At 34.5% G+C, this 112,488-nt stretch overlaps 6 protein-coding genes and 1 pseudogene across 14 annotated transcripts in view; 2 read left to right on the top strand and 5 right to left on the bottom strand.

Annotated features, from left to right (window-relative positions):
- The first annotated feature begins 2,670 nt into the window (after positions 1-2,670).
- On the top strand, positions 2,671-9,148 carry LOC142629358 (putative protein disulfide-isomerase A6). Its single transcript, XM_075803329.1, has 11 exons — positions 2,671-2,900; positions 4,481-4,565; positions 4,836-4,933; positions 5,296-5,351; positions 6,236-6,353; positions 6,515-6,542; positions 6,621-6,712; positions 6,917-7,073; positions 7,160-7,284; positions 7,507-7,606; positions 8,775-9,148. Exons 1-11 carry the CDS (start codon positions 2,737-2,739, stop codon positions 8,838-8,840), a joined length of 1,089 nt encoding a protein of 362 aa, XP_075659444.1. The 5' UTR covers positions 2,671-2,736; the 3' UTR covers positions 8,841-9,148.
- A 3,120-nt stretch (positions 9,149-12,268) lies between these two features.
- Positions 12,269-13,915, bottom strand: LOC142627367 (uncharacterized). The gene has a single exon (XM_075801211.1). The coding sequence runs from the start codon at positions 13,796-13,798 to the stop codon at positions 12,641-12,643; it is 1,158 nt and encodes a 385-aa protein (XP_075657326.1). The 5' UTR covers positions 13,799-13,915; the 3' UTR covers positions 12,269-12,640.
- A 6,560-nt stretch (positions 13,916-20,475) lies between these two features.
- On the bottom strand, positions 20,476-26,951 carry LOC142629676 (uncharacterized). Of its 2 annotated transcripts, none has more exons than XM_075803712.1 (6): positions 26,304-26,951; positions 25,697-25,854; positions 25,439-25,497; positions 23,551-25,323; positions 21,682-21,835; positions 20,476-21,320 (listed from the first exon to the last, which is right to left on the bottom strand). In XM_075803712.1, the coding sequence occupies exons 2-6, from the start codon at positions 25,797-25,799 to the stop codon at positions 20,647-20,649; spliced, it is 2,763 nt and encodes a 920-aa protein (XP_075659827.1). In that variant the 5' UTR covers positions 25,800-25,854; positions 26,304-26,951; the 3' UTR covers positions 20,476-20,646. The 2 variants fall into 2 exon arrangements, with proteins under 2 accessions (XP_075659827.1, XP_075659828.1); XM_075803713.1 differs by having other exon boundaries at positions 25,439-25,494.
- Positions 26,952-31,142: 4,191 nt separating this feature from the next.
- LOC142627338 (ATP-dependent DNA helicase Q-like 1) lies at positions 31,143-39,777 on the bottom strand. Of its 3 annotated transcripts, none has more exons than XR_012842811.1 (11): positions 39,601-39,777; positions 38,212-38,600; positions 37,670-37,930; positions 36,361-36,529; positions 35,996-36,087; positions 35,847-35,890; positions 33,655-33,769; positions 33,219-33,572; positions 32,116-32,340; positions 31,663-31,972; positions 31,143-31,579 (listed from the first exon to the last, which is right to left on the bottom strand). XR_012842811.1 is itself a non-coding variant. In XM_075801179.1 (11 exons), exons 1-10 carry the CDS (start codon positions 39,713-39,715, stop codon positions 31,862-31,864), a joined length of 1,875 nt encoding a protein of 624 aa, XP_075657294.1. In that variant the 5' UTR covers positions 39,716-39,777; the 3' UTR covers positions 31,143-31,598; positions 31,829-31,861. The 3 variants fall into 3 exon arrangements, 2 of the variants coding, with proteins under 2 accessions (XP_075657294.1, XP_075657293.1); XM_075801179.1 differs by having other exon boundaries at positions 31,143-31,598; positions 31,829-31,972; XM_075801178.1 differs by having other exon boundaries at positions 31,143-31,972.
- A 5,321-nt stretch (positions 39,778-45,098) lies between these two features.
- Positions 45,099-50,277, top strand: LOC142627050 (uncharacterized). 5 transcript variants are annotated; one of them, XM_075800837.1, is made up of 4 exons: positions 45,126-45,286; positions 46,107-46,494; positions 49,912-49,986; positions 50,089-50,277. In XM_075800837.1, exons 2-3 carry the CDS (start codon positions 46,138-46,140, stop codon positions 49,939-49,941), a joined length of 387 nt encoding a protein of 128 aa, XP_075656952.1. In that variant the 5' UTR covers positions 45,126-45,286; positions 46,107-46,137; the 3' UTR covers positions 49,942-49,986; positions 50,089-50,277. The 5 variants fall into 5 exon arrangements, with proteins under 5 accessions (XP_075656954.1, XP_075656951.1, XP_075656952.1 ...); XM_075800840.1 differs by having other exon boundaries at positions 45,127-45,286; positions 46,120-46,494; XM_075800838.1 differs by having other exon boundaries at positions 45,127-45,286; positions 50,086-50,277.
- A 1,387-nt stretch (positions 50,278-51,664) lies between these two features.
- LOC142628382 (uncharacterized) lies at positions 51,665-99,791 on the bottom strand (annotated as a pseudogene).
- Positions 99,792-110,184: 10,393 nt separating this feature from the next.
- LOC142629715 (uncharacterized) overlaps positions 110,185-112,488 on the bottom strand; it is a 10,381-nt gene continuing 8,077 nt past the window's right edge. For both annotated transcript variants that reach the window (XM_075803754.1, XM_075803755.1), the window contains 4 exons: positions 111,784-111,920; positions 111,622-111,696; positions 110,778-110,897; positions 110,185-110,451 (listed from right to left, as the gene is read on the bottom strand). In XM_075803754.1, the coding sequence (XP_075659869.1) occupies positions 110,353-110,451; positions 110,778-110,897; positions 111,622-111,696; positions 111,784-111,920 (431 nt within the window). In that variant the 3' untranslated portion in view covers positions 110,185-110,352. The remainder of the gene's footprint in view (positions 110,452-110,777; positions 110,898-111,621; positions 111,697-111,783; positions 111,921-112,488) is intronic.

The following is a 112,488-nucleotide window of genomic DNA, read 5'->3' as shown; positions in this document are numbered from 1 at the left end:
CACAAAACTTCCAGGAGGTCTTAATGGGACGAGCATGCAAGGGATTACCTATGAAATCAACTGGTGAAAGGTTAGGATGAAAGGGTGAAGGACTATATAAGAAAAATGCCACATAAAAAATGGGGCATGTAATGTGAAAAGGAAGAAAGAAAGAACATACTTTATGTAGATAAACTTGAGTTAATATAAAAACATCTCATCCTTGGATTTGACCAAGAAGCTTTATTTCCATCAATTTGTACTTTCAATCTTACTAACTTGAATCCTATCAAATATGGCCCATATTTAATTTGCTAAGATGTCTTATCGTAAAACTCACTCTCTAACAAATATATTATTTTGGGCTTGTTGGACTATCATCCACTGCTCTTGGTGGGCTGACGTTCAAACTCTAGTCCTTACAGGTTACATTCAAAAAAATAATTTCAACTATTACAAGCTTTTTATCTTGTAAAAAACAGCTAAAGAGAGTTTAGTGGTTCATGTACAAAAATTACTTTTTAAAAATACATGAAAAAACGTAAAATAATTTTTTTTAAAAATGAGAGAAGAAAATAACATAAGAAGAGCTCATACCTCCACTCAGTTTTTTATAATATATATTTTAAATATTTTTAATATTGGAGTTTGCATTACTTTTATAGTGTTCATGATTAACCTCACAAATTTGGAGATAAATTATCAACATTTGAGTTTGAGTTTGAGTTGGAGTTGGATTTGTTAGAGAGATAAAGTTCCACTCCTTATTAAGTTTGGATTAAACAAAAATAATTTTGTTTCAAAAAAATGATAATGATGAGTTTGAGTTTAAGTTTAAGTTGAACTTGTTAGAGATGCAGAGTTTTACTCTTTATTAAGTTTAGACTAAACAAAAATAATTTTATTTAAATAAAATGATAATTTTATTTAAATATTGTGCTGACGTGAAAAATTGTGAGAGTTTTAGAAATTTCGGTTTTATATATATATAGAGACGATATATATTAAAATGAGTTATTCATATAATTTAATATTTTTTTATACGTAAAAAAATATTTTTATACATAACCTAATTATTGTGGGGGGTAAGAGTTATTAAATAAACATATGAGTTTTGGGCTTGATTAATTGGTACCAGTTCGTTTTTGTCATTGGGCCCCTAAGCCCACGGGTCAACCTATACTGCAGAGGTCCGAGGAGGTGTCCGAGGATGAGTGTCTCCTCGAACAAGTCCGCTGATGACCCTGGGACTTGCCAAGAGGGTTAAAGACAGAGTCCTGGAAAAACTGATGGGTAAGAGGGTGATCCAAGCACCCTCTGAGATACAAGAATGTGAGATAAATATCTAGGGAAAAGGCTACTACCTCCGCATTAAAGACCCTGCATCTACCTTTCTAGCCGCATTAATTGGAAAATGATCTCTGAACAGTAGAATTCAACTTTCTCGCTATTGTTTGAAGACTTCAAGAAGGTGGCAGATGGGACAAGTATCTAGGTGGAAGATTTGTATGACATATGGATGAACAGTGAAAGGGAAGAAATATATAAAGAGACGAGAGAGGAAGGAGAAAGGGGGGATCGGCTCTTAAAACTAAAAAAGAAGAACTGAGAGTTGTAAACTTTGGCCTGAAAAGAGAGTATTTATATGAACCATCATCGGCTTACGTTCGAGGAGACCTATTTGTTATATTCATTCATCATTTGCACAGATTGTAACATTCCAACCTATTAATCGAACTTCCAACATCTCGAACCTAGATTTCAAGCTCACACTCTACAAATCTTATTGTACAAGGCTCGTTGGGCCTGAGCCCAACATTCGTTTTTAGGTCTGAGTACAATTGTGCACTTACAATTATAATTTGCTTATTCTCAAAAAATAATTATAATTTGTTGTTTTTAATACATGTTATATTATTATTATTATTATCTTCGAAAATATTTTTTTTATTGCTTTTTCTTTTTACCCTCGATTTCACTATTTTTCTTTATGTTTTATTTTTATCTCTTATCAATATCAAAGTTATCTTCTTAGGATTAGTAAAAAGAATCAACTTATCCCAAACTCAACATGTCTTTTTTTTTTTTTATGATTTATCTTTATCTTTTATCATCATTGATTTATCTTATTAGAATTAGTAAAAGATAATCAACTTACCACAAACTCAAGATGTCTTGTTTTCTTGTTTCTCATGAATTGTTTTCATCACAAAAGGGTGATAGGGAACCCATGAGCCTATCTTGCCTTATTGTCCTTGCTATCATCAAATAATTATCTTAAAAGATATCTCTCTCATAATACGTGTGTTTTTTATCGTGAGTTATCTTCTCATATACACAATGAATGACTCTAGATAATTACAAAATGAAGTTACAAAATGATTTCTAAATAATTAAAAAATGTGAAAAAATATAATATTTGTTCACACATTTTGGTGTCGCTATCAATTTGGTCCATATATTTTAATAACAGTTGATTTGGTCTATTTTATTTTCAACTTAGTAATTTAGTAAATTTAGTCAATATTATTATCAACTCACTCACGAAAATTGACTAGATTGTAAACTATCAAAATGCTAAAGACCAAATCAAACAAAAATGATATTTTTAGCCTAAAAAAAGACTAAAAAGTTAATTAAAAAAAAGAGAGAAAACTAGTATATATTCATATCTCACATGCATTTCTACCTCTGATAATTTTTCAAAAAAAGCAGGCAAGAAAATTTCAAAGGCATTGAACAGCTAGAGCTACAGAAATGAAGAACGCAAGGACTTGCTGCTCTGTTTTGATCGCGTTGTCCTTAATATTCCTCTTTGCCTCGTCGGTGATCGCAGACGACGTCGTTGTGCTCACTGAGGACAACTTCGACAAGGAGGTCGGTCAAGATCGCGACTCTCTCGTCGAGTTCTACGCTCCCTGGTACCAAAAACTCTCTCTCTCTCTCTCTCTCTCTCAATTCTATGTTTGGTTGAATAGAAAATTCAGTTTTCTCGAGAATCAGATAGAAAACTAGATTAGCGTTAGCTGTATATAGTGTTTGATGAGCTCTTCATTGTGTTGTTGAATTTTTTATTTTTTATTTTTGAAATGATCGTTTTAGCAATATGTGTTTTTGATGAGCTCGTGTTTGATTTGTTGGAGAAATGATGAGATTGACTGTGTGCGATGGGAGATCTGTGGACTTTGAGCTCGATAATGCTATATTTGAATCAAACTATCTCTCTCTCTTTAATTCTCTGTTTTGTTGCTAGAAAAATTAGTTTTCTCAGGAACCAAACGGAAAAAATATATACGTGTTAGCTCTATATAGTTTTGCGTTATTGAGATTTTTAAGTTCGTTTTACTAATCGATCAGCGTGTTTTTAGTGATGCGCTCATCAAGCGTGTGATCGGAGCATCTCGTGGATATTGACGGTGTGTGATTGGAGATCTGTGGTTTTTCAGCTCGATATTGCTATATATGAGTCTATCTCTGTGTGATTCTGTGTTTGGCTGCTAAGAAAATCTAGCATTATCAGTTTTCTCCTAAATGAATCACATATTAGATACGCTTTTGTTATATATAGTTTGTGTTATTAGGTTTGTACTAGATACGTGTTTGTTTTATTGATTAGCTGAAGTGTTAGATGAGTTCGTTGTGGTGGGTAGTTGATTTGTTGGAAAAATGACAATATTGACGGTGTTTGATTGGGCATCTGCGAGTTTGAGCTGTGACATTTGCTGTATCTGAATTGCTTAGATATGAGAAACTGTAGGAAAGGAAAACGTAATCAAGATTTGAAACTCAAATGACTTTCATTCAAGTAAGAAAATACACAATTGAGAATGCTTTATATATATATATAGTCGTTGGAGCGTTGCTGATCAATGCAAGACGAAAGTGTTTGAAGAGCTTGTCAGGTGGACCATTGATTTGTGGGGGAAAATGATGATATTGAATGTGTGATTGGTGATCTGTGGGTTTTGAGCTTGTCAGGTGTACCATTGATATTGCTTTGTTTGAATTGCTTTTGGTCTATTTACATCTAAAGTGGGCAATCCCAAATCAAATAGATCGTTTGGAGTATTGGCAAGGTCATTTCCTGCAATTCAGTAATGCGCTTAGAAGCTCTACCCACTTCGTTTCTGGTTTTCTAGATTTAATTAGTTGTGATCTAAGCTCCACTCCATTCAGAAAGCCTGACTAGATTCTATCATTTTAATATGGTTTTCTTAAAATTTGTGGGTTCAAGATCCATTAGATGTGTGTGTAACTTACCAATCAAAAGAAATTTAAAAAAAAAATTCTTGAAAAATTTCAGGGATGTCAGTTGTAAAATATATATATATTTTTGATCAGTTGTAAAACATTAAGATTTAAGAACCCTTTTTGGAGATTATGAAATGAATTGAGTTAGAAGAAGAAGAAGATACATATTAGTTTTTTATGATTTTCTTCTGTTATTCTCATTTTTGTACTGCTTTGGGAGCTGGAATAATGGTTTTGTTTCCCTTGGCAGGTGTGGGCATTGTAAAAAGCTTGCTCCAGAGTATGAGAAGCTTGGCTCAAGTTTCAAGAAAGCAAAGTCTGTACTGATTGGAAAGGTCAGCTCCTTGAATCCTTATTATTATTTTGTAATATTGCTTTATTCCTGGATATACGATTCTGGATTAATTATTCTTGTTGTCAAATTCATGGGTCTGTTTAATCATGTTATCACAAATTGTTGCTCTTTTGGCCTCATAATTGATCTCAAAAACAATATTTTCTCATCTTAAATCAAATAATGAGCTTTTTCCAGTAGGTTGCAACTGTTATGGCCAATGGTGATAGATTGATATGTTATTTCACTTCATCGATGATTTCTGGTGTAGGTTGACTGTGATTCACACAAGAGCGTATGCTCTAAATATGGGGTTTCCGGATATCCCACAATTCAATGGTTTCCAAAAGGATCTCTAGAACCAAAGAAGTGAGTGCACCCATCCCCCACTTCTCCTCTATTCTTTTCCTCTCAAAAACATTTCCCAAATCCCAAGTCCATGTGAACCCCTAAATTCTAAATATCGCAGAGCATTTTCAGTTTTTCACCATTCTTTTAGTTTAGGAATGTTGATGCAAATTGGGTAAGGGAGAAGAAAATATTAAAATATTCAATTAAAATCTTTATTCAACTAGGAAAAGGATTTTAATTGAACTTGAAAAAACAAATAAATCCTAATGCCACTAGGAACGAGAAAACAACATAAAATACTAAAATATTTTCTTCTCCCTTAACCAATCTGCATCAAATGTTTAACTGGACACCTTTTGATCACGTTCTCTATGTTTTAGGTATGAAGGTGCTCGTACTGCAGAAGCCCTAGCTGAGTTTGTGAATAAGGAAGGAGGTACTAATATGTTTTTAATTTTGGTTGAAATGTGTGCTCCAAAGCAGGAGGTTGTTATTTCTTGCATGATGTTTTTGTTGCTCCATCTGTTTTTCCCCCTAAGTTGCCCCATCATGTTTTTGCTATTACATTTGTTTTTCTAGCTTTTGTATAAGTGCATAATCTAATACTTTCAGTGGACCATGTAGACATATTATCTTATAACGTTCAATTGAATGTATACACTGTTCATCTTATATTTGCTTGAGTGGATTGGCCATAATATTTCTTGTGCAATGACTTTGCCTTTAGCCAACTTATTGAAGTTCAGAATCCAATTTCACTCCTTTAATTGCTGAGTAGACATGGGATTGATGGTTCTTGTTAGATTTGAAGATCAATCTCTTCGAGATGATTAATTATGATAAAAAAAATGCTTGAATTTATGTGAAGTATTTAATGGCATACATGTTATCTTTAGTAATTGAGACAACTTAATTAAAGTACGTCACAACTTCAAAGCTGATTGACTGATAATTGGACACTTGTTTTCTAATATTTATCACAATAATTTTCAGTAGATTGAAAATTGAAAATTGAAAATTGGACCGTGTTCTCTAATACTTCTGGCAACTCTAGTCAATAAATTTAGATTCTGTTCTTTAATTGTAAGATATTATGCCTTGAGTTATTCCATTGATTCTTGCCTACTTGTTTGGTTGATGCCCAGCATGACTTGTTCTATGGACTTCAGCTCATGGCTCTCTCTAGTTTTTTTTTTATCATTCTTTAATATTTCTACATGGTCTATCATGCTGCATTCTTGTTAACTTTAGTTGCTTTAAAAAAAAACTCATATCACTAGTCAACTTATAGTTTGACATTGAAGTGTTGCTTGTGTCTAGGGACCAATGTGAAGATAGCCGCAATCCCATCCAATGTAGTGGTACTAACAGCAGACAATTTTGACAAGGTTGTCCTAGATGAAACTAAAGATGTTCTGGTTGAGTTCTATGCACCCTGGTAAGTTTAGGTGTTCAATTTTTCTGTGTCCACTTCATTGTGCTGTTATATTAATGTTATGATGTCTTTGAAGCTATGTCTGCCTGAATATGGCAGAAAAGACTTTTTTAGTTGAAGTTTTGCATCTCTAATTATGCTTTTCTTTTCTGGGTGTGTGGCAGGTGTGGCCATTGCAAAGCCCTTGCTCCAGTAAGCATATCTTTCGCTTCTTTATCTTGTGCCTAAAAGATGGTTGATACTGATCTATGTCTGCTATCTGTCTTGTAGATTTATGAAAAGGTTGCAACAGCATTTAACTTGGAGGAAGATGTAGTGATTGCAAATCTTGATGCTGATAACTACAAGGATTTGGGTGAAAAGTGAGTTCAGTAGTACAATATGAATTCTTTATTGTTATCTGTAGGATGCTATCCACTTTCAGATTTCCGTGGTTCATAATTGTGGACTTAAATGTACTTGTTAATTTCTTTTTGGAAATTACTCAGTTAATATTCATTAAAAATGAATAAAAGAATTCTATTATGAAAGTGAATATGCCTGATGCATGGATGCTGCTTTTGCAGGTATGGTGTGAGTGGATATCCCACATTGAAGTTTTTCCCAAAGAGCAACAAAGCCGGTAAAGATTATGATGGTGGCCGAGATTTAGATGACTTTGTAAATTTTATCAATGAGAAATGTGGCACTAGTCGTGATGGGAAAGGACAATATACATCCAAAGTGAGATTTGTATATTCATAATGGACCATAACATGACATGTTTTCTTTTTTTTGTTTTTAATAAATCTTTTCTTCCCTTGATGTAGGCTGGTATAGTTGCAAGTTTGGATGACCTGGTGAAGGAATTTGTGAGTGCTGGAAATGAAGAGAAGAAGGCAGTATTTGCCCGCATAGAAGAAGAGGTTGAGAAACTTGAGGGTTCAACTGCCAGGTTGTAATGGTGACTCCATACTTCTGAAATATTTGTTCATCAAATTTAGTCAAACCCTCTGTTATAATGTGAATGATTGGTGGCAGTCACCATTACCACTTTCTTAATGGAACCACAGGGAATTTTTTTAGTAAAAACTGAAGTTTGTGAGACCCAAGTTTATAGAGTTGATTATCTGTTTCTCACGATTACTTAACTTTTTCCCCCTTTCTCTCTCCAAAGATATGGCAAGATCTATTTGAAAACTTCCAAGAACTTTATGGAGAAAGGAGCAGATTATGCCAAGAATGAAATTCAGCGACTTGAGCGCATACTTGAGAAGGTACTATATATGACCTTTTTTTCACATCATTTTGGGTATGAATCCATCTTGACAGAAGACACTTTAAAGTTGTTTTGTCACTTGAAAATTATTTCATTTCTTTGAGAATTGTAGAAATACTGGGATTGTGAATATTGACCTTGGCTGTTGTTGCAAGACTTGTTCTTTGCTTTACTGCCTCTTTGAGGGCCAAATTAACTGGGTTTATGTCCATATGAGACCTGGTTCTATACTTCTATTAGCTGGCACATATCACAAGTTTTAAGACAGATCTCTAGGAGACTACATACAAATTAGCTCAGAAAAAAATTGTGCTTCTCAATAGCCCTTAGCATTCAGAACAAGAAGAGAAGATGATGGGAGATGGAGACCTTAGCTCATTCCTTCCTGTAGTCTGTCCCTTGATTGTCTGGTTGCTTTGCGCAAACCAACAAATACCTTTTAACAATCCCATGATACACATTTTTTTTGTGTTGTCATTGTCTTTGGATATCACATTTTCGCATCTTGTTTTCTTTATTTTTTGATTGGTAAGTTACAAATGCACCTCATGGGTCTAATTCACAACCTTACCCCCACCTTACCTCATTGGCATATCTTTTCTTGTCTTATTTCCTCAATCATGCAGTACTTTATTCCTGTAATGAAGAACATTGCCATCCTGCTGGGGCTGGGCTGACAACACCTAATTGTAGAGCATTTCAATGGACAGCCTTAGTAAGGTCTTTTTGGACCTTGTAAAACTTACAAAATAAAAAGGATTTTTAGTACCTAAAGATGCTGAAAAATAACGGTCATCACATCCATGCTAAGCTGCTGTCTACCTTCCATATAGGACACAAGATGTTACAAAATAATCTCAACACAACAATTCTAAAATACTTTAAATTCAACTTCTTGGGGAACAATAAAATTATCCTCGTATGTATATAAATTAACTGCTTTTGAGAACTTGAGCCTGAAAATCTGGTGGTCACCAGTTGAGGCAATTACTATTACAATGTTGAAAACATATTAATACGTGGACAGACAAATGTGAAATGTTATTGGGCTGTTATTAATTCTCATGAGGACTATTATGGAAGCTGTTTATTATTGGCACCCACTCTATCTGCATATAATCTCAACATGCTCTTGTAGGCTCATATTTTGTGTATTGTTGGTGCAGTCTGTCAGCCCAGCAAAGGCAGATGAGTTTACCCTCAAGAAGAATATCCTATCCACCTTCGCTTGATCCTCGGGAGTTCCAAGAGAGGAGTCACGTCTTTCAATTTTGCTTGGAGGTATCAGCAACCCAGTTCCTGGGGTTTCTATTTTCAAAATTTTTGAGCTTGGGGAATTTACTTTTTTTTTTAGTGCACTCTAAACTCATATCCTTATCATCACATTTTGCACTTTTTGAAGTTATAATGGTAGAAGAGAAGGAAAGGTTAGCTAGCATATGATTCACACTAATATGTAGTTTTTTATTTTTTGTATTCGGAATCGGATTATCATAAGCCCCTTTGGCATATAACGAGGCATATATTGACTGTTGTACAATGTTTACTTTTTTGAGCTTGCATTTTCTATGGTCCAAAAGGTAGGCAGCTCTGTAAGGGTGTCTTGTACGATCAGGTTGGGACCATTAGATAGATGTCTTCGTTACTTACACTAATTCTCCTAGAGGATTAAGGTCCAATTACCATAACCTGTCCTTAATGATTTCCATTTTTTATTGGATGGAGTTAATTGTAGCCAATGAGTTCCAACTCCAACGACACTTTCTTGCCTTGTAAAATGAGAGAGATAAAGGGTAAAGCTGTGTGTTCGAGTCACCAATTGGGTGTGAGTGTAATTTAGCAATAATACTACGTAGATGCCTGTGCACATAGTATATACAGGACAGGTTGATGTGATATCACTGGAAATGAGAGAGAGATGCTATAGAAAAAGTACTAGCTTAAAAACCGACAATCGGATGTGTACATCTGAGCTAGGACTGATGGTAAAAATATGAGGGTAGATTCTCGATATTCTCTTAAAAAATTCACTGCCCAAAATTTATTCGTGCTCAGTTTTGGCAGATTGTCGTCTTAGTACCATATTAGATTTTGTGATGCCATTTCATATCCCAGGAATTTATTATAGATTACATAAGAGTCTGGTGAAAGTGCCTATTGGCCAAAAGTCCGAAAGAAATTAATGCACATGAGGTTCTGAAATTGCAAACTCATCTCATCGAAAAGAAAAATAGTGCAGATATGGTAACCACTTTGACCATGAAATTGGGAAGTAAAATTTTTTGCATTGCCTGCCTAAAGGCTAATAGTATAGGACTCTGAAAAGTTTCACATGGATCATGCGGTACCTAAAGCAATACCATCAGAAACGTAGTGCGAGCTTTAGGCCCACGGTGCAGTGTGGACCGTAAAAAACTCTTTCGTGATTCATGTGAGCCTTTAATCAGTTGAAGAAACAGACAAAAGGTTTTTTCTCTTACAACATCACATCCAGAGCTTCTCATGTCATGTGTATGGGGGATTGGGATGTGATTGCAACATTAGACTTCCCTTGGGGGCTGTTTGCCTGGCTGGATAATTTTTTTACTTTCTTCGTTTTGGATTGGATTCTCTTTACAGTAGAAAATACTGGAATCCTGCCATATTGTCATGATTGTTGTGTTGTGTATGTGTAATTGTGCATGTGGTTGTAGGATTGCTAAGAAAATAGACCACTTTTTTTTTTTTACCAAACCTTGGTAAACTCGTACTGCAACACTTCTCCTTTTTTTTTGCCTTTTCAGTCAGTAGAGTTCGGGTATTCGGTTTGTATTTTTTTAAATAATATTACACGTATTTTTATATATATTTTTATTAATATGTATTTTTATAAAATATTTTTAAACAATAATTTTTAATTTTTAAACACATGTAGTAAAGGAGCTCTTTACTTTTACAAATCTTTGCCCATAACAATATTCTCGCCAAGAATGATATAAAATATAATATTTAGAATCTCAAAAAATTATTCTATTCATTTTAACATAAATTTTTTTATTATTTTATCACTTTATTTAAATATTTTTTTATTCTTTATTCATTTAAATCAATAATTAGTGATATGACGTAGTCAACCAACTATAGAAAGTAAGAAAAGGTAGGAAAGAAATTTTAGGACCAAACACCTAATCCACAATTGAGGAGCCCAATGAGTCGAAAGGAAAAAGTTAATATTGGAATTACTCGTGGTGATTAAGAAGTGCTCATCTTGGGCAAAATTTGCCGGCACAATTTAAGCAAAATTTTAAGGAAAAAACTTGACAAAATTATCTAGTTATGTTATGTAGCACATTTTTAATACTTGAATTTTAACTCAAACTCAAGTTTCAGTGATTAGCATGCCATGCCAGCTGCTTAGAACTCGAGTTTGAATTGAAACTGTAGGTTAAAAAATGTGTTACATAACTTTTTCAAAATGCATTTCTCCTACAATTTTGCTAAAATTGTGCAATTTTAGCAAATTTGGCTCTCATCTTGAAACTATTTTGGTGAAATTCAAGGCAGCAGTTTGTGTATTGTTTTCAAGAAGAGAGTGGTGAGTGAACTGCTATAGAGATGCCTGGTCCTATATCAACCAAACACCTTCGAGTCCAGGTAGATAGTGATTGAACAGTGTGGAATTTTCACACGGATATTTCTAGTACTACCTAACTAGATGTTATCATTATTATTGATTCTGGGGATATAAACCAAAGAGCAATAATGGCTCTGGGGACCATGATTTGATTTTGGGCACCTCTTTCTACTGGGGATTAAAATTTAGTGTCTCCCAACAATAAATGAAGTTGAGGCTTCGTATCTGAATCTGATAATTAATGGCTCCGCTCAATTTATTAACAAATGCGACCAAAAGTCCATACACTTTCACTTTTAAAGGTGAAAAGTGAAGCAACAAAACAATTGTTTTAACCATTTTTGTTTAGTGATGATGCTTAAGAAGTTTTTAGTGCGCTTTTCTCTTTTACGTTTTTAAAAAAAAAATTTAGATAGTGCAATATGATGTTCTCATGGAAGAAAAAAGAAAAGAAAAGAATGACCCCAAAGAGAAGAAGCCAAAAAGAGATGTTTCCGTAGTTTCGGATTCGATTGACAACGAACTCAACAAAAACAAGTCAATGTTTCACAATCTCACACTCTTTTATGTCAATGTCTAGGAGACAACATTGCCCCATTTAGGTTTGGATTATAATCCGCCCTTATCACTTCCCATTTGGATCTTATCAAATTGATTGGCTCGAATGTAATCGAGGCAATATCGTTACATAAACAAGAAGCCCCCTTTTTTTTTGTGGCCCCAAAATATGTAAAACAAAAGCAAATTGGCTCTCATTGCATCTATTCCAAAAAAAAATCCCATGCCATGTAAATCTGCGCAAATGCATCAAGGGCTTGATCCATGAAGAAACAACCAAAAATCTTGAACACCCTTTTGTGCTTGTGGGTTGGTATGGTACTATGGGCATACGATTGTGGGTTAGCATGGGTCCTTTTGCTACCGAACAGGTCTGGCCATGTCCACCATGTGGATCACATTATTGGTTCAATAATCTGATAAGGTTTTCTCTATCACAATGATGCAAATTGGGTAATAACTATACTCAAAACATAAAAAAGCCTCTAATTATTAGAACAATAATTACATTTAACTTTAATTTAACTTTCTATAGGCTGTTACTTTAGTAACCATAAGGTACAAGATTTTGATCATTTAATCTTCCTCATAGCTTTACAACAAACTCTATGAGAGAAAGTACCATATCAAAGACTGATACAAAGTGCACTATAGGTGGATATTCCACACTACTTGACCCTTTACACAAGGCAAATTGGGGACAAAAGGAAACCCATAATTTCATCAACCTCGTTTAATTAGGGACAGCTTCTCCAACAATAAATAGTTAAATACATATAGATAATCATAAAAATCCTAAAAAAAAAAAAAATCTATACAATTTTTTTTTTTAATCTTGGAACTCCAACATCACAGATAGATTTACCTGGAGGAAACTGGGTTTAGAGCTCTAGCAAACCCATTCATAGCCCCATAACCTTTTGAACTGAACCCCAAGCAACCAAGTAACCCTTGCCTATAAGGCAAGAAAGTCTTTTTCCTCATCTCCTCAGCTTGAGCTCTATTAGTTGTGTAATGCAATTCATGTGGTGAAGGTGGTACACGCCTTTTACCAATTCCATTGGCAAACCTTCCTGCTGATTTCTTAGCTGAAGTTTGTGCATTTCCTTTGGTATTAGCCGAAGGACTATTCTGCTTGCTATCCTTATCTTTTGGAAGTACCGGTTGGTTTGCTGATTTCTTTTCTTTTGTGGGAACAAAAGTAATAGTAGACCAGAACTTGTTGTTGCTTCTTCCTTCACTCTTACTCCTTAGAAAATCTTTCAAGAAAACCCATCTCTTTGAGCTTCTTCCAGCTGAAGAAGATCTTGAAGATGAAGCTGAAACTGAAGGAGTAGTAGCCTCTGAACAATCAATCTTCTCTCTCTCATCACCCTCTTCCACTTCCAAACCATCACTATCTTTGTTCTTTATAGTTGCATCTCTGTCTTCATTTTCTGACCACTCAAACCCTGTGTTTCTGAGTGGTGACATAGATCTAGTTCTTCTACGCAAAGACTTATCACGTAGCCTTAGATCTCTGCCTCTCACACCATCATCATCTTCTTCAGCTTCAAGATCCAACAATGGAGCTAAAACCTGAGGCTGCTCTAAGTGTGTGGAGAGCTTCATGGGCCTGATCTGACCATTCAAGAATAACTCATCAGCTGAGCTCATAGACCCAGTTCCACCAAACCCACTTGAACCAAACCTTGCTGAGAACTCAAAATCATCCATTGAAGAAGAGGACTGAGCTGAAGTTGGTGTATTTGATGCTGACAAAGCTGAGCCGAGTGCAAAGTAGTGCATTGGGCTTGCTGGGGCACTATAAAAGAACCCACTTATCACAGGGCCATCACGCCCTGGACTAGAGGGTGCACTTACATATGGAGTGGAACAAGTGCTATCAAAGTCTTCAAAACTGAGTTTGGGTTCTTGGGTTTCATCGTTTGTTGCATTGGTGTGGTTTGGAGCGTCTGAGTTTGGGTCAAAGTTTGAGTCTTGGCCATTATTGTCGTGGTTGGGACTCTGGAGATCCATTGTTGTGTTCTGTGGAGAAGGAGAATGAGAAGAAGAGAAAGCTATGAGAGAGGGAGAGAGAGAGAGAGAGAGAAGAGTGTGTGAGTGCAAGTGCAAGTGCAAATGCAAATGCTATTGTTTGTTGTTGAGTTTTGGGTTTTCAATTCTTTTTCAATCGGTGTAATTTGTCTTGTCATGTCCGTACCAGATTTTCAAGTGAAAATACTGAAGTATCCTTTTCAATGTTTTCCTTTTTTTGATTAATGTTTTACTATCAACCCCTAAAACAAAAAGTATTATGGTTTTATTGCCATACTGAAAAAATAAATAAAAAGAAGAAGTAGAAGAGGGATTACACTATGGTGACTAATCAAAAAAAGTTCCAAGCTACCTAAAGTAGACAGGAGCTAAAGCCTTTTACCATTTGAGAATTTTTTTTTTTTGAGTTTTATATTTGACTAAATACAACCAAACCAGTTTTATGGCAAGAATGGGATTTCACTATAATGGCCAAGCAAGTTTCAATCCACTAAAGTACACAGGGTAGCTAACCTATTTACTTGACCTACAAAGATATATTAAAATATATTTTTAGCCTTAGTACATCTGAGAGAGGAGCAACCACAACTCGTACATAATATTCTAAAATATAAAAATGATTAATTTTACACATTTTAACTCAAAATCTACCGCATCAATCTTTGTAAAAATGCCTAAATATATATAATAGTCTTGCAAATAAATAGTAATCGTTCATATATACATAGTTATTGTTTACTGTGTAAATAATTTTTTTATTTTTCTCTCCTCACTTTCTTTTTTTAATTTCTTTTCTAACTTCACTCTTACAATTACTGTTCACAGTGTCAAAGAAATGAATATTTCATTTGAATAAATATGTATAATAGATAAATTGATGTGAATATTTTGTAAATATAAATATATGAAATAGAAAAGTAAGTTTTAGACGTGCAAAATGAAAATTTTTTTTGCACGTCCTTACGTGGATTCTCTTAAAAGAAGTAAAAGATATGTGGTTGTACCCTTACAGTAAAAACGATGATAATCTCATGTGAATCTGTCGCTTTAAGAGTTGTAAACTTTGTTGTACATATTACTCCATTAAATGATTTATTAACTAATTCTTGTTTATGGGTAAGGTCCGTAAGGATGTTAATGGGACAAAACAAGATCATGGATTTATTGGTTTATTCCCTCTTTGGTTAGGGAAAAATCCGAAAAAAATAAGAATGGAATAAGTTAGAACTAAGCCGAGATGGAATTGGTTGGAAGTATTTATCATTATTAATGAGGTAATTCCTACATTAATATTGAGAGGGAAATGCAGAGAACAACTGTGAGAGTAACATGAGAGGGAGAGGTGAGTGTTTTGGGGATAATAATAGGATATAAATTAGGTAAAAAAACAACTATACACTTAGAATAAGACAAAGCAAAAAGAGGAAAGTAGAAAAAGAGCAAAACTTATTCACATCTCATATTCACTTTGAGATGAAAAACTTCGCATGCGATAGGTCTATGGAAACGAATCATTTTGTCATACCTAATTATTTTTGTCATACTCATATATCTCGGAAGGAAAACTAATTCTTGTTTATGGGGTTATTAGGATGATTATGTTTTCATAATTAAGATTGAACAACTTGTAGTATATCTCATTATAGTGAACAACTTGTAACTAGTGATAAAACAATTTCATTTCATCAAAGTCAAGAACTTCAAAGCTTTATACAATTAAGGAAAGAAACAAGTTTGTCATTTTTTTACAGGAATCACACACACAAACCCACACTGACGTATATAGGAATGTACTGTGATCTGTGAGTGAATGAATGGGTTTGTAGTCAACCACAAACCACACAGATAAAAATTCTTTCCTATGGGTAATAACTAAAGGTTGGGTGTATATGGGAAATTGGATTGTTTCAACTTTCAACTTTCAAGTTGTAGGCTTTGTATTAGCATTAAATGTGACCTAAAAAGAATTAAAAGTGGTGTCCTTGAGAGAAGAGTAGGGATCGAAGTGGGAAAACGTAAAAGGACCCAATTTGATATTTGGGTATAAAAAAATCACAGTAGAGGGTGGCACGTTCATTTCCCCAATTTTTTTTTAAATTTTTTTATTTATTTTTGTGATCCTCTGTGATGTCACCCACCATTCTTTCTCTGCACACCATTCTCATTTCTCAAATTTCACTTTCATTTTCATGCTCTCATGTCTCCCACATGAAATGTACAAATTTCATTAATGGCATAGCCGGTTGATATGCCTCGAGATTTGTGTAGAGAGACTATTACACATGTGAGCCTTGCCATTGCCATATACATACATTGTTCCTTTTGAAATTTGAAGTGTGGAACTAGTTCTGCTCTCAGCATTTAATTGTACTAATAATAGATTGTGTGTATTATGCCAACCTGAAAAATAAATATACCTCTATAAAGTTCTTCCGTGATTGATTTCTCTGCTACACTCTTTTAATTTTGGTGAGTTTTATTTCTGCTCGTATTAAATTTCTGAGTGATCTAGTTTGAATAATTTCAAATGAAACATTTAATGTTTTGTGGCTATGGTGAATATAATTCAAAATCTATGGAGTAGGAGCATGCAAAGTGTCCGGAAGAATTTATTATTATAGGACTACTTGAATCTTGCTGCTTGAAGCAATTTCTTTTTTAAATGCCTCTCAAACTTAAAAAAAAAGAAAGGAAAAAAGTAACAATTAGTGGATTCAATGAATAAGGGTAAATGGGCAATAACAAATGCATAAATTTTCTAAATGTTTAGATAAATTGTTACGATTCAATGAATGATAAACAATAATATTGAATGCATAAAATTTTCGCATGCAAGTCATAGATTTGCTCGCAAAGCAAAACAGTTTCATTCAAGGATCGACATCCATTTGTCAAAATTGTAACTTTATCAAAAATATAAATTTTTTTATAATAACAACCAAGATGATTTGTTATGATTGGTACATAATAAAAGTAATATAAAATAAATTTTTTATAAAAATACGTATCAATAATTTTTCACTTTAACAATTAAAAAATATTGTACAAAAATTGTCTCCATCGTAAATTTGATGTTTCATAAAAGGTGTGCTGTTTCAAAAAAGGTGTTAAAGTCCGAAATTTAAGTAGGGGAAAAACAATTTCTATGTAAATTCAACCAAGGCCCTAGGTAATAGGTACACCTTGGAAGCAAATGGTTGTAGCTCTCTTTCATAGGATCCTAACTTTGGGGCAGCTGCTACGAGGCTGCGAGGTTCTGCATCTATGCCCTCCTCTCTAATTAATTAATTTTTTTGGGTAATAAAATAATTAATTAATTAATCATTGTAACAATAATCTAATTAATTAAACAATTGATTAATCAGAATAAAGATAACATACTAATCTGTAGACATTATGGAATGCAGAGTCTCTTTTCAGTTTTCCCTATACCCAAGAAAGAAGAATATTGGTGTTAGCCATACTTTGCTTGGTAGGGAAGAGAGTGATTCAGCCTATTGAATTCTGACATTTGGCTAGGCTTTCTGATACATTGGCCTTTCAAGTTTCAACATGTGCATTTTTTGTCCACACCCTAATAGTATAAAAGTGAAAATACTATTGAATTTGGGACCAACATGGTGCAGTTTTTAGATTGACTGAGTGAGAGGTCCTCAAACAAAGAAATCAAGGTTAGCTAGAGTAACATGTATATTTGGGCCATTACACTCATGACCCCCCTTGAATCATAAAGTTGAGGTGAAGTTGATCTCTTTTGGTTATGCAAATTATAATAGTGCGGTTAATGTATGCTTTTACGACATTTGTTAATATATCATTTTAAGAAAATTTTAATCATATTTTTTTGTAATATATATATATAAATAAATAAAGGGTAAAAGAAAAATTAGTTACTTTTTCTTTTTTAATAAAAAATTTCTAAAATTACTTTTAAAACCAATGTGAGCATCTATGTTTCTGTTAACTTTTCTCAATTATAAATACTTAAAAAGAAAAGAAAATTTTAGTCTTTAAAATTGAGATCTCACCAAGAAATTTCAAGAAACTTGTAATTATTAAAAAATTTGTAGCTTAATTAGTATCTTTCCGTACATAAAGTGCTTAAGAATTTAAGGAAAAAATGATTCGAGTTATGTATATCATTAAGACAAGAAATAAAATCTTAACTGTGAAACATATTTTTTATCTTTCATATTAAATCATTTAAAAATAGAAAGGATGCATGTTCATTAATCATTAGTTTAGGACTATGAATATTTCTGATAAAGACGCTTTTTCTCACGACAAATAATTTTTTTTTTGGTTCGGCTAGTATAACAAGCAAGTTTATAATGCAATATTTTCTCAGTAATGAAACTCAACTATCAATTATATATCTGTGTACCTTCTCAAAAAATTATATATCTGTGTGGATCTTTATCCACAATTAATTGTCTTTTCATTTTGTAGGTTTTTTCTTTTTTGGGATAAATTTTTCATTTTGTAGTTGATTTAGTATAAATGGATTCATAAAAAAAAAAATTAAAATAGTGGCATTTCTTTTTTCTTTTTTTCCAATTGCTCCCTGTTAATCAAGATTCAGGAATCTTAAAAAATAAAATAAAAAGTTAGATGTGATGCAATCAGTGGAACCACTAGAGAGAAATAAACTGATATAAAATTTGGTGGTGGCGAAAAGAAAGTGAAAAACTTAAGGAGGAAACCACGTGATATGTTCCTAGATTTGTCTTTCATACTAGGCCATGTGAGGTGGGTTGACATTGTTCATCACTACCACATTGAATTGAACATACAGTTTGCTTTCCCATCAATAAGCATACCAAACGAATGTTAAACACCTAAACTTGTCCTATAAATGCAACAAAAAACCATGTGCTTTTTTTTATATTGCCTAGTCAATGATTTGGTACTAGAAGAAATCTTTAGGCTAGGTGTTTGTTAATGTACTTTTGAAACTATTGGTTAATAGGCTATGAGCTCATGATCATGACCAATAAGAATAAACTAAATGCTTCCAATGTGTTCTCAATAGAATGTTATCTTTAATACTTTCATTAAAAAAATATGTTAAGACCCTCTTAGGTTATGTAATTTCTATTCCTTGGTAATTAGTGATTAGGTTTACATTCTTATTCCTAGTAGGTTATGCTAGTGGTCTCCTTCTAAAAATATAATAATGGTAAGAACACAAAAATGTTTATAACTTTTTCCATAATTACAAATGTGGTAAGTTTTTTTTTTTAATGTATTGATAGTTGGGAATAGTAGAATTTAAATTTTGGAGTCTTTATTAGAAAAACTAAAAAAGTGCTAATTGGGCTACAAGCTCTAAAAAAAAAGAAAAAAAAGAAAGGCAAACACATACATTTAAGGAAGACGGAACAATGTTCTAACACAAAATCACACCATATTACAAGCTCTTAGTCTAATATAACAAATTATAATTTAAGTAATATCATTTTCACACAGTCTATCATTAAAATAACTTTTGTTAACGCTAGTCAAATATTCTAACTCAACAATAATTGTGAGAAAGATTCTTAATTGTTTTGGTATTTTTACTTTTTAGACTTATTGATTAAAATAAACATGACCATGACTTTGATTTTGATTTGAAATTGGACATTCTTATCGAGCCCCACCTAATCTTTAAGCCGGCCAAAGTGGCGAGATTGGTCTATTAGGCGTCCTAAGAAATAAATGAGCCTTTTTTTCCTGAAGTGGGTAAAGAAAACTATGACATATACTGTTCTCTCTATAACAAGGACCTGAAAAAAGTTGTATACTTTCTAAACAATTATTGCATGAAACATTGGAAGAGAGTGCCTTGGCAACCACTCAAGCACCAGGGTAGATAAGATAAGCGTGTAGTCCTGTTCTCCATAACATTGGTAGGCACCGGCGAAAGCTCATAAACCAATTCTAATAAGTCAATATTAGCAAAAGGACAGCCAGTGGCCCTATAGACGTGTATACTTTAGCTAAAGCTCAAGAAGCTTGTTGTAAATTTGTCATTTTCACCAAGCTGCCAGAACCATCACTCCCTTTACCTTTAATGGCTTGTTGTAAATTTGCCATTTTTTACCAAGCTGCCAGAATCATTAGCCCCCTTAAAATGTAATGGCAAATAAAGAAGCATTTTGTAATTTTGCCATTTTCGTCAAGCTGCCGCACCATTACCCCAAGCTCAAGCTGAAGTTGTCACCAACTTTTTAACTTGGGAGGGTATCTTATGCGTCCGATGTATACATTTTCAAGCCATGCTAGACCCACATTCCATGGGAGGAAGGATGCATATATAGAACACGTAAGATAATGATTGCTTTAGCTCACCATTATCACCTCACTCACAGCTCTGAGCCAAGCCTATACCATAACATCATCAGAACTACTGTTGACAAATTTTTTTCTATAAATGCCACAACCAGTCAACAGTGTTGCCAAGAATATCAACTATTTTACCACACTGACCACAAGTACCAATTGCAGAACCACAAAGGTTGCTCAATTTTACAAGCCATAACCATTCCATCTTTCACTGTATGTAAGAACTACAGGAATAAAAGTTTTAACTCGATTTAGGAGGTAAAAACCAGAGGTCATTGAAAAACAATGAACCAAAGCATTCTTTTTAATTCGGTACTAGGAGCCGCTACACATTGAAATATGAGAAACATTGACTTGAATGAATGATCTTTTATGCTTTGCGTATTTTTTGAATAATAATATATATACCAGAAGGGACAAGGAAAAAGAAAAGTACAAGATCCGCTAGGGGACCATTCCAACTGGACATATTGAAACTAAATTAAAAGAAGGCCATCAATGCTCTAGAAATGCAACATATCAAAAACCAATTCATCAACCAAAGAAGCCAATATTCCCTTCTCAATCTCCACACCTTCTTCAAATGCCTCCATGTCAAAGTCAATCCATCTCCCATACTGAGTGCTCATGTCCTTGTCGACGAGCTCATCCACCATGAAATCCTCCATGTTTTTCCAACCTAAAATCTCCTTATAAAACTCCTCTGCTAGCCACACCTTCCTACCACACAATGTCATCCATTTAGCCCATGCTTTGCAGCTTCCAACAAGAATGTGACTGTACCTCAAATTAAGGCATTCGGTTACGCAATCAAACAGAACCTTTCGCCCAAGCTTGACTTTCTCTTCTTCATTTATTTCTGATCCACTTCCCTGATACTCCAACTGATCAAAGAGATTTGAGGCTATAACCTTACCAGCCTGACCCAATTCAAAATCGTCTGATGACAACTCTGCGTTGTCAAGAATATCCCTCACATATTCTAGTTCCCAGTTGCTTGATCCCTTGAAACTTTTCGAACTGAATGTTCTACTTATATGCCTTATGCCCACATCCCATGTAGAGATGGAAGAGGCTGTGTCCGATAATTCTGTCTCACCTCCCACTAGTAGAGATTCATTTGTAGAGTGCCAGTTAGACGAATCTTCTGCTTGCTCCAATGAATACTTTGTGCTCCCTGAAAAGAAGAGTATATGTATTGGTTATTAATCTGATAAAAACATGCATATGGTAATAGGCACCAAATCAAAGCTCTCACATGCATTTGTACACTACCAATTACCCACACATCATGAGCAGAAAACCACTGATGTGCAAATATTCCTGAATCATGCAAAAAATCACTAACTTTTATATATACCACTGGAGCAACAATACTTGAATTCTTTATTTATAGATCATTGCCTTGCATCACTGAAAGAATAGGTTTTTTTTTTTCAATGGACATATCATTTCTGATGACAACTAGGTTCCAGGCTATTTTTTGACATTATTTATTCTCATCATGTGTAGTGAAAGAAGTACAAGGCTAAATTTACCATTGGCACTCTGGCTACTATCTGATAAACTTTTTCTCCCAAAAGAGTGTTCAAAACTTGAAGCAGGCCTGGGATATAGCCAATCAAGTTCTCCTCCAGTTGCCCTGTCGTTGCTGCATCTGCTATGTGTTTCCATCCCTTCAGATCCCTGAAACTGTTGAAGAGAACTTGAGTCGTGGGAAAGTAATATGTCAAACATATGTTCAACATGTGAAATACATAATCTGTATAACTCAGAGATGAAAGGCATGCCCAGAAAACAAAACAAAAAAAAAGGAATCCAAGAAAAATATACTATCTGAAATTTCCAACTTATGTTAGTTATGATCATGAATAACTCCTTCATACATATGGAGGCAATTTATGGGTGTCTTTAGTTGACATAAACTTCAATTGAAAACCTTTCGTTCTGGAGTATGGACTGGTACTGAATAAGTGCTAGTGGCTGTAGTTGCACATAAGACAGACATGAAGTCAGAAACCAATTAATAAACCTAACATCAGGGTCAACCCCAAAACTTCATAAATTAATGGATATAATAGGGACATGAGTTTTGGCATAAAGATATTTGATCAACTGCCATCAACAACATTAATTTACATTGCTGAAGAACATACTGACCACTAAATTTACCAAGAATAGAAGCTAGTTTTCAGAACCAGGAGAACTACGTGCTACTTAATACACAAATCAGAAAGGTATTTAATCTTAATGGATACTACTAGAATTATCAATTCCTGCTGCTCCAATAATTGCATCATATTTGTTTAAGATATTGTGTTTATGTTATTTATGTTAATGTAAAATGGCCCAAGAGGCCCAATATATTGTAAGCTCATGTAGGGATAACCCTTGCCGCTGCATCTTTACTATATACTCAAGTCATCAATTACAGTGAACCCTTATCAGGGTATATATAGAGACTAGAAGCTAGGGTTAACCCAACATGGGCTTACAACATAGCTAGCCTCTTGGTCCCTTACATCAACATAAACCCAATACTTTAAAAATATTTACATCACAAAACCCCACAACAATCAGCTAAGTTCCATTAGTTGGCTACAACCGGAACTTACTCACTTCTCGACAGATATGAGTGTTCATACTCAAAATTAAAACCAGGTCAGTATGACTTCTGTGTGCAACATGTGGAGAAGTTTAAAACAAATAAGGAAGTTGCATGTAGCATTATGCTCATTGTAAAACAAGTAAAGCAAGATAGTTTTGTAGAATTTGAATGGTGGCAGTAAAGGTGAAGACTATAAAAGGAAGACAAATAAGAAGTCAGAGGAGACACAAAGATCAAATCATTGAACATTTCTATTTTATCCTTAGGAGTGGTGCAGGTGTAGCAGTTAGTTTGAAAGCTTTTCATTGTCAGATTGAGCAAGGATACTCACCAAAGATTGTATTGTTCAAATCACACTAAATGCAAATAAGTTTTCACTCTTTCAAGTGTAAATTCTTTTTACTTGAAATTTTATTGCTTGTTGTGCTTCAAATTCCTCTTAATTGACACAAATTACAAACCCATTAAATTAAATTCAGAAATTTGGCAAACAATGGGATCTGTATCAACATTTAAAGTTTGTAGATGGTTAATTAAAGCTGCTCACTTTGAAATGAACCGCCTGTGGCTCCAGGGAGAATTTTACTAATAAAATTTTGTTCTTTTAGTACTATAAAAGTTGATGTTATTGTTTATTTCTAGTAGAGGAAAAGTATCATCTGGAATCCTTGAACTAGCAATTTATGCCTGGAAGTGACTCCATAATCGATTTGGTCATAGAAAACCACCAAGGTGGAAAATTCAACACACAGAACAGAATGATAGATTCACCGGAAAGGTATAAACAAAGAAGACAGACCTGCCTCTGCTGGTCCACATTTTGCAACAGACCATCAACTGAAGAGAAATCATAATCATGTTTGCTCTCTGATTTACTTCTATGAATACCAAATTGAAACCTATCATTCTGTTCCCTTGATGTGGAGCTCACCATGCTGGGAATTGAATCTTGCAAACTGGATCCCAAACTAGCAGAAGTCTCTTCTCCGACCAGGTTACAGTGGGATGAGTCAACTCTAAATATCAACTCCTGCAGCTTTTGTTCCAAAAGAACGCTCAAAACATCACTCCCAGTTACATTCAACCCTGGACATGATAGATCAAGATTATTTTGAAGATGGCGATCACCATTACCAAAAGAATCATTACCGAAGTGGTTATTTATTCCCATGACCTCACTGGAGGACCGTGCTTCAGGCATGCATCTTCTCAGGGGAGACATGAAAGTAAATGAAACGACATCCATTCCTTGTTTCATGTTATCCGTACCCCAATTCATGCACTGATCAGTCGCAACATTACATTTTCTAGAACTTTCATCATTATTGATTAATGTATCATCAATGATGTTTTCTTCAGGTTGAACATCCCCACTAACAGACATTTTCTTCCGAGACACATTCTTAGTTTTGGCTGATGAAAACTCCTTGTCAGTATGAGTTGCCACTGACCGTGGCTTTTTAGCCCCAGTTTCAGAGTTCACAACAACCTTCTTTACAGTCCTATTTGGCCCGATAGAACCATCAATGGACTTACTTCTTCTTGCTAGCTGATGGGAAACTGAAGTTTTTGAACTTGAAATATCTTTATTGGATACAGAATTCTGCTTCTGATTATTCTGCCTGAGCACATTGCTAGTCCTATTCACAGAAGTTCTCTTCTGTGCAGTTCTTTGCATACTTGGCTGATTCTTCAAAAAGTGGTTTGATTTGACATCATTCTGTTCCTTTTGACTTCTAAAATTCCCATTACTAGTTGAAGTCGATCCATTTTTTCTCTGGACATTGACCTGTGCTTGTACTGCAAGTGAAACAGATTTTCCCTTATTCCTCGAATTCTCAGAACCACTCTTTTCTGAATTTGTAGAAGATTTGGATACTGATGCATATTCTGATCCACTGTGGCTCATGTCATTAGTCTTACCTTTCTTATTCTTAACAACACTGGGTTCCTTGAGTCTTCCAGGCTTGGATGCTCTATGTGCAGCTTCCATTTTCTCTTGCAAATCCCGAATCCTCAATGGAACTGAGGGAGATCCAAAAGATGACACTTTATTGTTGTTAGATGCCCGTGGACTTGAATCAATTATCTTTGCAGCTGCTTCCATTATGTAAGCTACATTCTTTGTTTGGATAAATGCAGGACTCTTGATAGGAGACAACAACTTATGGTGGGTAAATGGAATAGATTTAGCTGATTTTGGAGGCAACATCTCTGTTTGAAATCTCTCAATTGGGCGGTTCTGCACCTTTTGTGCCCTTGACTCTATGGGATTCCAGGAAGACTTCTCCAGCTTATTGGGCATGTTTATGTAGTCCATGTGTTGATAATCACTCCACAAATTAGGGTTGCTCCTATCATAAAGAGATGGTCTAAAAGAGTGAGACTCAAGACATGGGGTAGAACAAGGCTCGGGAACATTTGAAGCTGGCAATGAATCCAAACCCATGAGTCTAGCAACTACTCCAGGAGCTCTAGTCCCACTGCCTTCATCACTAGTCACCGATGAAGCACAGTTATAGTCACTACTTCCTTTATTACTTGAACTTGCTCCATTCTCATTTACCTCTACCTGGAATTATAGCCATAGCAGACAAAGCAAGTACATTTATACTAGTCTTATCCCACTTTAAAAAAGAGAAAGAAAAGAAAATAAATTGGGAAAAAGGGGGTGGGGTGGTGCCTACCCTATTAGGCCATGATTTTGACACATTCTCCACACTTTCTTTCCCCTGCTTCAGTTCTTCTACATTCAAAGTGGCAGGAACATTAAGAATAGTCAACCAAACATTATGCTCAACTAGAAATAACAAAGATTGGCATAAAATGATAGAATCACTTTAAAGATAAGGCATGTATATACACATCAATATAACAAGCACAATCATGAACTTAAGAGTATACAATGTCATTAAAAAAAGGCAAACAGAACAACACACACATACCAGGTAAGTCAGAATTGTTAGAGAACAGCTTCTTCCGAGATTTACCATTCCAATCAAACAAGTTAAGGAAGCCTCCCTTTGAGCGTCTTTTCTCAACCTCCATTTTCTCCTCTGTAAATGCAAACTACCGCAACAACCCCAGATATATTTCACAAAACCTGTTTGAAATATAATAGTAAATCTTATCATGCCTCAATTAATAAATGTGCAAAGAAGTTTAAATAGCTATATGTAAACAAAATGGTCAGCACAAAAGTTGAAGTTTAATATCACTACATTGCTCGTTTAGATAGGTGACTTCCAGAAAACCCCTAATTTTCTTAAGTGTGTGTGTGTGTGTGTGTGTGTGAGAGAGAGAGAGAGAGAGAGAGAGAGAGAGAGAGAGAGAACATTTCTCAATCTCTTAAAGAAACTATTGAACATATGAATCAGACTACACCAATCTTACATATGCATAAGCAGCAAGCACAAGGTTTGTTTGTGTTTGTGTGTGTGTGTGTGTGTGTGTGTGTGAGTTTCACTTTCATATTCAAATGGGCAGTCTTCAGAATAAACAGAAAGGCACAAAATTTTTCCGTCATTCCAATCAGAAGAATCAGAACCTCACCTACAAATACAATGCCTTCATCTGCGAAACCCCATTTCCCATACAGCCACTCTCCAACTTTTTTTGTATGCAGAAACAGCAAATCAGTCAAATCCCATTTACTTTCATACACAGCAAGCACAATGTAGATGTGTATACAACCATCTTCATTTAAATGGTACCCATCAAAATAAGCAACAAAACAAAAAGCTTTGAGCCATTCCCATCAAACCCACCAAAGACTTAATCCTCTCTATCCGATAAATCCACAATACCAAACCCCAAGAAAGTTCCTTAAAAATTAAATAAATAAATAAAACCCCACTAAAACAAGCACATTGAGCAGTACAGGAAAAGATCTGAATGTCTTAAGAAGCAACAAAATTTGGCTTTAGCAGAAAAACCCAAAGAAAACAAAGGCCCAATGAAGTACAAAGAAAGAGATAAACAGCACCAATCAGAATGTAAAAAAGATATGAAATTTGCTCAGAGAGAGAGAGAGAGAGTTTCAGTTTCTGGTAAAAGAAAGTCTTTTGAGTCAAAGAGGGTTATTCAGTAAAAAGGGTAGACAATGAGAAAGGTTTTGAAAGAGTTTAAATAAATTTTTTTTTTTTTTTTTTTAAACATATGGTTCTGTGAGACTGGGCAGGTAGAGTAGCGTGGAATGGTAATAAATTATAAATATTCACTCTTGAGGAACAGAAAAAGAAAAGACACTGCACTGTACTGGCCCTTCATATTTAAGGAATCAGAAGGCATTCAAGTTGAAGCTCCTCTCTCGTGTGAAGTGTGAACTCAAAGAGATGTCTTCTTTTCTTACATTGCCACGTGGGGATTCACTGTTGGATTGGGGCCCTTTGACCCTTAATTTCTGGTGGGTCCACTACTCCACTTGGTAAATCAAGTGGTAAACAAGTATTCAAAATCATTCTTTGAATTCTTGTATTTATTTATGCTAACATTGGTAATAAGATTTTTTTTTTTTTTGCCTCCAATTTTGTAGTTTGCTCTAATTTATTAAGGTAATCAAGTTTTAAAATTTGCATCCCCAATTATTGTACTAAAAAAATTTGAACAAGGAATAAAAAAGTAATCGCACGTGACGATAAAGAATAATTATTATAAAATAGCACATATCATATATTTAATTATATTCTATTTTATTTATTAATTGGTTCATTACCTTATGAAAATTTAAAATTAGAATCTTTCATTGTACCTTATTTACTTCTCTTTTGGCTAAATAAAAAAAATAAGGTCTTTAACATGGACTCATTGACCTCACACCATGTGACAAAAATGGATAATATCACGCGTACCACACAAGTCTTGTGGTGTACCTTATTTTTAATACTTGGCATAAAATATCCTAAAATTGACTGGATTAAGCATTTAGTTTAGGATAATGTTTTGACTTTTGACATGCATATCATATTTATGTTCTATAAAATATATGCATATAAATATATAATTATATATAAAAAATTGATCAACATTTTTTTGTTCTTTTTTTTTTATTCTCAAAAAAAAAAAAAGAAGCTCTCTTTTGTAAATAACTATTTTTGAGTACATTAACATGAGGTATCAATTACATCATCTTTAGAAGATTCATTTAGTTAGAAGTTAGCTTAAAGCCTTAAACCATAAAGCTCCTATATATTTATGGGGGACAGGTGCAGAGAGAGAAAGAAAGTGACCTCTCTCTGCATGCTTAGAATTTAAAGCTATGAAGGAAAATAAATTAAATGAAAATAGTTAAAACATATTTTCATCCATCCAAATCTGCCTACTCCCATTCTCAAAAAATAATAATAATATAATTAATTAAAAATTGTCTACTACCATTCAGGTGCAACACTAGTGGTCCTCTTCAACAGCTAGGAACTTTCCTTCTCTACTTTCTTTCCTTCTATATACAACATCCAATACCAAACAAACACACACACACCCACACACCCACCACAATTTAGGAAAAAGAAACAAGAGGTTTAGATTTAGAATATCTTCATGGAACAAACCAATCTTGTGAACTTCTTTAAAGAACAGTAGAAGTTTACAATATTTCACTTCATGCAAACAAATCTCACCACCCTTCATAATACTAGTCTTGTCTTCTTTTCTTTTATAATATTCACTATAATTCTAGTTTTTTAAACGGGACATTGCCCATGCACAGATAAGGTTCTCTTTTTCAGCAACATTATAATGGTTTGGCTCAGTGGGCACAACCCTGCAGTACAACTTGGTATACATGCTAAAAGTTTGCCTAGCTCTATTATTGAAGAAATCATTCGTGTGCACTATAGTTGATATGTGTAAGTAGCCAATCTGCTTTCATCAATAAATGTATGAAAACAACTTGAAAATAAATTTACTTTCTAAAAAGAAGTCATGAAAACAACTTGAAAATATCCACTTGGAGGAACATTTTCTGTAAACAGTGGTAGTGGATCGAGTTTAGTGGGTTTCCTTACCCAAACAGATTTTTTTTAAAGAGGATTTGGGATGGGTTTTGTGGGGTCATGGATTTTGGGATTTGGCCGAGAGCATGTGATTTTGGCCGAGAGCACGTGGGTTTGGCCGAGAAGCATGGGTGGTCCTAGTCCGAGGAGTACTATCTCCTCGGACAAAGCCAAAATGTAAATCTAGTATAAATCCTAATGATCAAGGATGACCTTCCAAGAAGTTCTAATGATAGCAACGAGTATCATGAACGTACAAGAGGGATAAGGACTCAAAAATATCTAAGGGAAAGCTGCTACCACCGCATTAATGAGGAAGTGACCTCTGAACAGTATTATGGCAGCCTTACAACCACTCCAGAAGACTTTTAGAGGGGGCTGATGGGACAAGTAGCAGCATAAACCATCAACATGTAGTCCACATGTAGGGTAAGGATGAAGGGAGAGATGTAAGATAAATAAGGGTAGAGATCCCAGAGAAAGGGGGATGGAAAAAAGGAGAAGAGAAAGCATTATAGCAATCTCAACAACTCCTGTAACCATGGTCATCCAATATACGCTAGAACAGAGCTCCTCGGACTGTGCCGAGAACCAAGTTTCTCGCACAAACCGGGTTCAATTCTTGTTGGCTCATCATCCAAAACCATATTAACTGTTATCCAAGCACTAAAGCCTAGCTCTTTGACCCACTCTCTACAAATTCATTGTACTGGGTTCACTAGGCCAAGATCCCTTACATTTTGGGCTTGGTCTGAAAAATGTGTCCCCACAAGTTTGAATTTATATTTAACTATGATTATACCTCTCCATTATTAATTTTCTTTACATGTTTCTATAATTAAAAAAAAAAAAAGTCTGGTCTCTTTTTCACTTAAAATTTTATTTAACGTAGCTTAAGTGCTTACTACTGCTTAAGATTTGTTAAATAATATATTGCATGTTCAATTTTAAGTTAAGTAGACATGAACGGACTCTTTTGACTGATTTATGGTAAGACAAACAAGCGAGTTTAGTCGAATTTAAATTTTCAAATATAAATATATAAGACGATTTTGTAATTAAATTTCTAAATTTATAAGGGTTTACTATGTACTATATTTATATTTTGGTGTTGAAAAATCGTTTCTCGCCTTAAACTTGATCTATTGACATTCTTAAAGACATTTTTTTTAGATTCTAAAAAAACAAAAAAGATATTTTTTTTATTTATTTATAGAAAATCAGGTTCAAAAGTACTGCTCAAGGCAAAATGACTTAATTATTAATTTTTAAAAAGATATTTGCCTGAAGACAACTAAAATCGAGTGATAAAGAAATGTTTGGATTTGGGCCGTGTATAATAATAATAGCTTTAAGCTAGTTCATATTTGTGGATGACATGAATACAATTATTGGGGTTAGTTAACATGTCATATTCTACAAATCTTAATCTTCCCCCAAGTAGAAAACAAAATATGTTCATAACAACAATTGCATGGTGCTGCATGTGCTCTTTGTCAAAATGTTACTCTTTAGTCTCTGTAACTCGTAGATCTTAGATCCATAATAATACATCTTCCATGGATCCTTGTTGACTACAAGCCGGCAATATGATAAATAAATAGAACATAAATGGTTGGCACAGAATGCCTAAGGTCATTGGGTCAATGCAATCATAATACATTATGCAATGTGTCATAAGGAGGAGTTAGAATAAACTAGTTAAATATAAAAAAATAAATAAACCTACATGCATTACACTTGCTTGAAATTCTGGTACTAAACTACAAATGGTGCCAGATTGGAGCAGATTGGATCAGTTGGGAGCACCCAATTGAAGAGCTTCTCAAATTAAATTTATTTGTTTCTTTTATAGGAACCAGTCAAGGCTGAAGCCAAACTCACCAACTCACTGACACAATATTTTAATTTTCAAGGATGCATTGTTTCAGAATTTTAATACCTACTTCAAATATTGGAACTAGACTACAAATGGTGCCAGTTGGCGAAGATTGGATTAGGTGGAGTACTCAATTGAAGAATTTCTCAACTTAAATTCAATTGTTTCTTTAAAGGAGTCAAGGTTGAAAGCCAAAATCTCCATTTGACACAATATTCTTCGTCTTTGAGGATGCATTGCACAAAGTTTTAATATAACGAATGAATCACTCTGAGATCAGCACAAGAGAGACCTAACTTGGAATTGGATCAAGATCCCTTTTGGCTATTAAGACTTAAATAATTAGCCATTTTTGAATCAAGGTCAAAACAAATATTGTTTTTCAAACTTTCATCAAACCATATTGAACCATATTTCTTAATGACCGATGTATTGTTTTTAGAAAAGCAAGAGACAGGAGTAGTAGGTGTTACCTAGATCAACTAGTAAAATCTAGTCACACAAGAAAGATGGAATCCTTTACGCTAAGGGAATGAACTTTAAAGGAAATGAAAGAGTTCTCTTATGTAGCCCAAAGGCCTGTCTTGACTTCTAAATCCCACAAAAGGAATCAAGTAGTTGCTACAAAACTTTGAGTTTAATAGAAATTCATGCAATCACATGAAATTAGCAGACCATATGATTAATTGTCATACGAGTACATCAACCACTTCAACCTGGAAAGCACATGGCCAACTGATACACACCAAATCAACTCATTCAAGAGTACATTCTTTTCACAGAGCCCTCACATTCAAACACCCATGACACACACACACATGCAATCTCATGCATGCACCCGACACAATATCTGATAATGGGGCGGGTGAGGTCTGAAACAAACAGCGGGCATGGGTTTTTACTAGTCACTTGACAAAGAGTAGGTTGGCTTTGGTACCTCCATTGGTATAGCAAGGCTACAGCATGGCAGTTCCACTGTTAAGAAAAATTTGGAAGGACAAAAAGGATTGAGATAAAACACAGCACAGTTGATTTATACCTTCAATAAGGGCATAATTCTGCAGCCAAGTCTATTTTTATGTCGAGTCAGAAAGTCAAGAATGAAACAGACCTTGATTGAACCATGTAGGATGTGATGAGGACAATATACTGAGATGTGGCCCCAACAAGAAGGTAAATTAAATTGGTACTGAATTGTGTCATACCTCAGTAGCATACAAAGATTAACATGGAGGTCCTCACGAGGAAGTCTTGAGACAGTTATCACAAGGATTAGAACCATATTTGCAGGCTTTCCGGTCAAAAGATTCTCCAAAGTGATTGAGTAAGGCCTGTCTCCGACAGTCAGCCTGCAAAACTCAAAAGCATTTTAAGGATAAAACAAGGTTGTACCAATAAACTCGACTGTCTGTAACCAAAAAAGCTGAACCTTTTTTTAAGAAGAGAGAAAGAGAGAATGGAGAAGTCAATGGAATAATGTGAAGTTGCTAACCTTCAGTTCACAATACTGTTGCATTTTCTGAGCTTGAGTCATTGCTGTCTTAAAGCTTTCTTTTTTGTATTTAAGCCCATTCCGCAACATACACACAACCCGACTAAAATCCTTCTTCTGATATAGAGCAATGCATACCGCAGGGTGATCATCTCTTCCCGCCCTACCTGATTCTTGATAATAGCTTTCAATCGATTTGGACATTGTATTGTGGATGACAAATCGCTGAACATTTAAGAGAGAGAGATTTAGGTTACATATCTAAAATAAACCAGACCCAAAAGCAACCATGCTGCAAGCATATTACAGATATCAAATGCTGAAATACCAGAGTTAAAAGGATAAGAGTATAATCATACAAGTCAGACCAAAGTAACAGAAAAAGTGTAACATTATTTCAGTCATATATATCAACCCAGTCAAGTAGCAACTGCTACACCATCCAGAGTTTTGGTGTGATCCATAATTGACCAACCCAACTGTTGGATCTAATGCTATACTAACATAAATCATGCATGCCACTTTTAAGTCAATTACTCATCTATAGCTATCCCAATCTTTGCAGCTCTTGAAATCAGCCTTTTACTGTGTCTCCAAATAAGAAACTGTAAGTCCCTGGGCCAGAATAGATAGAGATGATCAACTTAAAACTTGGCACATATGATGCACAATTGAATCCAACAATTGGTTTGAGAAAGGATTAAATCTAAACATACAGTGAGAGAGTGGTGTCTCAAAGGAAGTTGATCCCTCCTCTTAACAATTTAATAATACTCTTTTATCACACCTCAAAATGTTGTTAACTTGATAATTAAAACATAACCATAATCAATTAATGAATGCATCAACAAACAATGGCCATTGTATAACAGGCATATATCATAATCTTTAAGTAATTTAATAATTTCGGCAAAAAAAAACGTAATTTAACAATTTGACAGGTGCAGTCATTTGCAGCTGATAAACTAATCACCAGAGAGAATATTTACCTCATGCAATAGAGAATTCCTAAGTTGATTGTACAATTGCGCATGACCACAGCATTATTCAAAAATTCTTTAAAAAAGCATTATAGAGAAAGTGCAGAATTTATCTGGACTTACAACATCTGGTTTGTCTATTCCCATTCCAAAAGCAATAGTAGCACATACAATATGGACCTCTCCCATGTGCCACTTCTTTTGAACAGCAACTCTCTGGCGAGGTGCCAAACCAGCATGGTAATATTCTGTCTTAATCTTACATTTCTCATTTAAGAACTTTGAAACCTCAGCACATTCACTTTTTGAAAGGCAGTACACAATTCCAGACTGATTCTTGAAGCAATCCATTAGTAATTGTCCAAGCTGCTTCAATGGCTCCTTGGTCTTTCCAATAACTTCGTACTTTAAGTTGGGTCTATCAAAGCTCCTTTCGAGAACCAGAGCGCGGGGGATTCTTAAAGCTTTCATTATGTCCTGCAGAAGGTTGTAGACATGGGAAACATTATGTTTCTCCAAAGAGAAAAAAAAATGAGACGTTCTCTGTCATTCTTATTACCTCACGAACTGAATGGGTTGCTGTGGCAGTCAATGCCATCACAGGAACATCTGGGAAATTCTGCTTAAGACATCCTAACCCGCGATAATCTGGACGAAAATCGTGTCCCCATTGACTGGAAAGAATAAGTAGAGAAATTAGAACAAAACAAATTACATGATAAGAGTTGCATTGCTTGACACTTGTTCAAGAACACTGTGACCCAGTTCTTAGCATGTCACAGGATTTTATTAGGAGACCAGTGATTTAAAACATCTTTGATGCTAGGCTACAGTTTCAGAACTATTTGAATTTTAGCATAAAGGTAAGAGTTGCTTTCGCCCACTCAACCTTGTTGTAGCATTTTCATCTAGTTAATCAAAAATTCAGCAAACTTCCCATTACTTATCAAGATCAGATGTCACTAATTACTAGTCCATATTTTAGTAGAGCAAAATATCATTCAAAATCAACAAAAATTTTGAACTTAGCACTGCCAGTTGTTTGTTTAATATTGCATTGGTCACGGCTCTGAGGAACGTCTTCCAATTGTTAGTATTTTCTTCATGCCCCAACCCAGACAGGTAGCATGACAGGATTAAAGAGGAATTAAAAAAAAGGCATTACATGACCATTTTATGATTAGTGTGATGATTTGAATCTATGAAAGTGTGGAATTGAATTTGATCATGCATAATTGTTAGGACATATGTGTTTCACTTGTTTAGAACATATGTCATTCTTTTATGTAATTGGCTAATCCTTTGACAAAACGCACTTTATTTGTAATTGGGTAAATTTATAATGAGTTTTATGCTTCAAGAAACTGTGTTTCAAGATCAAGTGTTGAAGTCATCAAGTCTGTCCAAGAAACAAGTTGAAAAGTGCAAGTTCATTAAAACTCGACAGCTAGCATGTGTCGAGGTTTAAAGAGTTGTTCCAACCCCAAGGCTCAACAACTTCTCGACAGGTGCTCGACAGCTTCTATCTGTTGAGGATTACAAATTTCAGAATCCTAATTTGATTTTTTTGGAATTCGTGAATGTGTCTTTGGGACTTCTTTTCTCCTAACCCTAGACATATAAAAGGATTATTTTAAGGGCCGTCAAAATATTCACAAGTTGCACAAGCATTGAAAAATCCTTGTTCAAGCAAGTTGTGACCAGAAACAAAGTTCTTGCCCTAGTTCATCTCTCTTGTGAAGAAGTTGCTGTGTAATGTGCACCGTAGGGTTTTGTAACCAAGCATCTTTTTGATCTTCATCGTGTGGATAAATTGAAGACCTTTGCAGCCAACAATCTTCTCTAGTTGGTGATTGAAGTCGTGTACTGGGATCCGCGCAATTGGTTAGTCATGTATTTGGGAGCCGTGCATTAAAAGGAGAAATTGTCACTACAGAACAAGTCCAATTGGGTATTAGGGTAAGGGTTCAACTGTAGGTTGGTAAGATACTTGAGATTTCTTTACTTGTAACCGCTTGTTGTGATAATAGTGGAATTTCGGGAATGGTGACCTTAAAATCACCCGATGGATGGGGTTTTTGTCGTGTAGGTTTTCCCCATTCGTGAACAAATCACCGTGTCATTTAATTTCCGCTACATACTTAATTTAATTGGTGATTTGTTTGTGCTACCACGCACTTTGCATGTTAATTTGATTAATTAATAACTTGGCTAATTAATCAACTTAATTCATCACAAGGGGTCAATACGTTTTTGGCCTATCAATAATTCATCCATAGTAATTATTGTTAACATCTAATAAGTCCTACATTAATTAGCACAAAAATGTGTATACCAAAAAAAAAAAAAAAAAGCTTTTTATCCTTCGCTTGGTAGAATTGAACTTAGAACCTTCCCCTATCTCCATACCCTTTATATCATCAGAGGTTTGACTCAAGGTCAGGCACACACTGAGCTCTTCCTATATTCTACAAGGGTTACAACAATCAAAACCAATCCACCAAGTGCCCAACTTTTGGACAAGGCATCAATAAACATACTTCTTAACCAAGAACAATGGCCTATGGTTAAGAACTTAAAATTATGTAGTTCATATATCCGTTAGTAAACAGTTGTGCAGCCATGGGAAAGGTGTGGAACAGGGTTCCTTTGAAGGTGTGCTGCATGCCCATGCTTTAAGTCATATATTTGAGTATCACTTATAGCTATCAATATGAACCAATACATAACACAATCAAGAAAAGTGCATACCTTACACAGTGTGCTTCATCAACAACAAAACCTGCTAGTTGTCCCTGTGATTAATGTTGGAGCATCAACTATGTGCAACAGAAATTTTCAAAATCCTACAGTAGTAAACATTGGTTTGTAACATTAGTCGGAAACCTGAAAATTTTCACCTTCCGATGCAGGCATTTGAGAATCTCAAGAAATGATAAGTTCCCAGCAATCCTCTCAGGAGTTACATATAAGAGCTTGCATGATGGTTTATCTTTCCTAAAAACAAGGAAAAAAAAATCATGGTTGAGAAATCAATTGGAAGTCTAATGTAGAGAGCGAAGGACAGATGAAAAAATCAAGAGGTAATATATTGCTGCTTATGGCACATAGAAAAAACGTTCTAGAACAATTTTTTGAGCGGTTATTGAATCCAGGATTCACCCTCCACCTAGCACTTACAAAGGGAGGAAGAGCCAGTTGAGCTAGAGCTCATTGGCATGATTATACTTCTTATAATAGACATGAGTACAAAGAAGAAATGAACCTTGCCTTAGCTCTTGGAGGACAGCTGCTGCTTGGGAAGCAGTTTGTTGAGAATTTAAAAAAGTTGCTGGTATTCCATACTTGAGGTTCAGAGTAATTATTTGATCCTGAATGAGGGAGAGTAAGGGAGAAACAATAACTGTAACACCTGGTTGCAGAGTTGCTGGAAGCTGTACAAAACATGCAGTCACAATAATGTAAAAATTAAGTTGATAGCTTTACACATTCAACTACTCAAACAAAGGTCAGATATTCATATTACTGCTCAATGTTCAGGATAATAGATATCTGACAAAATGTCAAATAGACTACTTATTAGGGTTTTTAGGGCCACTACAAGTCCAGATCAGAAACAACTCAACTTAGCAAAATTTTAGAAGATTATATTTATATAGCCTTGACAGCAGGAGCCCAGGTTGCTATTCCCTATGGATGTGATACATCATGGACCATCAGGTTTTAAAAGTGTATGTATGTATATATATATATATATTTGATAACGTAGGGAATCTTTCTAAAGAAGAGCCCTTTGGACTTGCCTCTAGTGAGTAAATCCTATGGGCAATTGACCACCCGCCAAAACCAATTGCCTGGTCAGCCAGGGGCATTTATCCCTGACAGCTAAAACCCCCAACAGGATGAAGGGATTTCTGTGAATTTCACATCTTAATGAACCTTTTGGTGTTAGAAATGTGATAGTGAACTGGGTCTCATTAACATAAGTAACAGCTAAAGACTATCTTGGAAATCATTTCATTGTCTGCCAATTTTATTTGGGCCAACATCACAAATAAAATGAACGGAAAAAAATTAAGCAAAAAGAAAATTATCTAATTCTAAATCTCCTAGAATGATTTTATCTCCAAACTAGATTCATAGTTTAAAGGGCCACTAAAATCTGGAAAATTAAATTTGAACAGAAACAGCTTAACCAACTGTCAGAGCTTTAGATTAGACGTAAATAAACTCTAGCAAAAGAAAAAAGGCCAAGGTTCATAGCAGTAGAATTAGTTTCTATTGTAGGCCAACAAGAAATAATACACCAAATTTTAGGTTCCCCAACAGCCCCCAAAATTTAAGGACAGGAGGAAGTTTTGGCAGAAGACCTCTAATTTTATGGCATTAGTAAAAGACTAGGCTATTATATGTCTGATTAACAATTGCAATGTTAGAAAAGTAAAATGGAAAATGTCATCAAGATTAGCTGTAGAAGCTATATCTCGATAAATTTTAGCCATGTTGTTGATTTACTGTTAATCCATGAGAACATACAGGACAGACATTCCAAAATTTGAGGAAAAGGACATGACCTGGTAACATAGACTTTTACCACCTCCAGTAGGCATAAGAATAAAGCAATCTCTCTTTGCTACAGCTGCTTTACAAGCCTGATGCTGCAATGGGCGGAATGTCCTGTTACCAAATATTACGACATTTGCCAATTCAAAATCATCCAAAGCCTGTAGTACTTCATAACTGAGAGTCTCATGTTCCACTTTTGATGTTCGGGAGCAATGTTTTTTATGAGAAACTGATGGGATTGAACCTTGAGTGATGCTGCTCCTACAATCCTTCAACAGACAAACTACTTCAGTGTCTGAAAAGAAAGGTATATTATGCTAACTGCAACATGCAATCATTTACAATTATACGCTTAGGTAAGTTCATAACTGGAATACATCTGCTTGTTTCCTTCAATAATTTGCAGAAATAGACAATTGCTAAAACTATAACTACTGAAGATAGACCAGGAAATTAAGAGGCAAGTGCAGCATATGCACAACAATTAGCAGGCTTCGCAGCTGCAGTGGAAATAAGATGAGAATAAAACCTTTGGGGCTAAAATACATACCATAGATTTTGAACAAGTTTTACTTGAACCTTCATTGAGAACAGGACTGCTCCAATCAGTAAAAGAAGGGGTAGATTTGACATTTTTTTCCTTTCGAATTCCAAAATCTAAGTCTTCACTGTCACTAGAGGAATCCAACTCCATAAAATTTGGATGTTTTTCGGGTGAATCATCTATAACATTGATGTAGTTTCTTCCATTGCCGTCATTATCCACTTCATGACTATTGAGAACATCTTTGTCAAACAAGTTATTCAAAGTTCCACAAGCTTCTGACTCAATGGCTTGTAAATCATCCCATTCCTCAGTGTCTTGCATCGATTCAGCTAAGGCCGCAAGGAAATCATCACCACAGTGCTCCACAGTGATAAAATCACAGCCATCTTCACCTAAATACATTTAGCATTAAATGAAAAGGTAAATGATTATGAAAACATCAATACCTACAGCTGAATAGAGGACCAAACAACCAACTGCACTGATCACATCCAAATAAAATAAGAATTTAGTTTGTACAATACACACTGTCAAACATGGATATCATCTCCAAAACTCAATACTACCCACATCACACACACACACACAACTCCATTCTTACATAAATTCAATCCAATTACAACCTCAAATACAATCACATTTCAGTAAAACAGCTCAAAACACCAGCATACAACGACACAAAAATACAACTACAAATTTCTTCATTCGAAGTACCATAAATACTTTGCAACACACTGCAATAACAAACACACAAACCCAACAAACCCATTTCAATTGCCACCTAACAAACACTAGTAAACTACCACTTATCTCAAAAGTTTAAGCTATCAAGAAATAGTGAAATTACATCATTTAACCAATTCTGTAACACCTCCCCTCACTTGTGGCTCAAACTTCGCCATAATAAGTGAGTCCAGCACATAAATTTTAAAAAAATAATTAAATGTGAGGTAGAGTTAAGACAGGTTTCAAGCTCAAAGACACCTACTTTTATAGCATAATAAACTAAGGTTTGTCCCAAAAGCTTAAACAGTCGTGATTTTAATCATTAAACCACTATTCTAACACAAACTTCCACTATTACAGATCCCCAAAAAAAAAAAAAAAACATAACAAAAACAAAACCAAAAATTAAAAAAATTAAAAACCCAAAACCCAGTTCAAAATTTCAAGTCACTAACACATACACCCATAAAATCACTTAAAGTACACACATTTATGTTTGTAAAAAAGAACAAAACCAAAAACAAACAATAAATAAATAAAAACCCAAAACCCATTTCGTAATTTGAGGCCACTAAATCACATAAAATCACATAAAGTACAAACATTTATGGAGAATGGGGCTTTAAAGTTTGTGGGTTTTTTTGGGCGTAGAAATGGGTTATGTACCATAGAGTTGAACCATACGATCCAAGCACTTCTTTGCTGATTCTTCATTGAACCCAAAATCAAGAGCCAAGCTTATCAACCGAGCTTTCTCCAATTCCAAATCGTGGTCATCCATTTCGTTCTGAAGAATTTGACTGCGAATGTGAATTGAGATTTTCTCCCGCGCCAAATTGCTTTGAAAAGTTACCTATAAAAAGCATGTAGCTGAAGAAGTTCGGTTTATATGGAGGATTAGAACCCTGTGCAACGCTGTCGTTTTGCTTTATGCTCCGTTTGTTTTGATGAAACCCTTGTGTAAAAATAGTTTTCTATGTTTTCTAGTAATCGGTAGCATACAAAGTATGACTTATTTTTAGAGATCGTTTTTTCATTAAATTTTTTTGAAAAACAACTATATTTTAATTTAAGCTAAATAAGGGAAGTTAGAAGGTTGTTTTTCAACTCATTTAAAGTTTCTACCAAATATTAAAAAATAAGATAGTTTTATAAAAAATACTTCTTGAAAAATGACTCATTTTCTATAAAACATCATTACTGAAACAAACAGAGCGACCTTTTACTCTCTTTTTTTTTCATTTTAATTTAAGCTGAATTACAACATACACCATCAAATTTTGACATGTATTCATTTTCATCAATATGGTTTTTTTTAAGTCCTTTTAACTCACATCTGTTACTAACGTAACATTTCGACCCATAAAAATATTCACTCCAAAAAAAAAGGGGGCCTATAAAATGAAGTAGTTTTGCTATTTGGAAACATATATAGTTTAATGGCTATTTTGGACATAAATGAACAAGAGGATTGTATTTAAGACATAAGTAAATTAATGAATTGAAATGAAAAAATATATATATTAAAGAGATTTAAAGGAAGTAACTTGTAATTTAATATAATTTAAAATTGAAATTACTATTATATATATATATATATATTTTTTTTTGTAAAGACTTGGATAATGTCATAAGTGATTGTTTAATAACTCATTTAGTTTTAGACGACATTTTTTACTTGTTTCACAAAATTAAATGAATAATTTGATAAAATTATTACAATTATTTAATTCTCAATAAGACAAGAGCTTACAACAGTAATAATTGACATTTTCCTATGAATATAGTGCTTTGGAGGTTTATGGAGGAAAGGAGTTCAAGTTACAAGATTGGCAACAAATTGCAATTATCTCTGTAGGGGTTGGGGGGTTGAATCGAAGCTGCCCCGTGGACCTTGAGTCGAAGAGATATTCTCGAGGTAAAGACTTGGTCCAAATGCAAATATAGAATGACTTAAGTCTTAGAGAAAACGGGGCCATATGGATTAGCTACCAAGGTAATCCGAGAAACAGGCTTATCTCAAGGTGTAGTAACTTAGCCGAGGAGCACAAACCATTCACTAAGGACTCTATCCCGTTTCCCATCCCCAAGGAACGCAAAGAAGATGATGTAGAACCTAATGTAATAGTCACCTCCACATTAATAAGTTATTCATACCTAATGTTAGCATCATTAAATGTTGAATGACTAGCCTGGACAATTTATACACCCCCAAAAGTCTACTTTCATGATTAAGAAATGACAGGAAAGGTATCTAATGGGACAAGTATCCTCTAAATCCAATAAAAAAGAACACAGCTAGAAAAAGGTAGGGGCGAGGGATGATAAAAGGAGGAGAATGCCCACAGGGAAGAGGATCCATAAAAAATTGAGGAGGGAGGAAGAACAAGAGAGAGAATAGTGAGAGGAAAAAAAAACTTGTTTTCTTCCTTAGAATCTTCATTTGTACTTTGGAAAACCAATTTTCCATCAATCAAAATGTTTATTTATTCCTTCTTTGCCTTCAATTATCTGTATGATCTTCCCATTATGGAATTATATCCCTTTTTGATAACAAATTAGTTTTGCACATCAAGAAAGCAAGTGTGAGGTCACTTCCCCCATTAATCGGTATTGTCCGCTTTGGGGAGCCAGTCCCTCACGGTTTTGTTCTCAAGCGACATGGGAGGTACGGATCTTCACTCTCTGGGGGCTTTACACCGCAGTCCCACATCGGCAAGAAATCCCTCCCACTCATGGTTTATAAGCTTCTGGAGCGACCATGAGTGTACCACTACTACACATGAGTGTACCACTTCTTGCCGATGTGGGACTGCGGTGTAAAGCCCCCAGAGGGTGAAGATCCGTACCTCCCATGTCGCTTGAGAACAAAACCGTGAGGGACTGGCTCCCCAAAGCGGACAATACCGATTAATTGGGGAAGTGACCTCACATTAAAAGGGCCGTGTAGTAGTGGTACACTCATGGTCGCTCCAGAAGCTTATAAACCATGAGTGGGAGGGATTTCTTGCCGATATGGGACTGCGGTGTAAAGCCCCTAGAGGGTGAAGATCCATACCTCCCATGTTGCTTGAGAACAAAACCGTGAGGGACTGGCTCCCCAAAGCGGACAATACCGATTAATTGGGGAAGTGACCTCACAGCAAGCCATGTTCTTGCTAATTTGTGTTTTTGACCGGCACTATCTTAAAAAGAAGTTCTCAATATAAAAAGTAGTGAATATAATTAAATTAAATTTAAACTTTTATGTGATTTTTAATTAGTCATTATCACATTAATAGTGAGTTTTTGCCGTTGTTGATGATGAAATAAGAAGGTGGAAGAAACTAATAAGTTTTTTATGTTATTTATTATTTATCTATATATATAATAATAAGTGAAGCTAAGAGAAACTCAAATTAGAATTCCAAATTAGAGTTCCAATTTTGCGCCATGTGTTCTAAATTATTTATTCTTAAAGAGTTTTATTTCTTAATTTTAGAATCAAATGAGGGCCCATATCATAAATATTCATTCAAGTGAGTTATTAAGTATCCAGAGAGTCTAGAATAAATGAATCGTAAAAAAAAAAAAAAGGGCTTCAATAATTTTTTTAAAAAAATATGGACAATTTAAAATTTATATCTAATAATATCCTAACAAAAGTTCCAAAAGAGTTAACAAAATATAAAAATGACTATCAAAAGTATTTAAATTATATATATAAGAATTATATTATGCATCTTATCGTATATCTTTAAGTATATCTACGCATACGCATGGGGTTACAAGCTAATTGAAACTAAAAAGAAATCATTCTTTAACACAAAAAATCTATTCAACCATTCTTAAAATCTGTTCAACCATTCTTAAAACAATGCTCAAATAATTCCAAACAATCTCTCCTACCAATAAAAGAGGAATGGCTATACAGCCTATACTCAATCATCTATTAAAAAATAATAATAATTAAGCATTTCATTTTCTACCCAGTAAATTAGAGATGTTTAGTTAAATAAATATTAAATAGGTGGCTTATGCAAATCAAATTGAATTATGTTTGGTTAGATTTTATCAGGAGTAAATTGCTCCAGGCTTCGGCATGGATTTCAAAAGTACATCAATATTTTTTCGATGTTTTTGACAGATTGAATACAAATTCTATGGATATATTATATGATGTATCCATTATCAACAATTGAGACTTATATATGTATCTTTGGTAAATCTCATTAATTTCTCTTGCATAGCACATGCAAGTCGGCAAGACCAAGATCGTGAAATAACTATGAGTACAATTCTGCTTTTTTATTTCTTAAAAAATTGAAAATGATGGTAGTCCATACCATTAGTCATGGTTTTTGGCAATCATTGCACAATTTAATTGTAATTTGGATACACACTTAACAAATTACTTGGATTAGTATTAAGTTTATGGACAATTTTGAATATCTTAAAAGAAATCCCTACGAATTTAGCTGTCACATTCCAAATAACACGTGGATTCAAAACTCAAAAGTATATTAAATTTTTTCCACGTTTCTATGACATTGATCACAATTAATACTAGCAAAAAATAAACTAAATGCAACTGAAACTAAAAAGAAATCCTTCTTTGACACAGACAATTTGTTCAACCATTCTTAAAACACCGCCCAAATGATTCCAAACAATCTCTCTGTCTCCTACCATTTCAAGAGGAATAGCTATACTAAATCATCCTTTTTTTAAAAAAAATTAACTTAATAAAAATTAACTAAGCATTTCATTTTCAACCCATTAGAGAAACAACACCCATTTTTTAAATTAATTGCTATTTTTTTTAAGTGTCTCAAAAATAAGAAAAGTACGACCAGACCCTCACAAATTACTTAAGATTTCTTAAAACAAGAAGAACTCAACCAAACCCATTTGCAATTTATAAAAAATTCTGAAAAACTAGGAGAACTAAACTTAAAATCATTAAATTTAATTAACGGTATATAAATCAATTTAAACCAAAACAACTAAAACAAAATAAAAAATAAAAATCAAAGATGCTTATATTGCTCCATACATAAAATAATTGATTCTGACACATTTTAATGAATCTTTTTCTTTTGGACATTTAGTACTTTACAAAATTTTCACCCCATGAGCAATGAAGACCTTGTGTATACAATATTAGATATTGATGTCTCCTATTCAATTAATGTCAAGATTCTAACACATTATAAGTCTATGTAACTGTGTAAAATTAGAAATAATTTATTTAAATTAAAAAGTTCTATTCAGCATAAAGAGACTCTAAAGACTTTGGATAAGGAAAATGAAGTTTTTAAAACTCTATTTTAGGACTTTACAGGTTCAAAATTTCTAAATTATAAATTTATATCCAACATAAAAGAGACTCTAAAAACTCTGGATAAAGAAAACGAAGTCTCCAAAACTCTCTTTTAGAACTTTACAGGTTCAAAGTTTATGGATTATAAATTTATGTCCAGCATAAAAGAGACTCTAAAAATTATAGATAAGGAAAACAAAATCTCCAAAACTCTGTTTTATGACTTTAGAGGTTCAAAGTCTCTGGAGTATAAATTTATAATATTTTAAAAGATGTATTAAAATAAATTTATCATTATTTGAATAATCATGAATTCATAAATCAAAATCATCGTTTTGTATTTTGATTTGATCACAATGGAATTTATTGATTTTTATGTGAATTAGCTTTTTAAGACTTATAAGACTTCTCTATCATTTTTGCGCAATTCATATTTCATCCTTTCTCCTAGATAAAAGCTTCAACTGATCCTTAAACAAATAACTTAATTAAGCTAGTTTAGGATAATTTGAGAAATAGAGAGAAAGTCCCAAACTCATTTCTAATGTGTTTGGATTAATTTGTCTTTATCTTGACAGATTTTGCTTAAAAAATAAATTGATTAAAAATAAAACTATATTTAAAAAAAAATACAACTGGCCTTTTAATCCTGATCATAAGTCATTAGAATTTGTCAGCCTAAACTACACCATTTTTTTTTTTTTTAAAAACTTATTCTCAGCCTAAACTACAACGTCTTGTACAAAAGGAACTTAAAAACTAACCTAAATATCATATCGGCTGTTAGGTAACGTTATTTGTATTTTTTAAAAATATGGGCAGGCGAAGATGTATAAAAAAAAACATATAATATTGTTTAAACATTTGACAAACACTGAACCAAACGGCTTGTCAGACTCTCACTCAACTCTCAAGGTCACGGTGAGGCCTCTGTTCTGCTTCTCATCCTCACGCTCACGGTCACGATCTGCTAGACTGCTTCTGGGTTTTTTTTTCCCTACTTTGTCTCGGTCTCGCTCTCTCTGCTTCAGTGGCTTCATCAATCATCAGGTATTGAACTTATCATCCTTTTTCCTTTGCTTTTGATTTTTGATTACTTGATTCTGAATTTATGAAATCTGGGTTTTTTTTTTTCTTTGGTCCGTCCTCTGTGCTCTGCTTCATCAGGTATTTTGATTATTTTACTTTTTTCCTTTGCTTTTGATTGATTCTGTTGGAGATCAATTCTTTTAATATGATTATTTTTGTTCTAGTTAAATTAGCGTACTTGAATTAATATGAGGCACTTCTTGCCTAGTATTTATATGAGGACAGTGAAACCTTATAATCAAACAATGAAGCAAACTACCGGTTAACAATGTGATATGAAAGACAGTTAAAACAAGCTTCTCCTTCGTGTTTCCTCTACCAAATGCAGATATCATGTGAAGTGCTTATGGCAAATGCTGTAACCATTTTTTTTTTATAAGGTTGCAACAGCCCATTTCGTTCTCTTTGTATATCATCTTCTTTCTTAAAGACAACAAAAAAAAATGTTGGTGTAAAGCATTATATACGATGGTTCCATTGTTGCAGTAATTTTGTTTGTTTATTTTTATTTGAAGTCATTTCTATATGCATTAAGATGGATCAAACTCTATGAAGTCATTTCCATGGTGTGTGATATGAACATCTATATGAAAAACTGTCTTCTATTATCTTCCATTTTGATTAATTTTTGGGCCTTCCTCTTATAGATCCTGCTTGTATTGAGAGCCTTTTTGTCCTCTTGAAATTTCTTTGCTCACTGCAAATTTTTAATTTCCTTTTCACCTCAAACGCTACCTACACCCTACAGAAATTACTTTTGCTAAAAATCTTTACTTTCAAGAAATCTTGAGCAGGTGTGAGTGTGAGTAAGAATGCTGAAGTTCCTATCAAGGGTTCGGATCGAGTTCAATGCCTTGGACCCACGCACAGCCTCGTGCATGGAATTCTTGGCACAGTGCAACGCTCCCAAGGCCAAAGAGTCCAACCCTGCTTGTCAAATCCAAGTCAAACGCCGAACCGACGACCACCCTCCCCAAATCACCGTCACTTTTGTCAATGGAGTCGAAGAGGTTTACGATGCCACATCCACACCGGCCCAGACCATAAGGACTATGATTCTTGATAAGGGTCAGTTCCTCGAGACCGAGCAAATGTTCCGTGAAGCTGGTGAGGCTTGGCCTGTTTTTATCCCCGAAGAGGAGCTCCGCCAGCACACGCCTGGCACCAAGGTGCGTAATTGTGTTTTCTGATTAATGGGTTGTGTTTCGTTTCTGGGTTTTCAATGTGGGTTTTGGTTGAGGCATTTCGCCGAATAGTTAGTGTGCATTAATTCTATTTGTTAAATAATCACAAATTCGTGTGGTAGACTAAGGTACATTAATAAAAAGCTCTAAGTGATTACGAAATTGTAGCAATTTCATCATTATAAGAAGGCAATAAAAATGCGAGATCCCAGATGTTTTGGAGAGTACAACAATAGTATTATTGATAGGATGCAGGTTAATCTTGTTTACCTAGGATTAACATATCATTAACCATTGCATGAACTGGTCCTGTCTGACTTGAGTTCGTGTTACAATTTGATGAAGAAGCCATTGCTTGAGTATTAGGATGCATTGGCATATCAGTTGAGTAGTGATAAATGTGGAGGTTCCAAAATCATAGTGGTCCTAGTAACCATAAGATTTCTAGGTATTTTCAAACTCACTTTTTGAACTCCCCACTAGTTGAGCTACTATAGGTCTCTACAAAATAATAGTCAAAAGATAAAATGAATCAAATCTATATGGGGGCTAGTTTTCTAAACAACTATAATAATGGAAATATACTCTATGTCCCTGAAATAAATTGTGCGAGTTTGAATGAGAAGCGCACAGATTTTTATGTAATTGAGGTCTTTTTTTTTGTGTTCTTTTTGGTGTATTCTCCTTGAACACAAAATTGTTTTCTTTCCTTTTCTAGATGGTCAAAAGTAAGCAATATAGAGCATTGTGAAAGTGTGCAACTAAGCTGATAAAATAAGGCAAGGATCATAGGGTTCTACCCACAGTGGCAGAGGATTAGAATTGAAAATTGCAACTAACATGTGTGTGGATTGTGATCAAACAGCCATTAGAAACCAAAAACCAAGAAACCTAAGCATATAAGTAAAATGTAATGCTTAGCACATTACAACACTTAGGGAAAATATCATTGGCTGCATATGTCACTTTCAGAGTATCTGGTACCTATTGCTTGATTGGTAGAATTGTGCCATACAGTAAAATACCACTAAGAATGCGTTTGGATCCGAATTATTTTTTCTGCGTTTTTGCGTTTTCTCTCTTTTTTTTTTTTTTCGTTTCTGCTGTGGGGGGAGAAAACTGCAATGCGCATACTGTGTGTGCACTGTGCACGCACTGTTCACGTACTTTTCCAGCAATTTTTTATTAAGAATGAGTCCTGCAGTACTATTCACACATTTAAAAATTATTTTGCTACAGTGTTTTTAGTTTTCAATTTTCAGCAATAAGTTTTATCCAAATGGACTCTAAGTTGCTATAAATTACAATAAGAAAAGTTATTATTAGTTACATCAAGATAAGGTTTTATCAGTAAAGAGAGCTAGTAAGTGTTTTATGTTTGGTTTTCCATTAAATTCTATAGCTGCGTTGAGATGCTTGCTTAATTTTTAGCTTATTACTTTATGGTCTTCTATGAAGAAAATGATATAAATGGCCAAGGACTTCCAGGCATCTTTAAATGGGATTTCTATCTTTTTATTTATTTTTTCACTGATATCAAAAATTTGTTGGGAATTCACACCTAATATTTCCCCTTATCTCTTGATTGCCCATTATTTCCTTATATTGTCCAATTGCAATAAAGATTATAAGGGAGTGATCAAACATTGACATTCAAAAGTTCCAATTAATCTTCAAAATAAAATTTCTAGGCGGTTGTACAATGGCCAGGGACTGATCCCTGCTTTTACATGGGAAAAAGCAACTACTTTTTCTCTTAAGAGGGAAAATGTGCATATTAGTTTGTTTAACTAAACCTCTAAATGCCCATGGGTCACATTTATTTCCTTTACATCATTCAGTAATGATTAAGAACAGTACTATTGGATCAATCAAACTATAGAATTGAAGACTTTCAATTAACCTGCTGATAATCTTTCTAGGCAGATGTCACTAATACTAAGATTGATTCATATCAGAATAATCTTTCAAAGTCTGTTATCGTTATTCAGATAACAAGAAAATATAAGTTTCTTTCATCTAATGGCGGATGATATACACCTACCTCAAATCCTTGGGTCCAAGCCCAAGGCCCCCACCCCCTTACATTCAGCTTGGCTCAGGCATTTTTTCAAATGATGGGTTGGACTCTTGATGCCCTAAAAGTCCCAGCTAAATGTCATCCCTCCTTAAATCATGGCAACAGAAACCACCTGAAGTATTTACACATGTGGTGGGGTGTGTACCACATCAATCCACTAAGTAGAACTCTAGCATTTTAATGGATGAATTGTGGCTCTCATGAACCACACCTTAACCCTGATGGGTTTCACATTCAACTGTTAGACTTTGTTCTTTTCAGAGCCAAGTTGAATCCTCCTTTTTATATAATTTCTCAAAAATTGTTGGTATAGAGATGATCATAGGGTGTTGGACATGGCCAACTCTCAAAATCAAGGCTTGAGGGCTTGGTTAGATATGCATATCATTTTAAATTTATGTTGTCAAATATGTATGTTTTTATATGTAGTGTTTGTTTGAATGCAAGAGGACAGTAGGTAGTAAAATGGATTAGGAGAATAACAACCACGTATGGGTTGTGGTGTCAAAAATGCATAATACCCTCATTGCTCTGCTTATGTATTCTTCTGGTAAATGTCCAAAACTGTTGTTGATGGTCATCATGTCCTCGCATGCCATTCAACTCTAAGTATCCTACAAATAGTCGGTGCTGTGCTTTTTAAATATCGTATTATGCGAGAGGTTTAGTCTGTGCATTGCATGTCTTGTCCTGTCTGTATCCTGGGTGAACTTCTATCTAGGTTAAGAAGGAGTTGGAAAAAGAGGAAGGAGTTGTGTTTGAATTTAATGTCAATTATAATTATGTTTTGCCTCTGGATGAAGAAAAATCTCTCACATCAAATAATTGCAATCTTCTCATTTATCATATCTTCTGATGATTGTAGAAAGTATGTAATCCTCTACAATATCTTCTGATGATTATAGAAATTATGTAATCCTCTACAAGTTGCTATCTTTTGTGGATGTTAGAAATTAGAATAACTGTTAACTGAAGGCTAAGGGCTGTGCTGGATGCTTCTTGAATGGCAAAACCATAATCCTTTGAATAAGCAGAAAGTGCATACTTCTATGTTGGAGATAACTTGGTCTATATTCTGCTTTGTTGTGTGGCTATGTGAATTCTGATTGGTGGTACTGTGGCGGATTGCATCTGCAGCATATGTATATAGCATAGGGTAGACCTTTGTTTTCTCTTGTTGTTGTGTGCATGCTATGTTTGTGGGTAAGTTAGAATTCCCATTTGAAAATTCATGAGACCGGATGCTGTTTCTGCTCACGGCTTGCAAGAACTTTAATAATTAATTATATCTTCTAATGCTACAAATGTGCCCTTTTTTGCAGCCAAGGAAAGCAGAAGAGAAGAAGCAGTAAATGTATCTTATCTGATATACATATAGCTTGGGATCATTATGGATGGTGGGTAGTCAGATTTTGCTTCACAGAACATTTTATTTTTGGAAAGAAAATGCCATGTCAGACATGATGTTGAACTATTCTTTTGGTTTGTGCTGCTAGCAGGTTTGTTCTGCTTCACCATGGATGCATTGGGTGAATCACTGTGATTTAATTGAATACTCACTGTATGAGTTGTGGATGTTTGCAAGTCTTTTGCTCCTTTGATTCATCCTTTTATTATGGTCATAAAAGAAAGAGTTATGTGCATAATAAAGGCTCGGTATGGGCACATTAAAAGTTCTTACTTGAAAATGCCTATACTAGATAACAAAGAAAAGCTAGTCTGCATTTCGCATGTACCAATTTGAATTTATATATTGACACATGGTAGCGAAGGACCAATACTTTGCCTTTGGATGGCTTGCAATATTAAGCTGGTTCTCCCAAGGCGATAAGCGTGGAGGGTGAGTGAGATTGTGTGGTTGTCCAGGCCCAATCAATGGTTTTTGTAATAAAATAGCTTTTTTAGTTATTGTAATTTTTTTTTAAATTACTATTTAAAGCCTTGTTTTTGTAATGTGAGTCACTCAATTTTTCATTTAAAAAAAAAATATAATTGTTGGTTTAAGCAAAAAGAAAGAAAGAAAGAAAGAAAGAAAGAAAGAAAAATGCGAGCTCCTTTAGCATAGCCATCCCCCAAGTATCAACCAAGCATGGAATTTGCATCTCTTACCAGTTGAGTTGAGAGGAAGTTTTTGTTTAACTCCCTAATCCCTTCTACTTTCGCATAATAAAAGTAAAATATTTCTTTACAAAAAGGGATAAAATTCTAGTACGCCAGCACTATATAGAAAAGTACAGTTGTTACTGTATAGAAAAGTTTTTTATTGTTTGGCGGTCGTTCCTGATGGTAGTTATAGTGTTTTTGAACGTGTTGGTTTTCAAATTCTAAATTAATTGTTATGAATAAGTTTTGTACCTGGTGCGTTTTGAGAAATTATTCGACCATATCAATAATGTTTAGTAATCCTCTCACTTAATAATATAGTGCTATGTGTGACAGTTTGTTGAGTCAGGTCCTAATCATTAACCCAATTATGTATTTTCAGAAAAAAAGAAAAAAATCCTTATAATTGGGATGTTGACTAGGATTTGACTTAATAAATTGTCACACATAGTCACAATTTTATTAAGTGGAAAGACCACTAGGTATTGCTGATATGGTCCTCTTAATAGAGTGAATAAATTGTCATTCATGACACAATAATATTGAGTGAGAGAACTACTAAGTATTGCTAATGTGGTGATTGTCTTAGAAGGGTGAATAATTTCTCGGTGTCTCTCATGCCAAAAATATGTTTCTTTTTGCCCAATCAAATACAAGAAACTTGCTTTAAAATTGATACAAGTTAATGGCCATACTGAATAAGAGTCCAAATATTACTTTGCCTTAAGCAGATCTTTAAGCCTGAACTAAGACCTACATTTAACACGGCCAATTCGAGTCCTATTTAGATTATGCGACATGAACCACCCTATGCAAATGAGCCATCTTAATGGCATTTTTTTCTCTCGTAATAAAAGGCTGAAGGTGAATTCATGAGTTCAAAACCCCGTGTGAACTTGCCAATATTATCTACCCTCGTTTACAAATAGTACTACGTGGTTTCTTGGTTGTTATTGTTAGCCGTTTGTCATCTTAATGGCAGGTTACCTTTCGTCTTTGCTCTGTGAAAAGCTCCTCTCTCTTCTTGTATGAACTCTGCACTTCCTTAGCTGCTTTCCCACCTAATCCCCAAACTTCAATTTCCGGAATCAAAGCTTCAACAGGTAGGAACCCCTGAAATACATTATTTCACATTTGTAAATACATAATGAAGCTTTGACTGGGGTATAAGATGGTCTTGCCAATGCATAGATTGCATAGTATTTGAGACCACTTAGTGAATATCAATGTAACCTTTATAATATGCATGATGGATACTTTTAGTTTTATCTTATAAGTCAAGAAAGAAAATATCAGATCAGAGATCAAAACTAATTACATTAAGTAGTCTATTTTCTTGAAACATCAATACAAGTTGAAATGGAGGGGAAAACAGTATAACTTAACAATTTTAGATCCAGAGCTTTTTCTGTAATAACTTAAAAACCAGCATTTGAATCCATTGAAATATTGGTCTCAAAACTTTCAAACCTTACAATTGTACCTGATCTGGGAAGAGGGAACCAGGTTGGTAAGTTTTGTCAGTGGCATGATGGCGAATAGTAACTCTAGCAAAATCTTCATCGACAGAGACTCTCTCATTTCCCATAGTTCCTCCAAATGCAATTCCAGACAGGCTTATGCTGTCGTTCATATACTTTACCAGTAGGATGCAAGTGGCTACACACAAAGTTCTTTTCTTTCCCTGTCAATGATTATATATGTCACTGGACTTGCTCAATTTTTCTGGCAAAATACTAGAAAGGAAATGGACCTATGTTATATATACCAGCAGACGGAAACACATGGAAGACAGGACTTATAGCATATAGACTTCCTGAGTTTCCATTGAACAGATCCTTATTTTCAAAACCATTCTCTGTAAGTGCACCAATGATCCATTTTTTAGCATTGGTGCTACCCCCATGAGCATCTTCTTTACTTGCAGACACCAACATTAGCAATGGACCCTTGTATCCTCCAATATTAGACCAGAATCTATTTAAGCCTCTCCCGTGAAGAGATGACCTACAAAGTCATAGAAAATAATGGCTAATCAAGCAATTCTACATATGCATTTGTGTCTAAAAAAGTATGAAGTAAGATATCCTAGTCAATCTAACAATTTTATCATCATCCATTTGAATTGAAGTTCAGAAAAGAAAACAATAAGGTTATTTGCAAACCACACAATGCTTGCATTCCAAATATAAAGATAAAGGTTTCAACAAAAGAATAGATGTGAAAGTTGTAGCCACAAAATGAAGAATGCATAAATATGATATTGAAATATGCATCATGAACAATAAATGTTGTATCCAATGCAAAAGGCTACCATTATGTGGGGCATCATAAACGATAATGATCAAATTTTAAGAAGCCACTGCTAAAACTCTATTCTAAATTTAAACTTGGTTGTCAGCATAAGTAGGCTGGTGGCTGTTTGTTGTTGCCAGCCACATATTCCTACAACAAGCAAAGAATAAAAAAGTGAAGTTCCGTAAGGATGAAACTATCAGAAAATTTCTTTTATCTATCAATTCCAATTTCAATTGGACAGAACTCTGCATATTTGACAGAATCTGGAAGCTAAATGGTAGAAGACGTAACACTGACCTCAGGCAACAGTCAACTAAAATTTTTAAAAGAAATTTAATTTCTCATATGGAACATCCACCCGTATTTAATGAATCTAAAGACCATCAACAGTGTCAAGCAGGAACCGGCACAAGATATAATAGAATAGTTTAATCAATAAAAGATCAACGTTTAAGATGACAAACTGATGAAGAAGTTTTCCATCCATTCCATCACCATCGCTTGGAAAGCTTAATTGCAAGATCTCTTCACTTATGGTACTTCTTAGCTATGAAGCACGGGTGCGTTTTGGGATTCGGGTGCAAGTGCGGGAGCGAGTGCGGGACTCGGCAATTTTTGAAAAAGTAGGGTGCGAGTGCGGCGGGGTGCGGCGATTAAAAAATTATTAAAAATATTTTTATTTATATTTTTAATATATTGCTAAATATACTTTTTTCACATTATATAAATATACACCAAATTTATGAGCAATAATAAATAATAACTAGAATACAGAGAATGGGAGAGAGTCTATCTGAAGAGTGAAGGCAGAAAGTGGGAGAGAGGCGCAAGAAAAATGAAGAGGGAGAGGGCTGGGTCTTGGTTTTTTTTTTTTTCCAAACGGTGCGTTTGCACCTTCTTTTTTTTTTGAATTTCGGCCGGTATTTGCTGATTTCGGCCAGTATCGGTTTGCGCTCGATACAGACCGATTCGGGCCGAATCGGCCCGATTTTGCGCGCGTCGGCCCGAATCGGCGCCGTATCGGCATGAATTGCGCCGAAAAAATGAATTTTTTAATGCCCGACGTGGCACGGACGCGCAGGCAGCGGCGTCGCCTGCGCGTCCCCACGTCGGGCCGCGTCGGACGCGGGTGCCGCGGCCCAAACGCCGCACCCGTGCTTCCCAGCTTCTCAGCGTGAGGGAAATTGCCCATGCCCTTCCACAGGTTAAAAGATTAGAAATGCATGACTAGGTGTGTTTGTATACCACTTATTTTGTTGAAACTGAAAACTTATTCCTAAAAGTATTGTAAATAAAAGTAAAAGTTATTTGAAATAGTACAGTAGAGCCCATGAATAATACCAAAAAGTGCAGTGGGACCCATGAATAGTAACAAAAATAAGCTGAATAGTAAAAAAAATTTAATTTTTAATCGGTTCCCAAACGCACACTTTGCCCAGCATTGAAATTATATTTCAGTTGCTTTTTGCGTTTTTTTGGAGTCTCGCGGCACTGTTCATGGGACCACCAAACTCAATAAAACACATATTTCACGGCATTATTTACACTTATAAAAATTATTTTGTTACAGTATTTTCAGTAATAAATTTTCGGTTTTTAGCAAATAAGCAGCATCCAAACAGATCCGCACAAATATCCAGATGAAGTTACAAGATTACAAATGCAAATCCTGTAGAGTTACCAACCAAAGTTTAAGTTCCTAGTCTTTTATTTAGCAAAAAAAGGTTCCTAGTTTTTATTTTTTATTATTTAAATGAAACTTTCATTAATCAGCAAAATTAATATTATACATTAAAGAATGAGAAACCTCCCAAGAAAAGTTGGTAGGAAATAATAAAATTGTAAAAGATCATGAGAATTAGAAATATCAAACTAGAGCCCATTTACAACGATGATGGGCTATTGTATTATAACATTCATTAAGAACTCAAACAAATAAGTAAGTCTATTACCATAACAATTTTCACAATTTTAGTAGAACGATGTGGGTCCACAATTTCATCACTTACAAATCGTCACGTGAATAGGTTGTGACAAAGTTGTAGAAGTGATTGTGGTACTAGACTTACCCTAAACAAAATAGGTTTATCTCTTTTAGGTCTTCAAGATAGACTAGATATTACACACAAAATCATGCTTACTGTTTTCCCAACCTGGCTCCAATTTATGATCCTCTAAAGCATGTATCACGGCCTGAAGAGAGCATTAGTCTCAATTATATAACGCTGTTGAGATTCCTAAGCAAAGTTCAACCCAAGTCCACATCAAACAATACAAAGCATTTACGCTCCGTTTGTTTCAATCGAAAACCTTGTGTAAAGATAATTTTCCTTGTTTTCCTGTGTTTGGTAGCATAAAAAAAGATGAGTCAAAGGAAAACTATCTTTGGTCAACATAAAATGTATGGCTTATTTTTGGAGATTGTTTTCCATTAAATTTTTTTAGAAAACAACTCTATCTCACAGCAAGCTAAATAAGGGAAGTTATGAGGTTGTTTTTCAACTCATTTAAAGTTGCTACCAAACATTAAAAAATGAGATAGTTTTATAGAAAATATTTTTTAGAAAATAACTCATTTTCTAGAAAACATCATTGCTGAAACAAACAGAGCGTTAAACCCAACCCATCTCTGGGGTCCTTCACCAACCAACACATTAGACTCTTGAAAAGCAACCCACTAAGACCTGAACTCAAGACTCAGTTTTCATAACTCATAACTCAAACTCTAAACCCATAACTCATAACTCAAATCTCACTTTATCTCAAAAACTCCAAAATTCTTGTTTGGTCACATAATTCACATTTTGCCACCATAACTCATATTTCAGAAACTGAAAACACCAAAATTCTGTTTTTAGTTTCCATCATCCATCACTCAAATTTTTGAGTTTTGAGTGATGGAAACATTACCCCAAAACCAAGCCAAACAAAGATCTTTTCGGTGGATCCACTCATTTTGGAAACTCAGTGATGAAAACTGAGTGATATCACTCAAAATCATGGTGATCAAAACAAACCCAACTCACTTGAAATTAAACACATACCAACTCTCCCTCCATCCATACGAGCTGGGCAGAGAGAGACACCCTCCTTCATTTTCTCATCTTCCTTAATATCACCCCCCAAAAATATTACAGGGAATGAAACTAAATCCTTCATACACACAAAAATCTCCCTCATTAAACATTTTGTTTATTTTTAATTGCTCCAATGTTTTATAAGGATTAATACAATTTTTCTTTATGGGTCATTCTACGGTACCCCCCATTTATTTTGGGGATACGGTACCCATCTAAATCTGAACAATACATTCTAATGCTTTTAATCTTGACCATTTAAATAATTTAGGTGGGTTACCATTTACTAGTAGAATAGGTTAGGGTATAAATAAAAATAAAATAAAATTCTTTCTCTCTTAACTCTGCTCCTCTAAATTTTATCCCCCCCCCCCCCCAAAAAAAACTCTGCTCCTCTTCGCCGATCTTCACCGCGTCTGCCCTAGCTCCCAGGTAACCATTTTTAATCCTCTTTCTTGAATTTTATCTGCTAATCTTCACCACATTTTCCCCAAACTCTCAGGTAACCATTTTTCATCATTTTTCCTGAATTTTACCCTATAGGTTTGTGCTTTTGAATGGTGGGTTTAACCATTTTTTCTCTCTATTATTTATGCTGGGCCTATTTGAGAGATTTTCTTTCATCTAGGAATTTTGGAGCACTAACATTGGAAATTTGTGAAATCTGAACTAAAATTTCCTATTCAGCAGATTCCAATTGAAAATAAAACCATTTTCTTCGATTTCTCCCCAATTGAAAATAATAAGTCAAGGAGCTCTTGGACTGTGCCGTGCCAAATCCACCTACACCATGTCTAATTAATAACTCTTTTTTGATTCCAACTGGTCAATTGTAGTTTTGGCCTTAGGGAATGCAAGAATGAGTTTTGACCCTAGGGAAAAAAATGTTGCAGTATGGACTATGGAACAGACTTGTCACAAGTCATGACTATGACATTGTTTTTGCCTTTTATTGTTGCTATTGTATAATAAAATCACAGAGCAAGTTGTTGCATCTTTATGTAGCAGTTAATCTTGTCTTGATGAATATATAAAATGTATACATTTTTTTTAGCAAATAACATATTGTGAATGAGTTCTGTAATTAGCCTTCTGAGTCCCATTGCATATTAAATTTTTATTCACTCTAAATGTTGTTCTTTATGTGTGAATATGATTGGAGCAAGTTCTAAAATTGAGGATGAATTAAAAAGATGAATTATATCAAAGTGTTCACGTGACTTTTTTTCTCTTGAAAACAAGGATTACATATCAAAGGGTTTTATACTTTTGCTAATATATAACTAAGATGTCATTGAAGATGCTAATGTTGAACCTAAGGCATTAATTAATGATGGAGCTGGTGCAGTTGCCATCTAGATGGACCTTAAGATATATATAAGTACCACAATAAATATGTAGCTATTTTTATTGTGAGAAAGGCACGAATGCTCCCTATTTTATCCTTTAGTTGTGAATCCCTTCCATTTTGTTCAATCCAAATCAATCACTTGAATTAACTTCTTGAAAAAGGTAACATTAAAATGATATTACCAAGCACAAGTACGTAACCAGGATGACATTAATCATTAAAAGATAATAAAAAAGTACTACATTAAATAGCATTAAATAGTAAAGTAACTATTTTCTTAACCTAAAATTTATACTTTTTTTTGTGCGTGTGCCAAGGAAAGATATTAAAACTGGTTTAAAACTAATAAGGTAGGATCTGAAAGCATAGTTTATTCAAACATCACAAAAAGGTTTTCTATTATTATGAGCTTATTTGTAATTACAACAATAACAATAATAGTAACAATAACAATAAATAATAAATTTTATTTTAATACAAGTAACAATAAAATATATCATGGAATTTGAGAAATAGAGACTTTATATTAGGAGCAGGCACCAATTAAACCCCAATGTGATGGCAAATACGTATATTCTGCCCTTTAACGCATAGGATTCGCCTAGTAAATTTCTCTTATACATCGAGTTCTCCCTTATAGTTATAATTTAATTAACCTATATTTAGCACAAAAAAAATTGTAATTGACCTATGATTGTCTAATACTCAATATTAGCCACAATAAATATGGAATTATGAATTAAAAAAATGACCTTATGTTCTTTAATAGCCAACTAGCACACACCACACAACACACTTCGCACTTCATATCCCATTTCATTTGCAATTATCCAGGGAAGGATATCAATTGAAGACAGGAATATTAATAAGTATATTTCAGCAAAGATAGCTTTTGTACTACAGGCCATTTTTGATTGATACTTTGTCTTTGAGACCCAAGAATAAGCGAAATATTATCTCTGCAAGCATAGAGAAAGATAAAACCAAGAGTTTCTTCCTTGATGTCTTCCGAGAGTCCCAAACACGCTAAAATTAGCTCCAATCAATGCTATTAAAATACTTATGGAATATTCTACCTCTCATGAAAATTCAACTGTATTGATATATTTCTGCCAAAAAAAAAGTTAAGACTTTATTGTTACTTAAATTAGACTCTAATTGAATTCTAATTTGAAACTCAATTGAATTTTCTCTCTGTTTTACCTATTATTATATATAAGGAGTTTTTTTTTAATTTTTTTTTTTATAAACATAGCATTAATATTACCCGGATGACATGATAGATACGAGACCTATAAAACAATCATATTAGGCTTGCAATATTTTACATAGGGCATCACATGAGTCATTGTTTATGCGTGTATTGATAAATTTTTAGTCACAGAAATTTTGAATAAGAAGAAATTGATATCCCATATAGAGATTTGTTGAAATAGTTCAACAAGAAGTAAAATTATATGGTTTTTTTTTTTTTTCATGTCATTTGGATTTTTTTATTAAAATTTTTTGAAAAATTCATCTTGTTTACATGTGTCATGTGTGCAATCCCATCCTTTTTTTTTTCTTTTCTTTTTTTTTTTTCATTTTTTGTGTGTGAAAACAACTTTCTAGAAAGGTATAAAAAATCTTACTACAAAGATCCACACAAATTAAGTTATACAACAAAAATAATAATAAAACAACAACAACAATACCAATAACAATAATAATAACAATAACAATAACAATTACCAATTAGATTATACATAAAGTAGAGAAAAAAAAACTCTAGATTACAACTACAAAAGGGTTTGCCTTTTTGTAGTTATTTTTTTGTAGTTGTACTCTGATTATATAATGTATTATAAACTCGGTTTAAAACATTATTATATTTTTCATATGTGTTCTAATAAGTATTATTATTTACTAAAAAAAAAAGTAGAGAAAATAAAAACAGAGAGAATGAGGTATGAGACAGACATGGGTTTGAAGCAATCAACAATTAAGTAATACCTAATTTTTGAACCTAGATTTTGGCCACATCTGATTTCTGAAGCCTTAGTGATGTGAGCATGATTTTTTTTTTTTTTTTTTTGGTTTTTGTTTTGGAATTGTGTGCGATTCTAGGGTGGTGTATATGGATTTTTATTCATTTTAGGAAGTTGCTACTAATCATTGGGTTTCTTAAATGTCATCTATGTGTAATAGATTTTATCCCCTAATTCAAACTAAGGAAATCCCTAACTGCCCATGTTTAGGCCTTATTTGTTATTATAATAATTTTATTTTAATTCGTGCCTCAAAAGGCCCAAACATAAAAACCCAAGCAATGTTCCAATTAAACTTGGAGAAATTAGCCAAACCACTAACCATTGGGTTTGTAAAGTGTGATTGATGATCGATGTGTAATTTATTTTATCTAATAATTTAAACTAAGCAAATCCCTATGGAAAGGATTCCTGTTCATACCTTCTTCTTTTTCTTCTTATTCTTATTATTATTATTTTAAATTGGGTCTCAAAATTCCCAAATATAAAGCCTAGGTCATGCTGTTGTCAAGTGAACATTTTTCTTGGGCCTCAAAAGGTCCAAACCTTAAAAACCAAGTTAGGGGTCAAAAGAACTTGGAAATATAAGCCCAGATTATGTCGTAGTAAAAAAAAAAACGTTTTTCTTATGCCTCAGAGGCCCAAATCAATAAAACCCAAAACCATGAGACATAAAAATTTGGGAAAATTAGCTTAGGTCATGTTTCAAACAAAAGAGCCTTACAATAACATGGTAGAACAGAAAGGGATCACATCATAAGGGGTCCAACCAACGAAGAACCTAGTGGTCTCAAATAATAATAAAAACTTAGATCGGGAGGCTATTAGCAACCCAAACCTACAAAGGGACTTAACCCATCACCATTGAACCTAGGGAGGAGAAATCCAAAGAAATAAATTTGTAATCTTCCACACCTTTTGGGTGTTGTGTTTGCAGGAAAACACACATACACCAAAAGAATGATGTATAAATGCATTTTTTGTCACTACATTGTACTAGATTTTCATTTTGGTTATTGCTTTTTCATTTTTCCGCTTTAGTCCCCAAAATGTCTTGGCCCCTACCGTTATCTCTTTGATAGAAATAGCCTACATAATAAACGGAATGCACCGCGATATGCATGAAATTGACATGACCATTATTATAATATTAAAAAAAATTATTTGTGTGGGGAGCATAATGGTTAATATACGCTCTTGGGCCTTGGACCTGATTTGGAGGTATTAATTTGTCCGAGCAGAGCCTTGAAGTCCACAGGCAAGCTCTGGCTGGAGGGGTTAATGGAGTTGTCCGAGGAGAGGCATCTCCTTGGCCAAGTCAGGTGAAAATCGTACGACGCGTCATGGTGTCTGGAAGAGAATTTTGAAAGGTCTATTGGGTAAAGATAAGTTCTACATAGCTATAAAAAGGAAGAACACATGAAAAATATCATGAAAAAACTACTACCACTGCATTAAAGACTCTGCACCTACCCTTCTGGCCACATTAATGGAAAAATGACATCTGAACAGTAACAATCAACCTTACAGCTATTGTTTGAGAATTTCAAGAAGGCATGGGATGAGACAAGTATCTAAATGGATGATCTGGCTCATACGTGGAAGATGGAGGAACGAGGGCAGATGTATAAAAAGAAAGGAATGGCATTCAAGGGAGGGGGATGGAGACAAAAGGAAAGGAACATTGTACAAAAGACTCCCAATTGTAATCTAACCTTAGAACAAAGAAAAGTAATACAAAACCATTCTCGGCTTACGTCCGAGGAGATCTTCTGCTACGTTAATGTTTGTTGCATGTGTGTTGCCCATCTAATCTTTTCATCCATATTATCCTATGTCCTTAAACCCTAGATTTCAAGCTCACTCACTATAAATTTTAATGTTTTGGGCTTTTTGGGCTGGATCCCTTCGCACTGTTGGGTCTAAGTGCAAATTGCGTCCTTACAATTTGGCATCTAATAAATGTTATGTCAATATTTTGATAATAAAAAAAGCCACATCAGACAAAATAATAAAAAAAAAATTTTAGACTTTTGATTTTTTTAATAAAATAAAATAATTAAATTAATTTTTTTTCTTTTCATTATTATTTTTTTTTTGGAAGAAAATGAAGAACCCAGAATGTTCATGTTCTTCCCAATCATGAAGAGAAAAAAAAAATCAAATAGGAACAATAAAGTGTTCCAAACTTTGCTATCTTTATAAGAAATTTTTATACATATTATTCTAAAAATAAATAAATTTCAACTACATAAGTTCAACCAAAAATTTGTCTGCACATCACATATAATGATTCAACTAATATAAATGTACACAACCTGGATATATTTTGAAAAAATTTTAGAATGAACACAACCCAGATTTGGCAAGTTTACCACAAATTACATGTCAAGTCTATTTTCTCACCTTTGAACAAATTACTATTGAGTTGGCCCTAATATTATTTATGGGAAATATTTTGCTGCGTACTTATATATAACAATTGTTGCATACAGGAATTATGTGGCAGCAAAAAAGAAAAGAACAAGTGTTCCTGGTTATGTGCATTGCATGTGAATCTTGGACACATTACTTTCTTTTTGCTGCCACATAATCTTGTCTGCAACAAAACCTTTTCCATCATTTGTTGCCCTCAAACTTCATTTTTATCTCTACCAAAAAGTCGACTCATTTGTGCATTCTGCTATAGTCAGCCTTCCAGTCTACTGAGAAGAAGAATATTTCATTTACGACTACAACAATGAAACACTTTCCTTTCTCTAATTATCAATTTATGCCAAAAATCTGGAAGGCCAAAGTACTTTCACAAGCTGGTTGTCTCACTTTGATTAAGTCTGTGGCAACAACCACTCCTATATACACAATATCGTCCCTTGAGATTCCAAAAATGGTGTGTACTAATTAAAATTAATGCAGCTTGTAGATCTTTCTTTTGGGATGAGAATTCAAATGGGAAGTGCTTGCCACTTAAAAGCTAGTCATCATTGTGCAAGCCTAAAGAGGGTGTTTTGTGCATAAGAAGAATGCAAGATTTCAACAGAGTCCTTGTCACAAAATTGAGTTGGAATTTGGTTCAAAACTCAGATAAGATAGAAAACTGATTCTACCTTAGAGGAAAAAGCTTCATGTAAGCTCCCTCGCCCAAAATTGGCTTATATTGGCTGTGGAAAAATATTTTGCAGCAAAGAAACTTTAAAGAAGGGAAGTTGGTTATTAGTAGGATCGAACTCATCTACCTGTATTTGGGATGACCTATGGTCATGGATGACTCTGTTATATGGGTTCATTCCAAAGCCTCGAGGAGATATGCCTCCAGAATTGAATTTGGTCAAAGACTTTAAGACTTGAAGATGGTAGAACTTGGTATAGAAATAAACTATTCCAAGTTTTTGACCACGCAACAGCTAATTGTATTTGTAAAATTAGAATTTTGCTCTTCCGCTAGATTGGTAAATGAAACTGGGTACATAACCAAGGCAAAAGGTTTCACTGTAAGATTTACACCTTTTAGAGCAAAGAACCAGATATTTTCAAACTAGTCCCCCACTTCCCAGTGAGAGGAAGATTGAAGGAAGATAAAGATGCATGAAAGGTTAAAGTTATTGATTTAGAAAATAGCATGGGATACTTTACCAACCAACAAAGCACTAAACAAGAGGATGCTGATAGTATCTGTTAGGGTTTTGGAGAACTGGGAAATCTGTTTTAGTTATAAAAATAGTCCTTAGTTAGAGTGAAATATATCAAGCTTAGACGTAAAAACAAATAGATAATCACAGGTCATCAGAATTTGTTAGTAACCAAACCCAAAATATTATTCTTCATTCCCATCAACAACATATATATACACACACACTTCATTTACAAGTGGTTTTTTTTTTTTTTGCTGAATTCGTTTACAAGTGGTTTAGGCTACATTTGATCTGTTAATAAATACTCAATATTGAATTAGTAATTTACATTATCCATATGATAGGCCAACTACGTTGAATTTGTCTTTATACACTTCATTCACGTGAAGTTGAAGTTGGGCTTTTCTATGATAGGCCGACTGATTTTCAAGTAAACCCATTTTCGACTTTAGATTGGGCTTGTTGAATTGGTATTGGATCTATTTTTAAAATAAAGAATAACAGACCATCAAGATTAATTTTTGGGCCTTCTTCTTTTTGTCCTCTTGAAGTTTCTGGGCTCACTGCAAATTTTTAATTTCCTTTTCACCTCAAATACTACCTACAACCTACGGAAAATACAAATATCCAGATAGTGTTACCAACCTAAGTTTAAGTTCCTCAGTCTTTTATTTATTAGCCCAAAAAAAAGTTTCCTAGTCTTTTTTATTTATTTAAATGAAACTTTCATTAATCAACAAAATTAATATCATACATTAGAGAATGAGAAAACTCCCAAGAAAAGTTGGTAGGGAGTAATAAAACTACAAGAGACCTTGAAAATTAGAAACATTAAACAAGAGCCCATTTATAGCAATGGTGGGTTGTCGTATTATAACATCTATTAAGAACTTAAACAAAGGGGTAAGACTACTACCATAATAATTTTCACAACTTTGATAGGACGATGTGAGTCCACAATTTCATCACTTACAAGTCGTCACGTGAATAGATTGTGACAAAGTTGTAGAAGTCATTGTGGTACTGGACTTACCCTAAACAAAATAGGTTTATCTCTTTTAGGTCTTCAAGATAGACTAGATATCACACACAAAATCATGCCTACTGTTTTCCCAACCTGGCACCAATTTATGATCCTCTAAAGCATGTATCACGGCCTGAAGAGAGCATCAGTCTCAATTATATAACGCTGTTGAGATTCTCGGCCTAAGTTTCAAGTTCCTAATTCTTAGCCATCCAAAAATTATCAATATATAAACACAACTCACTTCCCAACCTGGCTCTAATTTATGATCCTATATAGCATGTACCAAGGTCTGAAGAGAGCCTGAGCATCAAGCTCAAATATATAACAATGTTGAGATTCTTATCATAAGTGTAAGTTCCTGATTCAAAAATTATCAATATATAAACACAACTCATCCAAAAAAATTGAGCCAAAAATGGCACTTAAATCTAAAGCCCAGTTCAAATTAAGCAAAGTTCAACTCAAGTCCACATCAAACAATACAAAGCATTTAAACCCAACCCATCTCTGGGGTCCTTCACCAATCAACACATTAGACTCTTGAAAACCAGCCCACTAAGACCTGAACCCAAGTCTGGAAAGTCTAAACTCCAAACCCACTTGAAATTAAACACATTCCAATTCTCCCTCTCATGCATAAGAGCTGGGCAGAGGCCAGAGAGAGACGCTCTCCTTCATTTTCTCATCTTCCTTATTATCACCCCCAAAAATCTCACTGGAAAAGAAACTACATCCTTCATACACCCATAAAATTTCCCTCATTAAACATTTTGTTTATTTTTAATTGCATAATTGTTTTTTAAGGATTAATATAGTCATTCTTTATTCTATGTCTTCAATTCAATTTTAAATCATGTTACTCAAAATGTTGAAATCTGATTTCTCATTATCTTCAAGTATGTTACTCTAATCTTTGTTCAAGAAATGGATTTTTGTTCATTAAACATTGCGATAGAATTTAGATTGGATTTTTTTTTGAGGGTGAGAATTTAGATTGGATTCGAAGTCTGTAATGGCATAAAATGATAATTTATTAATTTTACCCTTAGACTAGTGAAACAACCTTTTTTTCTCTCTGTCTTGAATTTATGGCCAGATGTGAAATAGGGTGTTTATAAATGACCATCTCTTTGTGCTAGATGCTTGTGGTCGAAGCCAAATCTTTTATGCTATTTGACGGAATAAAAATACCTACACAAGATAATTCAGAATAAAATAAAAGTAATTAAAGGTTATATTTGAAATTAAACACATTCCAATTCTCCCTCTCATCCATACGAGCTGGGCAGAGAGAGACACTCTCCTTCATTTTCTCATCTTCCTTAATATCACCCCCCAAAAATCTTACAGGAAAAGAAACTAAATCCTTCATACACAAAAATCTCCCTCATTAAACATTTTTTTATTTTTAATTGCTCCAATGTTTTTTAAGGATTAATACAATTATTCTTTATGGGTCATTCTACGGTACCCCAATTTATTTTGGGGATATGCTACCCATCTAAATCTGAACAATACATTCTAATGCTTTTAATCTTGACCATTTAAATAATTTAGGTGGGTTACCATTTACTAGTAGAATCGGTTAGGGTATAAGTAAAAAATAAATAAAATTCTTTCTCTCTCAACTCTGCTCCTCTAAATTTTATCCAAAAAAAAAAAACCTGCTCCTCTTTTCCTATAAAAAAAAAAACTCTGCTCCTCTTCGCGGATCTTCACCACGTCTGCCCCAGCTCCCAGGTAACCATTTTTCATCCTCTTTCTTGAATTTTATCTGTTGATCTTCACCACACTTTCCCCGAACTCTCTGGTAACCATTTTTTATCATTTTTCCTGAATTTTACCCTATAGGTTTGTGCTTTTGAATGGTGGGTTTAACCATTTTTTCTCTCTATTATTTATGTTGGGCCTATATGAGAGATTTTCTTTCATTTGGGAATTTGGGGGCACTAACATTGGAAATTTGTGAAATCTGAACTAAAATTTCCTATTCAGCAGATTCCAATTGAAAATAAAACCATTTTCTTCGATTTCCCCCCAATTGAAAATAATAAGTCAAGGAGCTCTTGGACTGTACCGTGCCAAACCCGCCTACACCATGTCTAATTAATAACTCCTTTTCGATTCCAACCGGTCAATTGTAGTTTTGGCCTTAGGGAATGCAAGAATCAGTTTTGACCCTAGGAAAAAAAATGTTGAAGTATGGACTATGGAACAGACTTGTCACAAGTCATGACTATGACATTGTTTTTGCCTTTTATTGTTGCTATTGTATAATGAAATCACAGAGCAAGTTGTTGCATCTTTATGTAGTAGTTAATCTTGTCTTGATGAATATATAAAATGTATAGTAATTGTTTTTAGCAAATAACATATTGTGAATGAGTTCTGTAATTAGCCTTCTGAGTCCTATTGCATATTAAATTTTTATTCAGTCTAAATGTTTTTCTTTATTTATGAATATGATTGGAGCAAGTTCTAAAATTGAGGATGAATTAAAAAGATGAATTATATCAAAGTGTTCGCGTGACTTTTTTTCTCTTGGAAACAAGGATTACATATCAAAGGGTTTTATACTTTTGCTAATATATAACTAAGATGTCATTGAAGATGCTAATGTTGAACCTAAGGCATTAATTAATGCTGGAGCTGGTGCAGTTGCCATCTAGATGGACCGTAAGATATATATAAGTACCACAATAAGTATGTAGCTATTTTTATTGTGAGAAAGGCACGAATGCTCCCTATCTTATCCTTTAGTTGTGAAACCCTTCCATTTTGTTCAATCCAAATCTATCACTTGAACTAACTTCTTGAAAAAGGTAGCATTAAAATGATATTACCAAGCACAAGCATGTAACCAAGATGACATTAATCATTAAAAGAAAATAAAAAAGTACCGCATTAAATAGCATATTGAGACTAAGTAAAGTAACTATTCTCTTTTAGAGAGGTGTTACGTCCACAATATTTTTACAACAAATCATAGGTGGTTAATTGTTATTGGTTCAAATTTGAACCTAACACTAAGATTACTTTTTTGCCCCAACAATAACAACCAGTAACATCCTGCCACTTAGGATTTGTTGTAAAAATGTTGTGGACGTATCATTTCTCTTTTGGTAACCTAAAATTTGTACTTTTTTTTTGTGCGTGTGTCAAAGAAAGATATTAAAACTGGTTTAAAACTGCTGACATGCAGTTTTGGAGTTGACGTGTGAGTTTAAGTCCTTATTCCATTCTGCTAAGTATAGAGTCGTTTCCCCTTCCGCTATTCCAAATCATATAAAAAAAAAACTGGTTTAAAACTAATAAGGTAAGATTTGAAAGCACAGTTTATTCAAACATCACAAAAAGGTTTTTTATTATTATGAGCTTAGTTGTTATTACAATAATAACAGTAACAATAACAATAACAATAAATAATAAATTTTATTTTAATAAAAATAACAATAAAATATATCAATGCATGATTATATATATAAACATATATATATATATATATATAATTATAAAATATATCATGGAATTTGAGAAATAGAGACTTTATATTAGGAGCAGGCACCAATTAAATACCAATGTAATGGCAAATATGTATATTCTACGCTTTGACGCATAGGATTCACCTAGTAAATTTCTTTTATACATCGAGTTTTCCCTTATAGGTATAATTTAATTCACCTATATTTAGGGCAAAAAAAAATTGTAATTGACCTATGATTGTCTAATACTCAATATTAGCCACAATATATATGGAATTATGAATTAAAAAAAAAATGACCTTATGTCTTCTATAGCCAACTAGCAAACACCGCACAACACACACTCCGCACTTCATATCCCATTTTATTTGCAATTATCCAAGAAAGGATATCATTTGAAGACGGGAATATTAATAAGTATATTTCAGCAAAGATAGCTTTTGTAGTATAGGCCATTTTTGATTCATACTTTGTCTTTGAGACCCAAGATAAGCCAATAATACAACTGTAAGAGTAGAAAAGGATAAAACCAAGAGTTTCCTCCTTGATATCTTCAGAGTCCCAAACACGCTAAAAATAGCTCCAATCAATGCTGTTAAAATGCTTATGGAATACCCTGCCTCTCTTCAAAATCCAGCCGAATTGATATATTTTTGCCAAAAGAAAAGAACGTTAAGACTTTGTTGTTGTATATAAAAAAAAAGACTTTGTTGTTACTTAAATTAGACTCTAAAAATTCACAGATATGATACAAATGGCAAAACATATCTATACTACGCAATTCAGTCCTTTGATTTGATTCTCTTAAACTTTGATGGCAGCTCAAATAACCTGAGCCTTAAAGCCAATACTTAACATTGTTTTTAGGCTTGCAATCTTTTACATAGGGCATCACATGGAGTCTTTTGGCTAAATATTGCAAAAAAAGGAGTTTTTTGTTGTTATAGGCACTGTTACAAGTTATTTAGGTAAATGAGGAAAGAGAGTAAATTTCGGCAAAAGTGTTGCCGAAATTCTAACAAAAGTATGAGAGAGAAAAAGAAAAAGTAGGAGAAAGAAATTTTGGAATTTCGGCAACAATATTATCGAAATTCCTTCTGCCCCAGCCACTGCTCGAATGAGTAAGTGAGTGCCCAATGCCCAAAGTGCGTGCGCGAGTGTCCGAAGCAAAAAAAAAATATATTGTTTTGTGGCAATCCCATAGGCGAAAATGGTGGGAAAAAGTTAAAAAAAAAAAAAAAAAAAAAAGAATTGTGGCAATGATATTGCCGAAATAAGGGGAAAAAGAAAAAAAAAATTGTGGCAATGGTATTGCCAAAATAGGGGGAAAAAGAAAAAAAAATTGTGGTAATGGTATTGCCGAAATAGGGAGAAAAAAAAGAGAGAAAAAATTGTGGTAATGATATTGCCGAAATAAGAGAGAAAAGAGAAAAAAAAAAATTGTGAATAGGGGAAAAAGGGGGGAAAAAAAAAGAATTGTGGCAATTGTATTGCTGAAATAGGGAGAAAAAGAGGGGGAAAAAAATTGTGGCAATGCCATTGTCGAAAATGAGAAAAAAAAAAAGAGTAAAAAAAGGAAAACCAATTGTGGTAATAGCATTGCCGAAATAGAGGGGAAAAACCGACTAAAATAAACTCAAGTACGCTGAGTGTTTAATTCTTATCCGTCATTATTATCCGTCTGTCTGAAACAAATTCAAGTACACTGAGTGTTTGACTCTTACTCTAAAAAAAGTACATAGATTCTAAAAAGTACATGAAAGAAAATTATAGAAGAAAAAAATAATTGATGTGTACTGTAAATAAATAAAAAAAACTGAGATTTTTGCAGAGATTCTTTGCATTGGCATTGTCGAAATAGAAGGAAAAAAAAAATACTTCCACAACATTTTTATTTTTACAATATTTTTACAACAAATCATAAGTGGTTAGTTGTTGCTGGTTCAAATTTGAACCTAACGCTAAGATACTTTTTTGCTCCAATAATAACAACTAGTAATAACCTGCCACTTATAATTTGTTGCAAAAATATTGTCCAAATAAAAAATATATATAGTAAACATATTCTTATCTTTCAGTAGTTTTTTTGACCTGGTTTGTGTATATATATCAATCAATCAACCAATTCATCTCTTCCTCCCATTCTTATTTTCTGCCTGAAAAGATTTCATTCATCCTTCCCAATAAAACCATCTCTAAAGATTCTTATTTTCTTTACTTTTTATGGCCTCGTTAAGAGATTCTTACTCTTTTTACTTTTTATGGTCTCCCCGTGATAAGTGATTTTTTATCTTTTTATTTCATCTCTTTCTAATAAAAGGCAAGTGCCTTTCCTGAAGTCTCCTCACAAACTTACACTTCCTGACTCTGTTATATGGCTTCATTCCAAAGCCCTGGAGGAGATATGCCTCCATAATTGAATTTGGTCAAAGACATTAATTACTTGAAGATGGTAGAACCTGGGATAGAAATAAGCCATACCAAGTTTTTGACCAAGCAACAGCTAATTGTATTTGTAAAATTAGAATGTTGCTCTTCCGCTAGATTGGTAAATGAAGCTGGGTACATAACCAAAGCAAAAGGTTTCACTGTAAGATTTACACCTTTTAGAGCAAAGAACCAGATTTCTTCAAACTAGTCCCCCACTTCCCAGTGAGAGGAAGATTTAATGAAGATAAAGATGCATGAAAGTTGAAAGGTTAAAGTTATTGATCTAGAAAATAGCATGGGATACTTTACCAACCAGCAAAGCACTAAACAAGAGGATGCTGATAGTATCTGTTAGTGTTTTGGAGAACTGGGAAATCTGTTTTAGTTATAAAAATAGCCCTCAGTTAGAGTGAAATATATCAAGCTTAGACGTAAAAACAAATAGATAATCACAGATCATCAGAATTTGTTAGTTTCCAAACCCAAAATATTATTCTTCATTCCCATCAACAACATATATATACACACACACTTCATTTACAAGTGGTTTTTTTCTTTTTGCTTAATTCATTTACAAGTGGTTTAGGCTACATTTGATCTGTCAATAAATACTCAATATTGAATTAGTAATTTACATTATCCATATGATAGGCCAACTACGTTGAATTTGTCTTTATACACTTCATTCACGTGCAGTTGGAGTTGGGCTTTTCTATGATAGGCCGACTGATTTTCAAGTAAACCCATTTTCGACTTTAGATTGGGCTTGTTGAATTGGTATTGGATCTATTTTTAAAATAAAGAATAACAGACCATTTAGATTAATTTTTGGGCCTTCTTCTTTTTTCACATATGGACCCTGCCTGTATTGAGAGCCTTTTTGTCCTCTTGAAATTTCGGGGCTCACTGCAAATTTTTAATTTCCTTTTCACCTCAAATACTACCTACAACCTACAGAAAATACAAATATCCAGATAGTGTTACCAACCTATGTTTAAGTTCCTAAGTCTTTTATTTATTAGCCCAAAAAAAAAATTCCTAGTCTTTTTTATTTATTTAAATGAAACTTTCATTAATCAACAAAATTAATATCATACATTAGAGAATGAGAAAACTCCTAAGAAAGTTGGTAGGGATTAATAAAACTACAAGAGGCCTTGAAAATTAGAAACATTAAACAAGAGCCCATTTATAGCAATGGTGGGTTGTTGTATTATAACATCTATTAAGAACTTAAACAAAGGGGTAAGACTACTACCATAATAATTTTCACAACTTTGATAGGACGATGTAAGTCCACAATTTCACCACTCACAAATCGCTACGTGAATAAGTTGTCACAAAGTTGTGAAAATAATTATAGTACTGGACTTACTCTAAATAAAGTAGCTTTATCTCTTCAAGATAGACTAAATATCACACACAAAATCATGCTTACTGACTTCCCAACCTGGCTCTAATTTATGATCCTGTATAGCATGTACCAAGGCCTAAAGAGAGCCTGAGCATCAGACTCAATTATATAACAATGTTGAGATTCTCATCATAAGTTTAAGTTCCTAATTCAAAAATTATCAATATATAAACACAACTCATCCAAAAAAATTAAGCCAAAAATGGCACTTAAATCTAAAGCCCAGCTCAAATTAAGCAAAGTTCAATCCAAGTCCACATCAAACAACACAAAGCATTTACACCCAACCCATCTGGGTTGTTCACCAATCAACACATTAGATTCTTGAAAACCAGCCCACTAAGACCTGAACCCAAGTCTGGAAAGTCTAAACTCCAAACCCACATGAAATTAAACACATTCCAATGCTCCCTCTCATCCATAAGAGCTAGGCAGAGGCCAGAGAGAGACGCTCTCCTTCATTTTTTCATCTTCCTTAATATCACCTGCAAAAATCTCACTGGAAAAGAAACTACATCCTTCATACACCCAGAAAATTTTCCTCATTAAACATTTTGTTTATTTTTAATTGCACAATTGTTTTTTAAGGATTAATATAGTTATTCTTTATTCTATGTCTTCAATTCAATTTTAAATCATGTTTCTCAAATATTGAAATCTGATTTCTCATTATCTTCAAGTCTGATACTCTAATCTTTGTTCAAGAAATGGCTTTTTGTTCATTAAACATTGTGATAGAATTTAGATTGGATTTTTTTTTTTTTGAGGGTGAGAATTTAGATTGGATTTTTTTTTTTTGAGGGTGAGAATTTAGATTGGATTCGAAGTCTCTAATGGCATTAATGATAATTTATTAATTTTACCCCTAGACTAGTGAAACTACCTTTTCTCTCTCTGTCTTGAATTTATGGCCAGATGTGAAAAAGGGTGTTTATAAATGACCATCTCTTTGTGCTAGATGCTTGTGCTCAAAGCCAAATCTTTTATGCTATTTGACGGAATAAAAATACCTACACAAGATAATTCAGAATAAAATAAAAGTAATTAAAGGTTATATTTGAAGAATTTGTCACGAATTTTTTTTTGAATGTTACTAAAATAAATGTATAACCCTATTGATGAAAAGACGAAAATGAGTCACTTAAAATGGTTTGGTCATGTTCAAAAGAAAGTAAGTAATGATTTGGTAAGAAAGATTGAGTTGATCTAAATTAAGAGAACAAAAAAGAAAAAGAAAAAAAGAGGAAAGGCAAAAAAGAAAAGAAAAAAGAAGTAATTAAAAAATGTCAATTTGGGACGTAACAAAAAATGTGACATCTGATAAGATAAAATGAAGAAAAAGAATTCATATAGCTAACCGAATATGATCTATCGAGTATCTATAACTGACTCTAAATTATGAGATTAAAGCTCTGTTATTATTGTTATTTGTCCAATACAAATATAATGGTAGTTATGGACAAATTTTAAATATGGCTTATCTTTCAATGTCCTCTTTATTCAAAATTAGATGCTGTCTCAAAAGATCTTTGAGTGGAAATTTTGAGAAAGTGACTAGACTATTAGCACCATTTCAATAGGCAAGTTAGTCAGGAAGGAGAATACTCGTCCAAAGTTACAGGAAGCCCAATTATATATAACTAAGATGTCATTGAAGATGCTAATGCTCGACTTAAGACAATTAATGATGGAGCTATTGCAGCTGCCATCTAGATGGACCCTAGGATATATATGAGGACCGCAATATGTATGGAGCTCTTTTTATTGTGAGAAAAGCACGAGAGCTCCCTATCTTATCCCTTAGTTGTGAACCCCCTCCATTTTGTTCAATCCAAATCAATCACTTGAACAAACTGCTAAAAAATGTAACATTAAAATGATATTACCAAGCACAAACATGTAACAAGGATGGCATTAATCATGAAAAGAAAATAAAAAGTATCGCATTAAAGAGCATATTGAGACTAAGCTAAGTAACTATGTTCTTAACCTAAAATCTATACCTTTTTTTGTGTCAAAAACTTTTTTTTGAGAGAGAGAGAATTATGATATATTGTTAATACTACAACTGAAACATTTTTCCCTAGACTCTCAATCACTTTGTATATGGGGATGTGTCAATTTAGCTACAAGGTCATTGACTTGTGTATCATAAATCGATATTAAAACTTGTTTATAACTAATAAGGTAAGATTTAAATGCATAGTTTGTTCAAACATCACCCAAAAAAAAAAATTATAAGTTTATCTATAATTACAACAATAACAATTAATAAATTTTTTTAATCAAAATAACAATAAAATATATCAATGCATAATTAAATATCAATCTATGTGTTTAAATCATAATTAAATAAATTATGATAAAATATAGCATGGAGTTTGAGAAATAGAGACTTTATATTAGGAGACACCAATTAAACAACCAATGCTATGACTAATATGTCTATTTTGCCTGTTTTTGACAAATAGGATTTGCCTAGTAAATTTCTCTTATACATTGAGTTCTCCTTTATAGGTATAGTTGAAATTGACCTATCTATAATATATTACAAAAGTTGGATTCTCAAACTAGAGGATGCACATAATGATGACACGTGTATCTTTAAGTCTTTAAAAACTTGACATGTAATAGATTCTTCAGAACATTTAGGACAAACAATTCTACATGGCAAACTATAATTAGTCCACCTCATATATGTTTGAAGAGATTAAATTTTATAAGGACGTGGTGTAAAACCCATGTTTTACCCCTCCAATCCTAACATGCTACATCATCTTATCACATATTTAAGAATAAACACAATCACACTCAATCAATTCCAATATCCATATATAAATCTAACCAATTTGGGAGTCTATCGAGATGTTATTAGGTGTGGTAAAATGTATTGAATTTTAAGTAAAATACTAATGTGGCACTCACTTATTAGATGATATAAAACATAAGTTTCACACCCTATCCTCATAGAATTTAATCTCATGTTTGACATGTGTTAACTGCATTGATTACGTATGACTGTATGAGTCATGTGTCAAGCATTTAATTTTCATAACCAAAAAAAAATCTGCCCTTTATTTGCATCCTTAAATCATTAAATGATTCGTAAATTGACATTTAAATATACATCTTACCACTTTTTGGAGTTACACAATTTTATTTGATATTTTACTGGCACTCCTTTTATGTTCTCATATAGAACAATAATTTAGATGGTTTTACTTTCACTTTTACGGAGTATCATAAATAAATGCGTATTCTCCCATCTCATATGAATGATGGGTCTCACTAAATTAAATTCATGGTGAGACCCACCATTCATGTGAGAGAAGAGACTATGTATTTATGGTACTCCGGGAGTACCTAATAATATTTTCACTTTTACATCTCTCTTCTTCCCAACTTAATTAGAGAAAAAAAAAAAAAACTGAAAAGAATTGCCACACTTTTTAGGTTAAAAAACGTTTGGGGGGAAGAAATTGAACGAAAAAAAAAAATCACAATTAAACGTGTAATTAATAGGCACAACAATTATAGAGACTTAATGACCAATTGATAAGGAAAAATAAAAACTCCTAATATAATGGACATTGTCAAAAGTCTAAGAGAAATGCTGTGCATACAACATTTTCATAACAAATTTTAAGTGGTGAGTTGTTATTGGTTATTATGGGTGAGCAAAAAAGTAATTTAAGTTGTAAATTCAAATTAGAATCAATAACAACTTACCAACTATGATTTATTGTGAAAATATTGTGGACGTAACACTCTTCGTGTAAATAATAGTACCTCTATAATATGTTGATACTCTAAAAAAAAAATTATTATAGAGATACAATTACATACTAAATCAATTATTGTCCATATATTGAGTAGATCTTTGGATTTTATTATATTATCTAATATTACCTTCTTTTTTTGGGCTAAAATACAAAATTGACCTTCTAACTTTCTTCAAATTTCATTTCAGTCCTCTAACTTTGCTTTCATTCATTTGAGTACTCTAAATTTCAGATTTATTCAATTAAGGCATTTCCGTTAATTTTTGTTAAAATTTTTTGAACAAAAAAAATCTGGAAATTATTTTTCAATCATTAATTGAATTTTTTTAATTTAAAAAATTTGAAGAAAAATTTATAAAATTGAAAAATTAACTACAACATATAACAAAAGTTGATGGAAAAGTCTTAATTGAATAAACTTGAAAGTTAAAGGACTAAAATAAATAAAATCAAAATTAAATGATTGAAATGAAATCTGAAGAAACTTATAGGGTCTGTTTTGCATTTTACCCTTTTTTTATATACAAGATAAATTTTTTTACTCTAGTCTAATTTAAATGTATATATATGTGAAACTTCTTTCTGGAGACTTGAATTCTGGTTCTTACCTCCCACACCTCACAAGTATTTAAGTACAATATCTACAAAATTAAATTGCACGCATTTTAGTATACTAGAAGTTAGCTTCGGTTACAATTTACACAAGCCCAGCTATATATAAGTTTGTGGAATGTTTTGGCTAACAAGTAACACCCCATGAGCCATGAGAAAAATGCGATAAAGAATTGAAGTCAATAATTCATGCACTATTTTACTGTCCAAATGCGATAAAGAATTCAAGTCAATAATTTTTTTTCATAGTAATTTTGCATTCTTCATCTCTTTTTGAATTCTTTTTAGTAATTTGATTTATTGTATATAGTGATGTATATGTTTATTATGTTGACTCTAACATGGGTGATGAACCACAGAATTTTTGTGATGTTACCCACTAATTAGATTCCATCAGAGTTGGAACTCAAAGAAGAAAAAGATAAACGACCATTAGTATTAAAGAGGAGAGGCAGTGTAGATGAACAGAGAGATCCTATCCATTAAGGCTCTGTACTTGGCATTTGTGTTTGATAGTGACTTTATTAGGATTTTCACTATAATTCTTTAATTTTTTTTTTCAAGCAAGTATTTTAGGTTGAATATTTGAGAATTGCATTTCTGAGCAAATGTCAAGGTTGGCTTATTAATATTAATCAAAATAAGTTTAATGGAAGATGTTTTTGCTTAGTGTATATAATATATATGATCTTTGACTATTTTCTCTGTTTAGCCAGCAATTGTTGATGGCAGAAAAAAGACTTTGTTATATTGACAAAATAATAAAAATAATGTCACAAGAGGTGCATTTTTTTTTTAAACAAAAAGATCTTTAGTTTTGATAATTTGATAGTTACAATAGAAGAGGAAGGCACAAGAATTGCATATTGATATTGTAAATAACTTTTTTTTTTCAAATAAAAGATAACTCGTGCCACGTTCAAACTAGTGGATATTTGATACTCAAAAATGGATTCAATAAATACGTGATTATGAATTAAAATAAATTAAAATAAAATGACCTTACCTCCTTCAATAGCCAATGAGGAGTTTTTGATAAACATAACATCAGCAATAATTGGATGACATGATAGATATGAGACTCCAAGCATTAATTCAGAACTTATAAAATAGTCAATATGAAAGGAAACATAACATATGTATAAACTTAAACTTATATAAAAACTTAACTCACTTTTTTTTTTTTAGGGAGTTTCAACTTATGACGTCCACTCCTGATGATAATTCTTTATCATCAGACCAAGACACCAATCAGTTTTTAGTATAGGCAGGGATTGAACTCCAGATCTCTTATACAACAGATTTTACCAATTGAACTAACTGAAACCCACAAAAAACTTAACTCACCTTTATAAATGAAATCACTTTTTTTTTTTGTGAAATAATTACAACATACTACTAACCCCACAGTTTGAACTCTTTCCTCTTTAAACCCCTAAGCACTTTGTACATGGAGATGTGCCAACTCAACTACAAGGCTTTTGGCAAATGAAATCACTTATACATAAACAAATAAGTGGCCAAAAATGAATAAAATCTTCAATTAAGGTTGGGTTGGGAAAATTCTGCAATATATAATGTAGAAGAAAGTCTTCAATAAAGGTGAGCAATTATCCCTAAATTTTGGGTTGAAAAAGTTCAGCGATATAGAATGAAGGCAATTCAATCATTTGATTTCATCCTTTAAAAGAATACGGGGAAAAGCTTGCATTTCTTGTTGACTGCTAAAATGTGTGAACAAGTTTTTAGAAAACAATAGTAAAAAAAATGTATTGCTGAATTGTACCCAACCATATTGGGTTCATGACTAACAACATTGTTATATAATTTGGTTGAAAGGAAGCCGACCTTTTCATTAGTTAATGCAATTGACTCCAAACTCGGGCAAGTATAGTGCTGTTTGGCCAGATTTGAAATTACATAATCGTCTAATTTACTAATTTTGTACTTTAATTTCACCCTTTTAAACTATGATGGCATGGCAGCCCAGATAATGAGCCTTAAAACCAATATTTGACATTGTTATTAGGCTTGCAATCTTTTACATAGGGCATTGCATGAGTTATTGCTTTAGCATGTAATGATAAATTATTAATCACATACATTTTTCTAAAAGGAAAATAGAAATTGAGAGTAATCCCAACAAAAAAAATACATTTGAATAAGAAATTGATACCCCATAAAGATTTGTTAAGATAGCAAGTAAAATTAGATTTTTTTTTTTCACATCGTCAATTTAATAAATAAATAAATAATGACAAATTCATCTTGTTTACATTTGTCATGTGTGACAAGCTCATCCTTTTGTATTTTTTGTGCAAACAACCTTCTAGAAAGGTTAAAAAAAAATAGTATAACAAAGATCTACACAAATAAAGGTATACTACATAAATAATAACAATACCAATATTAATAAAAATAAAAATAACAATAACAATAACTAATTAAATTATACATAAGTAGATATAAAGTAGAAGAAAAAAAAAGAGAGAGAATGAGGTGTGAGACAAGGGCATAAGTTTGAAGTAATCAATGATTAAACAATTAAACTAATTTTTTACCCTAGATTTTGGCCAAACCCCATCCGACTTTTGGAGCCTTAGTGACGTGAACATGATTTTGGTGGGGGGGGGGGGGGGGGTGAGAATTGTGTGTGATTCTAGGGAGGATGTGTGCGTATGTCTTTTTATTCTTTTAAAGGAGTTGTCATCAACCATTGAGTTTCTAAGGTCTGATTACCTATGTGCAATTGATTTTATCCCTTACTTTAAAGTAAGAAAATCCCTAAGGGCTCTTGTTTAGGCCTTATTTATTATTATTACCAGTAAGTTTACCATGCATTGCATGGATGATTTTATGATATTTTATATAAGATGGTTTTGGAGAATGTTGTACATATATTATACAGAAAAAGTAAACTAAATTAAAGTAAAGAAACATATACATTTTGAGATATTAAAAATTAGTTTAGTAACCTCAGTGCACATTTATAGCATTCTTAAGGTAAGATTAATTTTTAAAAAAATCAAGAAACCAAAAATAAATGCAAAAGAGTAACAAGATCATGAAAATTAATTAATTTGTGTTGCGTTCACAGATTGCATACCATGAAATAAAAGTATGCTTAACTCTCTCACCATCTTCCACTCATCGATAGTGCAACATTAAGACATGGTGTGGGCAAGTATGCATGTGTCTTATAAATGATTTAAATCTATGGTAGAATATGACTTTACATTATGCACCAAATGTTCTCTCTACTTATATACCTAAAACAAAAACTATCCAACTAAATTACACAAACCTAAATCATATTTAATCTCCTAATTTAAAAAGAAAAAAGAAAAAAAAGTTACTCTTAGGGGTTTTGACGGCTTGATAGTAGTGGGAGGCTAGTATTACAGAGGTGGTGGCCCCTCAAATTCCTCTTTCTTTGTCTCACAAATACTTTGGCAATCTCAAGTCTTTTATTTTGGTATTAGTGAAATAATGCGTTTCATTTAACAATCCACAATATTTACGTGTTTCTGTATCTCTCTCTAGGGCCTTATTTGGTTAATTATTACTATTAGTCCTTAATTATTATTTTTTTGCTTTTGTTTTTAATATTAAAACGATGGGTACGCTAAAAAACATGAAGAAAAGAGAAAAGTGTAGTGTAAGCTCAAACAATTAATGAGATAACAGTAGAATAAATTAATGCAAACTTTTTGGTAATAGTAAAAAAACTTAATGAAAAATGTTTAAAAAAAGCTAAATACAAAATTAAAGCACCACATAGCACGACCTTATACACTCTCGCATGAAGTCTCTACTTTATATATACCAGTATGTAACCCGTGCTACCACATGAGAATGCATATAATTTAATAAAACAATGAAAAAAAAATTGCATTTTATTATTTAAGTGATACTATTGGTTTTGTTTTTATTATTATTTATTAATCATGAGTTTATTCAAGTTTAAAAGGCTTAGTTAAGTCTAAATTAATGTTTAAATATCAAACGGGAATGGATATCATTTAATAAAACAATGAAAAAAAATATTGCATTTTATTATTTAAGTGATACTATTGATTTTGTTTTTATTTATTTATTAATCATGAGTTTATTCATGTTTAAAAGGCTTAGTTAAGTCTAAATTCATATTATTAACTAGAAAATTTCATTAACAAAACTTAGCATTATATAATTTTTTTTACAATTGCATGGATATATTTAAAAAATACACATTAAGATGCATAGTATAATTCTTATATATATAATGTAAATACTATTGATAAATAGTTATTTTTATATTTTGTTAAGTCTTTAAAAATGTTGTAAGGATATTATTAGGTAGATTTATTCATGTTTAAAAGACTTAGTTAAGTCTAAATTTATATTATTAACCAGAAAATTTTGATTAAAAAAACTTTGCATTATGTAATTTTTTTACAATTGCATGGATATACTGAAAATACACATTAAGATGCATAGTATAATTCTTATATATATATATATATATATAATTTAAATACTATTGATAATCACACGGGAAATGGATAATTGTAGTGATACTATTGGGCAATTTCTTTTTTGTCTTTTTGGGTTTATCACAAAGAGGATAGAATTAGATAAAACATTAAAAATATATATTAGATTTAACTACAAATTTTTGATAATCACAAGGATAAGGTTGATTACACTTTGAATTTTCCACAATCTATAATCATTGATTTTGGCAAACCATTAAGAAAATCATAATTGTAAAACTTTTGCCAAAGCTTAACAAACAATTAACAATGGAACATAATATTGCATCTTATTATTTAAGTGATACTATAATTAGAGTAAAAAAATACAATAAAAGAGACTTAAAGTAGCCTATGCACCAACTTAAACATTTCAAGGTCGATTGAGCATTTTTTGCACATCACTACAAATTCTTCATAACCGTAAGGATAAGGTTCATCTTGGTTCCAATGTCTCATTAAAAATTTGTGGCATGCTTGAAAGTTTGGAATTTTATACATGTTGGTTCTTACAGTAAGTAGTCGAAGCATTTTTCGGCATTTGACAAGCCAATGCTTTCCATGTTCATCATTTTAAATTTCCAAAAAGTTATCAATGCCTTCATTATTTGACTCACAAAGTAGCATGATTCCATAAATATAAGGTGCAATAAAATTGCCACATGGAAGAGTTTTTTCAATTATTTTTTTTCCTACAACGACTTCTTCATTCAAAAAATATTGGTAGCTTCCCACTATCAGTAGCGCATAAGGATTTTCTGCTTCATAACATGAAAATATTAAGCTTTTTTCTTTGTCATGTAGTAGAGCTGGATGATGGAAATACAGAGTCAGCTCAATTTGTTGGAGGATTAATTTCTTTTCTGTTAACTTCTTGAAGCGTTTGCAACTAATTAAGACAAAGGAAAAAATTAAATTAATAGACTGAATTATTTATAGAGAGGGAAATGAATAAGTAGATACAAATTGAAGAAATAGTTTTTTTACCTTAACTTAATGTTTCCTAAGAGTGTTGCCGAATCTTTGCTCACTTTCGAAAAGATTTCAACCCATATGTCATTAGGAAGGTTTTTTAAAGTTTTCATACTGTTGTGTTGTTTGAAATAGTATTATAATATTTTATCTACTATTTATAATAAAATCATTTTTTAAGGTTCATAGTATGATATTAAATAACAATACATAATAATCACGTGCTTAAGAATTTTGAAATGATTATACATGAATTTGATGGTGAAATGGTTCAATTCGTATAGAATTTTATATTGCAATTGGTTCTTAATGAATTTCATTGTTTCTATCTGTTAATATTAATACCTTACAGTTAATGTTAGTGGTTAATTAGGTTTATTGAATTGCTATTTTAGTCCCCTAACGATTCACATTATTAGAAAGTGGGCAATGATTCGAATCCCAGGAATATAACACAAAACAGTTCAATGAATCAACAAAAACGAAAATCAATGTAAAACATAAAGGAATTGAATTTGCTTAGAAGGAAGGAAAAAAAGTCATAACATAGAGAAGAAAATTGATCAAACTTATTAATTATTACTTATTGAACCATACAATGAGAAGAATCCAGAAACAACTATGAAGACAGATTCATAATTGGGTCATTGCTTTCTGAACATAGATCTTTTTCTACAATTAAAAAAAAAAAAAAAAACAATTGAATGGTTACAAAAATTATGAGAGATTTGAACTATGATTCAACTAATTCAGGAGAGGATGCTATCCATTGAGTTACAAAATACTCCTGACTTATCTTAAACTTATAAATTATGTCGAAAGCCTTGTAGCTGAATTAACATCTCTCCATGCACAAAGTGCTTGGAGTCTAAGGGAGAAAGGGTTCGAATTGCGAGGTTAGTAGCATGTTGTTATTATTTCTCAAAAAAAAAAAAAATTTAAATTATGTTCCGTCTAATGACTATGCTTTTGAATTTCATATTTGATTTGTCTTCTTTTCAATATTTACAAAATACTTCTGGCTTATCTTAAAATTAAAAATTATGTTCTGTCTAATGACTATGCCTTTGGTAAGGAAATTAGTAGTTCTAAAGACTCAATTCGTTGGCAACAAAATTTTCAATATTATGATAATCTCCTGTGGGGGGAAAAAAGCAAATAAGAACATAATTTGTGAAAACATAAACGACTTTTGTCAAGATAATAAGCTGTTTACAGCATATATTATTACGCAATCAGGGGAAACCTGGTTAACATAGACAAACAAAAAAACTTTTATGAAACATGAAATAGGAAATAAACATGTAACATCAATCATAGGCAAACAAAAAACTTTTATAATTAAAGAATAAAAATTGTTCACAAAAATGACGGAAACAATAGGCAGATGAAAGAAATGAGTAATCAAACCTTAGGAATGGTTGGAATTTGTTTTGCAGAACATAAACCAGGATCATTAAAATTTTGAGTTTCTTTGCAACTTGTTATGAAACAGAAAATAAACATGCAACATCAATGATAGGAAAACAATTTTTTTTTATAATTAAACAGTAACAATTATTCACAAAAACGAAGTATAGGCAGATAAAAGAAAGAAGTTATCAAACCTTAGGAAGCATAAACTAGGACCATTAAAATTGTGAGTACAATCTGAATCTATGGAAAACCTCTTTTTATATAAGATACAGAAATATCCAAACACATGCATCGTTGATACCGAGAGATTTTTATCAAATTCCATAGCATTCATGGAACAACAAGGGAGCTGTATATGAAGGTTATTATTGAAGAAGGGGAGATGAACCTTAAAATACGCAAGTGTGGGGAGATGAACCTTAAAATACGCAAGTGTGGGGAGATGAACCTTGAAATACGCAGGTGTAGAAAAAAAAAATGAGCACACCGGAATTACAACTAATCCACTTAAATTTAGACAAATAGAACCACATAAATCTTGACACATGACACAAAATTAGAATTCTAATTTAGAATTGCAATTGAAATTTTTCTCTACTTCGCCTATTATATTTATTTATATATATATATTGACGTATATATTGATGTGATTATTATTATTTTAACTAATATCTCAAAATGCCCAAATATAGAAACCCAAACAATATGCCAATAAAATCTTAAGAAACTAGCCTAGCTACCAACTATTGGATTTCTAACGTGTGATTGATCACCTATTTGTAATTGATTTTATCCCATAATTTAAATTAAGGAAATACTTAAGGCCTCTTGTTCAAGCCTTATTTATTGTTACTATTATTTTAACTAAGGTCTCAAAAGGCCCAAACCTTAAAAACTAAGTTACAAAGGCCTTAACCAAGGTCTCGTGTTCGAGCCTTGGGCATGCAGCTGCATTAAAACTCGGTTGGGAGAGCTTTGCCGCCCTTGTGGTCCTACCCGGCTCGAATCCGGATTTAGTTGGAGCCCCTGTGGTTCCGAATACCGGGTGGTTTAACCAAAAAAAAAAGGCCTTAAAGGTCCAAATCAATAAAGCCCAAAAGCACGAGCCACTAAAATTTGGGGAAATTAGCTCAAGTCATGCTGCAGACAAAGGAGCCTAACATGGTTTAACAAAAAAGGGCCACATCGAAAGGGGTCCAACCAAAATAACAATAAAGACTTACAAAAGACCTAACCCATCAGCATCAAACCTAGGGAGGTAAGGTTTGGTAGCAAGGGGAGGAGAAATCAAAGAAGTAGTAAATTTGTAATCTTACACACCTTTTGGTTGTTGTGCTTGTAGTGAAACACACATACACTAAAAGGATGAAGGCAAGTTTACCACAAAGTAAATGCCAAGTCTATTTTCCCCCATTGAGTTGGCTAATTTTCATTTATTGCCCTCAAACTCTATTTTTATCTCGAGTCTGGTTAATGTATGTCTTTAATTATCTTTCTTTTTTCTTTTTTCTTTTTTATAGAAAATTGAAAAAAATTGTTAAAAAAAATTAGTCACTTTTTTTCTTATAATTTTTTTCAAAAAAATAGTTTATTAATACATGTCCTACGTTAGTAAAACCTTTTTATCTCTACCAAAGTCAACTCATCCGTCTATTCTGCCACAATCAGCCTTCCAGTCTACTGAGAAGAAGAATATTTCATTTCATTCACGATTACAACAATGAAACACTTTCCTTTCTCTAATTATCAATTTATGCTAAATGGCTGGATGGCCAAAGTACTTTCATAGGCTGGTCGTCTCACTTTGATTAAGTCAGTAGCAACAACCACTCCTATATACACAATGTCGTCCCTTGAAATTCCAAAAATCGTTTATACTAATTAAAATTAATGCAGCTTGTAGATCTTTCTTTTAGGGTGAGAATTCAAATGGGAAGTGCTTGCCACTTAAAAGCTAAGCATCACTATGCAAGCCTAAAGAAGGTGTTTTGGGTAGAAGAAGAATGCAAGATTTCAACAGAGCCCTTATCACAAATTTGAGTTGGAATTTGGTTCAAAACTCAGAAAAGATATGGGTGAAAACTGATTCTACCCAAGAGGAAAAAGCTTCATGTAAGCTCCCTCACCCAAAACTGGCTATTGGCTGTGGAAAAATATAATTCACAGCAAAGAAACTTTAAAAAAGGGAAGTGGGTTATTAGTGGGATCGAACTCATCTACCTGTATTTGGGATGACCTACGGTCATGGATGACTCTGTTATATAGACTCATTCCAAAGCGTCAAGGAGATAGGCCTCCAGAATTGAATTTGGTCAAAGATATGTTTGGAAAGTGATGAAACCCAAAACTTTTTAGGTGTTTAGCTTATTTTTACTATTATTTATAGATCCCATTACACTTTTTGGTATTATTTATAGGTCTCATTATATTATTCAGCTATCTTTTAGTTTTTTCTTATAATATTTTCAATAAAAAATTTTCAGTTTCAGCTAAATAAGTTGTTTCCAAACGGACCTGAATACTTGGGATAGAAATAAGTTATACCAAGCAACAGCTAATTGTATTTGTAAAATCAGAATTTTGCTCTTCCACCAGATTGGTAAATGAAACTGGGTACATAACCAAAGCGAGGTTTCACTATAAGATCAACTTACCTTTTAGACTTTTAGAGCAAAGAACCAGATTTCTTCAAACTAGTCCCCTACTTCCCAGTGAGAGGAAAATTTAAGGAAGATAAAGATGCATGAAAGGTTAAAGTTATTGATCTAGAAAATAGCATTGGATGCTTTGCCAACCCGCAAAGCAGTAAACAAGAGGCTGCTGATAGCATCTGTTAGTGTTTTGGAGAACTGGAAAAAGTGTTTTAGTTATAAAAATAGTCTTTAGTTAGAGTGAAGATATTAAGCTTGGACATAAAAACAAATAGATAATCATAGGTCATCAGAATTTGTTAGTAACCAAACCCAAAATATTATACTTCATTCCCATCAACAAAAAAAAATTAAAAAAATACACACACACACTTCATTTACAAGTGGTTTTTTCTTTTTTTGCTGAATTCATTTACAAGTGGTTTAGGCTACATTTGATCTGTCAATAAATACTCAATATTGAATTAGTAATTTACACTATCCATATGATAGGCCAACCATGTTGAATTTGTCTTTATACACTTCATTCACGTGAAGTTGAAGTTGTGCTTTTCTATGTTAGGCCTACTGATTTTCAAGTAAACCCATTTTCGAGTTTAGATTAGGCTTGTTGAATTGGTATTGGACCTTTTTTTAAAATAAAAATAACAACAGACCATTTAGATTAATTTTTCGGCTTCCTCTTATTTTACATATGGACCTTGCCTGCATTGACTATTGCGAGCCTTTTTGTCCTCTTGAAATTTTTGGGCTCACCGCATATTTATAATTTCCTTTTCACCTCAAATACTATCTACACCCAATAGAAATTACAAATATTCAGACTAAGGGCCTATTTGGGATCCGTTTATTTTACTAAAATAGTACAATAGGACTCATAAATAGTACCAAAAAGTGCAGTGAGACCATGAATAGTAGTAAAAATAAACTGAATAGTAAAATAAGTTAGCAAAAATAATTTTGCCAAACAGACACTAAGTTACAAGATTGTTCTTCTCAAAAAAAAAAAAAAAAGGTTACAACATTATTCCTCAAAAAAAAAAAAAGGAGTTACAAGATTACAAATGGAAATCTTGTAGTGTTACCAACCTAAGTTTAGGTTCCTAGCCTTTTATTTAGCAAAAAAAAGTTCTCAGCCTCTTTTTTTTAAATGGAACTTTCATTTATCAGTAAAATTAATGTCATACGTTAGAGAATGAAAAACCTCCCAAGGAAAGTTGGTAGGGAGTAATAAAACTATAAAAAGGCCTTGAAAATTAGAAACATTAAACAAGAGCCCAATTACAACAATGGTGGGTTGTCATATTATAACATATATTAGAAACTTAAAAAAACGAGTAAGGCTACTGCCACAAGGCCCACAACAATTTTCACAACTTTGATAGGATGATATGGGTTTACAATTCCACCACTTACAACTCGCCACATGGACAAGTTGTGACAAAGTTGTGGATTGTGATACCAAGCTTACTCTAAACAAAATAGTTTTATCTCTTTAAGGTCTTCAAGATGGACTAGATATCACACACAAAATTATGCTTATGAACTTCCCAACCTGGCTCCAATTTATGAACCTGTATAGCATGTACCACAGCCTGAAGAGAGCATCAGGCTCAATTATATAACAATGTTGAGATTCTCATCCTAAGCTTAAGTTCCTAATTCTTAGCCATCCAAAAATTGTCAATATACAAACACAACTCATCTAAAAATATTGAGCCAAAAATGGCAGTTAAATCTAAAGCCCAGTTCAAATTAAGCAAAGTTCAACCCAAGTCCACATTAAACAACACAAAGCATTTAAACCCAATCCATCTGGGTCCTTCACCAATCAACACATTAGACTCTTGAAAACCAGCCCACTAAGACCTGAACCAAAGTCTGTAAAGTCTAAACCCACTTGAAATTAAACACATTCCAATTCTCCCTCTCATCCATACGAGCTGGGCAGAGACTGACACTCTCCTTCATTTTCTCATCTTCCTTAATATCTCCCACCAAAAATCTTACAGGAAAAGAAACTAAATCCCTCATACACCCAGAAAATCTCCCTCGTTAAACATTTTGTTTATTTTTAATTGCACCATTTTTTTAAGGATTAATATAGTTATTCTTTATTCTATGTCTTCAATTCAATTTTAAATCATGTTTTTCAAATGTTGAAATCTTATTTCTCATTCTCTTCAAGTATGATACTCTAATCTCTATTCAAAAAATGACTTTTTGTTCATTAAACATTGCGATAGAATTTAGATTGGATTTGAAGTCTTCTAATGGCATAAAATGATAATTTAGTAGTTTTACCCTTAGACTATTGAAATGAACTTTTCTTTTCTTTTCTTTTTTTCTATTGGTCTTGAATTTATGGCCTGTACACACAAAATTCATAAAAAGATAAATCACATGGTCATGAAATAGTGTAATAAATTATAAATTTATATTGATTTGTATATATGAGAGTACAATCTTTTGTATGACTCTTTACAATGAAAAAATACAATAAAACTCATCTGATTTGATCTCCAAGAAACTTTACAATCCGAAGGGCTATAAAACTTGATCTTGAATCATGCCTTGATGTCTCTAAGTTGAATGTGTGATTGGATGTATTTGATTTAAAGTTGAGGGCTGTTGGCTTGATCAAGAACCAGATTTCTTCAAAATAGTCCCCGCTTCCCAGTGAGAGGAAGATTTAAGGAAGATAAAGATGCATGAAAGGTTAAAGTTATTGATCTAGAAAATAGCATGGGATGCTTTACCAACCTGCAAAGCACTAAACAAGTGGATGCTGATAATATCTGTACGTGTTTTAGAGAACTGGGAAATCTATTAGTTATAAGAGTAGTCTTCAGTTAGAGTGAAACTATCAAGCTTAGATGTAAAAACAAATGGATAATCACACTTTATTCACAAGTGGTTTAGACTGAATTTGATTTGTTAATGTATAGATTAAAAAGTATTAGAATACAAGTCCATTTGCCATCTTTGTGCTCCTTAAAGTGTACTAGGGAGGTGAGTTTCATTTAGTTCAATTAGTAAAGTCTATTGATATCGAATAAGAAAACTAAGATTCAATCCATGTTTTCACCAAAAATTAATTAGATTTTTGATCTTATAATAAAGAGTAATCATCTTGGATATGGAGTGAATGCCATAAGTTCTACTATGAACTTCACATATCATAGTAAAATATTTTTCAGGCATATTTGCCAGGTGAGAGAGACATAACATCTTCCACATCTAAAAGATTATTAACCATTTAAAAAAGAAATGAAAAGTGCAGAGCCTTATAATTCAATTACATTATATGTTCTTCTTAATAAAGAGAATCAAAACTCAAATCAACCCTTCCCACTGTTGTAACTTTACTAAAAAATTAATAATAAAAATCTATGAAATTATCAACAACAAAAGAAAAACCATTCAAAAAAATTATTGTAGAAGCTTTCCCATGTTATGCCGCATATATGAATAGCCCCATGTTCTTCTTGTCCAGGAATCAGATATATATATTAGAGAAAAACAGAACCTTTCATATATATATGATATATAAAACCAATAATTGAACCATTTTTTCACTACTTTTTTTTCAAGCACAAGTAACCCTTTTTCTATTCGAAGCCATCCCCCCTTCCTCTTTCCTCTCATATCTAAATCATACAAAACAAATTAAGAAAACGGCAATGCATGTTTTGCTTGGGATGATATCTCGTCCAGAAAAAAACCAAAAATCGCAATAGAGTATAGCACTGATGATGCCGAAAATATCACCAGTGAGTTCCAAGCACTCCTCAAACGAAAGCAACACCTGCAAAAGTAAAACGAAGAACCTAGAAGAGAGCACCGGTGTGGTGTCGACCGAATACCCTCCGAAGGTCAAGTTAGAATCTTGTTCCTTTAACCCTAGAGTGCCAGAGTTAAGAATATTATGCGTACCTCCATACCTAGGGTTTCTCAGGTATTTATATTGAGTAGAATTACCTTTCTTTAAGGATGCAACTTCCTTCTCAAGTTCCTTTCCATATAGGAGTCTTCCCAAACGTGTGTCGCAAGAGGTCTAAGCGCATGCGTTTGCGTGGGGATAAAGCAAAAGGCTTATCTGAAATATATCAAACGACATGCCACGTGGCATCCATAAATAATTTATACAAGACGGACATTCAGCAACACCCAACCGTCATAGTGTCGATCCGTCCTCAACTTCTCCGTACCATTTTTATCCCCTTCGCTTGCCCCTTCGTCCTTGGATCCGTCCTTGCAACTCGACGGATCCATGGAATGACCGTATACAATGTATTAGATGGGAACGGGTTTGGTATACCATGACGGATGACACGTGGCTCGTATTTCGACGAAGAGCACGTGGCCCTCGTGGATTGGCTATTTCCCAAATCCGAGGCGTCGCTTCGTATTCCGTGCCCTTTGCTCTATAAAAGGCCGCATATTCCTCCCTTCATTTCTTCTTCTTGTCAAAAACTTGTGAGCAGAGCGCAACCGTCCACAACTACGTTGCCTTCCGTCGTTCAGCAAATCCTATGTATTCCAAACCTTTCTCCGTCTTTCTTTGAATTTCATTGTTTTAAGTATATGCACTTTCTTTAGAACCGTCGGTGTCTTAGGTTATACCGTCATAAATGTAGGTAATGTCTAGTGCGTCAAGTAACCGTCGTTTGTCCGCGAGGCGGCTACGATGAAAAGTTTCCGTCGCATCCAAGAGATCCCGACACTTCAAGTGAAGAGAGGGATCCGTCAAGTACCTCTTCTTCCCTTGATGGTGGTCTAGAGACGGAGAGTTCGGGAATCGTCCACTAGTAGCTTGGACGGTGTGGATCCTCCCGTCCACCGCACTGGGCTCCGTATGGCCTTGGGGAGTTCGTTATGCCGCCTCTCGGACGGTAAACGATTTTAGATCGTCCATGACCGAATCTCAACTCAACACACTTAGGACAAAGTACCAAATACCGTACAACATCCGTCTACGTCTTCCAAACAAGTCCGAGAAATGCTACTACAAGTGGGGTAGACGTGTCGGGATCTACGAGCAAGCTTTAAAGGCGGGCTCGATTTCCCTTGAGTTCTCTTCACCGTCGACTTCTTCAATACCTTGGACTATCCGTCACCCAAATCTCCCCAAATGCCCGGAGAGTGTTCATTGGGGCCGAGGTTTTGTACGGGGCGATGTCCGAAGGCGCCCGAAGGTTGACGGTGGAAGAATTTTTCCATTGTTACCGTCCAACAGATCGTCAAGTCCAAGGGGATGTATAGCTTTGTAGCTAGAAGTCCCTTATCGAGGCTCGTCGCTGACACTCCGTACTCAACAGAGACTCGGAAGAGTCGTTACTTTTTTAGAAGGGGACGAATGGACGTGCCGTCAAGGAGATGTATCTAACATGCCCGTCGACACAACATGGGGCATAATGCCTCCGTCGGCATGTACCCCTTTTTGCTTCCGTCCAATCTTTAAAGTCAATTTAATTTATTTTCTAAGTCTAACCGTCCTTTATTGCAGCTCGGGACCGTCCTCAAAGTTGACTTGGAGTGCGGGGAGTTTTTTGGAGAGAATTTTTAACAAGACAAACCGGCAGGAAAGAACTCGGGCTCAACTCGTCACGCTCGATACTCCGAATTGGTATTGTGACGGACCCGAACCATCATCCGCTGCCCGTCAATACGATACCGTAGTTCGAAAACGTAAGTTCGTCAAAACTATACCCGTCTTTCATTTTTTTTTTTTTTTTTTTTTTTTTTTTTTTTTTTACCTTTCCTCTCTCATCCGTCTTTGATTTGCAGAAATGGACGCCGCCAGGAGGAGAGCCCTTATTAAACAAAGACAGTAAGAAAGAAAAACAGACGGGGGTCAAGCAAAGGGGACGACCCATACGGCATCGTCAAAACGAATCCAACATGAGAAGGCGGACCGTCCTCCGAAGAAACAAAGGACTACCGTTGAACCCGTCGTGGCCTTACAAGCCGAGAAAAACTCCCGTCAAACACGGAAAGGCAAGGGTTTAATGAAGGGTCCAACACCTTCGGGGAGAAACCACCCGTCCTCTTCCGAGAAGACTCGAGCTATGCTCTCGAGAAGATGTCGTCCATGCCGACCGCCGACGACTACGCACCTTGGAAACCACTCGACGGAAGCGATGGGTGAAACAGACTCTTCACCCTTGCTCGTAATTTTGGATCCGTCTACTATTGTTGCTAAGTTACTTTATGCCCGTTATTATCTTGACATCGTTCTTCTTTTGTTTCGTGCTATGGTGATGATGAAGGGGCTTTTTGGCCGTTGCCTTAACCACGAGACATCCATGGACCGTCCGAGACGAAAAACAAGACGATGGAGGAGGAGTTACATGAGTCGAAGACCTATAAGATTAACATGGATGTAAAGCTCAAGTGCTCGAGCAAGCGTTAGAGGCGAAGTGGAGAAAGAGAATGGGCATCTACGTGAACTTTTGAATAATAAAGATAAGCAATCGACGGAGACGATGTCGAAGCTTGACAATGCCAAGGAGATAGCCGTCCAAGAATACCGTGATTCCGAGAATCTTATAACGGAGCTCGGAAACTCCTTAGACGCGGTTCGACGACGCTATCCGTCGTGTTAAGTCGTCGTACCCCCGAGTTGGACTTATCTCACATCAACATCGATGCTCAAGGGGCAAACAATCGCGCAATCCGTCCAGCCGTAGAGTACAAGATGAAGTGTTGGCCGTCACCGCTCCAACTCGATGAAGGTGAAGTTCAACCTCCTACTCAAGAAGACGACGGTCCATTGGACGGGAATTCATCTCCGAAGAACAAATAGAACACTTTCCCTTTTGTAAAAATTTATCACCGTTTAGTGAACTTTTTGTTTGAACCGTCATTTGTAATTTTTAAACTTGACTTATCAAACCTTAAATGGTATGTTGCTTACTTATTATCCGTCATATATTCGATAACCCGTCCATTTTAACTAACCGTCCACTTTATGAACTCGATTTTCCAATCTTTTTGTGGTCCGCCTTATTTTATGAAGTCGTATTATGGGTGACCCGTCCACTATATGGACTTGTAGGCTCTTCACCCTTGGGTGATCCGTCCACTATGTGGACGTGTAGGTTCTTCACCAAGTGATCCGTCCACTATGTGGACTCGGCAGGTTCTTCACCCTTTGGGTGATCCGTCCACTCATGTGGACTCGTAGGTTTTTCACCCTTTTCGGGTGATCCGTCCACTATGTGGACTTGAAGGTTCTTCACCCTTTGGGTGATCCGTCCACTATGTGGACTTTCGTGTTTTTCACCCTTTGGGTGATCCGTCCACTACGTGTGGATGTGTAGGTCTTCACCCTTTCGGGTGATCCGTCCACTACGTGGATGTGTAGGTTCTTCACCCTTTGGGGTGATCCGTCCACTATGTGGACTTGAAGGTTCTTCACCCTTTGGGTGATCCGTCCACTAAGTGGATGTGTAGGTTCTTCACCCTCGGGGTGATCCGTCCACTATGTGGACTTGTAGGTTCTTCACCCTTCGGGTGATCCGTCCACTACGTGGATGTGTAGGTTCTTCACCCTTTGGGTGATCCGTCCAATTACGTGGACTTGTAGGTTTTTCACCCTTTGGGTGATCCGTCCACTATGTGGACTCGTAGGTTCTTCACCCTCGGGTGATCCGTCCACTATGTGGACTCGTAGGTTCTTCACCCTTTGGGTGATCCGTCCACTACGGGGATCTGTCCACTACTTGGTTCCGTCCACTATGTGGACACGTAGATTTTCACGCATGCATTTATTTAAAAAATTCCTCCCATAAGTTCAATAAACCAAATTGTTCATGAAAAAGAAAAGTCGTTTAAAGAGTAAAAACTACAATCGTCTAAAACTAAACCGAAAAGTAAGGCAGCCCTAGGTATTGTGATCGTCGCACTATTGGTAGTACCTCTTCGTGTGCTCCGTGTTCCGTGGATGGCTCAACTTCTTTCCGTCTAATGTCTCCAAGTAGTACGTTCCCTTCCGCGCCATGAAATGATTCGAGACGGGCCTTCCTGGGCTTGGGACCCACTTTCCTGTGGATGCATCTTTCGTAGCGCCAAGCACTTTTCGTAACACTAGATCTCCGACTTTGAAGTCCCTGCCGAACCTTAGAATTGTAGTGTTTTGCCATCATGTCCCCGGTACCGCGCCGCCTGAGCCGCCGTTGCCTCGACTTCGTCAACAAGGTCAAGCTCTAGACGTAATGCTTCGCATTCTCATTCTCGTCATAGCTTTCCACGCGTAGCTCGTCAAACCTACTTCGCCTGCAGATGAGGCTTCAAAGACCAAACGCCAATCGAAACGGTGTTTCTCCCGTTGGCGTTCTTGCCGTCGTTCGTACGCCCATAAGACACTTGGTAACTCGTCCGGCCATATGCCCTTTGCCCCTCGAGCCGGGTCTCGATGATCTTTAACAAGGACCGGTTCGTGACTTCAACTTGTCCATTAGCTCCGTGGACGAGCGTGACGAATAGTGATTCTTGATTCCTAGCCGAGAACAAAAGTCTCGAACGCATCGTTGTCGAATTGCTTCCCATTGTCCGACACGAGTACTCTCGGGATCCCATATCGGCGTATAATATTTCTCCATACAAAGTTGCGAATATTTTTCTCCGTGATTGTAGCAAGAGCTTCTCGCTTCCACCCATTTGGTGAAGTAGTCGATTCCTACTACCAGAACTTCAGCTTGTCTTCACGCCATTGGAAATGGACCCATGATGTCCAATCCCCATCGTGCGAACGGCCATGGGGCCGTCATGGGTGTGAGTTCCTCCGTTGGCCGCCTAATAAGATTGCCGAACCGTTGACACTTATCGTGTGCTCTCACGTAAATACGGGCATCCTTCCGCATTGTCGGCCAATAATACCCAAATTTCCTCGAGTAGCTTCGTGTACTGCAGACCTCGATCCCGAGTGGTTTCCACAAATCCCTTCATGAACTTCCCTCATTACATAATCTCGCTTCGTCATGGCCTAGTGCATCTTAGATATGGTCTGGAGAATCCTCTTTTGTAGAGGATGCCTTTGATTAGTATGACCCGGTGCCTCTAACCTTCGCTTCCTAGCTTCTTCCTTCCCGTCCGGAAGCTTCCCGTCCTTGAGGTATGTCACAATTGGAATCGTCCAATCGTCTCTGGTTAACTCCCGTACCCGAACGTTATCTAGCAACGACGAATATTGGACAAAGGATAATACCGTTCCGGGATAACCATAGGTTCGGCCGAAGCAGCCTTTGCAAGTCGATCCGCTTCTTGGTTCTCTTCTCGGATTTGAGTTATTGTGAATTGGAGGTCATTAGTTCGACCCTTCACTTCTCCGAGGTACTTTCTCATTCGTTCACTCCCGCAATCATAACTCCCATTAACTTGGCTAGCTACGATTCGGGGAATCCTGAGTATACCATCGCCTCTTCCCCGGCCCCAAACCTCGCTATTGCAAGCTCCAATCCCGCCATCGTGGCCTCATACTCCGCTTCATTATTCGTAGTAGGGAACTCCCGGACGATCATACATTCAATCTTATCTCCTTCCGGGGTATGGAGTACAACTCCGACTCCTCCCGCGTGCTTATCGAGGATCCGTCCGTGTGAATTCTCCACGTGGGCTCCTCCGTCGCCCCCGCTCCCTACGTGTAGTGAACTCCGCAATAAAGTCCGCCAATATTTGTCCTTTCACAACTGCTCGTGGCCGGTATTGGATATCGTACTCGCCGCCTCGATTGCCCACAAGGCCATCCGTCCGCCGGCTTCGGATTGTTCATTGCTCTCCGCAATGGTTGATCCGTCAGACTATTATCGCGTGTGCTTGAAAATACGGTTTCAATTTTCGGCCAGAAGCATAAGCGCGAAGGCGAGTTTTTCCATCCGTGGGTACCTTTCCTCGCGCTCGTAGCGCCCCGCTTACAAAGTAGACGGGCTTTTGTACCTTCCTTTCTTCTCTAATGAGAGCCGCACTTACCGCCGCCGACGAGATGCCTGTGCACAGAATAATTCCCTCCCCCGGCGTAGACGGGCTTAGCAACGCGCGCACGTAGATATGCCTTAAACTCTTCAAATGCTCTTTGGCATTCGTCCGTCCATTCAAAAGATCTCCTTAGCGTCCTAAAGAAAGGGAGACACTTGTCCGTTGCTCTTGATACAAACCTATTCAAGGTCTGCTATCTTCCCCGTCAAGCTTTGCACTTCCTTCACCGTCCTTGGAGGAGCTAGATCCATTATTGCTTTTACTTTCTCGGGTTGACCCTCGATGCCCCGCCGGGACACCATGAACCCTAAGAACTTTCCAAAGAAGCATTCGAATGTGCATTTGCTTGGGTTCGGCCTTCATTTTGTACGTTCGAAGAGTGTCGAAAGTCTCCCGGAGGTCCCTCGCATGATCCGACGCTTTTACGCTTTTTACCAACATGTCATCTACGTAGACTTGGACGTTCCGCCAATCCGGTGCTCGAACATCTTGTTCATTAATCTTTGGTACGTGGCCCCCGCATTCTCGAGCCCGAATGGCATCACCTTATAGCAAAAAGCCTCGACTCGTCACGAATGATGTCTTCTCTTGATCCGTCTTCTCCAACTTAACTGCTTGTACCCCGAGAAGGCGTCCACGAAGCTCAACAACTCATGTTTTGCGGCCGAGTCGACTAAGGCGTCAATCCGTGGGAGCGGGTAATCGTCTTTAGGGCATGCTTTGTTCGCATCCGTGAAATCAACGCACATTCTCCACTTCCCATTTGACTTTTGACCATTACCACGTTCGCCGCCCGGGGTAGTACACCTCTCGTATGAAGTCCGCTTCTCGTAGCTTCCGCACTTCCTCCGCCGCGGCCCGATCTCGCTCGTGGGCAAACACGCGTTTCTTTTGCCTGGATCCGGGGGGAAGGAGGGTGATACATTCAATTTATGAACTATGACGGCCGGATCTATTCCCGCATGTCGTCATGGCTCCATGCGAACACATCTTGGTTCTTTTTAAGGAACGTTAAAAGCGCATGTCGAATCGCCTGGTCGACCGAGGTTCCTATCCCGGTGGTTCGATCAGCCTTGAATCATCTAGTTGGACTTCTTCCAATGTCTCCACGGGGGTTCTCGCCATTATTCTCTCGTTCTTCGATGCTCATTGTCCGTACAGAGGTCATCCATCTCCATCATGGCCACGTAGCATTCCCTCGTTAGCTACTTGATTTCCGCGTAGTTCTCCAACCCCATGTTCGTGGGAAACTTGATCATCGATGGTAGGTTGAAGTGATGGCTTTCCATGCGCGAGTGTAGGTCGTCCGAGTATGGCGTTGTATGCCGAAGAGCAATCCACCACTAGAAAGGAGACATTTTTAGTTATTTGTCTTGGGTAGTCTCCTACCGTCACCTCCAATGTGACGATCCTAAAGGATGGACTCGGGTTCCCCCAAAGCCGACGAGTGGGCGCGCGTGCCGGATCAGCGCTCCTTTGCAATCCCCATCTCGCCGGAACGCAGGATAGTAAAGGATGTCCGTCCGAGCTCCCGTTGTCTACTAGAACTCCGTGGACGTTGAAATCCCCTACCCGGATGCTAACCACAAGCGCGTCGTCACGGGGGTGGTGAAGGCGCCGGCCTCGTCTTCAAAAAACTCGATGCCGGAGCCGTTTCGCCGTATTCTTTCTAATGAAGGTCCCGTCGATCGGACACTTTGTACCGTCCGTAAATAAGTTCCTTCGGCCTTCTTGGACGATCCTATCGAAGCGTTGCCCCCCATTATCATCCGTATGTCTCATGCACGGTGGTCCGGGACGCTCGTTTTCCCGTCTAGGATTCTCGCTCTCCGAGGATGATCGCTCTTTCCTTCCTCACGAACCTTTGCAACCTTCCTTGCCTTATAAGGGCTTCAATCTGTTGTTTCAAATCAAAACAATCCGTCGTATCATGGCCGTGGTCCCGTGAAAGCGGCAATATCTATCTCTCGACCTCTTGTTCGGATCTCCCTTCAACTTACCCGGAAAATGTCAAGCTTCCTTCATCTTTGATTTGCATTAGCACTTGGTCAATCGGGGCCGTGAGAGGGTGAAACTTGTGAACCTCCCCGAAGCGCGGCTGGGTCTCCTGCCTTCTCGTCGATCTCTCGGTTCTAGCCACTTTTCGTCCGTTATCCGGTTTCATATCTTCCTCTCTCCCTTTTCTTTGGTTTGTAGTCTTCTCCTCGGCCGCAAGGCATCCTCCGCGTTCATATACTTCGTCGCCCCGTAATAGACATCGGACATAGTCTTTGGGTCATTCTTACATAGGGAAAATAAGAACTTACCCTCTTGTAACCCGTTTCAGTGAATGCCGCCACAAGTGTCTTGTCGTCGGCCTCGTCTATCGAGAGGATTCCTTATTAAAGCGGGCTATATAAGACCTTAAAGTCTCACCCTCTCGTTGTTTAATTCCCAATATACATGCAATAGACCTCTTGTGCCGATGACTTCCAATGAAGTGTGACACGACCGTGCACCTAATTCCTTAAAAGTGCCGATGGAATTAGGCGTCAACTTGCCGTACCAAATCCCTCGCAGCCCTTTCAAGGTGGTGAGGAAAGCCCCCGCACATGATCTCGTCCGAGACACCCCGAAGATGCATTAGAGTTCCGAAAGACCTGCCAGTGATCCAACGGGTCCTTGGATCCGTCATAGTTTTCCACACTGGGGCATTTTAAACTTCGGCGGACGGGTATGAATTCACCAATGGCCGTGAATGGTGAATCCGTTCTATGGACTAGGTCGCCCGCATTGCTAGATACCCTTCCCTTAAGGGCGTTCATCATGGCATCCATACGTTCCCTCATCTCCCGCATCTCGGCTATGGGTCAAGATCGTTTCTAGAGTGCGTGGTGGATTGGTTTCTTGTCGCTCGGTCTAGTCGAGCATTGTCGCCCTCGTGTCTTTCCACGTTCCTTCCTTCGGGCTAGCGCCCTCCCGATCTTCCCGTGGTGCACTTTGATTTGCGGTTATCCGCCGCAATCCGTTCTTCCAAATCATGATTCTCGTTTGCGAGGCGCTCAACCGCCGCCGCAAGCGTTTGGACCCGCCTTTTCCAAAGCGGTGGCACGTGGTTCGTCGCCTTGATTGTTGTTCGTCGCCATCGATCGGGTGAGTGCCATGCAACTCTTTGTCTCGTGGATAGAGCGAGGCTAAAAATAATCGAAGATTTTCTTCCTCTTCCCACGTACGGCGCCAACTCGATGATGCCGAAAATATCACCGTGAGTTCCAAGCACTCCTCAAACGAAAGCAACACCTCGCAAAAGTAAAACGAAGAACCTAGAAGAGAGCACCGGTGTGGTGTCGACCGAATACCCTCCGAAGGTCAAGTTAGAATCTTGTTCCTTTAACCCTAGAGTGCCAGAGTTAAGAATATTATGCGTACCTCCATACCTAGGGTTTCTCAGGTATTTATATTGAGTAGAATTACCTTTCTTTAAGGATGCAACTTCCTTCTCAAGTTCCTTTCCATATAGGAGTCTTCCCAAACGTGTGTCGCAAGAGGTCTAAGCGCATGCGTTTGCGTGGGGATAAAGCAAAAGGCTTATCTGAAATATATCAAACGACATGCCACGTGGCATCCATAAATAATTTATACAAGACGGACATTCAGCAACACCCAACCGTCATAGTGTCGATCCGTCCTCAACTTCTCCGTACCATTTTTATCCCCTTCAAGCACAAAGCAAAAGGATAGCACTTTATATATACGAGAAAAAGCTTCTGATAATAACAAACAACATGCCATGCATGAAAAAACATAGAACTCTCTCTATCTCTCTCTCTCCCTCTTTATTATTTTGCTCTCACTTAATCTAACGCATGGCAAAGGATCCCATGTTTTATTTTCGATTTCTCTCATCCAAAACAAAACTAAAAAAAAATCGAATTAAAGAATGAAATAAAGCCAAAGGGCCGGGGTGGAGTAGATGTGAGAGAAAGCTTTTGATAATATACATATATATGTATAACAACTAACACATTATGCATGACAAAGCATAGAAAGTTAGAAAGTCTCTCTTTCTCTCACCCTCTCCCACCTCTCAATTATTTTGCTTTCTCTCCTCATCATCACCATCAAAGCCTACGTACCATCATAATGCATGTTCTCCTAATCCAACAGTACCCTTTCTTGAAAGAACTCTTGATCTTCCCTTCGGCGCTGTAGAGCTTATATTTGGCAACTCTCCTTTTCCTCTTTGATTCAGGATCATTCCACCATTTTTTCAATGTTAGGGTAGAGGATGTCCTTGACGACTTCTTAGACGTCCCATGGTAATTTATCATACGAGGATCAAATGGAGGACGAGACCGACCGCCTACATAAATTTTGTTTTCAGCTAAGTTCCTCGCTGTCACAATCTCCAGGTTCCGGCCTCCGGTTCCATTGGAGCGGTATCGGCTATGCTCCATCCCTATCCTCTATTTCTCCTCTTTTCCTTTTATTTCCTGCTCCCAAGGATGTTTGTTAAGGATGTTTGTTAAAGGGACATAGAGAGAGAGAGAGAGAGTGAGAGAGTGAGAGAGAGAGAGAGGAAGAGCGTTAGGGTTTGGTAATATAAATTCCTTTAGTCAAGAGAATTGAGAGGTGGATATAAAAGGTGTGTGTGTGTGTTTTTTTTTTTGGGGTGGGGGGTGTTGGAGGAGACAGTGAAGGTTTTAAGATAGATCACGAATTTAGGGGATGACATTTATTGGTCAAAATTCTTCTCCAATTTTTTAGGTCCTTGTTTTACAATACTTTTACCATGTCAACATGATTAGAGAAATTAAATATATTTTTATTTACTAATTTGGTAATGTCTTTAATGACCCATCATAAGATTCATTCCTCAAAGAAGTGACCTATTGAACGAGGAGAAAGAGTTTCGAAGAAAAAGTTAACGTAAAGGGCGAAAAAACAAAAATTTCAAGAAAAAATGATAATGGGAAATCAAATAATTTTTCCAGTTAAATAATACTACTGTTATTTTAAATATGAAGTTATTGAATTTGTTTGAAAGATTCATCAAACATTTGTTATGGATTATAGATTTTTTCTTTTCTTTTCTTTTTAGTTTCACTTAATCTATATGTGTGTGTTTCTAAGACTTATCTAACTATTTCTCTAATATGTTCTGTAAGCAATATATATGAAATTGATTCAATTATCATCAAAAAAAAAATTGATTCAATTGTCTAAACCTTTTTCCATTTCTCTCGCTAGTAGGATGCTGGTGCTCCAACAGATTAGCTGTTTCACCTAAATTTTGACCAACAACTCATTCTTTTTTTTACCTCTAATTTAGCTAATCACATTTTTCAAATCTGTCTCCAATAAACTTTCCAAGTTTCCATTCTCTCTATTTTTTAATTATTCCTTTGTTACCATTTATTTGTTCTTTTCTTAGAAAAATGGGAAAAGAAAGGAGGGAGAGATGCATATTTTATTTTTAGGAAAAAAAAGAAGTATTGTAGTGGCTCTCTTGGTGTGGAGAGCTGCTATATATATATAAACTTTCCAAGTTTCCATTCTCTCTATTTTTTAATTATTCTTTTGTTACCATTTATTTATTCTTTTTTTTAGAAAAATGGGAAAAGAAAGGAGGGAGAGATGAATATTTTATTTTTAGGAAAAAAAAAGAAGTATTGCAGTGGCTCTCTTGGTGTGGAGAGCCGCTATATATATATATATATATATATATATATATATATATATATCAATTCAGAAAAAAAAAAAATTTGATTGCTAATCTTTTGGAGACTATTTCAATTTTCAAGTTGTAATTCTTCGAAATTTGGAGAGAAAAGAGGTTTAATTTTTCTATTGGAGCATGCTCTAAGTATATAACTGATACAATTATCCAACCTCTCTCTTTATATCATTTTTCTTTGAATTAGTGAAAACCAAATTAACTCCTTTTTTTCAAATTTTTATTATCATTTTATTATTTTCTTAATTTAAAATTTTAAGGGTAAATTACAAAATTAGTCCCTATCCTTTACATCATATTTCAATTGAGTTCCTAACCTTTCAATTGAGTTCCTAACCTTTCAATTGTATCAATTTGATCCTTAACCTTTTAGTACCGTGTCTATTTAGTTTCCGCCGTTATCTCTTAGATGAAAATTGATGACATGACAAACACTCAAATAAAAATTATTTTTTGACAATGACACATGTATTGCCACATCATTTTAAAAAAACCAAATTAAATCTGAATTATTTTCCTAAAATCCAAAATCCCAGACTTTCTCCACTCTTCTCCCTCTCTCTTTCTTCTTAGTCTCCACTCATCTCTATCTCATACTGCTACTAACCTTATCTTTTTCCATTTTTCGTTTGTTGCTGCATCTATACATAGTTGCTTCCCTAAATAGTGCCTAAAAATCTTCGAAAAAAGTTTCACATCATTAACAAAGAAAACTAATGTGGGTGATCTTATGGTAGCCTCCAAAAAGAAATCAAGTAAGATACACTATATCTTGGAGTGGTTCATTTATACAATACATTCAAAAAATACACTATTTGCATTAAAGGAGAAAAAATTCATAAAACAACCCTACTTTCCCCATCCTGGCATATGTTAGCGTATCATTTTCAAATCCAATTCTTTGGAAACTAACATACCAACAATCATATAATCATGCTTCTTGGGTGGTGACTAATGCGAGAGAGAGGAAGAATGAAGAAGAGAAGAAGATGAGTTATTAGGAATTTTGGATTTTAGAAAAATACATGTTCTAGATTTTTTAATTTGGGTTCTTTTAAAGCTGATGTGGCGGTACAGGTATCCATTGACGTGGAAAAAAAAAATTTATTTGGGCCATTTGCCTCGTCAACAATCTCTATCCAAAAGATAACGGTGAAAACTAAATTGACAAATCACTAAAAGATTAGAGACAAAATTGACACAATTGAAAGGTTAGAGACTAAATTAAAATATAGTATAAAGGATAGGGACCAATTTTGTAATTTACCCAAATTTTAAATATATCAATGTATGATGTATAAGATGGCACTTGACAACAAGCTACTAAAAGAAGTGAGCTAAAAGATAGCATTGAAAATTAATGAAGGATAAATGATCAATTTTTTTAGGGCTACAATTTACCCACCTGTAGTTTAAAATTTGACACTTTATCCACCTATGGTTTGACCAAAATTTAACTTGTCTACTTGTGATTTGAAATCCTATGATGCAAGTGTTCCCCTGAATTCTTTTTGATCTTATTTAATCCTGTATTTTTCTATTTTTAGAGTAAAGACACATAAAAGATGAGCAAAAGTACATATTTAGCTCTATTTTTAACAGATGTGAGTTATGAAAGTCTAACTAAGCTAACGTCAGGTGTATAAAGTGTCAAATTACAAGTAGGAGACCTAAATTTCGATCAAACCACATGTGGGTAATTTGTAATTTAGTAATTTACCCTTTTTTTAAGTAAAATTAGGAGAAAAACTTAAAATCAGCCCACGATAAGATGGTACAATATACAATGTTATTACTAAATGGTCTTAGATAAGTTTTAAAGAATTGACTCCAAATGACATTTTACCAAAAAGTATCTAAGATAGAGTCAACCAAATCAATTTAGGTTGATCGGATGGAGCAAAGTCCAAAATCAGTGATTAAAGACCCATAAACCTGGTTATAATACTTGTCAAATATTAATTGAATCGTGAATCATGAATCAATTTTATTGTACAACATTTATGTTTATGCAAATGTTTATTTATTTATTTTCTTATCAAAGAGTTTATGGAAATGTTATATCACCGATATAAACATCTATAATATAATATTAAATAGAAAAGATTATAAGTATATTTAGGAAGAACCTTATTTATTTATTCTTTAATGTTTTCAAAAACTAGAGATACAGACAAATTTTTTTTTTCCCTTTTAAAAGAAATCATAAATGTGGATTTCATGGTTGGGAGTTAAGAGTCTTTAAGTTTTATTAATGTTATATACACTTTTTTTTTTTTGAGAATGAATGTTATATACACTTGATGTAGATACTTTATGAAATGTAAGAAAATAACATATGTTAAATCATGTTACAAACATATTTTATGTGTGTGCTTGTGTGTGTGTGTGTGTGTGTAGAACAGTCTTAGAATTACGCAGACTTTGAAGATATAATGTTGAAAAATTGAATGATTTTTCTTCTATTACAAAGGCAGTGTCACAATGGTATCACTAACGCCAGATTGGTTGTAACTAGTGATTATAATAGGTGTTGAAATTGTTATTTCTTCATCCTAGGAAATGCTAAGAAAATAATTGCGACCCATAGTTTGTGACTCCCAAATGTGTAATTGCATGCAATGAGAAACGATTCATCAAGGAACAACCCTAGTTTGTTCTAAACAGATAAAATGAATGTGTTGGGTTTAATAGTGTTTCGTGCGGCTTATGTGTGATCCTTTAGTTTCGGGTTGAATGAGGATAAACCCAATCATTAGCAGTTGCATTCCATGCAAAGCCATGTCTCCTATTTTCTTCATGTGTTAGTTTTTTTTATCTTGATACTTTTGTTCAATCTTCAAAGGACGTGTCCATACTCCCTTAGGTTTCTCAACTATGGAGGGCAAAGTAGCCAATGCATATGCAAACTAATTCTGAGCATCGCTAGAGTGGTGTCTCTGATGATTGGACCACCAGAATTGGTGGCCGGAACAATGTCTCAAGCCATTGGAATGATGACTTCAATTATCAAACCTTTGATGCTAGTTGTTGGAATGGTATCTCCAATAACCGGACCGTCAACATCAATCATATATACATCTAAAAAAAAGATGTAAATACTTTAAAAATGTAAGAAAATAACATATGTTAAATCATGTTACAAACATTTTTTATGTGTATGTATAAATAAATAAATATATATATATATATATATATATATATATATATATATATATATATATATATATATATATAGGGCCGAGTTCAAGTTACACCTGGTATAACTTTAAGCAATGTTACACTACCCAATATTTTTTAATTAGATGCAAATTTTGACAAATTCACCGTTAGATTACATTATCATTATATATTCTCTATGCTTACGAAATTCCAAAGTGATCAAAGATTAATAGTTATGTTATCAATTAATTATTTAAATTCAAATTTTTGTAATTTAAATTAATATATAAAAGATGAGTTTATGGATTAAATGATAAATAATATCCAATTGACATGAAAATTGACATAAATGTTAAGAACATATAAAACATGTAATTCAACGATGAGATTTTCAAAATATGAATTCTATAACAAGTTACTGGGTTGAACCCAACTCATATATATATTGGCCCCCCTTAAAAAAAATTCTGGCTTCACCATTGATAAAATCAATTTGCGACACGTGTCCCATTTAATTTTTAATTTTATACCTAGTATATATTGATTGAAAAAATCAAAGAGTCTAAATCTTATTAGATTCTAAATTGGATTTCAATCAGAGTCTAATTTTCCATCATGTGTCTATTTAAGTTTTTAATTTTTGTGATAAGTGAATTATTGGGTGCAAAAACTGAAGAGTCTAAAACCAATTAAATTTTAAATCATATATATATATATAGAGAGAGAGAGAGAGAGAGAGAAAGAAAGAGGCTCAAGTTACACCCTAGTATAACTCTAAGCAATGTTACACTATCCAATAGCTTATTATTCAATTCATATTTTAAGAATCCCACTATTGAATTATACGTTCTATATGTGCTTAACATACATGCCAATTTTCATGTCAATCGAATGTTATTTACCATGTGATCTATAAACTCATCTTTTATGAATTATTTTAAACTACAAAAACTTAAATTTAAACAATTGATTGATAACATGACTATTGATCTTTGATCGCCATGAAATTTTGCAAGCATGGAGAATATATGAATATAATATAATCTAACGGTAGATTTGTCAAAATTTACATTTAATAATAAGTTATTAAGAGATGTAATATCGCTTAAAATTACACCAAATGTAACTTGAACCCAACTCTTATATATATATATATATATATATATATATATATATATATATATATATATATATATATATATATATATAAAAGTTGGGTTCAAGTTACACCTGGTGTAATTCTAAGCGATGTTACACTATCCAATAACTTATTATAGAATTCATATTTTGAGAATCCTACCATTGAATTACATGATCTATATGTTCTTAACACACATGTCAATTCTCATGCCAATTGAATGTAATTTATCACTCTATCTGTAAACTCATCTTTTATGCATTATTTTAAACTACAAAAACTTGAATTTAAATAATTGATTGATGACATGACCTTTGATCTTTGATCATCTTTAAATTTTGCAAGCATGGAAAATATACGAAGATAACGTAATCTAATGATGGATCATCTTTAAAAAATATTGAGTAGTATAATATTGCTACAAATTCTTTCATTTTTTCTTTAATGTGGCAAACATTTTTACAAGTCCCAAGCCAACTCAAGGAATTTGTTCAATTTAAGTGAGAACAAACATAAAATCAAGCAGTGACGCAATTAGCGGATTAAATTCCTAACATGTTCCTGAGAATAGGAACCAACAAGATTTGAGTTTCCGTCAGCAAAATAGAAGCCTACAAGGGCAGTATATAATATATAGGTGCCCCTCAAAAGTGGGGATAAGGAGGCAGTAGAAATGCTTCCTAGTTCTGTATAGGACAGAGTGTCATCCCCTTCAGATTTTGAACCGACATATTTTGTTTTCTTAAGGAGAAGCAAAGAGAAAGTCATATAGCAGATTATATATAGTCAATAGTATAGTGAAGAACTCTCATTCTTTCATAGAGAAATACCCATTATAAACATTCAGATATATACAGCAACAGTTCTAAATGGCAGTGCCTTCTTCAACAGTTCAACTACATGTAGTTATGTACATGAAAATATTTTCAGATTACTATGGACTAATGCAATTGGGGCTGAAAATTCTGCAACATTGCACTAACTTGATTGACAATGCTCATCGATCTGAGCTTCTTTTGGTTGCTTTTTACTATTCATTCCCTTTTTAGGCTTCTTGATGTTATCCATTTGGGAAACCTGTCAATAGTCCAAACTATAGAGAAGGCTTTAACAAAATAAAACACATGCATGCAACTTTTCTAATTTCTACACTGCCTAAAGTTGGTAACATGGCGAATATTCACGCTTTCATCAGTTTCATGCAAACCAAACCCCTACTGATTGCCAGTGCTCTGACCTGATAATATGTGAATCAGTACGACAGCATCCAGAGCAGCTTATTCTAGCTCTGCACCCAAGATATTGTTTTAGTTTCCAATAAGTATAGTTATTCCGGATAAATCTATAGATCAAGCATTAATGATTTTCAGAATTTAAACTTCAATCGTGATAGATTCTATTAGGAAAACCAGATTCCCAAGTCCTTAGAAAAATCAGCTCTCTTGAGTTGAAAGTATCAAACACATGCCCACAGACAGCAACTTCCTAGGTCCCATTTCTTAAAAATATTAAGACCTTAGATTCAAAAAATTCTAGCTAAAATTTTACTTTGCGTGGAATATGTGAAAAGTCTTTTCCTTTCCCATCTTATGAAATATGTAAAGTTTGGAAAATAAGAAATTAATAAGTTCTCAAATGACGAGCAGCCATTTCTTTTTTCTTTTTTTGATTGGTAATAAGAGTAATATTATTGATGAAAAAGAGAAAAGAAAATACAAGGTGTTCATAACGATGAACACAAGAAAGCAATAACAGAGAAAAAAAAGAAATCAAGAGGCTACTCTAAGAGAGGAACATTACTAAAAAAACCGGCACCAAAACCAATAAATAAGACTACGCTAGTACAAATCTTTTAACTCAACTAACGCATTCTCAGTACCCTCAAAGAAATGACGAACAGTCTAGAAATCAAATTTCAAAAATCTGAATTAAGATTTCCAAGCCAGTGATTCCGACAAAATAACAACCCCACTGCAGAGCCTGGCATGACTCATTGAATACCAAAAACTTGATATGGACGAGCAGCCATTTCTGTTTGCTCCAAATCCACTACATAATAGATGTGCAACAGTACCCTTTCTTGGGAGAACTCTTGATCCTTCCTAATTCAGTGCTATAGAGCATATATTTGGCAACTCTCCTTCTCCTCTTAGACTCAGGATCATTCCACCATTTCTTCACTTGTAAGGTAGAGGATGTCCTTGACGACTTATTAGTCCCATTTTGATTTATTATGCGAGGATCAAATGGAGGCCGGCAGCCGACATAAATTTTGTTTTCGGTTAAGTTCCTGACTGTCAGGATCTTTTGGTTCCAGCCTCCTGCTCCATTGGATCGGTACCGGCTATGCTCCATCTCTATCCTCTATCTCTCCTCTTTTCCTTCTATTTCATGCCCCCAAGGATGTTTGTTAGAGGGACATAGAGAGAAAGAGAGAAAGAGACAGAGAGACAGAGGAAGAGCATAAAGGTTTGGTAATAAAAATTCCTTTAATAAAGGGAAAGAGAGGTGGAGAGAAAAGATGTGTTTTTTTATTTATTTTTTTTCTGTGTTGGAGGAGACAGTGTAGGTTTTAACATAGATCATGAATTCAGGGGATGACATTTACTGGTCAAAATTCTTCTCCAATTTCTTAGGTCCTTGTTTTACAATATTTTTACCACTAGTTTTTTTTTTTTTTTTTTTTTTGAGAAACTTTACCACTAGTTTTATCGCACGCGTTTTGTGCATGCAAGCGCGTGTGATGAGGGTTTTTTTTTTATCTCTTGGTCCAATGTCATAATTTTACTTTAAAAAAAATTGTCTAAGTTTATTTCGAATAAATGGATTAGTAGGAGAATGTCTTATTTTGTAAGCATTTTTACTGTAGTTTGAGATATATTTTTACCGAGTTGTCCTCAATTTTTTTTCCTGTTAAACTAAGATTTAAAGGTATTTTTGAAATCTGAATCACATAAAAATGTAATCCAAAGAGAGAAACCCTCTTATAAATAGTATAGATGTCAACATGAGAGAAATTAAATATATTTTTATTCAATAATTTGGTAGTGACTTTAATGGCCCATCATAAGATTCATTCCTCAAAGAAGTGACCTATTGAACGAGGACAAAGAGTGTCGAAGAAAAAGTTAACATAGAGGGAGGAAAAACAAAACAAAATTTTCAAGATAAAACGGCTAAGGGAAATTAAATCATTTTTCCAGTTAAATAATACTACTATTAGTTTAAAATAAAGTTATCGAATTTGAATGCAAGAATCATCAAACATTCGTTCTGGATTCTAGATTTTTTTTTTTCTTTTTAGTTTCATTGAATATATGTGTGTGTGTGTGTTCTAAGATTTATCTAACTGCTTCTCTAGGACGTTTTGTAAGTAATATATATAAAATTGATTCAATTATCTAAACTTTTTTTCCTTTTCTGTTGCTAGTAGGATGCTGGTGCTTCAACAGGTTAACAGTTTCACCCAATTTTTGACCAATAACTCATTCTTTTTACCCTCTAATTTAATTAATAACATTTTCAAATCAGTCTCCAATAAACTTTTCAAGTTTCCATTCTTTGTATTTTATAATTATTCTTTCTTTACCAATTATTTATTCTTTTTTAAGAAAAATGGGAAAAGAAAGAAGGGAGAGATAAATATTTTATTTAAAAAAAAAAAAAAAGGTATGGCAGTGGCTCTGTTGGTCTGGCGAGCCACTGTATCAATTCAGGAAAAATGACTATTTGATTGATAATCGTTTGGAGCCTATTTCAAGTTGTGGTTCCTCAAAATTTGGAGTCAAAAAAGGTCTAATTATTCTATTGAAAATGGTGAAAGTATATAATTGATACAATCATCCAACTTCTCTCTTTATATCATTTTATCATTTTTTTGGGGGGGGGGGGTTATATGCGAGTTCTTTTTATTCTTTGAATTAGTGAAAACCAAATTAACTCTTCTTTTTTTTCAAATTTTTATTATCATTTTATTATTTTCTTAATTTAAAATTTTAAATATATCAAAGAATGATGTATGGGATGAAACGTGACGACAACCCACTAAAGGAAGTGGGCTAAAAGATAGAATTGAAAACGAATAAAAGCTAAGTGATCAATTTCATTTTAAAGTAAAAATAGGAGAAAAACTTAAAATCAACTAGAGTTAGATGTTACAATCTATAATGTTATTACTAAATGGTCTTAAAGAAGTTTTGACATGGTACAAAAGCTAAAAAACAATAGCCAAGTTTTTGCTCTTAATATTTGAAAATAAATTGTGACCGTGGCAAAAGAGGAAAGCACATAGCAAAAGCTCACTCTTTAGTTTATGCTACTATGATCTAGTAGTGAGCAGTGGTGAATTTGAGGAATAAGGCCTGAGCTATCGGAAATCATCATATATATGATAGAATGCTACGAATTCTCACATGTTCCCCTTTAATGTAATGTAGCAAGCATTTTTACAAGTATATAACAGTCCCAAGCCAACCCAAGGGATTTGTTCAATTTAAGCGAGAACAAACATAAAATTGAGCCAGACGTGATGCAAATTAGCGGATTGGCTTCCTAACATGTTCCTGAGAATAGGAACCAACGAGTTTGTAGTTTTTCTTTCAACAAAATACAAGGGCAGTGTATATAGTTGCCCCTCAAAAAGTGGGGATAAGGAGGCTGTAGATAAATGCTTCCCAGTTCTGTGTATTTCCTCCCATGGAAAACAGTTCCCAAACACAACCAGCAGGACTAGTGTCATCCCTTTCATATTTTGTACCAACATATTTTGTTTTCTTAAGGAGAAGCGGGGAAAAAGTTATATAGCAGATTATACTTTATAGGGAAGAAGAACTCTCATTCTTTCATAAAGAAATACCCATTATAAACATGCAGATATATACAGCAACAGTTCTAAATGGCAGTGCCTTCTTCAACTACATGAAAATATTTACAGATTACTATGGACTAATGCAATTGGGGCTGAAAATTCTGCAACATCGCACTAACTTGATTGACAATGCTCATCGATCTGAGCTTCTTTTGGCTTCCTTTTACTTTTCATTCCCTTTTTGGGCTTCTTGATGTTATCCATTTGGGAAACCTGTCATTAGTCCAGAATAAAGAGAAGGCTTTAACAAAATAAATCACATGCATGCTACTTTTCTACACTACCTAAAGTTGGTGACATGGCATACATTCACGCTTTCATGCAAACCTATTGATTACCCGTGCTCTGACCTGGTACTAAATTATCTAAACACGACCACAGAGATCACACACATGCATACACATAACGGGATAATGCATGTGCAAACACAAAATACACGTCCTCTTCAAACATTAAGCTTGATACAACAAGAAGGGACAGGAGAGAGATGTAAGTTAAATAGTTTGCCAGCAGACAGTAGTTCTGTCATCTATACTTACAATGTAGGATTTCCACTCAATTTTTTCATGCCCCTCAGTGCCAGTAGCTGGTTGAGAATGACTGCCTACGTGGCGGAATATGTGAATCAGTACAACAGCATCCAGAGCAGCATATTCTAGCTGCACCCAAAATATTGTTTTAGTTTCGTAGGCTTATTTCGGATAAATCTATAGTTCAAGCATTAATGATATTCGGATCTTAAACTTCAATCACAATAGAATCTATAAGGAAAATCAGATACTCAACTCCTTAATAAATTCAGCTATCTTGAGTTGAAAGTACCAAACACACATGCCCACAAACAGCAATTTACTAGGTCCCATTTCTTAAAAGTAATAAGACCTTAGATTCAAACAATTCTAACTATAACTTTTACTTTGCATGGAATATGTGAAAAGTCTTTTCCTTTCCCATGTTATGAAATATGTCCAGTTTGGAAAAATAAGAAGTTAAAAAGTTCCCAAATGACAAGCAGCCATCTCTGTTTGCTCCAAATCCACTACGTAATAGATATGCAAGAGCTCTTTATTTACGTTTAATGGGGGTTGTACGAGATAGTTTCACGTCGCAATACATATTTTATTTGATGCATCTTTTCTGGGATAAGACCAGATATTATTGGACTGCACACGTGAATAGATGCTGATTGAAAGTGGATGGGAAAGGAGATCTTTTACTTTGCCCTACAGGAGTAGGCTTATGTACATCTCTTTCCTAATGGTCTTCCTCATGCAGTTACAGGAAGTTAAAGTGTTACAGAACATAAGAAAATGAAGTTACCTGATTCTTAGTCAAAGGTTACAGGAAGTTAAAGCGTTACAGAACGTAAGAAAATGAAGTTACCTGATTCTTAGTCAAAGGTCGTTGCTCCCAGTTGCTATTACGTCTTGTCTTGTTCAAACCAGCTCCCAATATTTTCTAGCATGCAATGATCACCAAGAGATTATGTCCAATGATTACAGGAGATTACACAAGGAGCTGAAGCAAATTAAATGCTTAATTTACCTTTGCAAGCCCAGATAGGCCACCTCGAGGTTCTTTAAACACATTCTGAACGTCCAGTAGCATTTCAAAGTGCTTGAAACACTCCAAATCTCCATATGAATGAGCCAACTGCTTTACATCACATTGAAAGTTATAGCCTACAAGGTACATAAATAAAAAATCAGCCATGTCCATATAAATGCTGACAAAACAAGAACAAGATATTGTAGTATAGATGAAATTCCCAACCACACCATAACATTACAAACACGAAATGGCCTAAACTCACGTCTCACAGAAACACCTATGCCCCCAACTATTTCTTTTGATACAAGATAGAATTTCTACTCTAGCCTAATCTAAGTGTATATGTGTGAAGCTCCCTCCTAGAGACTTGAACCCCGGCCCTTGTCCTCCACACCCCACAAGCACTTATACTTGTGGAGTGACCACCGCACCTAGAGTGCACGGTGGTCCTATGCCCCCAACTATTTCCTATCCAATAATTTGATTAACCTTTCCTAAAAGTCATTTACACGGTCAATTGAAACAAATGAAAAAATCGCAGGGATTACAAAAAAAAAAAATTTTGTCCCTGCAGAGAGAATTCCTTTTGTAAATATCCATATAACGTTTCAGAAATCATAGATTAGATAAATTCTTTTGAAGATATACATTTCTAGAAGGCTTTGTAGAGTCTTTCTTTTTTTCCTTTTTTTTTGGTAA

Source organism: Castanea sativa, chromosome 3 (genome assembly GCF_040712315.1).
Source record: "Castanea sativa cultivar Marrone di Chiusa Pesio chromosome 3, ASM4071231v1".
NCBI lineage: Eukaryota > Viridiplantae > Streptophyta > Magnoliopsida > Fagales > Fagaceae > Castanea > Castanea sativa.
This window is presented reverse-complemented; position numbering and strand designations above follow the sequence as displayed.

Excerpts from the sequence above, each read along its gene's own strand:
- LOC142629358 (XM_075803329.1), top strand. The coding sequence starts at position 2,737 with ATGAAGAACGCAAGGACTTGCTGCTCTGTTTTGATCGCGTTGTCCTTA. Across the intron at positions 5,352-6,235 it reads GTTTGTGAATAAGGAAGGAG|GGACCAATGTGAAGATAGCC; the intron begins GTACTAATATGT and ends GCTTGTGTCTAG. Across the intron at positions 6,713-6,916 it reads TACAAGGATTTGGGTGAAAA|GTATGGTGTGAGTGGATATC; the intron begins GTGAGTTCAGTA and ends CTGCTTTTGCAG.
- LOC142627367 (XM_075801211.1), bottom strand. The coding sequence starts at position 13,798 with ATGGATCTCCAGAGTCCCAACCACGACAATAATGGCCAAGACTCAAAC.
- LOC142629676 (XM_075803712.1), bottom strand. The coding sequence starts at position 25,799 with ATGGAGGTTGAGAAAAGACGCTCAAAGGGAGGCTTCCTTAACTTGTTT. Across the intron at positions 21,836-23,550 it reads ATGTGGACCAGCAGAGGCAG|TTTCAGGGATCTGAAGGGAT; the intron begins GTCTGTCTTCTT and ends TCTCTTCAACAG. Across the intron at positions 21,321-21,681 it reads TAGTAGCCAGAGTGCCAATG|GGAGCACAAAGTATTCATTG; the intron begins GTAAATTTAGCC and ends TCTTCTTTTCAG.
- LOC142627338 (XM_075801178.1), bottom strand. The coding sequence starts at position 39,715 with ATGGATGACCACGATTTGGAATTGGAGAAAGCTCGGTTGATAAGCTTG. Across the intron at positions 36,530-37,669 it reads GTAAAAGTCTATGTTACCAG|CTTCCAGCAACTCTGCAACC; the intron begins GTCATGTCCTTT and ends TGTTTTGTACAG. Across the intron at positions 32,341-33,218 it reads GAATAGACAAACCAGATGTT|CGATTTGTCATCCACAATAC; the intron begins GTAAGTCCAGAT and ends TTAAATGTTCAG.
- LOC142627050 (XM_075800839.1), top strand. The coding sequence starts at position 46,138 with ATGCTGAAGTTCCTATCAAGGGTTCGGATCGAGTTCAATGCCTTGGAC. Across the intron at positions 46,495-49,911 it reads AGCACACGCCTGGCACCAAG|CCAAGGAAAGCAGAAGAGAA; the intron begins GTGCGTAATTGT and ends CCTTTTTTGCAG.